Raw genomic sequence first — 133,410 nt, 5'->3', positions numbered from 1 at the left:
CTGTGGTTTGTTAATGTTATTGTTAGTTGTGGTGTTGTTATTTTTCCTCCGACACTGTTGCGTTTATAATGGGGGAACCAAGTGGATAAGAACTGGCATTTTTCAGTGGAGAAAAAAAGGATACAAATGTACAAGCAGGGACACCTGGGTGGCTCAGTGGGTTAAGCCTCTGCCTTCGGCTCGGGTCGTGATCTCAGGGTCCTGGGATCGAGCCCCGCATCCGGCTCTCTGCTCAGCAGGGAACCTGCTTCCCCCTCTCTCTTGCCTGCCTCTCTGCCTACTTGTGATCTCTGTCTGTCAAAAAAAAAATCTAAATTAAAACACACACACACACACACACACACACACAAATGTACAAGCACTGAGGTTAGTAAAGCCCTGTAGTCCTAGAAGTAACAGTAGGATTTCATGAGGTATTTTCCTTTTAAAAGAAAAATCGACATATTTCCTAGCTTTGTCCACTGAAAACATCTAGAAACAATCTAGTGACAATGAGCACATATAGTTTCACATTGGTTTAGTAAATACAATTTCTTAGTAAGAAAACCAGGGATCCTTGAAGAAATGGAGATTCAAGTCTGGGGCAGAAAAAAAAAAAGATACAAATGTATAAACAATGATGTATAAAATGAGCCAGGAACATCTTGTGATCCTGGAAAACAAACCAAAAAACTAGAAAAGACTAAAAAAAGGTCACATAGAAAGACTCATGAGGTAACTTGAAGAGGCAAGTACTGACAAGAGGGGACAATGTGGGGATTGATAAGAATCATAATCACAGGCGTCTGGGTGGCTCAGTCGGTTAGGCGCTCGACTCTTGGTTTCCGTTCAGGTCCTGAACTCAGGACTGTGAGATGAAGCCCCACATCAGGCTCTGTGCTCAGTGTAGTCTCCTTAAGATTCTCTCTCCCTCTGCCCCTACTCTTCTCTCTAGAATAAATAAATAAACCTTAAAAAATTTTTTTTATTAACATATAATGAATTATTAGCCCCAGGGGTACAGGTCTGTGAATCGCCAGGTTTACACACTTCACAGCACTCACCATAGCACATACCTTCCCCAATGTCCATAACCCCACCACCCTCTCCCTACCCCTCCTCTCCCCAGCAACTCTTAGTTAGTTTTGTGAGATTAAGAGTCTCTTATGGTTTGTCTCCCTCCTGATCCCATCTTGTTTCATTTATTCTTTTCCTACCCCCCAAGCCCCCTACATTGCCTCTCAACTTCCTCATATCAGGGAGATCATATGATAATTGTCTTTCTCTGATTGACTTATTTCGCTCAGCATAATACCCTCTAGTTCCATCCACGTCGTCGCAAATGGCAAGATTTCATTTCTTTTGATGGCTGCATAGTATTCCATTGTATATATATACCACTTCTTCTCTATCCATTCATCTGTAGATGTACATCTAGGCTCTTTCCATCGTTTGGCTGTTGTGGACATTGCTGCTATAAACATTCAGGTGCACGTGCCCCTTTGGATCACTACATTTGTATCTTTAGGGTAAGTACTCAGTAGTGCAATTGCTGGGTCATAAGGTAGCTCTCTTTTCAACTTTTTGAGGGACCTCCATGCTGTTTTCCAGAGTGGCTGCACCAGCTTGCATTCCCACCAACAGTGTAGGAGGGTTCCCCTTTCTCCACAACCTCGCCAGCATCTGTCATTTCCTGACTTGTTAATTTTAGCCATTCTGACTGGTGTGAGGTGGTATCTCATTGTGGTTTTGATTTGTATTTCCCTGATGCCGAGTGATGTGGAGCACTTTGCCGAGTGATGTGGAGCACTTTTTCATGTGTCTGTTGGCCATCTGGATGTCTTCTTTGCAGAAATGTCTGTTCATGTCCTCTGCCCATTTCTTGATTGGATTATTTGTTCTTTGGGTGTTGAGTTTGATAAGTTCTTTATAGATTTTGGATACTAGCCCTTTATCTGATATGTTGTTTGCAAATATCTTCTCCCATTCTGTCAGTTGTCTTTTGGTTTTGTTGACTGTTTCTTTTGCTGTGCAAAAGCTTTTGATCTTGATGAAGTCCCAATAGTTCATTTTTGCCCTGCTTCTCTTGCCTTTGGCGATGTTCCCAGGAAGAAGTTGTTGCGGCTGAGGTCGAAGAGGTTGCTGCCTGTGTTCTTCTCAAGGATTTTGATGGATTCCTTTCTCGCATTGAGTTCCTTCATCCATTTTGAGTCTATTTTCATGTGTGGTGTAAGGAAACGGTCCAGTTTCATTTTTCTGCATGTGGCTGTCCAATATCCCCAACACCATTTGTTGAAGAGACTGTCTTTTTTCCATTGGACATTCTTTCCTGCTTTGCTGAAGATTAGTTGACCATAGAGTTGAGGGCCTATTTCTGGTTAAATAAACCTTTTTTAAAAAGAATAATAACCACAGTTAGCCAAATTATATAAAAATGTTAAAAATCTATTTAATAATCTATTTAATAATTTTTTAAAAGGTCATAGTTGGAGCATGCCAGGGAAACAACTTATTATTTTAAAAACGGAAATAAAAGGAAAGCATCAAACAATTATTTTGCTTTACTTATACTCACTGTACCAAGAGGCAACCAGATAGTTGGTGAAGGGCTGTTGTCTTTATAGAAGTATTATAAACAGTGAAAGAAGAATGGCTGACTTAGGGGGCACCTGGATGGCTCAGATGGTTGCGTGTCTGCCTTTGGCTCAGATCGTGATCTCCAGATGCTAGGATCAAGCCCCATGTTAAGCTCCCAGCTCAGCTGGAAGTCTGCTTCTCCCTCTCCCTCTTCCTCTTCCTCTGCTTGCTCTGTGTCTCCCTCTCAAGTGAATAAATTAAAAATCTTGGGGTGCCTGGGAGGCTCAGTCAGTTGAGCGGCTGTCTTTGGCTCAGGTCATGGTCTCGGCGTCCTGTTATAGAGTACCGCATCAGGCTCCCTGTTCAGCGTAGAGCCTACTTCTTCCTCTCCCTCTGCTTGCCACTCTGCCTTCTTGTGCTCTCTCTCTCCCTCTGTCTTTCTGTGAAATAAATAAGTAAATAAATTTTTTTAACCTTAAAAAAAAGAAGAAGAATGGTGGACTTAGAATATCAGCTTTTTGTAACCCCTAATGAATGAAAGGATCTAGACAGTGATCATCTATGAGTGCTAACCTCACAAAAAAGAGATATGAGGAGACCCCTGACAGAAAAAGAAGCCATCTCCTTGATATAAATCTTGCCTCCCTCTGGCGCACCAACCCAAGAATCTGACGGCACTTCTAGATCTCACTATTAATTTGCAGGAACTGTAGGACAGATGCCCATGACCCTAGGAACACAATCAGTAGAATCTAGACTGTGGGAAAGTTGCAGAATCAAAAATATAAAAATAAAATCCAACATTTACTCCTGAGTTTAAAAAGCCGGTTAGTAGTATAGCTTTAACCAGATGTGTATAACAAATTGAAAGTCAGCTTCATGATTATTGGTGAAATGGCAAAGCATTCCCACGAAAATTTCAGGAAAAAAGAAAAAGATGTCCACTGATACTAGTGAATGTGAAATTGTTCTGAAAGTGCTAGAAAATGCTACAAAGTACATAATGCAATGAGGAGGCAAAGTTACCGTTGTTTGGATGTGGAAGGACTAATTCTGGAAGACCCAAGAAAATAAAATGAAAACTCTTAGAAATAACAGAAGAATCCAGTATCTATCTGGTTTAAGAACTAATGTGTGAGAATCAACAGATTTCCCAAAAGCTATGCCTGCCAACCAAATCCAGCTCATGCCTTGTTTTTGCAAACAATGTTTTTTTGGAAGACAGCCATGCTTATTTATTTGCATATTGTTTATAGCTGTTTTTATGCTACAATGACAAAGTTGAGTAATTGTGACAGAGATCATATGTGAAATTTACCAACCTCTGCTTTAGATAAATAATAGTTAAAACAAAATGGAAAGCGGGGCACCTGGGTGGCTCAGTTGATTAAGCAACTGACTTGATTTTTTGGCTCAGGTCATAATCTAAGGGTTATGAAATCGAGCCGGGCATCCGTTTCTGCGCTCAGCACGGGGTCTGCTTATCCATCTCCGTCTGCTCCTCCCCCTGTTCTCTGTCTCTCATAAATAAAATCTTTTTTTTAAAGTCTCTCTTCCCCTCTCCTTCTGTCCCTCTCCATCCCTCCATCTCTTAAAAAAAAATAATAAAATAGGGACGCCTGGGTGGCTCAGTGGGTTAAGCCGCTGCCTTCGGCTCAGGTCATGATCTCAGGGTCCTGGGATCGAGTCCCGCATCGGGCTCTCTGCTCAGCAGGGAGCCTGCTTCCCTCTCTCTCTCTCTCTGCCTGCCTCTCCGTCTACTTGTGATCTCTCTCTGTCAAATAAATAAATAAAATCTTTTAAAAATAATAATAATATAATAAAATGGAAAAAATCTATTTTATAACCGAAAAAAATAAAAGCCATCTAGAATAAACTTTAAAATATTTAATAACTATTATATATAAAGAAAACTTCACAATTGCACAGACATAAAAGGAGACGTGAATAAGTGGTATTATGTATCTTACGCTAGATAGAAAACTAAAGCAAGACTCTTTTAATACCCTCCAGCCAAAGACTACCAAGAACACGCCTATAGTTGAACGAATGGATTTTTTACTCTTGCACTGTTGGGCATCTGAGTAGGAGGGTGTTTAGGAAGGATTTGTAGGATTTGGGCTTGTGCTAGGTGATTCAGGGGAAGGTTTAAGAAAGCCAGAGTTTTCCTCTGGATTGAATACTGTCAAAAGTGGGAGTGTTTCTAGGATGGGATACATTAACAAATCCTACCTAGACAAAAGCTAAAGCTATAATTGGTAAAGGTCACGTATATTACCCAAGATGGAGGAATGTTTCATCATTTTTGCGGTCTGGACAATGTTCCTGTCTTTGCTGTTGTTCACATGATCTTGTTTTTGTCTTGATCCCGCCCGTCACGGAGTGACATCGTCTGATGTTGATGTACTGTGAAATTGTTCCTGTTTCACAGAACACCACGCACAGCACCTGGACGTCTAGAGGTGTGCTTCACTTTCTCAAGTCTATAAATCAAGTGCAATTGTAATCTTAATTGCCAGTTTTGTATGTGCTTGTTTTATGAAAGAACTTGGCAAAACATATCTAACTTGGGTATCTGGACAAATAAACAGAGAGGGCTTAAGAAACCAAAAACGAAATAGTACTGTGAAAACAAAGAAGGCATAAGAAGAAAAGGTTGATAAATCTACTACAAAAAAATAAAAGTCACTGTTTGGAAAACAAACCACGAACTAGGATACAGTATCTTCCACGCATTTGAGGAAGGGTTGATGTCCCATTAAAACGAACAAGCAACTCTCCCTACCGATAACATAAAAAGAGTAATTTTCGGAATAGTTTTAATTTTTTACAATAAGAATGTACCACCGAAAAACATTTTCGAGAAAAAAAGACCGAGACTTGAACACGGAGAGGCGGAGCTCGCAGAGGCTCAGAGGAGCCTCAGGGAAGGACTACGCCTCCCAGGAGCCTCTGCGCTGATCGTCCCCGGCCTCCCGACAGGCTCCGCGCGCTTTACGCGCCAGCTTTGGCCTTAGCCAGCGAGCGGCGAAATCGCGGCGGAGGATGGAAAGCAGCGACGAGGTGGCGGTTGAGAAGTGCCGCGTCCACTTGCGCCCTGGCACGCTGCGCGACGCCGCCTGCGCCACGCTGCATCTTCTGCCCTGCGAGGTTCAGGTTAACGGGCCCGCCCCGGTGGAGCGCTTCTTCACCCCAGCCATCCGCCAGGGTCCGGATGGTGAGTGTTCAGCGCGGGACTACGGCTCCCGGCAGCCCCCGCGCCCACGCCGCGCTCTCTTCGGCGAGGAGCGGCGCAAGGACTCCTGGGGATCGTGGTCCACCTGAGGTGGAGGGAGGGCCCCAAGGGGCTTGCCCCGCAAGGCCTGAATCAGGCCCTCACCGAGACCCTGCGCCTGCTTCCTGCAGGACTCGAAGTGTCATTTCGGGGCCGCAGACTACGGGGCGAGGAGGTGGTGGTGCCGCCTGGCCTCGTGGGATACGTGACGGTGATGGAAGAAAAGGGAGAGGTGCCGGTGGGGAAGGATTTCTCGGAAGGTTCGTCGAATGAAGATGAGCGAGAGGAGCAGAAGCTGACGGAGCCCCCCGAGGCGCTGGAGCGGGACTTTGTGAGCAGAGGGGGACAGGGGCGGAGGGGGGTTGGGAAGCCGCGGTGGCCCCGATGTTGAGCTGGGCCCCTTCCTCAGGACCAGTTTTTCGGAGCTACTGCCAGTTTCAGCCGCTTCACACTGTGGGGCCTGGAAACCATCCCTGGTCCGGATGCCAAAGTGCGCGGGGCCCTAACCTGGCCCAGCCTCGCTGCAGCGGTGAGTGGGTGGACGGGCTCTCACTCTAACAGCCCCATCCATTTCCCTGTGACTTCAAGGTTATTCCCTGGGTTGTTCAGAATCTTGCCCGAGTGCATTTGGAGCTTCGGGGCCGGGAGCACAATGGGGCAGATGGAACCTGGGTCTGGAGGATTAGACTGGTTGGGGGTGCAGTGTGGTTTCCCCACCCCTGACCTGTCTAGAAGGGGGTTATCATTCTGAGTAGCTTGGTCCCACCTAGAGTACGTGAGCCACCCAGTCACTGTATGTCAACAATCTAACAGTAGAGGTGACTCCCGTTGCAGATTCACGCACAGGTGCCTGAGGACTGAGAACCTGAACTTGACATTGAAAGTCACCAGTCCCTCCACCCCAATAAGCCAGCTCTTCATTTTGGAACCACGGATTCCATCACCGCCAATAAACAAGCTCTTCACAGCACCTGTGAGTTTGTGGGCACCTTGGGAGTCCCTGAACTACACTGCCCTTTCTCCCACAAGAAACTTTCATGGCTCTGGCCCATAGAAACAGTTTATTTCCAAGGGGCAGTGAGGGCAAAAGAGGCCAGAATTTTGTAGCCAGGACCCCTCCCCACCCAACTCCTACTTTACAAAAGAAATTTTTACAGCCACTGGCCCCCTGTACAGAGTGCACCCACTCCCCCACCCCCCTATCCCACTGTACACAGCTGCCTGGCTCTGTCCAGTCTCTGGTTCACAGCAGGCCCAGACCTGCAGCCAGCTGACCTTGGAGCTGATCTGAGCCCTGAGCTTACCCTGGTGCTAGGCACCAGCAGCCCCTACCAGGCCTGTCCTCTCCTTATGGCGCTGTCCTCAGCGCCACCTCCCTTGGTGTGCCTCTCGGGGGCCCCGGTAGGGGTGGGATGTGCCGTCAGCCCCAGTTCTCCTTTGTCGCCACTGCTGTGGCCATTGTCCGGTCACCACTTTCCCCTCTTGCTCCAGTCCTTGGGAGTGAAGTGCAGACACTTGGAGTCGATCCGAAGGAGCCTCTTGAGCATAGCTCTTTCGTGTCCATCCACGATGTCCTCTGACAGCGTGAGGATATACTGGCCCTGGATGGGAGATGGGGGCAGAGGGGGTCAGCCCATGTGGGGCCTGCACTCTGCAGCCCTACACTCACCTGTCTCCCCTTGCCTGCCTCCCTACCTTGTAGTAGTTGATGAGGTTGAGGTATTGTAGAGTGGAAATGACATCCTCCTTCTTGATGCTGGTGATTTCACTGATCTCACTGTGGGAGGGCAAAGATCAGGTCCTTTGGAGGCCTTCATCTCTGCCCCAAGCCCCCAAGAACCCCAGGAGTGAGGAGGGGCCATGCCATGCACCCCCAGGGGAGGAGGGAAGGCCAGGCTCACTTGATGGTGATCTGTGGCCTCTCCCCGCTCTCTGACTTCAGCCCCATCAGGATCTCCAGAATGGTTTGGGACCAGTAGCTCCGGTAGGATAAGAGGCCAAGGTCTGAGAGGGGCTTCTCAGGAGTCCCTGTTTTCCCTTCCACTTTAGAGAGTTCATAGCCTACAGCAAGGAAGCAGGAAGGGGTAGGTCAGTGATCACACCTTCATGCAACCAATGTTCCTGAACACGAGTTAGAGAAGTAAACTGCTGGGTTCCCATCTCGGTCCTGCCACATGGGGCTTGTCTGCTTCGTCTGTTTCCCTGTAGAGAACTAATAACCATTCATTCTTCATCTCTGTGCTGTAGAGGTAGGTACTGATGGGAACAGCTATAATCCCAGGGGAGTGCAGAGAAAATGGGAGGAAAGGCAAGTGCCTCTGATTTTCATCATTCCAGACTCTGGCTGTCTGTGAGAAGGGAAGACAGACCCCATGTTTGCTCTAGGCTCGAAGAGATTTGGCTCTGCAGTTAAATCAGTCCCGCTAGCTGCGGCCCGAGGAGCATCAGCTGCTCCAAGACCACGCTGGCCCAACTAGGTGTTGACAGGAAGCAAAGAGAGAGGCACCAGTGCACTTCCTGGGTCAGAAGGTGACCATTCCTCAGCAGGTAATTGAGGACTGGTCACCCCCTGAGCACTGACCACTGGCACACAGTTCCCAGTGAGCCCCTCAGGCCCTGTGGAACCTTATATAGCTTCGTGTCTCTTGGCAGAATCTTCATTGTCCCTGGGATTCTGGGGTGTCACCATTACCTCTAGAAGCCCTTCTTCACCCTCAATCATTACTATGTTGGGTCACGGCCCTTTCTGCCCAGCCCTCCCAATCTTTATCAGCCAGCCTGGCCCAATTTCCTGTGACTTCGACTAAGCAGTCTAGCTGGGAGAGGGACAGAGAGGCTGCTGCTTTAGAGAAAAACAGCCTGGAAGGGGTAGGAGGCACACCCGATTCCTACTGAATTCTGCTGGGCCCGCCAGTGCCTGTGGAGTCCTGACAGACCATCTGGAGGCCACACTCGCCTCAGCAGGGAGCTCCCGGCCCCTCCCTGGCAAACATCTACCTGCCATCAAGTACTGCCCACAGTGGGTACTTCTGGAGCACCTGTCCACTCCTGCGCGGGAGGACCGAGTGCCTCGCGCTGGTGACCTTGCCCACATTCTGTTTCCACTGAGGTCTGACCTTCAAGGCTTAGATTCATTTTAAGTGTCTGCCCACCCTACCAAGCTGAGGGCTTTCCAAGGATGGGACCCCATCCTGGCTTCATTTTGTTAATAAAATTCCTCAAATGGACCGTGACCTTGATCAAGGCAAGCCTCTGCGTCTTCATCAAACAGCTGAGGCACCCCCTCCTGTCTCTCAGGTCAGGGCTTGATTATCCCAAGGGTTCCACTGAGTGGTGAGTTGAATGGAGTAGGATTAAGCTGCTGGGAAGCAGAAGGGGGCAGCTGGAGGACAGAGAAGAGTTCATGTATGAAGGAGTCGAGTCCCTCATGGGCTTCACGAGATGGACCTGCCTGAACCCAAGGAGAAGAAGCCAAAGCCATACGAGTCAGTGCTTCCTTGTTTTTGCCGAATTAACAGCATTTCGAACTTCCGCCGTCTGCAAGGCTCAGACAACTAGTGAAACGAAGCACTGCTCCTTGCTCAGGAATTTGTATGATAGCCCAGAATCAGACAGACAAGCAACAGGGGCTCACCTGCCTTCTGTCCAGGGCCCTGGGCGGGAACAGATGAGTCAGGGTTGGGAAAAATTGGGTGGTTTTTAAAAACTTTTGCCAAGGAAAAATGAGGAGCTGCAAACCTAGCCCAGGTAGGCAGGGCAGTCACCCTGAGCATGGAGGGAACCTTGGGCAAGTGCTAGCTTTCTTTCTGGCCAGCCAGGCAGGGCTGATGATCACAGCAACCTAACACCTAGGGGAGGTGTGATGGCAGCCCTGGTCCCAGGCCTGGCCCTGCAGGGGCCCACCCCCAGCCGAGCTCACAGGTACTCACTGAACTCGATGAGCAGTTTGCCATAGCCCCGGCGCTGGTAGGGAGGCAGGGTCAGGATGCAGGCCACGTTGTAGTCCTCCGTGGATTCCTTTTCCTGGAAAATGGGGGTGGGGGAGTGAGGAGGGGCCACGGCTCCGGGCAGGGCCGAGAGTGGGTCCTGGTGAGTGCTCACCTTGGAGAAGTAGCCCACTATGTGGAAACCCTTGCAGTCATACTCTGTCATGACATAGAAGAGGAAGGGGTCTGTGTCATAATACAACGTCTTGTGGTCGAGGAAACACTTGGCCAAGAGACACAGGTTCTGGGAATAACTCTGCAAAGGAAAAGGCTTGTCACTGCTCTGGGTACCCTGTCTTAAATGTGGCCGTTTGGTTTCTCTACCAGAGGCTGGTGACGGATGACGACCCTTCCTCCCTGGCCCCTGACCCATTCTCTCAGTCAGGCTGTCTCTGGCACTCAGGCACAGCTACTTCTCAGTGGCAAGGATCCTGTGTACCCACTCTGGGAGAGTGTCTGCCCAGCTGTCTTGCTGGGGAGCTGGGGCTGGTTTACCCCTGTTCCCCACACCTTCACCTAAGGCCTGCGGGGGAGCTTCCACGGCCCTCTACTGTGGTGGGTCCAGGAAGACAGACTGTGCCAGGGTTTAGGAGAGCAGCTCTACCCTGGTGACAGTCTAGGAATCTGCTTGTCAAAAACCACAACACTCTCCTGGCCTACAGTCACACCTATTGGAGGCTGATCTGTCCTACAGTGGAGAGACGATATTCTGAAACTCAAAGTAACAGCTTCAGGAGCAAAACAATTAATCTTACTGCTCTGCTTCACCTCCACACATATGTCCTCCCACCCATCAGACTCGGCTTTTAACCAGCTGCTGGACACTGCCATCTGGGTGCCTGAGTCTTAGTAACAGAACAGGGGTGAAAGCAACACATCCTTCCCTCGAGCCTCCTCAGCACCCGAGCCAGGGCTCTCCCTCGCAGTCCAAGATGCCTGCTTCTCCCCCACTGCCCTCTGTGCCCCAGGAATGGTCTTGCAGTCTTAAGAGTACACCCAGATGGCTCCCTTCTTCCTTCCCGCAGCCAATGATTAAGGCAGGTTTGAAGCCCCAAACCTGCAGTGACCCTCCCCCTCCCCCAGCTGACCTTCTCGCCACCTGAGCTCTGTCTCTTGAAACAGCCTTGCCTCGTCCTCTCTGCCTTTCAGCTGGAATGATCCTGACCTTTCATCCCATCTGTACATCCATCCCCGCTGCTTGGGATCCCCTGACCTACCCCATCCTTCATGTCAAGGATCAAAGACCACCTCCTCTGGGAAGCACTGTGGGCCATCTCCCAGTCCTCATAACCCACCCTTTGTTTCGTGACCCTTATCCCCGGGATCTAAGTGGACGTGGGCAAATCTGTTTTTTCCATGGACTATGAAACTCAAGAGGTTTTGTCTAATTACCGGTCAGTATATCTCCCAATACCTGCCTTATAGCAGGAATTCAACAGAAATGGGATAAACTAATCTGTTGGCCAGACTGCTCTGTGTTTTCCTGAGTAGGAAAGAGCTGTGCATTTCACTTCCCCCAGATCACCAGTGCCGATGACTCCCCACTGCCCCTTGGCCACAGACCTTGTTCTTACGGCCGTCAATCTCAAAGAAAGAGATGGTACCCTTGCGGTAAATCTCGTTGCCCGGAGGATGTCGCAGGTCACACTTGGTCTGAGGAAGAGAGGAGGATCAGAGGCAGGGGCTGCATGGGGGGTGGTAGGAAAGCAGCTCCCCAGGACTCCTCGTACCAAGTGACGCTGCAGACACTTGAGGCTGCGGCCGTATTTGAGGCAGAACTCGCAGAGGTAGAGGACGGGCAACGTGGTGAGCTCCTGCGGGTACGGGGAGAAGTACCAAGGCTTCAGGCGGTGCCGGCCCAGCTCGATGCACTCGATGTTCTTCATCCGGGTGACAATGTCGTCGTGGCTCCGGTCCGACACCAAGCTGCCAGTCATGCGTGGCGCTGACGGTATTCCATCTGAGCTGTCCTGGGAGTCCTGCCCAGGGCCGGTGGGAAAAATGCCAGGTTACAGAAGACAGCTCAGGCAGGACACCTAACAGCTCGCATAACCCTTCCACAGCTTTCCTTGTTCAAGCCTAGCAACCACCCAAGGGGGAGGGGGAGGCTGGTACTATATTACATCCCCCACTTTCCAAATAAAAGGAAACTAGGAAAGTTCTCAATTGCGGTTTGAAAGAACACTAACGACTGACCCGAACCAGCTCTTCTTGCTCCTAATCCTACCAACAATCATCACTGCTATCACCTCTTGTTTAGCTATTAATTTATGTTTACGTGTTTGTTTTTAAAAATGTTATTTACTCATCAGAGAGCAAAGCAAGGGGAGCTACAGGCAGATCAGGCAGAGGAAGAAGCAGACTCCCCACTGAGCAAGGAGCCTGATGCAGGACTCGATCCCACTGGGGTCATGAGCTGAGCTGAAAGCAGATGCTTAACCGACTGAGCCACCCAGGCGTTTATTTATTACTTTTTATAATCTCTACACCCAAGGTGGGGCTCATAACCCTGAGATCGAGTGGCACACTTTTCCAACTGAGCCAGCCAGGTGCCCCTTCTTGTTTCTTTTTAAACCCATCACTAAACTCTCCATCCTCCTTTTCACCCAGCCTCCCTCCTCCCCAGACCTACCTCATCAGTGCCCAAGCAATTTGATTTTCGCTTCCGTCCTGGCTGAGCTGCCACTGCCCTACGGGCTGATCCATTCTGCAGGTAAAATGGTGAGAAGAGAACGGAGAGTGGTGAGAGGAGCCTGAAAGGGGCTGCCAGAGGGGAAAAGGAAGAAGAAAAGGGTCTAGGGGACTCACCTGGGGAAAAACCGAGGCTGGAGCTGTCTCGCTGGGCACTGGAGTTGCTGGTGAAACCACCTCCACCTTCCGTTTCTGCAGAGAGAAACCAAGAAAGGTGGGTCAGAAGGTAGAGAAGGTGGGACCTCAGAGGAAAGCAAGGTCCCTGGAATTGCTGAGGGTACCGTTGAGCGGTGGTTGGGCTGCAGGCAGGAGCTGGAGGAGAGCGGCTGGTCAGGCTCGCCACCGGGAATGGCCTCCCGCTCCTTGGGCAGGTTGAAGCGGAGTGTGATCTGGACCGGGATTGGCAAGGTCTTCCCGCTGGCCTGGGCGGAGGCCGGCTGTAGAGATAGGTCCAGGGTCTTCCTCTGGGGTGGGGATGGTGGTGGGATGGGAAAGGGGAGTAGGGGCCCCTCAACGTGGAGTAATCAAGCCCCACCCTCTGCCCTCTCAAGGACATAGGAATAGCTACTGGACTCTGGAAACTACAATTTTGCCCCCATCCTTTGCAAGCTGAAGCCAGAGTGGAAGGGTGCAGACTTCTACCCATCCAAAATCCCCTGAGGCCAAGAGATGAGAAAAGTAGGAGGCAGGAGAGAAAAGGTGAAGCAGGGGACCTACTCACCACCTCTCTCTCTGGAGAGCCGGGGCGAGACCCAGGAAGTCCGTTCTTGGTGGGGGTCTTGGCCTCTTTCTTGGGGAACTGAATCTTCTTTAGGTCCAGCCGCTCGTGGGTCACCCATTCATCCAGGCGTTTGTTGACTGCAGCAGTGGGGATGGCTCAGGAAGGAATGCCAGAGGCTGTCTCCCAACCCCACCCTGCCTCCCTACCTCACCCCAGCCCAGGACTCACAGTCAATATAATGGACGTAGAAAAGCTTGCGGCCACTGATGTCCTTCACGCTCAAGATCTCGGCCAGGGCTGTGGGAACAACACAGCCAAGAGCCTTAGTCGAGCCAGGCGATGAGAATCCACCCTCCTAAGACCTGATCTCCTCCCCCAGGCCGGATCCCTAAGCCCCAGCACTTAGAAGCTTTCACCCGAACCCCCTTTAGTCATCAAGTGCTGCCCCCTCCCCAAGCCCCGCCCTATCCATTGGAGAGGCAGAAAGCCACGCCCCTCCTGGGTATCTGCGCCCCGCCCGCCTCCGGATTATAGAGGCCCCACCCCCTCCCGAGGGTTCGGTTGACTCCCTCCCGCCCCTCGCCCTCAGGTTCCTTAGCCCCGCCCCCCGACGTCACTCACGCCACTCATCTTCGTTGTCCTGGTTCCGCCGAAGCACGGGCAGGCGGCAGCCCTCGATTATCTCCCCCTGGGGAGACAGCGCGGCGCCAGGGTCGGCTACTGGGGGGCCTCGGGTTCTACCCACCTCCCCTGGCTCCCTCCGCCCCGCCCCGGGCACCGGACTCACCACCTCCGCCATCTTCCCTCCCTCCACTGCCACTTCCGGCCCCTCTGGGAGACGTCACTTCCGGGGTTCAACGCGCCGTAGGCCCGCGCCTCTTGAAGCCGCTTTAGAAGAAGACTTTTGAGAGACACGACTGTCCGGCTGGAAGCAGGCAGCCGTGCCGTTTGGCTGGCGGGAGAGTGGGGTGTTTTAAGTTTCGGTCCGAGTCCTGGGCGGAATCCCCGAACTGCGCACAACGATTGGAGGAAAGCTGAGTCCGTCACGTGACGCCCACCGGGCGCGACGCCGGTCACGTGGTTACAGCGCAAGTCACGTGGGAACAGGTTTGTGCTTCGAGGACGGCCGGGCTCGGGCGTCTCCTAGTGGCAGCAGGAGGCGTCGCCAGGAGGAACTGCGCGTGCTTGGCGCTGGGGGGCGGGATAGCGGGGTGTCTGGGGGGAGTGGGGGGCTGGGGAAGTGGGAGGGACTGCGAACGGACCTGGTGCGGGGTGATTTGTGGACTTCTTTCTTGGTGATGGGGATTCAGATGTTTGGTTTGTTGTTTTGTAGATTAGATTTATTTTAAAAAATAATGTTCATGTATACATTCAACAGATATTTAGTGATCCTCTAGCATGTGCCAGGCATTGTTCCAGGAGCCCGTAATACATTAGTGAGTATGGTGAAGAAGCCTGGCTTCATGGAGCTTACAGTCTTGGGGGTTGGGAGGAAAAAGAGAGGTATACATATCAAGTGCATTTAAAATTAAGTTATTTAGTATATGAAAAAGTGTTACGTGTATGAAACCGCCCCCCCAAAAAAAACTACCAAGCCAAAAGACATGGGTAAAGAGGTTGCAGTTTTTTAAAGATTCAGTTATTTATTTGACAGAGATCACAAGTGGGGGGAGCATAAGCAGGCTCCTCCCTGAGCAGAGCGTCCGTGGGGCCTTGATCCCAGGACCCTGAGATCATGACCTGAGCTGAAAGCAGAGGCTTAACCCACTGAGCCACCCAGGCACAGAGGTTGCAGTTTTAAATAGAGTGCTCAGGGCAAGCCTGGCTGTAATTGTATTATTTGACCAAAGCTTCAGAGGGGTAAAGGGATGAGCCAAGCAGATAATCTGGGGGGAAACTGTCCCCCTCAAAACAGACCATGATAAAGGGGAGAAAAGTATGGTCTCAGACCATCAGGAGTAAATGTGTACAGTGAACATCTTGGTTGATTGTCTTGTAGACCAGGGTTGAGCAAACTGGCCTATGGACCGAATCCAACCCTCTTCTGGTTTTCCTACAGCCAGCCAGTGGGATCACTTTTATATTTGTTAATGGCTGGGAAAACATCAAAAGAAGACTATTTTGTGATACATGAAAATTATGAGGTTCAAATACTCCTCATTTACATTTTATCTCTGAGGTCTTTCACATTAAGAGTAAATAATTGTGCCTGGGATGTGGTCTGTAAAACCTAAACCATTTACTGCCTGGCCCCTCGCAGAAAATGTTTGCCAGACTCTGCCTTATAGACTATTGTGTTGTCTGTTCATTACAAAAGTAGGTTCTCTTTTTTTTTTTTTTTAAGATTTTATTTATTTATTTGGGCGGGGGGAGGATGAGAGGGCAGAAGGTCAGCGGGAGAAGCAGATTCCCCTTGGAGCTGGGAGCCCAATGCAGGACTCTATCCCGGGACTCTGGGACCATGACCTGAGCGGAAGGCAGTTGCTTAACCAACTGAGCCACCCAGGTGCCCCAAAAGTAGGTTCTTGACTGTACATATTGTGCTGTTCCCAATTCATTTGCTTAGCAACGTAAATTAAACGCTTGTCACGAAATACTCTTAGCAATACTTTAATGACTACATTGTGCTTTGTTGTTTAGACGCATCTTACCTGCCATAACCAGTTACTCCTTGTTGAATATTCCAAGTTATTTCCGATCTTCCCCTATTACAAACAGTGCTACAAACACCGTCTTTCCTTATGTGTACAATCTTCCAGATATTCATAACAGCATGATTTGTATTGAAGATATAAATGGGGGAATGATTTTATCTGCCTTTTGGAAAGATCACCCTGCTGGCACTGTCTTTGAATTAAAGGAGGTAAAACCAGAACAGGACAAATCAGAAGACTGTCAAAATTGGCCATTTGCTGATAACAGTCAATAAATCAATAAGTATTTATCCAGAGCCTGCTATCTATCACAGTTAGTACTGGTTCAGTCCCTTCTGCCTTGTCAGAGTCATCAGTGACCCATGCTAATCCTGTGGCAGCTTCTTGATCCTCTTGGCAGTGGCATTTGGCATAGTTGGTCATTGTCTCAGCCTTGAAACACTCTTGTCCTTGTTTCCAGGATATCAGACCCTCCTGGTTCTCATCCAACTTCCGTGGCTGCTCCTTATCTCCTCTGCTCATTCCTCTTCCTGTCCATGACTGCTAAATGTTCACGGGCCCCAGGTTCGGCCCTGTACTTCGTGTCTGTTTCCACACTCCCCACTCATGGTCTCTCCTGAAGGCTCATGGCTTTAAATACCATTGACATGCTGAGGTTTCTCAAATTCATATCTTGAGCTTAGATCTCTCCCCCCAACTCAGCCTCACCACCCATTCAGCATCTCTGCCTGGTTGTCTAGAGATCATGTCCAAAACCAAACTCCTGGTCTTCCTTCCCGACTGTCTCCTCCCACTGTCTTTCTTGTTCTTGTCAGTGATGCTTTATCCATCCAGTTTCTCAGATCAAAAACCTTGAAGTCATCTAACTTTCCTCTCACGCTCAGCCATTCTAGGCTCTATCATTTCTCTCTGCCTTCATCACTACCACTCTGGTGCAAGCTACCACCACCTCCTCCCAAAACTATCACAATAGCCTCATCCATGGGAACAAGAGGGATCATTCAAAAATATTAATTCAGGGCGCCTGGGTGGCTCAGTGGTTAAAGCCTCTGCCTTCGGCTCAGGTCATGATCTCAGGGTCCTGGGATCGAGTCCCGCATCGGGCTCTCTGCTCAGCAGGGAGCCTGCCTCCTCCTCCTGTCTCTCTCTGCCTGCCTCTCTGCCTATTTGTGATCTGTCAAATAAATTTTAAAAAAAATCTAAAAAAAAATATTAATTCACACCCAGGCACTTGGGTATCTCAGTTAAGCATCTGACTCAGGTCATGATCTCAGGGTCCTGGGATCGAGTCCCTTATCAGGGAGTCTGCTTTTCCCTCTCCCTCTACTCCTCCTCCCCCTTGTGCGCACATGCACACACTCTCTCTAATAAATCCATCATTTAAAAAAATAAATATGATTTACACCATGTCACCTTGATGATCAGAATCCACCAATGGTTTGTCATTAACTCAGAGTAAAACTCAAAATCCCTGTATATATCCAACCCCATTACAACTCTGCTTCTCCTGTTGTCCCCTCACTACATTCTATCCACACTGGCTTCCCCGTGTTTCCAGGACATAGCAGGAAGTTCCTTTCTCTGGTCCTTTGCTCTTTCCTGCCTGCAGTATTTCCTCCCCATTTATCCACCTGGCTCAGTCTGTCACCTTATGCAAGCCTTTGCTCAAATGTCGCCTTCTCAGTGAGGCCACCACTGACTTCCCCAGTTAAGCCTGCCATCCCCCACCCACCTCATCACCCTCCTCCTTTGCTCGTTGTCCTACATAGCCTGGATTGCCAGTGGTCAAATCATGTTTTTCTTACTCACTTGTTAACTGTCTTTCCCTCACTAGAACGTAAGATCTATCAACACAGGGACACAGTATTTATACTGTTTTGTCCAGTGCTGTTTTCCCAGCTTCTAGAATAGTGCCTGACTCATAGTAGGCATTCAGTTATCAAGGGATTAAGCACATGGTCTCCCCAGGGAGCCAGAGATGTGCACTGACATTTACTGCAGAGAGAGATTAGTCTTGTAGCATGGAAAGGAAAGCTCAGAAGAGACGGATCCAGGGACAGATCCCAGAGTATTTGATACATGATCTACAGTTTAGAGGATGAGTAAATGTTGGCCAGAGAAAGGACTTGGGGGTATTCCAGGAAGTGAAGACAGCAACAACGGAGAGAGTGAAAAAGGGAAAAAAGAAACAGCTCGTGAACAGGGCATCAAGCATTCAACAACATTCACTGAGCACCAAGTATGTGCCACACCACGCAGGAGCAACTTGAGTGAAAACAGAGGAGGCCCCTGTTGGAGGGGGATGGACATGAGCAACTCACAAAACAGAACTAAAATAATCCCCGTGGAGAGTGGTAAGTGTTGATGATAAAGCAGTGTGATCTGGCCAAGAACGAGGCCCAGTCAGTGCAGGCCTCTGTGAGGGCTGTCCATCAGGATTTCTACCACTCAGAGTCTCGAAGTTCCCTGCTTCCAACTTTCGGTGAGGGAATGTCTTGGTCCATGTGGCCCAAAGACACACAGGGCTTGAGGATGGCTTCTCTGTCAGTGTCCTCAACAACGAAGCTTCTGTCTTTCCACTCCGGCCTCCTCATGGTCACCTTCCTCCTCCATTAAGGTGGGCTTCTCTCAGGATCACAGGACAGCTGCACCTAGCTGTAGGGCCTATGTGTGTTCAAGGCCATGTCCGAGGAGAAAAATGTCCTACCCAACTGTGGAAGGAAAATCCTGGGGATCCCTTAGAGTAAACCATCTCAGGGCATGTGTCTCTGCCTCAGCCAATGCCGCTGGCCAGGGAGGATGGAATTCCACTGGTTTAGGCAAACCAGGGTCTGTCCGTCCAAACAGCATGTCAGTGGCAACCAGGAGAGGCCAGAGGGTTGTTGAGGCAGCCAGGAGGATCTCCCTGCAGGAAAAAGAGACAAAAACACTGACTCTTAAATATGGAGAACAAACCGGTGGTTACCAGACCAGGGTGGGGTGGGGGGATAGATGGAGGGAATGAAGAGCACACTTATCCCAACGGGCACGAGGTCATGGACAGAATCACTGTATTGTACACCCGACGCCAACCTAGCCCTGTAGGTGAGCTCTGCTGGAATTGAAATTGTAGAAACGAGGAGGGGCAGCCGTAGAAGATCTGGAGGAGATGTGTTGCAAGCAGCTGGAATGGCAAGTAAGGAGGTCAAGTTCAGTGTTCTCCAGGAACAAGAAGCCAGTGTGAATGGGGGATGATCATCCAGGAGGCAGAGGGCCGGCAGGGCCCAGTCACGGAGCCTTTTATGGCCCTCGTGTGAGGAAGTTAGATTTTGCTTTGGTGCAATGGGAAGCCCTTGAACTTGGAACAAGAAAATAATGTATCCGATTGAAGTTCTGAAAGATGACTTGAGGGAATGAAGGTTGTTGGGGACAGGGTACGCAAGTAGCAGCCTGAGGACAGCTGGCTCTTACTGCCACAGAGGCAGGGACAGAGGTGCCTGCAGACTGAGGTGTGGCCAAAAGCGTGACAGAAAAGACCCTGCCTGGGAACAGAAGACAGGGACCTTGATCCCGTTGAAGGCTTGTGGTTCTCCACCCAGGCCCCAAATCTCTGGGGTTCTTAGATCCTGCAGGAGGAGGATCCTTATTCCAAGAATTTGTCTCTTCAAGGAAATGAACATGGACTTGTGTTTTCTGAACACACACACTGCGGTTATGCCTCATAAGATCCCAAATCATTGAGATGCTCGCTGAACTCAAAGTGCGGGTAAAAGCTGCTTGACACAGGGTCCTAGGCTGAAGGCTTAGGTCTGGGAATTGCCACTGTAGACAGCAGCAAGGCCAAGAAAAGGCTTACTGGACGGAGTAGTTGAGTGAGCATCGTGGACCACGGGGCTCTTTGCCCAGGTGGTGGTGGATGAAAGCGAGATTGTGAAGGGGTTGAGAAAGTGGAGGCAGCAGACACTGCCTTTAGGGTAGTTTGAGTTTGAAATGTTTGAGAAGCTTGAATGAAAAATGGAAGAAAATTATCAAAACAAAACTATGAGCTCTGGGGCTGAGCCTCGTGGCCCAGTCGATTAAATGACCAACTCTTGATTTCAGCTCAGGTTGTGATTTCAGGATCGTGAGATCAAGCCCTGAATAGGTCTCTGCGCTGGGCCTGGAACCTGCTTAAGATTCTCCCTCTCCCTCTCCCCTCTGCCCCGCCCCCCATTGTGCACATGCACGCGCTTGCTCTCAATCTCTCTCTCTCTCTCCAAAAAATCAAATACACTCTGGGTTTTTATTTTTTTTTGTAAGGAAGATAGCAGTTGGAGGGGGAAACCAGAGCAGGCTGTAAGGACAGGGAAGGAAGTTTCTTGTAGACATGCATGAGTTGGACACTCTTAGTTATAAATAACAGAAAACCAAGAGTAAGCTGGTTTAATAAACTGAACTTCTTATCTCCTCGGAAGTGGAGCAGCTCCAAGGCTGCTTGGACAGTAGCTCAAAGATGGCACCATCCCCCACCTAGGGTCTCCGAAGACCACCAGCTCAGTGGGTTGGCTTTGTTCTCTGGGGGAGTCCCTTTAGGGGGTAGAATGCCTACAGTGGCCACTGGGCCACATACATCTGCTTTCACACCCAGCGCTTCCAGGCAGGAATTCCTTCTCAGTGTTTCTCAGGAAATGTGTTTTTCTGAATCCTGAGCGGGGCCACTTTCATGGGTGTGTGGACCTGTGCAGTTACACAGGGCCCAGAGCTTAGAAAGGTCCTGCACTTAGTTTAACATTCTACTGTTGCCATCTTGGAAATTCTTAATAACTGTTTTTTCACTTTCTACGATTTTTATTTATTTATTTGGCAGAGAGAGACACAGAAAGAGAGGGGATACAAGCAGGGGGAGTGGGAAAGGGAGAAGCAGGCCTCTCACTGAGGAGGGAACCCAATGCAGGGCTCAATCCCAGGACCCTCGGACCATGACCTGAGCCAAAGGCAGACGCCCAATGCCTGAGCCACCCAGGCGCTCCAAAGATTCTTCATAACTTTTAAACAAGAGCCCCACAGTTTGTGTGGCTGTCCTGATCCTTAAAAAAAAAAAAAAAAAAAAAAAATCAGTCAAAAAATCGGAAAAACAAACAAACAAACAAAAAAAACAGGGCGCCTGGGTGTCTTAGTTGGTCAAGCGTCCAACTCTTGATTTCGGCTCAGGTCATGATCTCAGGGTTGTGAGATTGAACCCTACATCGTGCTGGGCGTGGAGCCTGCCTAAGATTCTTTCCCTCTCCCTCTGTCCCTTCCCACCCCCCAAAATCAGAGGAAAGTCTTATAATTCTCCTACAACAGTTAAAGCTTAGCAGTAAGCATGAACACATTAGTGCTTAATGGGCAATCATTCCCATGGATGGAACATCGCCGGCAAATGCAGAACCAGGAGTCCAAAAGGAGGAATTCACCATGATGAAATTAGTTTCACTTATAGTTGTTTCTGTGTTGCAAGGATGGGTTCATGGCTCTGTCTCTGCTAACAGTGAGGCATTGTTTTGTCTTGTTTTGTCTTAATTTTGGTAAAAAATATATTTAACATAAAATTTAACATTTTAACCATTTTTAACCATACAGTTCATTGGCATTAAGTACATTCAGTGTTGTGCAGCTATCACCACCATCCATCTCGAGAATATTTTCCATCATCCCCAATAGGAACTTCGTGCCTGTTACCCAATAGCTCCCATTCCCCTCTCCCCAGCCTCTCATAACCACGATTCTCCTTTCTCTCTCTAAGAATTTAACTGCTCTTGGCAACTCATGTAAATGGCATCGTTTCATATCTGTTTTTTGCATCTGGTTTACTTCACTTAAAACAATGTTACTAAGAATCACCCACGTTGTGGCAGGTGTCAAAACTTCATTCCTTTTTAAGGCTGAATAACATTCCATTACATGGATAGACCAGACTGGTGAATCATTCCTGCAACTCACATCCTACTAAGTCTATATGCAAAGTGGCCTTTATACAAATCCTATGAATGGTGTTCTAAGAGCTAATACCTTTTGGAAGTCAAATAAGTCCTTAAGGGGTGCCTGAGTGGCTCAGTTGTTAAGCGTCTGTCTTTGGCTCTCATGATCCTGGGGTCTTTGAATCGAGCCCTGCATCAGGCTCCCTGCTTGGTGGGAAGCCTGCTTCTCCCTCTCCCACTCCCCCTGCTTGTGTTCCCTCTCTCACTGTGTCTTTGTCAAAAAAAGAAATAAAATATTTTAAAAAATAAGTCCTTAAATTGGTCATTTTGACATGGGATTCCATGTAGTACTGCACATCTTGCTAGGAGATCCAAATGTTACATTATCCAAATACTGCCAAATAATGTTCCCTAGGGTATTCCAACATTTAAGTATCAGCTGTGGGTGGGGCGCCCAGCTGGCTCAGTTTGTAGAGTGTGCGACTCTTGATCTTTGGGTCGTATTTGAGCCCCATGTTGGATACGGAGCCTGCTTAAAATTAAAGATTAAAACGTATACGTGTTAGCTGTAGGCTACAGTTCCTTGCAAAAACTTCAAGAGGAGAAATGCAAAGAGACAAAGAAGACGTGAGTGTTGTAAAATACTCCCAGCAGGAAACCAGAAACTGATTAGAAATCTGAATTAACAATATTGATTTCAACAGCAAAACCAAAATCAGAACGGGCAGATGAAAGGTTCTCCCCATTAAAAAAAAGGAAATGAGCTTATATGAAGTGTATATTCCCACGTTGAAGTTGCTTGCAGATGCCCTTTCAACAGTTTGATCAAGGTCAATGTAAAATGAAAAAAATGAAAGAGAGGTTTTTACATCTAGAATATTTGTCACAAAACAGTTGTCAGGACTACTAAGTGGGCTAATTCATGCTTTGTATATTCTGTTTTCATTTTAAGAAGTGGTAACTTCTAGATATTAAATACTCATCGTATTTATTTCTCAGTAATTGGCTTTTATTTTATTTTTATTTTTTTTAAAGATTTTGTTTATTTATTTGACAGAGAGAGAGTTCACGAGTAGGCAGAGAGGCAGGCAGAGAGAGAGAGAGGAGGAAGCAGGCTCCCCGCTGAGCAGAGAGCCCGATGCGGGGCTCGATCCCAGGACCCTGAGATCATGACCTGAGTTGAAGGCAGAGACTTTAACCCACTGAGCCACCCAGGTACCCCTGTTCCATCATTTTTATTTAAAAATATATAAAATATTGTGAAAGATAGAGAATGACTTGTGGGTTTGGGGAGGAGGGAATACATAGGTTAGAGAAAGAAAGGAGGGAGTGGGCAGAGAGAGGCCCCTTGGAGGGTGGAGAGAGGAGCTGATGCCTCTGACAGGAGGTCCCAGATGCTTCCCTTGCCACCTGGAGCCCTTCCTCTGACCTTTCACTGCCCTTCCGGTTTGCCCCCTCCACGGGGTGATAATGCTTTCCCAGCTCTGATGACTCTTCCTCTGGACCTCACAGCCCAGGCTGCTCGTCATCTGGCGACATGTGTGTTTCACTCCCCGCCTTCCCACACTCAGGGTCTTTGGGGCTGGGGCCATTTCTGTGTGGCCCACCCCTAGTTCCCCAGTGCCTGCACAAAAGGGTCTCTCAATGAACATTTGCTGGAAGAGTGAATCTGACCCCACAGTTACCCGCGAATGGGGTTATGTGCTGTACCCATTTGACGAGTAAACCATGAGGGCTCAGAGCTTGGGGACTTAACCAAACCCTAGAACCAAGAATTCGCAGAGCCATCATTTGAACACAGACCCTACCTTCCAATCCACTGGCCCACCCCCTGCCAGCCCTGCTCCAGGAATCCCAGAGCCAACCGGTCAGGGACCGTGGGGAGCACAGACCCCACCTCAGCAGAGAGACTTGGGAGTGGCCTTGGTGGCTACAACAGTGACTGCTGGGCAGGAATCCTTTAAGTTCTGCATGTCATCTTGAAGTTTACATGAGATTTTCTTACTCGAACTTAACGGAAGTAGACTTCCGTTATTGTTATTAGGTAACATTTATCTGCTCCAGTAGTCCTCGTAAACACACTTCTGCATGTCTGGTGGTCTTCTGAGCAATAAGATTGACTTGGGCTCTGCCTAGAACCATTCTGAAGAGGGAGGGTTCAGGAAGGCTTTTCAAAAGTTTTATTTCACTGAATGGAGTGCTTGGGGGGCGTAGTCAGGTAAGCGTCCAGCTCTTGGTTTCGGCTCAGGTTGGGATCTCAGGGTCCTGGGATCAAGCCCTGCATCGGGCTCCACGCCCAGCATGGCAGCGGCTTGGGGTTCTTTCTCTCCTCTCCCTCTCTCCCTCCCCTCTGCACTCGCTCACGCACGTGCTCTCTCTTTCCCAAATACACAAATTAACCTTTTTAAAGTTTTCATTCACCATAAATATGCTTTTTGCTTAAAAATATGTCTATCCTTGGGGCGCCTGGGTGGCTCAGTGGGTTAAGCCTCTGCCTTTGGCTCAGGTTGTGATCTCAGGGTCCTGGGCTCGAGCCCTGCATCGGGCTCTCTGCTCAGCAGGGAGCCTGCTTTTCTCTCTCTCTCTGCCTGCCTCTCTGCCTACTTGTGATCTCTCTCTCTCAAATAAATAAAATCTTAAAAAATATATGTCTATCCTTTCTTTTTTTTTTAACTATTTCTATTCTTGGATGATCCACAACCATTACAAAGCCTGGTCCACCTCCAACATTACCATCCTGTCGGTTTTGTTTCTCTGGAGAACCTGATGAATACGTGACCATAACACATGTGTTTTATGCCTATGTAAGATTGTGAATGTGTGCAAGTGTTTGTACACAGGATGTGTTTTCATTTGGTTCCTTAGTCACTCTTCGTGCTTTGAGCAAATGCACTTCCCTCACTCCACAGTACCTCGTGGGACCCCCTTCCCAGCGGGTGTCAATAGCCCCTTTTCCTTCTTCAATGCCTGTACAATTCCACAGGTGGAATTCAGCTCTCTGGGGCCTTTCGCTTTGTTCTTGGCTTTATGCCAGCACGAACACAGCTACAAAATATCCCTCAGTGTCTAAGGGACTTGTTTCCTTCAGCAGGATTGCTGGATTGAAAGAATTTTCAGTTTAACCCAGTATTAGCTAAATGTGTGGGGTTTTTTTTTAAGCAATGAAAAATGTATGAAAATTCCTGTTCCCCCATCTCCCCATCAGCAACAGATCTTAAAGGCCTTTTTAATTTCTGCCAGACTGAAGAGTCACATGGTGGAGGAGCATGGCTTGAACGTGCATCTCCCAGCCTTTTCCCAGTTGAGCATCTCTCCTGTTTGTTGGCCTTGGGAGCTTTTCTGCTGTGAGTTGGCTCCCTGTACGCTTAGCTCATTTTCTGTTACGTTGTTCGTTCCACCTTGATTGGTAGGAGCTTTGCTTCTCAAATATCTTTTCTAAATCTATCCTCTCTGTCTCTTTGCTGTGTGGCTGGCATCTTTGGAGAGGATACATTGAAGGGTATTTTTTATTAAGGCAAAGATGGCAGCCCTTCCCGTGATAACTTCTGGGTTGGCAGGCTTGGTTAAGGCTGTTTTTTCAAGTTTCTTATGCGATATTTATTATGTTATTTTTAACATTTAAGTGTTTGATCTTTCTGGAATTTGTTTTGTTCCAGATTAGCAGTGAGATGGTTGCCTGCACCTCTCATTACATAATTCAGCTCTTTCCTACTGAATCAAAATACCCTGTGTGTCCTATATTAATCCTAAAATGGATTGGGGCCCAGTTCTGAGTCCCCAATTTGGCTCTGTAAATTCATCTCCTTCTTTGCAAATACTGTATTGATTTGATCATAGTGTCCTTATAATGGCTCTCGTCTGAGAAGGCAAGGCCCCCTCACTATTCTTTTTTTTTTTAAAAGATTTTATTTATTTATTTGACAGAGAGAGTGAGATCACGAGTAGGCAGAGAGGCAGGCAGAGAGAGAGAGGAGGATGCAGGCTCCCTGCTGAGCAGAGAGCCCGATGTGGGGCTTGATCCCAGGACCCTGGGATTATGACCTGAGCTGAAGGTAGAGGCTTTAACCCACTGAGCCACCGGCGCCCCAGGGGGTCTCAATTCTATTCCAGTCAGCCCATATGTCCGTTTTTATGTCATTATTACACTATTTTTGTTTTTTTATACCTAATGTAGTTTAGCTCGTATTGCAAGCGTTGCTGTCCCCTGTATTTAGTGTAATGAATGATATACTTGGATTATATCTTGTCAATATTACTTTATGGTTGGATATTATATTTATATTTATTATATTATATTTATATTATATTACTTTATTTTACACTGTTATTTCTTATTTTGCTTTTTTTTTTTTTTTTTTTTCATTTAAAATAAATCTTATCAGGGCACCTGGATGGCTCAGTCCTTTAGCGGCTGCCTTTGGCTCAGGTTATGATCCCCGTGTCCTGGGGTCAAGCCTCACATCTGCTTCTTCCTCTCCCATTCCCCTGTGTGTGTTCCCTCTCTCTCTGTCTCTGTGTCAAATAAGTAAAATATTTTTAAAAAATAAATATTACCTATCTTTTTTAAAGATTTTATTTACTTATTTGACAGACATCACAAGTAGGCAGAGAGGCAGGCGGGGGGTGGGGGAAGCAGGCTCCCTGGCGGGGCTCAATCCCAGAATGCTGGGATCATGACCTGAGCCGAAGGCAGAGGCTTTAACCCACTGAGCCACCCAGGCACCCCTATCTGTCTTTATTTTTTAAATATTTTATTTATTTATTTGGCAGAGAGAGACACAGTGAGAAAGGGAACATAAGCAGGGGGAATGGGAGAGGGAAAAACAGGCTTCCCACTGAGCAGGGGGCCTGATGCCTGGCTTGATCCCAGGACACTGGGATCATGACCTGAGCTGAAGGCAGACACTTAAGGACTAAGCCACTGATGCGCCCCTCTATCTTTTTTTTTTTTTTTTTAAGATTTTACTTATTTGAGAAAGAGGGAACACCAGCGGGTTTAGGTGCAAAAGGAGAGGGAGAAGCAGACACCGAGCTGGGCAGGGAGCCCAATGTGGGACTCGATCCCAGGACCCCGAGAACATGACCTGAGCCGAAGGCAGATGCTCAACTGACTGAGTCACCGAGGTGCCCCAAATCTCACCTATCTTAAAAATGTTTTAACATACAATTAAGTAAAAGCAATGTTGTAGAAAGAATTCCTGCTCTGCCATTTACTAGCCGTCCGACTGCGTAAGTAATTTAACTTCTCTGAGCCTTACTTTCCTAATCTATAAAGTGTGAATAATTACACCTCTTTCGATCGGTAGGTGTGACAGATAAATAACTGTCGAGTATAAAGGTCTCAGTGGAGTAAGCACACGATGACAGCAGCTAAAATAAATTTGGCTGAATCAAAGACTGCGTGTTTAGTTGATGATGTCATGGGGGGTTAGCACTGCTGAAGTCTTGTGAGGTTTGAGAACCTCTTCCTTGGTCTTTTTTCTGGGGAGAGTGGGAGACCAGCTGCTTTTCTGGGGGTGTGCATGGGTGTAGAGGCCAAAGGAAGTTCGGGTTTGGACTAGTTGACAATGAGAACCGGAGAGGGAGCTGCCCAGGGGATGGGCTGAGATCAGGATGCAAAATGATTTCACTGTGACATTCAGGGGGCTTCTGGTGTCTTCAAAAGATAGATCAGAGGGAGTAGGAACTTTGCCAAGCAGAGCGTGGAGGACCTCGGTGGAAGAGGACGTGAGGAGAATCTGGGAGGGTAGCTAGAAGTCAAGAAAGAAGTTGTTGCTGGGGAGTAGGCTGACAAACGGGGAACACAGGAGGAATAGATGAGCTTTGTGATGTTAAAGGACATCCCTCCGTCTCTCAATCAATCCTCCTATCCATGCAGTAGTTGCAACATTGTTGAGAAAGCAGAGAACCTTCATTTTCTCCACAATTCAGCGTCATCTCTGTTTTGAGGTCCATCATGCCTGGAGGGTGGGGAAACTGATCTCAGTAAGTTTTGTGATGTGGATTTGAATCTCAGGTAGAGATGGAGAGAAAGGAGGGGGCTTACCTGGAGCCTCGGCATTAGTTGTCTGACCTGGTAGTTGAGAGCTGTAGCTCTCTTTGGAACAAGAAATAATTGCCAGGGATAAAGAGAGACATTTTATAGTTGTAAAGGGGTTATATCATCAAGAAAACATAGAAGTACTAACTGTAGGCATTCAGTGCGTTTCTAAATTCGTGAAGCAAAGACTGACAGAACCAAAAAGAAACAGAAAAACCCGCAATTAGGGACTTCAGCCCTCATTTCTCAGGAACTGATAAAAACAGGTACAGAAAATAACAGTAAGTACATAGAAGACCTGAATAATACTACAGACCACCTTGACCTAACCGATATTTATGGGCCAAAGATAGTGTCTGTGTCCACTATTCAGAATGAAAGACTTAATAATACATGGGGCATTGGGGCTAGATGGGTCCTGCCTCAGTAGTGAGGAATAATTAGCCCCAAGCTAAATGCTGCTCTAGTCCCACCTAGTAGATCTGTGGTATAATAAAAAATATATAGTCTTTTTTTTTAAAGATTTTATTTATTTGACAGACAGAGATCACAAGTAGGCAGAAAGGCAGGCAGAGAGAGAGAGAGGGAAGCAGGCTCCCTGCTGAGATCATGACCTGAGCCAAAGGCAGCGGCTTAACCCCTGAGCCACCCAGGCGCCCCCAAAATATATAGTCTTTGTCTGGGTTCCTGGCACAGAGCTCAAAAACCTTTGGAATTTACTGAATGATAGGAATGTCTTTTGTTATTCATAATGAGCCCCTTAAAGTAATACTCAAATCTGTGCTAATGAAATGACTACTGGTGGGCCCCTTGATAGCTTCAGGATGGGAACTGATAGCCGGAAGAGCCAACCATGTGATTCAAGGGTTAATCACTTGTTAGTTAGCCCCACCCCCAACCCTGAAAGAAGAGGGAGGGACTAGAGGTTGAGCTCATTACCAATGGCCTGATGATTTAATCAGTCGTGGCTGCCTAATGAGATCGCCACAAAAACTGCTAAACCACAGGATACACAGTTCTTCCCGAGTGGTAAACACCCAGAGCTGGGAAAGTGGTGTGTCCAGAGAGGGCCTGGAAGCTCTCTCTGCCCCATACCTTCCCCTGTGCATCTCTTCTGTTTGGCTGTTCTGAGTTATGTGCTTTGTAATACACCAGTAATTCTAAGTAAAGCACTCTCCTGATCTCTTGTGAGTTCTACTAAGTCATTGAACCCGAGGGAGGAGGGCCATGGGAACCCCCCAAATTTGTAGAAGGCCAGTCAGACATGTGGGTAGACTGGGGATCCCATGCACCTGGCATCTGAAGTGGGGGCAGTCTTGTGAGACTAAACCCTTAACCTGTGAGGTCTGTGCTAACTACAAACAGTGTCAGAACTAAAATGAACAGTTGGACGTTCAGCTGGTGTCATAGAATTGGTTGGTGTGAGGGAAAAAAACTCTCTAAATTTTAAAAGCAAGACTCAAAAGAATCAAACCATTACCGAATAATTTAACTGTGTCCCAGGACACAAGTCAAGAATATTTATAGGGATACAAAAATACAAAAAAGTAAAATTCATAATGCTTGTATCCAGCAAAAGATTACAAACATGCAAAAATGTAGGAAAATATGACCCATAGGGAAAAGAAAAATCAGTCAATTTTGACCCAGAATGAACAGATGTTATAATTGGCAGATAAGGACACTTAAAAGTATAACTATTCTGGGGGTGATCCCAGAGTCCTGGGATCGAGCCCTGCATCGGGCTCTCAGCTCATTGGGGAGCCTGCTTCCTCCCCTCTCTCTGCCTGCTTCTCTACTTGTGATCTCTGTCAAATAAATAAAATCTTTTAAAAATATATATGTAACTATTCTGTATATTTAAAAAGCTAAGAAGAGACATGAAAGATACAAAAATTCCCACATCAGATTTCCTGGGATAAGAACTACAATGTCTGAGATGAAAAATATGCGGAATGGGATTAATATATTAAACACTGCTGAAGAAAATATTAATGAATTTAAAGATATATCAAAGGAACTATCCAAAATGAAACAGAAAAAATACAAAAACTGAGAAGTGCATTGGTGAGCTGTGAGACAACCTCAAGTGGCCTGAGACATGTGTGATTGGAGTCCCTGAATGAGGAGAGTGGAACCGAAAATATTTGGAGAAATAAAAGCTACAGATTTTCTGAATTAATGAGAACTGTAAACTCAAAGAGCCAAAAAGTTTAGTTTCCTTCAAGTACAAGAAACATGAGGGGATGGAAAACTCAAAATCAAGCCACATCATAAATCAAATTGTTCAAAACCAGCGATTAAAGGAAAAGCTTGGAAGCAGCCAGGAAAGAAAGGCAGATTCGGGGGCGCCTGGGTGGCTCAGTTGGTCAAGTGACTGCCTTTGGCTCAGGTCATGATCTCAGGGTCCTGGGATTGAGCCCCACATCGGGCTCCCTGCTTAGTGGAGAGCCTGCTTCTCCCTCTCCGTCTGCTTGCCCCTCTGCCTACTTGTGCTCTCTCTATCTCTCTGTCAAATAAATAAATAAAATCTTTTAGAAAAGAAGAAAAGCAGATTTGTTATGTATAGAGAAATAACAATAAGGATGGCAGCAGATTTCTTGTTGGTTTAGCAAGCAAGCAAGTTGAGCAACGCAAGCAAGAAGACAGTGAAGCAGTATCTTTAAAGTGTTGAAACAGAAAAGCTGTCAGCATAATAGAATTCTGTACCCGGCAAAAGAGGTTTAAAGATATTGACAAAGACTTTTTAAGACATAAAATTCACACCATAAGAAATATTAGGGAAAAATGTTAAGTCCTTCGGGTGGAAGGAAAATGACATCAGATGGAAGTGTGGGTCTACAAAAAAGCAATGAAGTATACCAGAAATGGTTACTATCTGGATAAATATATATGATTTTTTACTATTATTTAAGTCTTATTAAAAGACAAAAAGGAAAAAAGATTAAAAAGGGGACGCCTGGGTGGCTCAGTCAGTTGAGCATCTGCCTTCAGCTCACATCATGATCCCAGGGCCCTGGGATTGAGTCAGGGAGTCTGCCACTCCCCCTGCTTGTACTCTCTCCTTCTGATAAATAAATAGAATATTTTTTTAAAAGACTAAAAAAGGATAGCAAGTAAATATTTTGAAAACTTTATGTCAGTATATTCAGTGATCTATGTGAAATGGGCAAATTATTTAAAAGACAAATTACCAGAACTGATTCAAGAAGAAATAAAAAATACAGAGTCGTCCTATGTCTATTAAAGAAATTGAATTCATAAATTAAAACCTTCCCACAAAGGGAAGAGTCCTCATTATATTGTATGATTCCATTTTATGAAATTTTAGGAAAGACTAATTGAATTAATAGTATCAGAAAGCAGATCACTTAATGCCTGGTTCACTGGATGGTTGTGGAGATTGACTGGGAAGAGACACAAGGGAGCATTTTGGAAAAATGGAAGTGTTCTATATCTCGATTGTGGTGATGGATACCTAGATGTGTATGTCAAAATTCATCAACTACACACTCAAAATATATGCATTTATCATATGCAAATATATCTTAATAAAACTGACTTTTTTTTTTTGAGTGAAAATACCTGCCCTGCACTTTTGTATTGTGTCTTGAGTGGATGTCTTCCCCTCTCTGTCCCTCATTTTGCTCATCTGTAAAATGGGAATAATAGTATCTCACAAGGTTGTGTAACCTTGTAAAGGTTGTAAAACCTTGTAAAGGAGCTCTATTCACATGAAGTGTCATGTTGTGAGCACTCCATAAAGGCTAGGTAGTGTTATTATCGGGGGAGGGCATCCAGCCCCTGCAGGCACCTATGAGAAGTCCACTTGGTCCCTTCTGCATCTTGGCCCTCCCTGCCCTGAGACCAGGGCCACTCCAGGTCTACCAGCTCTTGACACCAAAACCATGCAACTCTTGGTGGCAGGAGTTCTGTGCCCCATCCCTCTTGATGATGCCCAGGGACTCTCTGATCCCCCGCAAATCACCTTCCGGGTTCCACTGACCATCATCCTTGTCCCTAGCTCCAGCCCAGAATCACGACACAGGCATGGGACTGTCAGCAACCTAATATCTCTGGGTTCTGTTTTTATTTCTGTATCTCAGCCAGGGTGGGGGCTGGTGGTGGGGGATTGGGATACAGAGGGACACCCCAACTTCTTGGATCCTCTCCGAAACCTCTGCTGTTCCTGTCTTTTCCGCCCCTGAACCTCTCATTATCCCTTCGGTAGGCACTCATTCTCCGCATCTATTGTTAGGACTGAAACCGGCATTATGACTTCTTTTGTTCCACTGTGTCCTGAGTCCATGACTAGGGAGAGTCACGGGAAAAAAGGAAATATGTGTGTGTGTGTGTGTGTGTGTGTGTGTGTGTGTGTGTGTGTGTGTGTGTTTGACCTGGTTTCTATCTCAGATTTCCTTCTACTCCAAATATCCGTTGGAGTAGGGTCGGGGAGGTGCACAGGAAGGGTGTAAGTCTGAGGAAACAGTGCCGACACTTGATCTTGGGCCATGGCTGAATTGGAGAGAGATTTGGGGGATGGAAGAGGCCAGAAGACTGGGGGAGGGCAAGGGAGGCTGAGACGGGGAGTGGCAGGCAGTGAGAACAGATAAGGAAGCTTCGTGCTGCAGAAGGGCAGAATGTGAGTTTAGTGAGAAGGGCCCATGTGCTCTGGCTAGGGGAAGAGCTGGGGACAAGAGCAAGAGGCAGTTGGCTGGGGTGGGAGTGGGGACCTTGGTTTTTGGGAGAGGGTAGGGAGGCCAGTGAATTGGACCTGTCCTGCTGCCTGCTTGTTTGCTGTACGGAGATGGGGAGACAGGATTTTCTTTCCTTTTTTACCAGGATTAGGACAGAGTAAAGCTTTGAGATTACCCTGGATCTAGGGCTCCTCCAAAACCCAGAAACAAGCCAGAGCATCTTGCATGGGTCATCACAGCCAGCCCCATGCCCTTGTTCTTTGTGTAGCTACCTCACCTGGGCTACATTTTCAAAGGGTCTTGAATCTGGAAAGTTGGAATAATCCAGGGAGACTAAAAGGATATGTGTGTGTGTGTGTGTGTGTGTGTGTGTGTGTGTGTGTGTGTGTGCATGCACACACGCGCGCCAACCCCACCAAGGTTACAGCTCTGTCTTGTTCACTCATCTGTCCCAGACACACTGTGGGTACACAGTAAATATCTGGTAAATGAATGAGTCAAGATCTGAGGGGATTCCCTAGGGTGGGGACTAGCCTATGTCTTCTCTAAGGCCCCATAGGGCAAAAAGCTGACCATTTAATGGAAGCCAAAGGGAGGCAAATTCTGACCCAACATCAGAAAGGACCTTGAAAACCCAGAGCTGCCTCGAGCATCCTGTTGCTTGAACTGACCACGTTGGAGCCAAAGGTAGACATGGAGGGACATGGAAGATGACTTGCTTCAAGGCAGACCTGAAGGGCCCCAAGCATCTTTCCAGCCACTGCATCTGGGACTTTGCTCACTGGTCACATTGTCAAAGGTAAGGTAATTGCAACAAAACATCAGCTCTCAGGTCAGAAGAGAACTGGGTTTAAATCTTGGCTTCTCTAGGGGCGCCTAGGTGGCTCAGTGGGTTAAGCCTCTGCCTTGGCCCAGGTCATGGTCTCAGGATCCTGGGATGGAGCCCCGAATCAGGCTCTCTGCTTGGTGGGGAGTCTGCTTCCCTCCCTCTCTCTGCCTGCCTGCCGGCTTCTCTGCCTACTTGTGATCTCTCTTTCTCTCTGTAAACTAAATAAATAAAATCCAAAAAAAAAAAAAAAATCTTGGCTTCTCTAGAAGCTGTATGACCTTAAACATATTACCCAGCATCTTTGAACCTGCTTCTTCACATGTAATTTGGAGATGAATAGTACAACACCAGCTCAAAGACTGTCTGTGAGCATTAGATTCAAATGATCGCCCAGGTACAGCATTTAGCTCAAAATCTGGCCCACAATCAATGCTCAATGTTAGCTATTGTTACAATGCTGGAAATGGGCCAGGGAAGCTGGTTCCCAGGACCCAGTGAACTAAGACAAGTCACATGTAAGTAAATCAACTGGCTGGTGGCCAGAAAGGTGCAAGGCAGTGATTTCTTTAAATATGCAAGTGTAGGGGCGCCTGGGTGGCTCAGTGGGTTAAGCCTCTGCCTTCGACTCAGGTCATGATCCCAGGGTCCTGAGATGGAGCCCCGCCTTGGGCTCTCTGCTCAGCGGGGAGCCTGCTTCCTCCCCTCTCTCTCTGCCTGCCTCTCTGCCTACTTGAGATCCCTGTCTGTGAAATAAATAAATAAATAAATAAATAAGCAAGCAAGCAAGCAAGCAGGTGTACTTTTCTAGTTTGATACAATTTTGATTCATATATTCCCAAATTATCACAGGGAGGACAATTCCAAGAGATAGGGAAGATGTCATTTTTAGGAGTGTTATAGAAACAAATATTAAATCCACAACTGGTACAGATATTTCTCATATGTGTCAGAAAAACTGACAGGGGCGCCTGGGTGGCTCAGTGGGTTAACCCTCTGCCTTTGGCTCAGGTCATGATCTCAGGGTCCTGAGATGGAGCCCCACATTGGGCTCTCTGCTCAGCGGGGATCCTGCTTCCCCCTCTCTCTCTGTCTGCTTCTTTGCCTACTTGTGATCTCTCTCTCTCTCTCTCTCTGCCAAATAAATAAAATCTTAAAAAAAAAAAAAAGAAAGAAAGAAAAACTGACAGATAACTTTGCTCTAAGTCCCTTATTTAAACTGAGAGTTTTAGGGCCTCTGGCTGGCTCAGTCCGTAGAGCATACAACTTGATCTTGGGGTTGTGAGTTCAAGCCCCACAATGGGTGTAGAGATTACTTAAAAATAAAAAAAATTTTAAGATTTTATTTATTTATTTGACACAGAGAGCATAAGCAGGAGGAGTGGCAGGCAGAAGGAGAGGGAGAAGCAGGCTCACCGCTGAGCAGGGAGCCTGATGCAGGACTTGATCTCAGGACTCTGGGATCATGACCTGAGCCAAAGGCAGCTGCTTAACCAACTGAGCCATCCAGGCGTCCCCAAAATAAAAATCTTTGAAAAAGCAAATAAATGGGGCCCCGGGTGGTGCAGTCATTTGAGCTTCTGACCCTTGATTTCAGCTCAGGTCATGATCTCAGGGATGTGAGATCAAGCCCCCACCTCCATCAAGCACCACATGGAGTTCCTCACTCAGCACAGAGTCTGCTTAAGATTCTCTCTCCCTCTGGCCCTCCCCCTGCTCGCTCTCAAATAACACTTTAAAGACAAATAAATAAACTGGGAGGTTCAAAGACTAGTTCTGCTCTTCTTTATTAGAACAATCAGCTCTGTGGAGGCTTAGCTGGCTCAGTTGGTAAAGCATGTGACTCCTGATCTCAGGGTCATGAGTTCAAGCCCCATGTTGAATGTGGATCCTACTTAAAAAACAAGAACAGGGCACCTGGGGGGACTCAGTTGGTTAAGTGTCTGACTCTTGATTTCAGTTCAGGTCTTGATCTCAGGGTTGTGAGTTCAAGTCCTGTGTTGGGCTTCTTGCTGGGCATGAAGCCTACTTAAACACACACACAAACACACACACCACCACCAACAACAACAACCAGCTCCAACAAAAAAACTACTTATAGGGTCTTTTAGATAATATTTACCTTTTTTTAATAATATTTACATTTTTAATTAAACTCTGTGTTCATATTTGTGTTCATCTTTGGGTTAAACTTTGTATTAGCCATTTGTATAAACAAAGACAAAAAATTGCAATTTTTAAATACTTCAAATATTTAGCTAACACATTTAACATTAGGTCAACACTCTTAAATTCTCAGAACAAGAACAAGGATAAAAAAGCTGCTTTTGGGGGCGCCTGGTGGCTCAATGGGTTAAAACCTCTGCCTTCAACTCAGGTCATGATCCCAGGGTCCTGGGATCGAGCCCCATATCTGGCTCTCTGCTCAGCAGGCAGTCTGCTTCCCCCCCCGCACCCTCTCCCTGCCTCTTTGCCTACTTGTGATCTCTGTCAAATAAATAAAATCATTTTTTAAAATTTTTTTAAAAATTTTTAAAAAGCTGCTTTTGACACTCCCATTTAGAGTTAAACCCACAAGAGAGGCTGAATCAGTCCTTAGATGGACACAAGGTTCTCTTGCTCACCACCTCCACTGAAGCCAATAGCAGAAACAAAAGCAAAACCAAACCCTCCATGGAGGGAAGCTTTCCCAAGCTAAGCCTACAGAACTGTTGTTTGACTTCTCAAACCACCACCACCAAACACGTGAAAGGGTACTACCAGCAGTGAATACCAGCAGAGAGGAGAAACCACTTATTGTATATGATGTGAGGTAGGGATTAAGGTTCTTTCCTTCCCACCCCAGCCCTGGCCCATTATTCTAGCACCACTTCTTGAAAAGATGAACCTTCCCCCATTGAATCATCTTTGTCCCCCTGCTAAAGGTCAGTTGATCCTGCATGTGTGTGAGTAGGTCTCTTTCTGGTCTCTCTAATTTGTTTCCTTTATCTGTAGGTCTATCCTTACACTAATATCCCACTTTCTTGTTTACTACAGCTTTTTTTTTTTACTTCAATAAACCCTCTTTAATCAAAGCCCAATATACAGTTTTAAAATAAATTTGAAATCAAGTAATGTAATTCTTGCAAATTTGTTCTTTTTCAAAGACGTTTTGGCTAGTATAGGTCCCTCACATTTCCATATAAGTTTCAGAATCAGTTTGTCAATTTCTATGCTAGATTCCACCAGCATTTTGATTGAGAGTGCACGGATTCTACAGGTAAATTTGGGGAGAAGTGATACCTTCACAATACTGACTTTCCCCATCCATGAACATGGGGGGTTGCTCAGTGGGTTAGGCCAAACCTCATCCTTCTCACTTGGTGGTTGCTGCAGTTGCCAATACATACTTATCAATAGACATGGAAACACCAAGAGGCATGTCAGTGAATTTCTTGAATTTCAGATATGTTTCCATTGCCCCCCCCTTATATAGAAGAACCCTATTTCCTCATAACAATCAGATTTAGTTACTTCTGCCAATATAGGAACTCCTTTCTTTAGTTGCTGGTTTACTTGGAGCCCAACATGACTAAGTGATAGCCATAACTTTGGGTCTGGTGGAAATTTGTGTCCTTGGTAAAAGCATATCCCCTTGGATGCTATGGCCAGCATATGGCCGTATGTCATCTTGAAGGCCATATGTCATTCCCAAGCTAGTACATTAGCTACCTTTCAGAGGTCATGCTAGCATTCTCGCAGGTCAGCAGCTCCTGGGTGAGGCAGTATATGGTAGCACTAGCAGACTCTGTAATATGGTCATGTGACCATGGTTATGTCTCATTCTCTATAAAGTGGGTCACAGGTTGGTAGATAAAATCCTCTTTAAGTCCTCAGATTATGATAGTGGCCAAGGCACTGCAGGTATGGAAGGCAAATCTATACCCCAAACACATGCCAATCCCAGTATGAACAAGATCACAGCTACTCCATAGAAGAAAGTCCCAATATAATTCACTTGCCACCGGCTGTGGTGAAAGGGAGCCTACATTACTGGGCCATAGGTAACCTCCATTCCTGCCACTGTAGTAGCTTTCTCATGAAACTATTGTACAAACACTAGAGTAGCCTAAACAAAAGCTGGTTTACATCTATGAGACAAGTCATCCCGTCCACCATATTGTTTAGTTTCTCTCTGTGATGGATGCTGTCTGGTGGACAGTAGCACCAGACACGAAGATCCATGCACTTTGTTTCCACTCTCATAGGTCCACTGTCATGCCTCTTCCCTACATCTCCTTGTCTCTGACCTCTCACCCTCGCTACTTCCCTGTCCCTGACGAACCATTTCATCACTGCCTGGGAATCCATATATATCCCTATTCTGAGCCATTAATTTCTCACTTTACAGCAAATTGATGACCAAGTTGCCTACCTGAAGCTCTTCCCACTGGGAAGATTACCCCTAACCACTATTCTTCACCCTGGGTAGGTCTGTGGAACAGTAGTGAACCAAAAATGGTCCAACAATGAACCAAGCCTTAGTTTTCCCTCTCTATTAGCTGGTAATAGAGAATCGCCAGGGCATGATCTGAAAGAGTGAGATATTGATGTAGCAGATACAGAAGGAGATTGTGCCGTATGGTCATGAAACTTACATTTGTCCTTTGGATCTTCACAGACTCAATCTTGAATATATTACCTTGAAATTTGGTGGGGATGACTGCTTGTAGATCAGGATAGGCAGAGGCCCTTGTATCTTTTTTTTTAAAGATTTTATTTATTTATTTGACAGAGATCACAAGTAGGCAGAGAGGCAGGCAGAGAGGAAGGGAAGCAGGCTCCCTGCTGAGCAGAGAGCCTGACTCAGGGATCGATCCCAGAACCCTGGCCGAACCTGATCCCAGAACCCTATCCGAACCTGAGCCGAAGGTAGAGCCTTAACCCACTGAACCACCCAGGCGCCCCAAGAGACCTTTGTATCTTAACCTACATATACATAGAGCTCTCTCGTGCTCTGGGCTCTACTTAAACCTGGCAGCCAGGGCGCCTGGGTGGCTCAGTGGGTTAAAGCCTCTGCCTTCGGCTCAGGTCATGATCTCAGGGTCCTGGGATCGAGCCCCGCATCAGGCTCTCTGCTCAGCGGGGAGCCTGCTTCCTCCTCTCTCTGCCTGCCTCTCTGCCTGCTTGTGATCTCTCTCTGTCAAATAAATAAATAAAATCTTAAAAAAAAAAAAAAAACCAACCTGGCAGCCTTCAGACCACCCAATGAATGGATCAGAAGAGAATTCCCAAATGCAGTACATGCTGTTGTCTAAATCTAAAAACTGTCCAGCAGACACTGTGCTGCTTTTCCACAGCAGAACGTGCAATAACTGTAGTCCATTGTGTGACTATTCCGCAATCTGTTTAGCCATTCATTCACAAAGGGCTTATACTGGTGGATGTTTGAATAGTTCGCAGTTTTCTCATATTATGAGAAAGCTATAAACACACGCATTTTGTGAAAGAATTTTTTGAAATTCATTTTTGGAAAATACGTAAGAGTGAAATTACTGGTCATAGGGTGAATGTGTATTTAACAAGTGCCAAACAGTTCCCCAAAGTGGTTGTACCACTTTATGTTCTCAGCAGCAAGCGTTCAAGTTGCTTCACATCCTCTTCCTCATTTGATGTTTTAGTCTTTTTTACTCTAGTATATCCGAAGTGGTATCTTATTGTAATTTGAGTTTGCAATTCCTTGATGACTCTCAATGAATATTCTTTTGTGTGTTTATTGACCATTTGTGTGTGTGTGTATCTTCTTTTATGAAGTTTCAACTCTTTTGCCAATGTTTACTGTTTCTCTTTTTATCACTGATTTGTCAGGGTTCTTTATGTATTCTGGATAGAAGGACCTTCTTGGGTATATGTGTTGCAAATATTTTTTTTCCCTGAGGCCTATCTAGTTATTTTACTAACAAGTCCTAGAAAGAACTTATGGAAAGCATAGATGAAAGGCAATATATTTAGAGACAATGGATACAAAGTTTTCAAAACTGATTAAAAACATCCATCCACAGATCTGGAAAACATAATTTATCCCAAGGAAGTTAAGGAGAAAGAAATCTATGCCCAGTTGGATTCTACTGGAACTATAGAATATCAGAGACAGAGAGGAGATCTTAAAATCAGCCAGAAAGAAAGGACAGGTTTGTAGTCAAGAAATAAGAGTTAGAACAACAGCAACGTTCTCAACGCAACAAAGGAAGCCACAAGACAATCTGTAAATTATTGAGCCAAAACAACCAGGTTAGAATTGTGTGGTTATCAAAATTATTTTTCGAGAATGAGGGTAGAATGAACCCATTGCAGATAATCAAAAATTAAGAGTTTAATAGCAGGAAACTTGTTCAAGGAAATTTAAAGGTTGTGTGTCAAGAAGAGAGAAAATTATCCTGGAAGGATGGTTTGAACTGTGAGAAGGAATGATCAGCTATAAAAGCACAGACATGTAGTTAAATTCATATAAACACAGCTGCTTAGAGCAATAACAGTAGTGTCTAACCAGTGTAATTAAAACAAAAAGTGAAACTAAGATATTCAACCACGATTCTGTATTGATCAGGAGGAGTAAGATAAAAACCAAAGATTTTTTTAAGGTCTTTTCTATTGTAGGGAACTGAACGAGGCAGCTGAGATATTGTTTTGTATTAACACTTTAGGAAGTTCAATACATGTGTTCAGTATGAACATCTCAATAGATGTAGCAAAAGCATTTGACAAAATCCAATAATCATTATAAAATCTCTCAGCAAAGTAGTAATAGAAAGGAATTTCCTCAACCTGATTAAAGGCATCTATAAAAAACCTGCAATGGGGCGCCTGGGTGGCTCAGTGGGTTAAGCTTCTGCCTTCGGTTCAGGTCATGATCTCAGGATCCTGGGATCGAGCTCTGCATCGGGCTCTCTATTCAGCAGGGAGCCTGCTTCCTCCCCTCTGCTCTGCCTGCCTCTCTGCCTACTTGTGATCTCTCTCTCTCAAATAAATAAACAAATAAACAAAATCTTAAAAAAAATAAACCTGCAGCACTGCAGCAAACATTTTACTTAATGAGGAAAGAGAATGCTTTCATCTTAAGATCTGGGAAAAACAAAGGTGTCCACTGTCACCACTTTCATTCAGACTTGTACTGGAGGTTCTAAGCTAGAGCAAGAAAACAAGAAAGGAAGGAAGGGAGGAAGGAAGAGATTTAAAGGCACCTGGATTAGAAAGGAAAAAGCAAAACTGACTTTATTTGCAGACAACATGATCATCTATGTAGAAAGTCCTAAGGAATTTACAACAAAGCTACAAGAACAAAATATGACTTTATTAAGGTTGTGGGATGCAATATTCTAAAATAAATTATATTTCGGGGCACCCGGGTGGCACAGTCAGTTGAACATCTGACTCTTGGTTTTAGCTCAGGTTGGTCTCAAGGTCATGAGATTGACCCCCATGCTCAGAGTGGAGTCTGCTTAAGACTCTCTCTTCCTCTACTGCCCACCCACGCACACATGCGTGCTCTCTCTCTCTCTCAAGCAAATCAATTTTAAATAAATAAATAATATGTCTATATACTGGCAACAATTGAAAATTAAAAATTTTAAAACATTACAAATACCATAAAATTCTGAATACTTAGAGATAAATTTGACAAAAGATGTACAAGACTTGTACACTGAGATCTACAAGATACTACATAAAAATTTAAGGAAAACCGAGGGGTGCCTGGGTGGCTCAGTTGGTTGGACGTCTGCCTTCACCTTAGGTCATGGTCCCAGGGTCCTGGGATCAAGCTCCATGTCAGGCTCCCTGCTCAGTGGGGAGCCTGCTTCTCCCTCTTCCTCTGCCTGCTACACCCCCTGCTTGTGCTCTTTCTCTCTCTCTCTCTCTGTGTCAAATAAATAAATATAATCTTAAAAAAGAAAAGAAAGCATAGCAAGTGTAGATCATAACCATGCTTAAGGACTGAGAACTTGATATTAAGATGTTGATGCTCCCCAAATTGATCTATAGATTTGGCGCTGTTTTATAAAAATTAACAAGCTGATTCTAATATTTCTAAGAAGATGGAAATACAGTTGGAAAATCCCTTCCACAGATAGCAGTGAATCAAAGTCAACATTATAACTAACACACTGTGACCAAGTTAGTTTTATTCCAAGAATACAGGATGGTTTACTATTAGGAAATCTACATCATACTCTACATTAATGGATAAAGGACAAAAATCATCTGATCTTCTCTGTAGATGTGGGAAAAGCAATCAATACCCATTTACCATATACTTTCTTAGTAAACTAGAACTAGAAATGAGCCGCCTTACCTGATAATGGATATGTACCCCGTTATATATACCTAAGCACAAGTACTGAAAAAATATTTTCTATTTTCAACAACCACATTATTGGTAGCAGTTGGTGTTGTTAATTATGAGAGTGTTTTTTGTATAGTGTGAAACACATCAAATGCGTATTTGGTTGGCGTCTTGAGAACAGAGGTTTTTTTTTGGTTTTTGGTTTTTTTTTTTTGCTGTGGTAAAATGTGCAGCATATAAAATTTACCATTTTAACCATTTTAAGTGTATAGTTCTGTGCATTAAGTACACTGACATTAGGGCACCTGGGTGGCTTAGTCGTTGGGCGTCTGCCTTTGGCTCAGGTCATGATCCCAGGGTCCTGGGATGGAGTCCAGCATCGGGCTCCCGGCACAGCAGACACCCTGCTTCTCCCTCTGGCTGCCACTCCCCTTGCTTATGTCCTCTCTCTCTCTCTCTCTGGCCAATTAAAAAAAAATCTTTAAAAATCATTCAACCATATATGTAAAAGTTTATTTTTCTGGGTATTTATTCTATTTCATTGATCTTTATGTCTGTACCACCTTGGTTTGATTAGTCGTCTCTTAGAGTAAGTTTTGGAATCAAGAAGTATTACTCCTCCAACTTTGTTCTTTTTCCAGATTATTTTGGCTATTTGGGGTCCCTTGAGACTGCATATAAACTTAAGGATGGATTTTTCTATTTCTGGAAAAAAGAGAATTCTTTTTTTTTAACACAGGATAAATACATAAGATGATTGAGGTTAAGTTAAAACCCTGTAGTCCTGGGGCACCTGGGTGACTCAGTGGGTTAAGCCTCTGCCTTTGGCTCAGGTCATGATCTCAGAGTCCTGGGATCGAGCCCCGCATCGGGCTCTCTGCTTAACAGGGAGCCTGCTTCCTCCTCTCTCTCTCCCTCTGCCTCTCTGCCTGCTTGTGATCTCTCTCTCTCTCTGTGTCAAATAAATAAATAAAATCTTTAAAAAAGAAGAAGAAGAAGAAAACCATGTAGTCCTAAATTTGAAAAGGAGATACCAATGTGAACTCCTGATGCATTTCATATTTTATATATAGCCTAACTATTTATTAAAAAGAGGTACAATGATTCACCCAGTATCAATACTTATTGATACTAGCACTCAGTCTGTGGTCTTTATTTTTTTAAGATTTTATTTATTTATTTGACAGAGAGAGAGATCACAAGTAGGCAGAGAGACAGGCAGAGAGAGAAGGGGAAGCAGACTCCCCGCTGAGCAGAGAGCACAATGCAGGGCTTGATCCCAGGACCCTGAGACCATGACCTGAGCCAAAGGCGGAGGCTTAACCCACTGAGCCACCAGGTGCCCCCAGACTGTGGTCTTTATTTTTTTTATTTTATTTTTTTTTTTAAAGGCAGGAGACCTTTTTTTTTTTTTAAAGATTTTATTTATTCATTTGACAGACAGAGATCACAAGTAGGCAGAGAGGCAGGCAGAGAGGCAGGCAGAGAGGCAGGGGGAAGCAGGCTCCCCGCTGAGCAGAGAGCCTGATGCGGGGGCTCGATCCCAGGACCCTGGGATCACGACCTGAGCCGAAGGCAGAGGCTTTAACCACTGAGCAACCCAGGCGCCCCAGACTGTGGTCTTTAAATACCATTTCCCACTAAGAAGAACCAGACTCCGGGGCACCTGGGTGGCTCAGTGGGTTAAAGCCTCTGCCTTCGGCTCGGGTCGTGATCCCGGGATCTTGGGATCGAGCCCCGCATCGGGCTCTCTGCTCAGCAGGGAGCCTGCTTCTCTGCCTACTTGTGATCTCCGACTGTCAAATAAATAAATAAAATCTTTAAAAAAATAAATAAAAATAAAAGCAAGTAACAAAGGAAAAGCAATAGGATACTCTCTTCACAGACTTCATAGACTTCATAACTCATTAAAACAAACAGCATGTTGTGTAGGCATGTATGTGTGAGTACACTTTTTTTTTTTCTTTTAAAACATGTCAAGGGGGGGCGCCTGGGTGGCTCAGTGGATTAAAGCCTCTGCCTTCAGCTCAGGTCATGATCCCAGGGTTCTGGGATTGAGCCCCACATCAGGCTCTCTGCTCAGCAGGGAACCTGCTTCCCTCTCTCTCTCTGCCTGCCTCTCTGCCTACCTGTGATCTCTGTCTGTCAAATAAATAAATAAAATCTTTAAAAAAAAATTAAAAAAATAAAACATGTCAAGGGAATGACACAGAATACTGGGTGATGGTGCACGGCCAGCAGTGTAGGGAGGGATGAACACTGGGTGGAACAGTGGGTGGACACTCCACGTAGCCCCTTAAGTATTGCAATGGGCACACTGTGATTCAATGTGTTAAGTTATACATATGTGAATTTTATTTATTTATTTGACAGACAGAGATCTCAAGTAGGCAGGGAGGCAGGCAGAGAGAGGGGAAAGCATGCTCCCTGCTGAGCAGAGAGCCCCATGCCGGGCTCGATTCCAGGACCCTGAGATCATGACCTGAGCCAAAGGCAGAGGCTTTAACCCACTGAGCTACCCAGGCGCTCCTTTTATTTATTTTTGTTTAAATATTTTATTTATTTATTTGAGAGAGAGAGAGAGACAGCGAGAGAAGGAACACAAGCAGGAGGAGTGGGTGAGGAAGAAGCAGGCTTTCTGCTGAGCAGGGCGTCCCATGCGGGACTCTATCTGAGGACACTGGGATCATGACCCCAGACTAAGGCAGACACTTAACGGCTGAGCCACCCAGTCGCCCCAAATACACGTGAATTTTTAAAAGAGGATCATGCAAGAATCAATAATTGTGTGTCATTAACCCAAGATTGTAATGAATCCATTCTGTCAACCTGAAGTCGGCCTCCTCAAAAAAAAAAGTGAGTTGACTCTTCAAATCCGGGCCAGGCAAAGGAGAAACCGAAATGAGTGGGAGGGGTGGTTAACTGTTTTCACTTTTCTCTTCCTGTTTTTTCAGAGCCTGGGAAAGCAAGTCAGAATTTCCAATCTTTTCCAATTCCCACATGATTCCCTAATTTAGAACGAATTTGGTCTTTCTCCATCTGGGGAAGAATCTGCTGCCCGCCGTGGGGCATCTATCTTCCTTTGGAGATGAGCAAAAAGGCCGGCGTGGGGTTACTCCAGCCTCCTCCCTCACCCCGCATAAGGGCTAGGAGATAGGAGACGATACCCCCGTCGAGAGGTCACTTGATGGGTAATTAGTGGAAATGCTCTGGCCACCGGTTGGAATCTAGCAGTAGGCCCTGGGGAGATGGGCGGGGGGAGAGGGGGAAATGACCCTGCTGCTTTAGGCGGGCCCCAGGGGTCCGGGACCTTCTAAGACACAGACATCTGGCTGCAGAGAGGCTCTGGAGATTTCCGCCTGCCCATCCACCGCTCCCCAGGACCCGCAGTAGGGATGAACCCTAAACGCATTTGCATCTTAAACCCACGAGCGCCCGGGCCCCCCTAGCTAGCGGGAGCGGACGCGGCCCGGCCTCGGTCGCCCCTGGCGTGCAGCAGGCTCCGCGGAGCCCACGGTGCGAGCACAAGCACTGCCGGTGGAGAGGTCCGGTCGTCCCCTTTGCCCCGCTGCTTTAGATTGGGGTGGATGGCTAATTTTTAAAAAAATGCTTCTGCCGCGACGACCACCAAGAAGCACCTTCAGCGATTAGGAAACCGTGTGGAGTTCAGCCACCTGGCCTTTGCGGGCGAAGCAGGCCCGGGCCTTTCCCTGCGCAGGGCAGACGGCCGCAGCCAGCAGCCCTGGCTGGGCTCCAGACCGGGCCTGGGTGACATCACCACACTCCTCCGATCAGCGGGAGGGGGCCCCGAAATCCCCTAAAAACATTGTGAGTAATCGCCGGGCCCGCCCTCCAGGCGGGGCCCAGACCAAGGGAGGGAGCCCAGCGGCCTCGCCAGCCCCGGGAGCGGCGCCGCGACGAGCAGCTTCTTAGTCCCCGGAGCGGCGAGCGCCTGTTCCCAGCCTCCGGCAGCGGCGGCGCGCGCGGCCTCTAGTCCTCGGCGGGGCGCGCACTTGGCCCCGCGCGGGAGTTGGTGTTGACGGCGGCGGCGGCGGCGGCGGCAGCGGCGGCGGCGTCGGCGACAACGCAGCGCGCAGGCGCGGCCGGTTTCCCGGCAGTGACGCGGCGGCGGGCGCGCGCGGCGCATTTCCGCCTCTGGCGAATGGCTTCGCTGTAGCGCGCGCTGCGGGCCCAGCTGCGACCCCGGCCCCGCCCCCGGGACCCCGGCCATGGACGGTGAGGGCGCCCTCTGAGCCCGCGGGGTGGCCGCGTCGGGGCCGCGGGGACAGCGACGGGAGCCCCCGCGCCGCCTTCCGCCCCTTCCTGCGCCGATGGGCGCTGCGCAGGGAGCGGCCGGCCGGATGGTGGCGCGGGGCGGGGCGGGCTTTGAAGGGTCTGACTCAGTTTCCCCTTTGGGTGGCGGGGTCTTGACTCAGTATCCTCCTGGGGGGGGCGCGGTGGCGGTGAGCTTTGACTCAGTTTCACCCCGGGGCCATGGGGGCGGTTCTGACTTAGTTTCCTTGTTAGAGGAGAATGTATCTGACTCAGTTTCCTCCCAGGATGAGGGGTGCGGAGTGCTCTCCCTTAGTTTTCCTTGTGAAAGTAGAACAGGTCCTGACTCCGTTTCACTCCATAAGGAGAGGGCACTGTACCCAGTTTTCCCATAGGAAACAGGTGTTTCTGCCTTCTTTGCCCCTTCTTAGTTCCACCGCAGGCTCTAGGGAGCAGGCCCTGACTCAGTGCCCTTCGGAGGGAGGGAGCCTGGCTCCATGTCCTCTCCGAGGGGCGGCAGGCCCTGCCTGGTAAGGATGGGAAGTGGGCTTGTGCTGACCCCTGTCTCCCTCCCCTTTCAGACCTGTTTCCCCTCATCTTCCCGTCTGGTAAGTGGACCATCCTTTCTCAGTGACTGGGGAGGAGCCCCCCAAGGTTTGGGGCAGGGAGGACAGCGGCCTGAACGGGGCTGGTCCGGGTTTCGCCTGCAGAGCCTGCCCAGGCCTCTGGCCCTTATGTGGAGATCATCGAGCAGCCCAAGCAGCGGGGAATGCGCTTCCGCTACAAGTGCGAGGGCCGCTCAGCGGGCAGTATCCCAGGCGAGAGGAGCACGGATACCACCAAGACCCATCCCACCATCAAGGTCAGCATGGCTGTTAGTGGTGGGGTGGGGGGCCCAGAGTGGGTTTGCAGGAACTGTGGAAGCCCAGCGGGCTCGCCTCCAGGCCTGGGTGCAGTCAGTGTCTGGGAGTTGGGACTGGAATTCCTGAGTGTCTAGATGTTCTCTGTACTTTGAACAGATCAATGGCTACACTGGGCCGGGGACGGTTCGCATCTCCCTGGTCACCAAAGACCCCCCTCACCGGCCTCACCCCCATGAGCTTGTGGGGAAAGACTGCCGGGATGGCTTCTATGAGGCTGAGCTCTGCCCAGACCGCTGCATCCACAGGTGAGCTCCTGACCAGCAGGGTGTGGGGGTGAGGTAGGGGGACAGGAGGCAGGGGGACAGGAGGCAGGGCAGCTGTGCAGCTGTTACAGTGGGACTCCATCCTGATCACAGGGCAGAATTCCTCACTCCTAGTTCTGCAAGCAGACTCTCTTTGCCTTGGATTATCTGTTTGTGCATCTCCACTGTCAAGTAGATATGAGCTCCATGGGATGGGGATGGATCTCTAATCACCTCTGAACCCCCAGAGCAACTTCACTTATGAAAATAAAAACAGTTTTAGGTTGGAGGAACAGCCGACTGGTGGAGGGGAGGCCGGGGAGCCGGCAAGTCAGGAAATGCCTTTCAGTTAAGGCTTGAGTAGTGAGAAAGAGTGGAGAAGCATGGAAAAAACAGTCCAAGCAGAGTGAACAAATGCACAGGCCTTGAAGTGGAGGGTGAGTTTAGTGTGTTCGGAGAACAAAAAAAGCCACTGCGGCTGAGGGTAGGGGACCAGCAGGTGCTGTGGCTAGGGCCAGGACGCAGGGCACAAGTGCTTATCAGCCAAGGTAGGGAGTGGGTTTCTTTGCAGCACAGGAGGAAGCCATTCGAGGGGGTGAAGCGGAGTGGTGATCTGGAGAATGGGTGGAGGAGGGAGGGGAAGACTGGGCAGAGACAATGGGACTCATTCCTGGGGGGGGGACTCAGTTTCCAGAACCTGGGGATCCAGTGTGTAAAGAAGCGGGACCTGGAGCAGGCCATCAGTCAACGCATCCAGACCAATAACAATCCTTTCCAAGGTGAGGGGTGAGGGAGCAAAGGCTGGGGCCTGGCGGAAGCACCCCCACCCTCTGTCCCCTTTCTGAAGCCACCTTCCTTGTGTCTCTCCCTCATTGGCCAAGACTCCTAGTACAGCTGGAATTTTGCTGTCCATTCAGTACACACTCCCATTTTAGTGTTGGGGAAAGTAGGAGCCAGTGAGGGGACATGACATCCAGGGTCACAGATGGGTCACACAGGTCAGTGATGGGTCTAGATTCTTCTCTCTCTCCTCCTTTAGGACTCCCACTGTCTGACACACCCTTGAGCAATCCTCCCAGCCCTGAGCTCCTTGCCCCGTTCCCCCATTCCCAGCCATGCCTCCCCATCTCCTGACCATGTGTTTTTGTGGCAGTTCCCATAGAAGAACAGCGTGGGGACTATGACCTGAACGCAGTGCGGCTCTGCTTCCAGGTGACAGTGCGGGACCCGGCAGGCAGGCCCCTCCGCTTGTCACCTGTCCTCTCTCATCCCATTTTTGACAACCGTAAGTGGCCAAGGAGCCATGGGAAGGGGAGAGGGACGAGCCTGGAAGGAGGAACAGGGTTGGCTGGGAATGGCCTGCATGAGGAGCTGTGGCTTCGTTCAGGCATCTGGCGCATTTGTCATCTCTTCTGTGTCCAGCTCTGTGCTGGCTGCGGGGACAAGGCGAAGAAGACCCCGAGCTGCCCTGAGGCGTAGCTTCCAGGCCGGCCGGGAGTCAGAGGGAGGACAGGCCCTTTGAGGGAGGACAGGCCCTTTGAATATGTGAGGAGAGGCTGGCGTGGCCAGAACTGTACTAACGACTCCTGGAAATGAACTCCCAGGAAGATGATGGCACAGAGTAGTAATTGAATGATGAAAGCTCACAGGAAGTTCACAGATGGACTGGGCCATTGTCGACCAATTGGAGTCTTTTAATTAAGTAATCGGCCAGGATGAATTGAAAATAAAAGGGCTCTGGAGCCCTAAGGATAGGAAACCAGAAGGAAGTAGAGGTCAGGAGGGAAGGGTTTGTTGCCAAGCAGGGACCCTGAAGGTTGCTTGGGTGTGGTGGAAAGAGAGAAGGTGGGACCACACTGGCTCCCCCACACTCTAAGCCCCATGAGGTCAGGGATGTTTGGGTTTTGTGCGTTCTCCGTGCCTGGCATGGCGCCGGGTGCACAGGTGCTAGTGCGTAAACAGTTTCCAGAAGAGTTGGGGGCGGGGAGCCACGGGATCGGTGCACCTTGGCCACAGAGGTGTGGTCAGCAAGCTGTGGGCAGCCTTGACTTTGGGATGGACAGAGATGTTGTATCTCACGGGGGCCAGCCTTGGAGACGTCTGCTGGACGGTCCTGGGCTTCCTCCCCCACCTCCACACCCTCAGGCGCCCCCAACACCGCGGAGCTGAAGATCTGCCGGGTGAACCGGAACTCCGGGAGCTGCCTCGGTGGGGACGAGATCTTCCTGCTGTGCGACAAGGTGCAGAAAGGTACGCACCAGGAAGAGGGCTGGACTCTGGACCAGGAGGTGAGGGGCAGGGCTGAGCAGAGACGGTGAGTGTCGGGACACTGGCCTGCAGCGCCCCCCAACCCCTCGGGGGCGGCAGAGTGATGGATCTCCTGGGACAAATCTCAGCCCCTGGGACGGAGCAGGCAGCCGTGCGAGCTGAGCACAGTGACCCACACCGCTGCCTCGTCCCTTGCAGAGGACATTGAAGTGTATTTCACGGGACCAGGCTGGGAGGCCCGAGGCTCCTTTTCACAAGCTGACGTCCACCGACAAGTGGCCATTGTGTTCCGGACACCTCCTTACGCGGACCCCAGCCTGCAGGCCCCCGTGCGGGTCTCCATGCAGCTGCGGCGGCCTTCAGATCGGGAGCTCAGTGAGCCCATGGAGTTCCAGTACTTGCCAGACACAGGTACACAGCTGGGAGGGAGGCAGCGGGGCCATCGGACTCCTGCCAGCAAAAGCGAGGCCAGGGCTAGAGGTCGGCTGCGGGGGGCGAGGGCCACGCTCTGCAGTCGGGGCAGGGGTTCGTGCGACAATCATACTGTCTGTTTGCCGCGGTTAATAGTAAGGGCCCTGAGTCCTTACTACGGGTCTGGTCCTATTCCAAGCATATCGGCGAATTACCTGATTTTAGAAGATTGCGCCTAACTTGCCCCAGGTCACATCGATGATCACAGAGTTAGTATTGAAACCCAGGCTCTCTGGCTCCGGGCTCGTGCTGCCGCGCTGTGTCTCTTGCCACGACCACATCGTCATGATTTTGGTCCAGGCTTTCGGGCACCTGACCGCATTAGGAACAGCTGGAATGATCTTCAGTCCAAAGCCCATCATCTAGCCTGAGAGTGTTTGCTGCCCTCGGAGCGGTCTAATAGAGTTTGGAAAGCGACCCCTGAAACGGCCATCCGTTCGTTCTGCAAATAATTAGCAAGCGCCCGCTCGTGTGCCAGGGCCCGTGCTGGGGCCTGTGAATACAGAGATGACTAAGATGTATTCCCTGCGCTCCGGGAGCTCAGTCACATGAGAAAGACAAACACGCAGAACAGATTTTTAAGTGACAGAGTGACGTGTGAGACGGAGGGAGGTGTGTGCAAAGAGCTGGAGATGGCCGCAAGGGATGGGAGCGTTTAAGGTGGAGAAGGACCCAGAAGTTCATTCTCCAGGCTGGTGGACAGGCACCTGGAGGTGCGGGGATGTTGGAGGGTGCCCACTGCGTTTGGGGACAGCCTCGTGGGAGCTGCCAGTGGGCAGTGAGCCGGGGCTGGCAGGAGGGCCTTGAGTGTCAGGCTCAAGGTATTCATCCAGGATTTCGTCCTAAAGGCAGTGGGGAGCCACCAAAGGTTTAAGCAAGGAAGGGACGCCAGTGGATCTGGACGCTCACTCTGGGAGGAGTGAGTAGAGGATCAGAGAGGAAGAGCCTCAAGGCAGGGAGGCCGTTGCAAAGAAGATGGCACGGTGGTCCAGGAGATGTGCTGTGAGCCTTGAGCGAAGGGCCAAGGGCCTCTCCACCGCTGTCCTCCTCGGGACCCGCGCTCCAGCTCCTGCCTTGGCTTGGACCGCTTGGTCTTCGTAGGCTGGGCTCACACCAGTGCTTCCCTGGCCGCCTCCAGGCTCAACGCTCCAGCCTCACTTCCGGTTCTCTTACCTCACGCTGTGTCTCTTCCTCAGAACTCCTGTCCCTTGTATGTAGTTGTATCCCTGTCCCCCTGTCACTAGGGTGTCAGCCTTCAGGGCAGCAGGCATCTCGTCTACTTGCAGCCATATCCACAGTGGCTAGAATGGAGCCTGCATGCGGTGGGTGCTCGGTAGATGTGTGTTCGTGGATGGTGGGCAGTGAGAGGAAGGAGGACGTTGAGGACGATTTCAAGGTTTCTAACTTTGGTGACAGGGCACATGGGTGGTGTAGGGACACTGGTGGAGGAGGAAGCGAGTTTTGGAGGTGAGATGATGAGGCTGGCTCTGGACATGGCGTTGAGTACTCTGGAGTTACCCACTTGCCACAGTACTTAGAAGCAGTTCTGGAGGTTCCGGACGGAACTAGGCAACCATCAGGGATAAGAGTATGGGTCTCTGTCGGTCTTCGGCAAGCCTGTTGTGCCTCAGCTGCCCCAGAGCGCAAAGATCGTGGCCAGGCCTGGATCCAGGCTGGAGGGAAGCTAGGACGTAGGCAACGCCGGTGAGAGAACAAGCTGGAGACAGGGTCCCACAAGGGCTTCTGCCCCCCAGAGTGTGGCCCCTTTACCTGGAGGCATCCACGTGGCCTTTGGGGGGGTCACAGTCACTAGCAGAGGCCTTCTGAGAAAGTTCTGGGCTTCTCAGAGTTGTTGCTTGTCACGATATCCTGCGGCTCTTCTCATTGGCAGGGAGGCTTTGGAAAAAGGGTCTTACGGAAGGGTCATCATCTTCCTCCTGAGCGTCCTTTGAAAGCTCTGGGGATCCAGCTGAAAAGAGCAAGGCCCACTTCTCCCCGTTACTTTTCTAGATGATCGTCACCGGATTGAGGAGAAACGCAAAAGGACATACGAGACCTTCAAGAGCATCATGAAAAAAAGCCCCTTCAATGGTGAGAGGGGCAGTGGAGAGCATTAGAGGGAAGGGGGTGGGATGGGGAGTCAGACTAGGAAGGGGCTGGGAACTGACCAGCCTTCCTTGCCCCACAGGACCCACTGACCCCAGGCCTCCACCCCGGCGCATTGCAGTGCCTTCCCGAAGCACAACTTCCGTCCCCAAGCCAGGTAAGAATTTCTGGTTGCCCCATCGGAACTACAGGCTCAAATCCGTTTGCCTGTGGTTTAGATACCTGGGTTGGGAGGATGAGCAAGCAGTCAGCTTCACCCGCAGTGTCTGAAGCCTGCTCTCTGTTGGGCCCTTGTTTCTCAGGGCTTGAGGCCTGAGGCCCAAGGGCTTGAGGCTCTGATGTTACGTACATCAGAGCCATTAGGCGAGTGGTGAAGACGTGCATTCCCAGGCCTTCTTACAGACGGACGCCATCCGGGGCTGCGGAAGCATGGCCCAGGAACCAGCTAATGCACTAATGAGCACTGCGGTCTGGGAACCACTGTGTCAGCTAAACCCCGTATTGGATGCCTTGGGAGACAGTTGAAAAATGCAGTCTTTTCCCTCAGCTCTCTGTAGAATTAGGGACTCAAAATCTCCTCTAATGTAGCAGAATGTACGCTCTCATCTGTAGCTCAAAAAAGAGTAAGAGGGTCCTGCTTCAGGCCATGACCCCGGATGCTCCTTGGGCTCCTGGTGTCTTGGGCCTTAGTTTTTAGCTGTCAAGTGAAGTTTTACCAGCTGATCCGACAGCATCCCTTCCTCTCAGAGGGTGGGAGAGCTCGGGGGGCTGGAGGAGGTGAGGATAGAACCACATAGGTCAGAAGGAGTGAAAGGAGGGAGTGAGGGTGTTGGCTGGGACCTTCTAGGGAGGGGCTGATCCTAAGCCCTACCGATAGGGGCTGGGGCACAGACAGCGGGGTGGGTCTCTGAAACTTTCTCTGAGCCCTGACTCTCTGTTTCTCTCTCCCAGCTCCCCAGCCCTATCCCTTTACGCCATCCCTCAGCACCATCAACTTCGAGGAGTTCTCCCCCATGGTCTTTCCTTCGGGGCAGATTCCAAACCAGACCCCTGCCTTGGCACCAGCCCCTGCCCCAATCCTGGCCCCGGTCCCGGCCCCGGCCCCAGCCCCGGCCCCAATCTTAGCCCCCCCGGGCCTCGCTCAGGCTGTGGTACCCCCCGCCCCCAAGACCGCCCAGGCCGGGGAAGGGACGCTGTCGGAGGCCCTGCTGCAGCTGCAGTTTGACGCTGACGAAGACCTGGGGGCCCTGCTGGGCAGCAGCGCTGACCCCGCCGTGTTCACAGACCTGGCATGCGTCGACAACTCGGAGTTTCAGCAGCTGCTGAACCAAGGTGTATCTGCGGCCCCACACACAGCTGAGCCCATGCTGATGGAGTACCCTGAGGCAATAACACGCCTGGTGACGGGGTCCCAGAGGCCCCCTGACCCAGCTCCTGCTCCCCTGGGAGCCTCTGGGCTCCCCAACGGCCTCCTCTCAGGGGATGAAGACTTCTCCTCCATCGCAGACATGGACTTCTCAGCCCTTCTGAGTCAGATCAGCTCCTAAGTGGGTGACACTTACCCCCGCCTGGAGCACAGGGTTGCAGGAGATCTAAGCCCTCCCAAAGCAAGCACTTACGGATTCTGGGGGGTGTGCTCCAGCTGCCCCCAACTTCTTTGGGTAATGTCTTCCAGGGGTGGGGGGAGTGTATTTTATTCTTTTATTGGCAGTGTCTATCTCTCTCTCTTTTTGGAGGTGCTTAAGCAGAAGCATTAACTTCTCTGGAAAGGGGGGAGCAGGGAGGAATCAAACTCTTCCCCTGTGCTGATGTTCAGCTCCCTTCTCCTTATAGGGAATTCTGGGGGCGCCCATTCCAACCCTCCAGCTTCTAATACTCTCCTAGAGAGAGGGACAGGCTGGAGCTATGGCCTTTGAGGCCACAAAGCCTTATCACCAAGTGTCTTCCTCCAATCATGGATTGATTCCCACCTTGTGCCAAAATAATGCCCCTTACCAGCCCCTCTGTGGTGCTGGCATTGTCCTTGAACTAACACCAGCGTTTGAGGGCCTGGCCTCCTGGCCCTGCAGAGGTCTCTGCCAGCTCTTGCCTTGCTCAACTGTGGCTGGAGGGAACTGGTGGGACAACACTGGCCCTTTCCAGGATCCAGGGAGGTTCGGTCTGAGACTTCTCTGTTTCCCCTTTTCTCAAGTGCCTTAATAGTAGGGCTAGTTGTTTGGAGAGTAGGGGGGGAGGGCAGGCTGGCAGCTCTCCAATCAAGAGGCTCAGTTTTTACTGAAGAATCAAAGCAGTTGGACTCTTGCTCTTTCTACTCTGAACTAATAAATTCATTGCCAAGCTGGCCGGAGATTTCCCTTCTTTCAGCAAATAGCACACCTTGCTGGACATGAGTGATCCAGAACTGGATGAATCCGGAAGCTTGCGGTCTGAGGATGGCCTCAGGAATGAAATGCCCAGGGCATGACAGCCCGCAGCTAATGCGGGTGCTGTCCCAGCCCGGGGAGAGGCGGGTAGGGCCCACCGGTTGTGGGGATGGAGTAGTTTCAGGAAGGGTGGTGTCACAGAGGCTATATCAGCTTTAGGTCTTAGATCAACAGAGTAGGGTGTTTACAGAGCATTTACCAGCGTTCGAGAGTGAGGAGGGTAAGAGAGACCATGTTGGAAAGATTTGATGGGCTCAGGCTATAAAAGACCAAGGACTCTGGACAAAGAGGTTTGAATTTCATCTCTTGGATGGTTAAGGGAAAGTCTGCATCTGCTGGGGAAGAGGAGATTCCAGGTAGAGGCCTTTGCTTTGACATCCCGTTCTGCCAGAGCCAGAGAAAAAGTCTGCAGCCCAGGGAGGCCTAAACAAAAGCTAGGCCACAGCCCGAAGAGGGGGAGCTGGACGTACTTCCGGTTTAGCCCAACGCAGGCGCAGTAAAGCAGTCTTCGTGAGAGGCCTTGGCCCGCAAGACCCTGCCTTCTCAAGTGCGCAGGCGCACAGAGAGCATTCTGCAAGGGTCTGGGGCGGGCGATGCGCTGCGGGGAAACCCCGGCCCTGAGTCTGGCGGCGGCTAAATTCTGGCTTCGGGCTGCTGCGGGAGGCGAAGGCAGTCGCTTGTGGGTTATCGGTGGGGCCTGCAGCAAAAGCTAGCGCGTCCCCTGGGAACAACAGGCCCTGGCTGCAGACGCCGACGGACTGTGCCTGCGAGGACGACCCCAGCAGGTGCGGAACGTGGGGGTACCAGATAACATCTGGAGAGCCGAGCCTGCACTCCAGCCTCTGGCCCAGGGGGCGGAGCCAGGGGTGGGGCCCGAAGCAGGTGGGCCACTCAGGGATCAGGCCAAGTGCAAGGGCGGCCCCGAGCGCGGTTGCCAGGTCAAGACCCCTGCGAACCCGCGGGGTAGCTCCCGGAGAGGCGGGGCTTGATGGAACCCCAGCACCGGGGGCGGGGCTAGGGCGAGCCGCGCGAGGCATCCGGAGGGCTGAGAAGGGTCCGGAGCAGAGGAAGCGGTTGGCTTAGCTGAGCAGTGTTCGCAGCCTGAGTCCCCCGGGGAACGGGAACGAATGAGCCCTAGTCCTCCCAGCCAGGCCACGCCTCCCCCTTGGCTTTCCCAGGGTCATACGGTCACCTCTTAGGGGCAAGGGAGCGCCAGCCTACCTAAAGAAAGGAGGTGCAGCCTGCCTTGGGGGGCAGCACCTTGAAAAGTGAGAGGGCCTTTACATCCGGGCATAGTCAAGCTCTCATTGATCCCTAAACTCCATCCCTCCCCCTGCCCTGCAGGTCCACCTCTGTCCCTTCTGCCCCTGATCTCCTTCCCTCAGGTCTGGTTCCAGGGCAAGTGCCTGGCTGGGCCAGCTCCCAAGACAAAGCAGAGTAGGTGTGGGGTGTGAACATCTGCTTCCCAACAGACCAATAAATGTTTGTGGGAGAGAAGCCAAGGGGTGGCCTAGCTTCAGAGAACGCCTCAGTGAGTGCCAACCTAACCTGGACCAATGGTCCAAAGGCCTGTCCTTCTAAGTGGTCCGGGAACCTGGCTGGAGCTTCTGGAGGCAAAACCCCTTCCCCCATCATGTCATGAACACCCGCACAGACACAAATAGTAGTAGCTTCTTTACTCCCTGAAGTCCCCTTTTCTCCACAGAATATTTACAAACAGGGACAGGGTAAGGGGGACTTCACCAAATTCCGGGAGGGGGAGTGGGGCAGTGCTAAGATGCGCCTCGGAGCGCAGGGAGAGTTCCTGAGGAGGGCCCAGGGCCTCTGCTGTGCCCCAGGTGCCCTGAAGGGCCTGAGCAGTAGCCAGCAGGTCCCCAGCCAGGCTGAGGCTGGACCAGACAGTCAGCTCAGTCCAGATCGGTGGTGGGTGTGCCCAGCTGCTTGGATGCCAGGAGCAAGCGGGTGGCAGCGCTCTCCGACTCAGCCTGAAGCCTCCGGTTGTTGTGCCGCAGGCTCCGGACCTCCTCCTCCAGGGCTGCCCTGTCCGCCCTCTCCTGGGGTGGGGGGAGGCAGGTGTCACGACGCTGGATCCTTTCCCAAGGCAGCCCTGTACACTCCCTGCTGACCCCCAGCCCACCCACACTGTCACCTTCTCCAGGTCCTCCTGCAGCTTCCTGAGTGTGGCCTCCAGGTGAGAAACCTTCTCGGACAGGCTCCCGGGTTCTGGCCTGAGGACAGAGGGGTCAGGTCACAGGACCAGGCAGGCAGCAGCACCTCTGCCTGCCCCCCGACCCACTTAAATGGGACAGGCCCAGCTCCTGTGTTCACAGACTTCTATGTCCAGAAAAGCAGAGCCCTGCCTGGGACAAGGCTTAGTTCTCGTCATGGGCACCGACGGTGGTCACACGCGCACAGTGAAGGGACTAGGTCCGGCACAGGGAGGCTTACTCGGCATCGGCCTTTGGCATTCCCTTGCCATCTCCATTCTCCGGGATGGGCTGTCCTGTGGGTGGACACAGGGATCACGTGGGCAGGTAGGTAAAAGGAGAAAGCCCCACCCTATCCCGGCTCCAGCCTCAGCGTCCTGGTGGCCTCACCCTCCCGGGACAGTGACTGCAGGATGGTGTTGCAAGTGGAGGCGATCTCTGAGATGGACTGCCACTCATCTTCCAGGGTCTCACTGCCTGCCTCCGACATGACTGTGGACACAAGGAGGTGGCTCAGCCAGGGAAGCCCAAGCCAGCCACTCTGAGCCCCCCACCACCCTGCCCCACCTTGCCCTAGACTCACTTTTGCTGATGGAGTTCCGCAGAGACAAGGTTCGTGGCAGGAAGGAGGCCCTCAGCTCTGGGGCCGGGTCGTCCCTGTCCTCACCACCACTGGGGCTGCCTGGCCCATCCTGGGGGGGTATGAATGGGTATGGATGCAGAAACGTCCACCACCATCACTGTGCCCACCCCTGCGCTTCAGGCTCCAGAGTCTCGTTTCTGCTCACCTGGGTGGGGGGTGTCTCCCTGCCAGTACTGGGTGCTGCCGGCTTGGCCGTGGCGGCCAGGAGGAGGTCCGGGGTGGTGTTGGGCAGGACTGGGGCCTCGTCTGACAGGGAACTGGGCAGAGCAGGGACAGCTCAGCAAGGGAAGCTGCACAGCCCCTGCTTTCCGGACCACGCCGGTCCAGCCTCACTGCGCCCGGAGAGGAGGGAAGGCCAAGAGGGGGTACCTGCGGGGGGACGGTGAGTGCTGGCTGTGCAGGAACTCAGTCCTCTCTTCAGCCAGATCCCCAGGCCCTGTGGGACTGCCACTATCGTGCAGGCACAATTGCAGCAGCTGCTTCGTGGTGGGCAGCAGGGTCACCACCCCTGGGGCCTCCTCCTGCACCGGCTCCGGGGCAGGACGCCGGCTGGGCTCCTGCAGAGATAGCGTGTACAGCTCCGAAAAGCTCCTGCAGGGAGGAGTGGGCTGTGTCAGGCAGGAATGGCCTGTCCCCAGTGTCCTGCATCTCCAACCCCACTCCCAGCTGTCCCTGAGGCTCACTTCCAGGAGGAGAGCTCTCCAAACTCCCTAACAATGAAAACTGTTTGCCTGACTGCTGGCCATTTTTCAGGCCCCAGTACTGCCTCTGCATATCCCGGGCAACTTGCTCGGAACACCGATTTCTCCATCTGTGAAATGGGGATAACAGTACTGGTCCACAGCTTGCTATGAGGCTTTAAATACTAACACAAGTAAATCACTTAGCGTGGAGATCTAAAACCTACTGCTCGTGAACCAAATCCAGCCTGTGTGCCTTTTTCTGTTTTAGCAGATGCGACTGTTCTTGTACTCCTGTGAGCCAAGAGTGGGTTTTACATTGTTAAACCATTGAAAGAAATCAAAAGAATATTTCATGGCACGTGAAAATTAAGGAAACTCGAATTTCAGTGCCCACAAAGTTTTAGTGGAATAAAGAAAACTCATGCATTTACCAGTCGTCTACGGATGCTTTTGTGCTACAGCAGAGCTGTGTACCTGTAGCAGAGACCAGATGGCCCAGAAAACCTAAATATTTACTCTCTGGCGCTTTACAGAAAAAGTTCGCATGTCCTGGCTAAGACAGCAATTAATCAATAGCATGTATGTGTTTTGGATGATCCTTTAAAAAAAAAAAAAAAAAAAAAGATGGGGCTGATTGTTAGATCCCGAGCAGTAAAAACAGCCTGTTTAATTGGCTTCACGCTGCATATGACTCCCAGGGATTAAGAGACAGAGTCTCTGGAGGAGATCCTGCCTCTCCCTAGGTACTCTCTGGGGAAATGCTAACGGCGACCCGGGAGGCACGGGCTCCGAGGTGGCCAGCGGCCGGGTACTCCCGCCTCCCCGCGTCCCGGGCCTGACCTGCGGGGCCGGCCGCTCTCGTCGGGGGGCAGGACGGTGACGCAGACCTTGGGCGCCGAGCGCAGGAGCTGGGCGGCGGCCTCGGAGCCCAGCGTGGGCAGCGTCTGGCCGCACACGCGCAGCAGGCGCGCCCCCGGCCGCAGCCCCGCCGTCTCGGCGAACGTGAAGCGCTCCACGTGCGTGATGAAGCCCTCGGCGTCCACCTCGAAGCCCAGGCGGCCTTGGCCGTCGCGGGGCAGCGCCAGCTCGCGGGTCTCGCAGCCGCGGCTCACCAGCTGGGGCGGGGCGGGGCGTGAGCGGGGAAGGGGGGACCGCGCCCGGGGCCGCCCGGACCTCCCCGCACCCACCCCGCGGACCCAGAGTCTGGGGCTCAGCGCAAGCCACCCGCCGGAGGACCCCCCAATTCCAGCTCTGCCAAGCGCCAGGGCTGGATCTCACCCCCTGGCCCCGGGTTTCCCCTTTACACGGGAGAGGCGGCGGGAGCGAGGGGTTCCACCGCCCTCTCCGCCCTCCGAGCGCCCGCCCTGACTCCGGGGCCTCACCTGCAGGCGCGCCACGACCTCGCCTACGGCTTGGCCGGGGGACCCGTCGAACCGCAGCGTGATCGCCTCACCGCGGCCGTGGTACAGGTCGAGCCGCTGCTCCGAGAAGGTCCAGGCCAGCACGTCGCGACAGGCGCAGTTGAAGACCACGCGACCGTCGCGCGGCGCCACGAGTACCAGCGCCTCGGCCGAGATGCCCAGCAGGCAGGGCACCTCGGCGTCGTCGGGACCTCCGGCCTCGACCCCAGCCCCCGCCGCTCCCCGCGCTCCGGGCGCCGCGCGCACGCCCCACACCAGCGCCCCCGCCGCCTGCAGCTCGGCGCCCGGGCCCCGAGGGGGCGCCCGCCGCCTCCCGCCCAGGGAGGGCAGGCCGAAGCGCGAAGCCGAGTCCAGCGACGTGGTGGTCACCTCGTTGGTGGCCAGGTCCTGCAGGTACTGCTGACGCGTGCGCGTGGCCATGGCGTGGAACTGGCGTGCGTGGCCCGCTGCCTGCTCGCCGTTGAGCGCCTTGGCCAGCAGGAAGGCGCGGAAGTCGGAGTTGGCTGCGAAGGGGCCTCCGCCCTGTGGCAGAGCTGGTCCAAAGGCCGGGGTGTCCTGGGTGCGGCTCACGGCCACCCTGAAGGGAGGGAGGTGGGAGTCAAGGGCAACCGGGAGGGCCCCCGATATCGGCAGAACTGAGACCCCCCGGGGCACCCACCTGTAGGAGGTGTGCGGAGTGCAGGGCTCGTCAGCCCGCACCACCAGGAACACGTGCTGGAAGTGTGAGCGGATGGTGGTAGGGGAGAAGGGCTTGCTGCCGGGCTCCTGGAACACGATGGTCACGATGTCGTTGCCGATGTGGCGTTTCCGCAGGAGCTGGGAGTTAGACGGTGGGGGATGTAAGCCGGACCTGTCTGTCCTCCAAGGCCCTCCACATGCAGTCAGGCCAGAGCCTGGGTGTCAGCGGCTCCCCCATCTGCCCCTGGTCAAGGTCTGGGTGTTTGCCTTTGGGGAAGATTGTTAAGGCTCAAGAGAAGCCAGGCCAAGGTTCAAATGCCTCCGCCCACACAACACCGCTGCAGGGGTCCCCAGAGGCTCTTGGCTACCCCCCCAAGCTAGCCCCCTCACACCTGCTGCTGGTTATTGGGGGTGTAAGGCAGCATCGTGGACACGTGGAACATGATCTCGTGGTCCTGGTAGGTGGTGTAGAGGGAGTGCGTGCCCGTGGAATCCGCTGCGGCCAGGGAATTGGAGACACAGAGGGAGAGGAAGGGGAATCTTCTTGAACTTGCCTTCCCTGCCTGAGGTCTGGAGCTCCTGTGTCCCCAATCAGCAGGTGAACAACCCCTTCCCGCCACGGGCCATGAGGTCTAGGGGCCTCAGCTTTGGCTGCTCCCTTCCCCTTCCCCCACAGGATCCAGGCAGGCCAGCCGAGACAGAATGAAGACTGAAAGGAGGAATGGCCCGCTATGAGGGAGGCGGGGGTGGATGTCCCGGGAGAGGACAGATGTCGGCCCAGGCACCAGCATGTGGGGAGCAGCTGAGAGTGGGAGGCAAGACTGGTGCTCCATAAGGGGCCCTGGGACACTTCCAACCAGAGAAGCAGGCGTGCTCTCCAGGAAGCTGGGCTGGCGGACTATGTGTGTGGTGGGGGGGGGGGGGGTGCCCGCAAACCCCCTTGGCCCCAGCTCAGATGGTAGGACATCAGGGCCTCGGGGGACGATCCTAGTCCCTCCTTCCAGCCTATGGCTCGCTTGGCCCCCACAGCCCCTGACCTGTGTCCTCAGCCTACCCAAAGAACTCTGCAACCCCGAGCCTGGGCCCAGGCCAGCATGGGGTAGAGAAATGACAAAGCAGCTGGTTCCCGCCAAGGCTGTCTGCCCCCCTCTCCCCAGCCCCCCAGGACCTCACTTTTGGTGTCCAGTTGGGCCCTGTAGCTCTCAAAGCCTTTGAGCCGCACCACGTCGCCCAGCAGGGTGAGGAACTGCATGAAGGCGGGTCCTGCCTCCCGGTTGTTGTACATGTCCTCCTCCGAGGCCTGGCCCGCGCGGCAGTACAGGATGCCCACCTTGCGCTGGAAGCTCAGCTGCCGGGATTGGGGGTGGGGAACAGATGGAAGGCCCAGGCCTCAGTCTCTGGGGTCCCCCCCAGGTTTGGGGAATGACCCGGGGGCCGGGCTGTCTCTACATGTGTCCCTGAGCGCCACCCTCCCTAAGCCTCCTCTGGGTCTTCTAAGAGGGTTCAGTAGGTCCTGCTGCTAGTGGTCTGGAGAAGTCACAGGTGAGAAGGGACCAGGAGGGGCATTGGTTCTCGAGTGACCTCTTGAGAGAGAGGAGGTGATTCGTGGAGAAGACCCAGGCAGAGTGTGCTTGATCCCAATAAATGTTCCCATTGTTCTCCTCCTTATCTGAAGGTTAGCCTGTCCTCCCCTCCCTCAAATCCCAGGCACCCCCAGCCCAGCCTCTGGAGGCCTTGAGCCCTGTACCACCTTCGCTTGCCCTGCCCCTGGCTCCTTTGACTTCCTCCCATCGGGGGTTAATCGTGCTGAGGTCAAGGTTCTCGGGCCCCTCCAGCTCAGGCCTCCTTTCTTCATATGAAACTTGTCTACACCCACAGACCCCACTTTGAGTGGGTCCCTCGGAAGCCCTGCAGCCCCGCTTCCGCCCCCGCTTCCCCTGACAGCCCACAGGCATGGCTTCGTCCTGGCACGGTCACACCACAGCAGGCACTTGGAACAACTAAACTTCATGTTGCCTGAGACCCTAACAACCCCACCCGCCCTGGTCTGGGCCTCTTCTCCACCCATGGTTTTCGCCCTCAGTGACTGCAACAGCTGTCTCCATGGAAACACACTCCAGTCTCTGCCTCCAGCCCCAACCTCTCTTCTGAGCTCCAGACATACTTCTCCAGCTGCCCAGATGTCCTTCCCTCACCTGGACGCCTCATCTCCTCATGGATGCTCCCATCCCACCCATCTACCCCTGGACTGTCCTCTCCCCTTCACATCTGCATCATCACCGCCGGGTGTGGCCTGGATGACTGCAACAGCCTTTGGCCTGGCCTCCCTGACCCTCCAGTCTGGCCCCCATACTCCAGCCAGAGGGCTGCTCTACTTCTCATATCTTCCATGGCTCCCCAGTGCCCCCACCACCAAATGCAAGCCTTCCCCCAACCCCTTCCCCCCAAGCACAACTCCAGCCACACAGAACTCCCTACAGGACCCCAATGTGACCTGCTCTGATTCTAGGCTTTCACACAAGTTGTTCCTTCTGCCCAGAAAATGCCTGCTTTTCCTGACTTAAACTCTTACATTTCTACCATGACACTAAACCCCCAGCCAAGGCAGGGCTGTCAAAACAAACTTCGTGCCCCATGGAGCCTTCAACATTCCCCTTTCACTGCTCCACAATCTCTCACAATTCCCTGTAGGTCGGTCTCTCTCTTTCCCCCATGCTGGCTGCGAGCTACTCAGAGACAGCACCTCGTCTGGACATGTCTCCAGCGTCCACTCTGGGGCCTGGCACCAAGGTTGAGGAAATGTTTGTTGAGTGGCTGACAGATTGAATGACACAGAGGAGGAGAATCAGAGCCAGCAGGCAGCTTTCAGCATAGGCTAGGGAGGGACTTCCACTGCCCCATAGTGGGATAGGCAGCCCCAAGGCGTAAGCACCCCGCACTGAGAGGAGACTACGTAGCACCTTGCCGGCCAAGTGGACAGAGAATGAGAATGAGAGGTGTGTGCAGGAAGGGGAGGGGATGGTCAGACCAATGCTTCTCAGCTGAAATGTACATAGGAATTAACTCGGGACCTTCTTAAAGTACAGCCTCTGATTCAGCAGATTAGAGGTGGAGTACAGGGCCCCCAAATCTGCATTTCTAACTAGCTCCCAGATAATGTGGATGTTGCTGCTGGTCTACAAATTTTACTTTGAGAGGCAAGGTTCTGGATGACCTCTGCTGCCCTCTCTGAAAGGCCAGCTCTCCTGGGTCACCCTCCGGCCCAGGATCAGGGTCAAGGCTGGGTCGCTGGGAGCTGGACAGGCTGGGTTCTGACCAGGTGTATGTAGCTGTTGGGTTGGGATCCGAGGGGGGACCCCGCCGGCCACTCACCACTTGCTCATCCAGCGTGAGCAGTGTGCGTGGCACCTTTGGTGAAGCTGAGCCCAGGCGCAGGCAGGTCGGGCTCAGCCGCGGAGCCACGTGTTCCAGAAGCTTCCTAGGGGACAGGCCCCGTGGGGGCCCCGGCGGCAGCGCATCTTCCGAGATGGTGCCTCGGAGGGTCCGGAGCTGAGGAGGGGATGTACGGATCTCAGAATCCATACAGGTTTTCGAGGAGGCAATCCGCGGTCGGATCTCAGGACCCTCGCCCACCTGTGTGGTCCGCACGATGATGCGGTAGCTGTGCAGAGTGCCCCCTCCGCTGCTTTCCTTCTCTTCCCTCCGCAGGCTCACTGCCACCGGACCCAGCACCTCGTCCAGTCCGAAGAAGTTCTGATGTTCTGGTGGGGAGGGGGGCCCGGGCCGTGGATGACTGGTCCCGCCCTCCTGGGAGTCCCACCCGGGCTCGACCACGCCCATCTCGAAGCCCCGCCCACGCCCCATCGCTTCTCCTAGTGCAGACCTTAGACTAAGGCCACCTCCCTCCGCTGCCCCGCCTACATCCTACAAGGCCAAATCCCTATTCGTGCGGCCTCCCTGATGCTCGGCCCTCTGCCCCGCCCCCTAGGCGGCTCCGCACACAGCACGCCTTGCCCCCGACGCAGGGGGCCAATGCCCGCCTGCTAACAGGTCTACGTCCTGCAAGGCCAAGGGCGCGCCACGCCCATGCTCCGCGGCAGGATGTAAGCGGCCCTCGCTTCTGACCGCCGATGAGAAGGAACAAGTTTCCCACAAGGGTGCAGAGGCTCTCAGACCTGTTTCCACCTCACAGAAATGTTGATGGGAAATCTCCCCCCAGCCCGGAGGGGCAGGAGGAAGAATCAGATGGCGGCCAAAGGCCTTAGGAACATGGTTAAAGCTCGGCTCCGCAGGGCGGTCTTGGCCCCAGAGGCAGAGCACGGTCCTTCATATGGCCAGGAACTTAACAGGGAAGGGACAACTCGTGAGCCCTACTGTGTGCTCCCCAGGTGACAGGGACTGCCGCCCAGCCAGGCAGCCCTCTCCTTACCTTTGCCATAGAAGTACTTGCGGTAGTAGCCGGCGCCCAGGTCTGCGTGCTCCAGGCTGTAGGCTGAAGTTCGGTTCTGTGGCTCTTCCAGGACGGACACGGCGGCGTTGGGCAGTGCAGGGGGCACGGGTGGGGGCACGGGTCCACCCAGGCCCAGCTCACCCTCACCCCCAAGCTCACTCACAAAGCCAGGCGCTTCAAGCAGCAGGTCCGAGCCCGCAGAGCGGTCCTCAGCAGAGGCCGGAGTCCCAGAGGCGGCCTCCGCGTGGCCCCCTGTCCCCCGCGGCTTTGGAGCCCAGTCAAAGAGGAGACTCTGCACGTCATAGTGGGCAAACCAGTGGGGCTCAGGCACTGGCGGAAAGGCGGGCTCCGGCTCCTCGGCCGGCAGCCCCAGCAGGGCCAGCGGGTCACTGAAGAGCCGGGTGGGGCCCGCGGCAGGGCGGCTGGCCTCCTCGTGGCTGTGGGCACGGGCACGCGGGCTGGCTGGTGTGGGGGGCCGGGCCTCGCCCGCATCGCTGCCGCTGCGCAGGAGCGGGCCTCGGGCTGGCCTTGGCTCGAAAGTGTGCGGTGTCAGCGGTGGCCGTGCTGGCTGGCGCAGCTTGCGCGCAAAGAGGTCATCCGTGGGTGCAGGGGCCGCGCCCCGCCGAGGGCTCCCCACGCCGCCGCCTGCCCACATGGGCGTGCTGTGGGCCTGGCTCTCCGGGGAACGGGTCGCATTGGCGGGCACGGGGGGTTGGTGCCCGGGCAGCAGGCCAGTTCCTGCCCTGAGGAAGGAGGGGGCTGCTCAGAGGGGCCTGGGGAGAAAACAGGAACCCAGGCCCCCAGCCTGGTCCTCCACCACGCGGGTTGGCTTCCGGCCCCCTCCGCGACCATCAAAGCCGCTTCCGCTTTCCTGGCCACTTCCTTGTCTGCCTTAGGCTGAGGTTTCCAGCCCCCTCCTGAAGCTAAGCAGTGGTCAGGGCCAGGGGCTGGGCTGTCCCAGTCTTGGCCCTGGAGGTTTGGAACCCGGGCAGCACCGAGGCTGCCAGGGTCCCTCAGTTCCTACTCACACACCTTGGCTTTGGCCTGGGCCCAGAATAAGGGTCCCTACCAAGTCCTGGCCCAGTTGGACAGATGGTTTGTCCCGCCTGGGACGGGAAACCCATGGGGCCACTGGTGTCTGGGTCCGGCCCACTTGACAAAGGGAGGACGTCCTGTCCCCAGAGACCTTCCTCCCTGCCCCTCCCACTTCCTCCAGGGTCCCTGAGGAGCTGAGCACCCAGAAGCTGGGTCTCAATGTCCTGGCTCTCATGGCCTCAACACCTCAAGGACACAGGGGTTCCCGGGGGCACTGGCAGGGCAACAGAAACGGCAGGAGGACTTCCTTCAGTACAGGAAGTGGCCCCAACTCTGAGCCCAGCCCCCTTGCCCAGCCCCATATCCTGAGGAAGGTGCTGGGGTCACACCAGCCCAGTCATGGGACCCATCACCCCGGCCTGAAGGACAGGCCCAGCCAGGCTCACTCTCTGCAGGAGACTGTGGCCATGCCTGGGGGGCAGGGGAAGGAGTCACACAGATGGAACCCCTTTGCAGGAACTGGGACCATGGGACCTCTGCCTACCTGATGCTGACAGGGGAGTCTGAGTCCCATGTGACAAATGCTCAAACTGAGGTCCAGATAAAGGGAGGCTCTTTGCCTGACATAACCCCACATTACAGCTAGGATTTGAACCCGGGTCTGCCAATCTCCCAGGCCTAAACAGTGCGGTACCTGCCCACAACTGTCCCTGTATATGTAGGTGTGAGGTGAATGGGGGTTGGGCTGAGGCTCAAAGTCTCACAGGATGTAAGACTGAGACACCCAAGGCACCAGGGACCTGCTAAATGCGGAAATGTGTGGAGACCCAAGGGCAGGTGCAAAGGGTGGTGTGAGAAAGTTGGGGGAGGGGGACAGCCCCAAGTGGACCCAGGTTGGTGTAGGCAGGCAGGGCAGGGATATGGGACCCTCCACTGGCAACACAGACAACTGCTGGCAGGTCTTGGTCCATCCTCCAGTGACGCTGTGTGTGGCTGGGCTAGGACAGGGCAGGGGCAGGGGTTCTGTGCAGCCCTGATCCAGAGCTCCAGGACCCTGCAAGGGTAGGCCTCCAAGCTTGGGGTGCCTCCTCCCATAGTTTCTCCTAGGACAATGTCTGACACCAAGGCTGAGCCTCTGTCCTCTCATCTCTAAAATGAGGTTACCCCTTCTGCCCTTTCCCAGCACCACTGAGAGACTGAAAGGAGGTTCGAGAGTGTGAAGCCGGCCATGTGTTAAGTATGTGGTGGTGAGGCAGGCCTTTGGTCCATGTGCCAAGCTCTCGGGCCTGGGCTGTGATGTGTGTGTTGGGGTGGGAGGGGACATGAGAGGGGAGCTGTATATGCCCCTGTTCCGTGTGGGCTGAGCTCTGTGTATGTGTGCGTGCACAGCCCATGGGCTGCCTCTTGTTCTGGCCCAAGGCTGGGCTCTGGCCCTGCCTTTGGGGGTGTTCTTGGGCTCTGCCCCCCACCCGGCAGCTTCACACAGGGTCTATTGAGGCCGGGACATTCCTTGCAGCCTGTGTCACTGGGGGGAGAGGGCCGGCCCCGCCCCCACAGATCCGGAAGGCCTGGCTGCCCCAGGAGGAGGTGCTGGACGCTTCCCAGCACATCTGGAGGTCATGACCCCATTTCTGCTGCCAGGGGGCGCGACAGATGTTTCCTCCCAGGCCAGACCTCAGACTGGGGGGCGGTGTGCGAAGGCTGGGGAGGAGGCCGTCCCGATATCAGGGGAGCCCCAGGACAGGGGGAGCCCCGCACAAGGCCGGCCGCAGGGGCAGTCCACAGCGCCGCCCAGAGGAGTCGGGGGCCGCCGCATCCAATCGCCCTCACACTGGCCGGGCGGGCCGGGCCGTCACGCAAGGAGAGTGGGGGCCGCCACCCGGCCGGACGTAGGGGACTGGACGTGCTGACTCGGGACCGGAGCCCGGACGGAGGTTAGGAGGGTGCAGGCAGCGAACGCGGCAAGGATCCCCCTTCCACATACACACCACCCGGGCCCACGCCAAGCCACCTTTCCCCCTGTCCGGCCCGACCGCGGTGCTTCCACTCCCCCGCTCCCGCCGGTACCTCTGGGTCTCCCGCCTGGTGGCCGCCTCCCGCGCTGGGGTCCCGCTGCCTCTCCCGCTACCGCTCGGGCGCTGGCTCCGCCTGGGGGCGGGGCCGTGGGGGGGCGGGACCGCAGTGGAGCGGGCGGACCCAGCCTGGGAGCAGTCTACTGCGGGAAGTTCAGAGGGCGGGGACTGGAGGCCCTGGGTCGGTAAGGTTGGCGCTCAGTTGGAGCACCCAAACCGAGTCCAGCCCAGTCCGGCCCTGCTGTTGGGCCTCCCGCCTCAGCTGAGAAACGCAGAATAGTGTGCCTGCTTTCCAGACCACCTGGGAGGGCTACAGCAGGATTCCTTGTGTCCCCTCCTCCCCTTGCCCTCCTCCACCCCACCAGGCAGGTGCCCAGAAACTGCGACCATTTAAGAGCACTCACTAAGCACTGAACCCTGCTCTACACACGCTCTCATTCTTAAAACACCTTAGACAGGTGTTCTCTCTTCTTTATAAGCTGAAGAACTTCAGGTTCAGAGAAAGGCTTTCACCAAGGTCAAGGCTGATCATTTTAGGCAATAACCTCATGAGCTGCAAGTCTGAAAATACAGGGGTGAGAAACTGAACAAACTGAACTTCAGATGAAGGCTTAAAAAGGAAGTCTTCTGAGGAAGGGGACCTAGGCCTACTTGAACCCCACCTGGGTCTTACTACTATCTCCCATCATCACCCAGTCCCACATTCTTTATCCACCCCCTCCCTGTGCTCATCTACCCTGACCTGGCCACACTCCCCCACGCTCCACCCAAACATTCCCAGTCAGAAAAAGAAAACATCAACCAAAATCAAAAATAGTGTTATTAATTCTGGTGTCTCCGAAGCATGGAAAAAAAAAAAAAAAAGAAAGAAAAAAAGAAACCACCCTTCCCACATTTCAGCCCCAGGTCCAGGCCAGGGGGCTGCCCCTGCAGGCAGTGCAGGCCGGGGGCCAAGTCAAATCAGTCCTGGCCACGGGCTCGAAGCGGGACCAGCCCATGGGTTTGGCTTTTGGGGCCTGGCTGGGAGGCTGCCTGCCTCAGTTTGGGGAGCCCAGGCCCTGGACTAGGGGTGAGAGATCAGGGGTCACGGTCAGAGGTCTGGGCCACTTAGTTCTGATACTCTGGCTAAGGCAGCCAGATGTCAGGGTTCAGATGTGGAAGCCAAAGCCCCTCAGTTCTGTGGTCCAGCAGAGAAGGCCAGAGCCCAGGGATCCAAGTTACTGAATCCTGGGGCTGGGATCCAGAGGGTACCAGGCCGCTCAGTACTGATGCTCCAGCAGGGGCTGGGCGGCCGGGCTCTCACGCTCCTCAGGAGGGGCAGGCCAGTCACCCAGGGTCCCAGTGGGTGTGCCACTTTCAGGAGCGCTTCTGTCCAAGCAAGGAATGTCCTGGGCTGCTCTGGGGGGTGAGGAGGCGTTGGCGCCGATATCCGGGCTGAGGCTGAGGTCTAGGGGCGCCTGAGGTGGGGAGAGAGGTCGGTGGAATAGCAGACCTGAGCAGGCCAGGACCCAACTCTTCCGCAGGACCCTTACCTGAGATTTGGGGGTTCCTCCTTTGGGGCTCCCTGAGGCTGGCTCCGCCTCAGATCCCGCTAGCCCCTTCCGGCCCCCCAGGCTCCACTTCCCACTGGGACCCTCAGAACTGAGGAGACCAGGGCCAGAGGGCCTTGAGGGCCGGGGACCCTCGGGTGCAGGGGAAGCAGGGGTTGGTCCAGGGAGCCGAGGGGGCGGCCACTGCAGCAGAGGAGGGGGGCGCCCGTCACCAGAGCCGCTCAGGGAAGGCCGAGGGCCCCAGCCTGGGCCGGGAGGGAGGGGTTGGTCGCCAGAGCCTGTGGAAGACAGATAAGAGAGGGTCGAGGTCGCAGCTAGGCTGTCCTCTCCCACTGGCTCCAGCCGGCCTCGCTAGCTCACCTGCTGTGTTCTCAGGTGTGGGCTGGGCCAGCGGGGGGTTATTGCTGAGGGAGGTCAAGGCGCCGCCTCCACCACAGTCTGAGTCGTCCACGTTCCCGCCGCTGTTGCAGCCGGCACCACAGCCCTTATGAAGCCTGGGATAGGGGTGGCAGGAAGGGACAGGTTGGAAGGGGGAGGGCCCAAGACCCCAGAGGCGCAGGTCCCCAGCTCTAGGACAAGCCAGCTAACGTTTCTGAGCCCCAGGACCCCGTCTCTAAGAGGTCTCGCCAGCTACTTTCCAGGGTCTTCTAAGAGGCATTATCAGATAGCTCTGAAGGCGAAAGGCCACCTTCAGCCGTGGGAGAGCGGCACAAAGGCGGGTCAGCTCTGGGACGGTGTCAGCTCTCGGGGCCCAGTCCTGGCTCCAGCACTTCCTCACCCGGAGCCCTAGGAGGAAGTCGCTTCACCTCGCTGAGCCTCTGCCTCCCACTCCAGGACCTCGGCCCCACCCAGGGCTCACCTCTCCCAGCTGCGCAGAAACCAGCGGGCAATGGAGCTCAGGCTGACGGGGCCGCCCCACAGGGCCCGCAGCTGGGGGTGGCTGCCGGCCAGCGAGGTGGTGAGGGGCGACACGTAGATGGGGTAGCCCAGCGGCTGGTCGCAGGAGGAATTGATCATGTTGCGGAGGGCCTGCTTGGCATTCTGGATGCTGCCACGTTCAGGGTTGCGGTTGCGCAGGAACACCAGCTCCTGCTGCTGCCCGGCCCACAGGCCCCGGACGCACTCGCGGTTCACCTGCCGGACGGACGGCGGCATAAGGGTCAGGGGGGCTGGCGCCAGGCAGGGGCGGGGCGGGGCGGGGCCCGCGCCCTCGGTCCCCACCTTGATGACCCGGAAGCTGAGGTGGCGCCGGTTGAGCATGATGATCTTGTACTCGTCTGAAGCGTCGTCCAGGACATGGCGCAGGGCCAGCAGCGAGGGCGTGTTGCTGAGGATGGCGCTGCGCCAGGCGGGGTCACCCTCGTGCGAGATGACCAGGCGCTCCTCGTTGGCGGCGATGGCGTCGTACAGAGCGGCCGGCTCCTCGTACTCGTCCGGGGACGTGAAGTGGTCCTGTGGGGCCAACAGGAGAGCTGGGTCAATGCCCCACCCCGCTCCGCTCCATCCCCCGACGCCCACCCTCCCCTGCACGCCTGTCCCCACCTGGTGGAGCTTGAGGGCCATGCGAACCCCGGGCGCCACCACGCGATGAAGCAGGTCCATGTCCGCGAAGACCCACTCATCCCGCGGGGAGGTGATGCGGAAGTCGCCCTTGAACAGGGCGTGAAGGCCGTAGAGAAAGGGCTCTAGGCTGGGGGAGAGAAGCAACAGGTGAGCATGAAGGTTCCGAGTTCTGGTGCTCCACTCCGGGACTCGAGCCCAGACCATGCCTCCAACAGGGCCTCTGTTTCCCCATCCCGACAAGGTCCAGCTCCGTCTCGGTCCCTCAAGGGGTGGTGGAGACCAGGAAAGGTCCAGAACTGGGCGGCGCCTTGCCCATGTGGCAAAGCCGCCCTGGAAGAAGGGCCGATGCGGTTCCTGGGGGCCGCTGGCCTGGAGCTCTTTGTGGAGGGAGTAGAGGGAAACATGGGAGGCCCAGCTGGCCCCAAGGCACCCACCTGGCAGACATGCTATGCGAGGCTGTCCCCAGGGCCCGTCGGCCCAGCACACACAGGCCGAAACACAGCGTGACCAGCGGCGAGTTCCAATCTTGGTCCACGGGCTGTGGCACAAGGACCCCGTCCCCAGAGCCCCACTCAGACCCAGGGCAGGGAAACGTGCAGTGGGGGCTCGGGCCCAGACCAAGGGAGGCTGAGAGCAAGAGGAACTGGGACAGGGGAGGGGGAACCGGGGTTGGGGGGCAGCCCCAGGGCAGTGTGGGCTGGACCTGGCTGCGGCGGGAGGCGCAGTACTGGATCCACTCGAGGTGCACCGCGCAGAAGGCAGGCAGTGAGAGGCCAGAGAGGCGAAGGTCATAGTCCTCGTCCACACTCAGAGAGAAGGTGGGGTCCGAGTCGGCGTAGCCTGGTGCCCTCACTGGCCGCAGGGCCGTGGCGATGCCCTCGTGGCTAAGCCATGCCTCCAGCTTCGGGGAACGGCTCACGTAGTAGATGATACTCTGCGAGGAGGGGCAGGCGTTAGGGCTGGGGCCAGAGACCACGGTTGCGCCCTGGCCGCAGGACAGAAAGCCCCAGGATGTGACCTAGGACTCCCACCTTGTGTCTCCTCTGAGCTCCCTGAAGGCACACAGGCCAGTCTGCTCCCCTCTCTGAGGCCAGGGAGGAGGAGTGGGAATGCGGCTGGGAAGCAAACCCCCCCTTACAGAGCAAGCCCTGGAGGGTCCTGTGACAAGCGCTCGCCTGCTTGCTTGAGAAGATCCCCCGTTGATAAGAGACCGAGGTGCAGAAAGACAGCAGACTTGCCTGAGGTGACACAACAGGGCAGACTGAGCTATGACTGGAGCCCCCAGCACCTTCCACACCATTACGCTGTGGGATGCGATCTCAGAGGCCTTGGAAGGTCAGGCTGAGGTAGTGGGGCTGCCTGCAGGCCAGAGGGGCCTGAGTGCCTGTGGGTCCCGGTCCCTCTAGGCAGCGGAGGTCTGAGAGCCACAGGGCGCTCCTCTCAGAAAAAAGGAAAGGCACAGTAACCTGTGCTCCGAGTCACAGGCTCCTGCATCTTTTAAGGGGATGCTGGCTGCTGCATAGGGCTTTGAGCCGATGGAGAAGAGCTTCTGGAAGGCAGATGGGCAGGGTGGATGGGCAGCGTGAGGTTGGCAGCTGGCAACCAGCAAGGTCACTGGGATTCCATGTGCCCACCCTGGGTGGGCCCCGTTCCCCAGGGATGGGGTGGCGAGTCCAGGGCTAGGGAGGGTGCCGCCACTGGCTCCAAGCACAGGGCACCCCGGCAGTAGGAGCAGGAACGTCTAGCAGGGTGGCTCTGGTGGGGTCTGCAGGCCCGAGAGGCTGCCACCCCACCCAGGCACTGCCCCTGGCAGCCCCAACACCCCCTTCCAAACTTGAGCCCACACTGTCCTTGGCAGAGCACCCCCAGGTTCCCCGGACACTGCCACCCCGCTCCGACTGTGCCGGCCTGTGAGGCGGCTATAGCCATGGCGAGTTAGCCTCCCCATGCAACGGTCAACTTGGCAGGGCTGGGGCTCATCTCAGCCTGCCAGCCTGGGCCAAGGTGTGCGGTGGTGTGCGGCCATGAGACGGCCATGTTGGCCTTGAGCTGGGCTTGCGGGAGGCAGCAGGGTGACCTGTGTAGGGGCACCTCTCCGACAGTGGGGGAGGAAGGTGGACAGAACCGTGACCTCTGGATGACCTGAGCCTGGGAATGTCCCTGTCTGGACCACAGTGTCTCTCTGGGTGAAGGTGAGGGGTGGGAGGCTCGCACACCCTTCCCTAGGAGTGGCTGGGGGGAGGGAAAATCGACAGAGAAATTCCAGCTTCTCTGACATATGCCACGATGGGGTGTCCGCAGAGGCAAGGGCACAGCCGGGAGGTGCAGAGGACCGCCTTCAAGAGAGCCTCAGGTGAGCAGGCTGCCCTGGACCCCGACGGGCCTCCCCCACCCCAAGGCCCTGCACAGGGAGCCCCAGGGCAGATGCTAAGAGGGCACGAGGGGCCCAGGAGGCACCCTCACCTTGCTGGAACAGTGCCCTTCCCCCGGGGGCCATCATTCCTGCCCTCTCGAGGCACTACAGGGATCCCTCCCCCTCAAGGGGACAAACTGAGGCACAACCAAAGAGGGGACATCCCAAAGGAGGCTTCCTAGAACCCAGTCCAGGGCTGCTGCTGGACCCCACACTGTGCCTCACAGCCCTCAACACCCCGTGCAGGGGCTTGGAGCGCCAACACGGACACAGGGAGGCCCAGGCCTGGATCTGAGCTCGGCTCTGCCACTTTCTCCTGATCCTGGGGCTGCAGGCTAATCGCTCAATCCTGCCAGTCAACTGCCAGAGCTGACAGCGGGTTGTCCCCTGGGGGGTGTGGTGGGCTTCACCCGCTCGGGAGCGGAGCCTGGCTCAGAGCCTGCCCCCCGGTAGCCACCAGCGCTTGGTGGCCGCTCCTGGGATCATCGTTTACCACCGTTAGCACTGTCGCCGCTCTGCAACGGGGTGGGGCCAGGTCCCAGTGGTCTAGGAGGCTGGCCTCTGCAGCCGCCCTCCCCAGGACCAGCAGCCCAGTGAGGGGATTCACGCACAGGCTGCCTGCCTGCCGCCAGGACTCACTGTCCAGGTGCATCTGCCAGAGGAGGGTGACAGCAAGCCCTGTTCTCCGCCCCAACCCCCAACACTACACCGTCAGAGGCACGCAAGCCACTGGGGCCCGTGGGGCCCGTTGTCCGGTGTTGAGTGGCATCTTGAAGGACGCTTAAAGCTCTCTAAGGCCTACGTTTCTCTTGGGGAAAATGGGTTCCCAACCATCCAGAAGGTGGCACTCGGGATGCTCCCGGTGAGCCGTCCAGGGACCCCTGCTGCCCAGCCCCCGCCGGGCATACCTTGACATAGTACGTGATGAGGATTTTGCGGAGATCAAACACCTGCAGCATGGAGGCCGCGTTGTTGTCACTGATGCTGTAGCCCTCCAGCACGTACTTGCTGGCCGTCACCTCCCAGGCCAGCCAGCGCTGCCCAAAGGCGGCGTTGAAGGACAGGACCCGCGGCAGGTGGCCGGGCTCACAGCAGCAGCAGCCCTCATCCTCCTCCACGCCCTCCGTGATGGCCTCTACCTCGCGCTGCTGGCAGTAGGTACCTGGGGGGTTGGGGGGGAGCAGCCAGTCAGGGGGCCACTGGGACTCCCTGCTTGCCTTCTCCCTGTTGAGAGCCCAGGCCTTAGCCACTCCCTGTCTGAGGATGCCGCGAACGGTTACTAGACACATGGATTAACAAACGAACCCTTCCTCCTCCAGACTCCCAGAGGCCATGGCAAAGACAAGCTCAGAGCAAAGTGACCTGCTCAGGTCCACGGTGCTCGTGAGCTGGGCCTCGAGCCCTTCTGTACCCTCAGAGGCCCCTTCCGAATCTGATGTCCAACACGTGCATGGCCCAGAGGGCAAAGACCTGGCTCGCTCACCAGGGGCTGTATGTAGCACCCAACCTGAGGCAAGCCTGAGACCAGAGAGCAGGCCGGGGGCAGCTGATGGGAGAGCCCAGAGCTCTGGGCCCACACTTCAGCCAGACCGGCCTATTGGGTCCCTGTGGACCCAAAGTCAGGACGGGGGCACGGCTTGGCTGAAGGAGGCCCTGCCACCTCAGCACTCAGACTGGGAAACCCAGGCCTCGGGAGGAAGGGTGCCTTGCCCCACCTCACCCTACAACCAGGGCAGGGCTGCACCAGAAGCCGGCCCTCCCGTGCTATGAAACGCAGCGGCCTGTGTCAGGCCCAGCCCCGCGGCTCACCCCGGAACTCGAGGCCACGCAGCTGGAAGGTGACAAGGCCATTGCCGACCTCGATGAGGTGCACCAGGGCGTTGAGGTAGTCAGAGGCCAGGACGAAGCAGTCACCGGGGCCGTAGTTGCCCCAGCGGCCCAGCACCAGGTCCCCACACAGCGTGTGCTGCAGCGAGCGCGTCAAGTGCTCATAGAAAATGGAGTTGAGGTTGTTGTCGTCAGCGCCTGAGGGGCAGACAGACACGTGGACAAAATGACAAGTAAGCGAGGCCCCCTCCCCAGGGAGGCACCACCCGAAAGGCCCCTGGATGGCCGAGAACACACCGGGGTTCCGATCCAGCTGCGTGACCAGGCGGGTGTTGGAATGATCCACACGTTTAGTGCTGTTCAGACAGAACGACAAACCCAGTCGGCCGACAGGCTCGGGGGAGGATTCCTGCCAGCCCACCACCACGTCCTCATGGCCCACAGCCCTGTTCTCTGGGCAGATGTCATGAGAGCCCCATTTCATAGGAGGCCGAGGCTCCAGGACATGAGGGGACAACCCCAGGACCCCACAGCCGGGACGCCCAGGGTGGGAGCCCGAGGCTTGGCCCAACTCAGATTTTGCCCTTATCAGATCAGCCCCCTGAAAGCGGCTGTGCCCCCCAGCTGCGGCCCTCTCTGTGCCCCACCCCGCCTGGGCCCCAAGCTCCCCTTCCTTCTGAGGCACCTCTGGACGACCCGCCTGCTCCCCCGACACTCACTTGTAGTCGCGCTCCCAGAACTTGAGGGGCCGCGCATAGGACATGATGAAGACGGCGCTGCCCAGCAGGGGGTTGAGTGGCGTGGAGAAGAGTGCTGAGAGCAGAGCTTGAACGAACAGCATGGCCGAGTCTGGGCACGGGTCAAGGAGGTGGCGGGCACGCAGGACCCCACCCTAGCCTCCCTTGCCACCCGCGGACTCCCATCAACCTGCCCCACGCACCCCCCTCCGGGCCGCCGCCCTCCCCACACGCCCCCCACTCCAGGTCACAGGCAGCAGGCTGGGTACGAGGCACGGCGAAGGGCTGGGCGAAGGCGTGGAAAGCAGAGCCCCAGGTGATCTGCCAGGGCGCAATGTAGGTGAGCACAAACCGCAGCTTATACAGCAGGTCCCACAGCTGGAGGGTTGGAGACGGCGAAAGGAAGAGACACACAGGTCACTCACAGAGGTGGGGTCGGCCAAGTACCCCATTCAGAGCCTCGGGGCTACCCCGGGGGCTGCCCGTGTGGGGGTCAAGCTCACCATGACTCCCAGCCCTTTCTCTCTGGACCTAGCTCAAAGTAGCCCATTGCCATTGGCAGACCCTCTAAGGAAGCATTAGTCGTTTGTGGGACAACCCTGAGAGCCTCCTATCTTGTCCCATTTCAGGACAAGATGGGAAAGTTCAGAAAAGGCAGGGCAGGACGACGACTTGCTCAAGCCATCCGTGAGTGATGAAACAGGGCCTTGACTGTGACACTGGAAGTCGAAACGGGCCCCGCCCTCAGAGGGGAGCACACTTCGGATCTCTACCATCCTGGACCAGACCAGAAACTAGACTAGAATGCCCACGTCCAAGAGAAAATGGCTCAGGCCCATGCTGGGGTCCCCTGGCAGGCACCACCACAGGCCTCCAGGACAGTGCCAGGGAAATGGTTCTGTTCAGTGATTCCCTGCACCCCTGAGCCCCTCATCAGGGGGTCCCACAGTCTGGCAGAGCAGTCTAGATCTGTCCAGGCCCCATGGGCCTCTGAAACTCAGCTCTTCACTGCTCCCCGAGGCCGTGGCTGGCAAAGGGGCAGAGCTCAGAGGCTGGTTTCCAGAGGCCAAGGCCAAGTCTTAACTACTTAACTCCCTAGTAACTGTCCACAAGGAAGGTGGTGAAGGGCCATGACTCCGAGACTGGGCAGCAAAGTCAGAGGGACCCGGATTCAAGTCCTGGCTAATCACCAGTTCTCCGGGGGACAGAAGGCAAGTGACTTTAGCGCTTTAAACCACAGCTTCCTCTCTGCCCCTGGGGGACCTGCTGCAGAGGCCCACAGCGGGGCGGACGTGGAGAAGCAGCTAGCGGGGCTGCAGACCCCCCGGGAAAGTTCTCCCCGAAGCCAACGCAGACAGGTTCTGCTCCCGCCGCCCAGCCTGCAGCACGGCCACCAACTCACCTTGCTGCAGAGCAGAGACATGAGGAAGTAGTCGAGCAAAAAGCCCTGGGAGAGGCGTGGGTAGTCAAAGTGGAAGAGCAGGACAGTGAAGGCCAAGGTCAGGTACTGCTGGGGTGGGCAGCAGAAGGCTGAGCGCAGCAGCTTCAGCCCAGCCACGGTCATCAGCAGCGCCCGGCAGCTGTGGGGAGGAGCAGGCATTACGTGGCAGATGGGACTCGGGGAGCGGCAGGGAAGGGGGCCCATCCCTCCCCAGCCCTGGCCTGGGCTCTACAGAGCCGGGCCCTGCTTTCCTGGGCAAGGGACGCTCGGTCTCTGCTCTCTAAAGGGGTCTCTCTTTTAAGACACATCTGAGAAACACATCTGTCTTCAAAGAGGCAACTGTCTTCAACAAAGGGCAGCAGGAGCTCGCTTGCTGGGGCAACTGAGGCAGGTTTCATTCCGTCTGTGGGCTTCAGTGTCTCACGGGTCCCATGGGAATGTGGACGGTGGGATGGTGGGGCTGGGGCAGTCCTCACTAGAGGCAGAACTTGTCTGGGTGGCTGACGACGGCATGGGCGTCCACCGTGAGGGCATTGAGCACCACTGCGGGGTAGATGAGGTACTTCTCGACGCACTGGAGGCTGGCGTACAGCTTCTCAAACCACATCACCTGCGCAGCGCCTGCGGCACAAGGCGGCACTGCTGACCGGCCACATTCCCCTCCCACTGCCAGGCCGGATGAGGTGTACGCCCAGAGGGAGGGCAAACCAGGGGACATGGCCTCTGGGCCCCCAGAAACTTTGTGGCAGCTCAAAGGAGGGTGATGAGGCCCAGGTAGGCCATTCTGGGTCTTAGGGCACATGCTTTGCCCATTCTGCCGTCTGGAAAAACAAACCAAATGAGGACATCGCAGGTGCCCACTGGAGGCTGGGTGAGGCCCACATCCACGGTGACCTCGAGCGGCAGCCCTTCATCACGGGTCACTGCCCCCTGGCTTGAGCTGACAGTAGCTACGTGGGAGCGCCAGCCAAGGGGGCAAACTCTTTATTGTGGACATAAAACGGGGCACGTGGAATTTCGGGCACCAAATCCAGGTGACGAAACAGAGGCTTAGAGAGGTTTGCATCGCACAGCCCAAATGAAAATCCGCCACGCAGACCTAGTCTGTGGGCAACCAATCAATCCTTTTGGACAAAAGATCCCTTTAGGGCCTTGGAATTCTACATCCTCCATCTCCCCAGCGAAAGCAGATGGGCAGAGGAAGGCAGGGTGGGTGGGGCGAGGGGCAAGCAGGGGCCAAGTCGGGGTGCAGCCAGTCAGCGGGGAGAGGACAGGCAGAGAGCACAGGCAGGGCTGCACAGGGGCCGTGCGGACAGGGCGGCTTGTGCCGAGGCTGCCCCCTGCTGGCACTAGGAGCGGAGAGGGCGGGAAGTCCCCAGGGCCTGGGGCAGGGAGGCAGGGGGGTCCGAGGGGCCCCAAGCCCGGGAAAGGCACTCACCGCGGACCTCGTACTGGCTGTACTCGGAGGGCTTCAGCACAGGCTGCGACAGGCAGAACCAGGGCAGCTGTTTGCGTAGCTGCGGCAGCAGGTAGTGCGTGAAGAAGCCCACGGCCCCGGCCAGCGCGTACAGCACGAAGCCCAGCACCGACTGCAAGAGGGACAGGCCAGAGGCTCAGCCCAGGCGAGCGGGCCAAGAAGCCCATGGGGCCGGGGCACGGGTGGGCCAGGGCAGAGAAGGACGAGGCCACGCCAGCCCGGCGCCCTCAGGCAGACGGAGAGCAAGGGGGCAGCCCAGGCCACACGAACCTTCAGGGCAATGAAGACGGTGCTGGCGCTGATGGCAAAGGTGAGCACGGCGATCACCACACACATCACCAGGTCAGAGTGCAGGACCTCACGCTGAAAGGCCGGGAGACACCAGCGTGGGTGCCTGCCACCCCGGGGCCGACCGCTCCCGGGTAGCCCTCCGCCCCAAGACCAGGACCCCAGGCGCCAGCCTCTCACCACCGACTGGCGCATCTTGTCTGGCAGGGGGTCCGGGGGCTCAGCCCGAGCCGTCTCCAAGCTCCGCTCCTCCAGCTCAGGGAAGAGCCTGCTCCGGATCAGGGACCTGGGGTGGGTGAGAAAAGGCAGAAGCCTGGGTCTGCGGGGGCCGCCCCTCCTCCTGCGGGCTCCAGGGTCAGCTGGTGACAGGCACATGCACAGACCCCCACCGCCAACCCTTGCCATGCACACTCACAAAAACACACACATGCGCACAGACAGGCACATGCAGGCACCCACCAGAGCACAGTGGGGTCACTGCTCTGACGGCTCAGGTGGTAGGACAGTGCCACCAGGAGGCCACAGAAGACCGAGAAGAGGACAGGGACGTGCTGCTCCGGCCAAGGAGTCTGGGGAGAGAACCCATGCTGGTCAAGGGAGGCAAGGGGAAGCATGGGGAGTGGGGGTGGGGGTCCCCCCATGGGAGAAGCCACTGCTGAGCCCAATTCACAGTCCCGTCCCAACGACCCCCCTGGGCCTCAGCATGCCCCCCACCCCATAGGTCATCCCTACCTTGATGGCCCCAAGGCAGAAGCCATAGAGCAGGGCAGCAGCCAGCAGGCTGCGGGAGAGGCTGAAGAGCGCTGTGAGCGGGCTGGTGGCAGCTGTGAGCAGAGAGACAGCAGGTAAAGCCCAGCTCCCACCCGCCGGGTGCTCTGATGCTCCTCAGCTCCCACGGGCTAACCTCCCTGGGACCCATCCCCAGTCCAGTGCGGTCCGCTCCCCAAGCCCTCAGAGGCCTTCGGAGCTTCTGACATTCTTGGGTTTAAGCCGTTTGCTTGTGGTGGGGAAGGGAAAGGAGACGGGCTCTTGGATTTCACCGCATAAACAGGGAGAAAGATCAGCAGAAGGCTGGAGCCACGCCCTAAACCACAGCCCCTCCGAGGCCCCATGCTCTCCCTACCCCCCAAGCTACCTATGGGCCCCCTACCTGTACCCCCAAAGCCGTGCATATCTATCTGCTCCAGCAGGTACATGAGGCAGGTGTTGACCTGGGGCAGGAGGCCCAGGAGGAAGACGAACGGGAAGCACAAGGTGAACACTGGCAGAGAGGGAGAGCAAAGGCCTGGTCAGTCAGCCTGCACACCGCCCCTTGGCCTGCCAGCCTCGGGGCCTCACTCCCCTGGGCCACAACACCGCCCCATCTCACCAGTGGCCACATCCCGGGCACAGAAGAAGAAGGAGGCGGAGAAGAGCGTGAGGCCGTACAGGGAGACGGGGGGGAAGGGCTGGGCTGAGCCCAGAGCATCCAGCAGCCAGATGAGGAGACAGCAGATGCAGAAGTAGACAGGCCGGCTGTATGCGATCACCCAGTTGTGGCCCTGGGGAGCGGGACAGCGAGGAGCCAGCTGTCCCCAGCTGACCATCCCGCACGCACGTGCACACACACGCATAACCTTGCCCTGCCCATGGCCCTGGAACCAAGATAGGAAGCCTGGCCCTAAGGGTAAGGGCAGCGGGACTGAAGATCTGAGGCCATAGAGGTGGTAAGGGAGCCCTGCCCCTCCCACAGCCCTCCACGCCTGTGTCAGCCCCTGCCCAGGGCCCACGCCCGAGCCTCGTGGGTAAAGGCACGGGTACTCACGTGCATGGGAGATGCGGCATCAGGCTGGACGCTCTGGAAGAGACAGGAGCCATGTTGGCAGTGAGAGCCGGAGCCCAAGGGAGGATGAGAGACCCCAGGCCCTGCTCAGTTCCACCACCGGACTACCCGGGCAGGACCTTACACCATTTGGAGTCTCAGTTCTTTCGTGGGCAAGATAGAGGGCGAACTACAGGGAGTCCTAAACACCGCCTCTGCTTGCAAGCTCATACCCCTCCACCTTGTGGGCATGGAGACGTCTGGAAAGAGGCGGGTGGGGGAAGGAAACCCAAAGAGCAAGGCCTGACCTTCAGCAGGGAATACTGGCAGGAAGCGATGACCAAGCAGAACTGGAAGACCCAGATATCCGTGAAGAAGCCCTTGAGCAGCAGCAGGTAGCCCAGGAAGGCGACGAGGCTGCTCAGGCCCACACCGAGGATGTTCTCCACCAGCCCCCGAGTCCTGGAGAGACAGCAGGGTCAGGACACACCCATCCCCTTCCCAGCTAGTGGGACGAAGGAAGGCGGCGTGGGAAGGAGGACAGGACCCAGCCACAAAGGCCCACGTCTGAGTCTGTGCCCAGGCCACCTCTTGTCCTCCAAATATGCGAACCTGTCCCTTTCAGGGACGAGGTGAGGAGCACCTGCTCCAGGAAGCTGCCCCATTGCTACCCTGCATCCCGATCTTTGCCCCTTCTAGACCCCAAGGCTCCAAGGGCCACCACCACAGGGCTTGCCTGTGTCTGGCTCACGCATGCCCGGTCAAGCACGCCGTGCTGTGCCCACAGGCGGTGCCGGACACATGCCGGCTGCAGGGCCGGGGGCCATCCAGAGCGTGGGAAGCCAGGCCACAGGTTCAAGACCCGAGCCATCCACGCAGACAAAAGAAGTCATCTGACTTTCCTCTCTGGCTTCCTGGGCCTCAGTTACCCCGAAAAAACCGGAAGGCTGACATAAGGGGTTTGTGAGCTCTTCTAGACCACAGAACTCAATTTCATCAGCTCTAACACCAAGCAAATAGAGACAGGCTGAGAACAGCCGGTTTGGAGCAGAGCTCTGGGGCAGGGAGTGCCTAGAGCACCACCCACCACCCACGCCTGGCCATGCCAGGAGGACCTACCTAGTCAAACCCCGCCGCGGACCCCAGCCCAAGGTGCCTTCAGGGACGCCACAATGGGCTCCCCACGGTTAGAGGCTCAGGAAGGCCTGGGAGCCATGTCAGATGGGCACTCACCGGTCCAGCAGGGCCAGGAGGGCCAGCCGCTCATAGCGCACAGACGTCCAGCGGCCAGGAAGCAGCCAGTACTTGTAGCTGTGCTGGGCCCGAGGAGGCGCCTCCTCCATCAGCGTCTGCTCCTGGGATTCGTGCAGGGAGTCCTGGTCCAGCAGGTCAAACTGCGGTCCCCACAGCCGCAGCCATCAGCCCCTCACCCCCCAACACAGCCCATCACAACCACTCCCCTGCCCAGCGCACACTGACTGGTCTGCTGTCTCCTCTGGCGCAGAAGGCCCCGCAATCTAGTGGCCCTGCGGCCTGTCCTGCGACTCCATCACAAAGGCACGCTCGTCTCTCCAGGTCCCTGGGACATGCCTCAGTGGCTGCTGAGGGCCGGAGTCTCTCCTCCCTCCTCTTCCTGGATTCAGTGAAGTCCACCCTGCCCTCTGAGACCCAGTACAAATCCTACCATCCTGTGATGACGAAGCCATCGGGGGTCACTCTGACCACCCCAGCCTGGAGCACAGAGCCCCGGCCCTGACGACAGGCCTGGGTGCCAGGGGCCATGCTGTGAGACCCTAGGCAAGCTACTTAATCTCGGGATTTCTTGTGCCCACAAATACTCAGGAGGCAAGCTATGGGTCTGGTGCTCTGCTGGGCTTTGGGGATCCCATGCAGAGCTGGATGTGGCCATCAGCGGTGTCAGGACCGTGGTGTCCCTCCTGTGTGACCACTAAGGAAAATAAATGCATCAGGAAAGAACACGTGGGGCTTCTGGGCACTGCATGTGCTCTATGACCCTAAGCATTAGACGTGTGGGTGCCCTTTTACCACCGCTCTTTAAGTTCTGAGTTTGTCTTTTATGCATCCTTAACACGTCTGCTATTACTACACTGACCGTGTAATTTATGATCCAAACCGGGACACTTTCAGGAGCGAAACGGGACATTACAGTAAGGAGCAGGGACAGAGCGCCCTGAGCCATGCCCCATGCCTGGGCCCAGCACAGGGAGTGGCAGGCCTCGGCCAAGTAAGCTGCGCTGCCTCTTCGGCGGGTTTCCCTGCAGAGACCCGCCGACCCAGCTCCCTGCGGGCCCCTCCAAGATAAAGAGAATACCCCAGACGCACTTGTTGAATAAGCAAACGAACGACTTCTTGAGCCACAGAGATCCAGAGCCTGCACACCCATGGCCAGCTGTCAAAGGTCAGGATGGACACCGAGGGCCCCCAGAGCACTCACTTGAACAGCCTGTCCCTCTTGGTACTGGGGCAAGTGCTTGCGAGCCGCCTGCCTGCCCCCACCACTGCCCCTCCTGCAGGTCCTTCCCCGACCACTGGCTCCTCACCTCTGGGATCTCCAGGGGCACGCGGCGCACCTGCATACCCTGCAGGACCACAGGTCTCGGCTGCAGCAGGTTCAGGCCGCCTGCCGCCTCCGGGACATCGGCCGAGTGGAAGCTGGAGGAATGCGAGTGGCGGTCCCTGTGGGAACAGCAGCCATGAAGAAAGACGGGGGCCACCGGAGAGCCCCGGGACGCGGTGGGATTAAGGCCAAAGCCAGGTCATAACTGGGGACCTCCGGGGGCTGCTCAGATACCCAAAAGGAGGGGCGCCTGGGTGGCTCAGTGGGTTAAGCCGCTGCCTTCGGCTCGGGTCATGATCTCAGGGTCCTGGGATCAAGCCCCATGTCGGACTCTCTGCTCAGCAGGGAGCCTGCTTCCTCCTCTCTCTCTCTGCCTGCCTCTCTGTCTACTTGTGATCTCTCTCTCTGTCAAATAAAAAAAAAAAAAAAAAAAAAAAAAAAAAAAGAAAAGATACCCAAAAGGAGCACCGCACCGAGGATCCAGAGGAAGCAAAGGGCAGCAGTGCCTCCCTCCCAGACCGTGGGCTTCCTGGCAGCCTCCTGCCCAGAAACGCCACGTTACTGCAGTGTCACAGGATCCCCGCAGGCCTGCCCTTCACTGCTCCCCACTCTCTTCTCCTAGAGGTTCTGAGCTGCCGCTGCCCCAACACAGCGCAGAGAGAAAATGCCCAGAAACAGCAAACCCACCAGGCTACAGGCCAGGAGAGCCCCAGCCAGGAGACTCACCAAGCTCCGTTAGCTGCCTGCTCCCCCTGCTGTCCCACAGGGTTCTCGTAGCCGCCCCCAGCGAGGCCGAAGGTGTAGGAACGCCGCACACCTGGGCCCAGGGACACAAGGCAGCATGTCAGGGACAGGGGCACCAAAGCCCGACCCACATGAACCGCCCAGTGAGACGTTCCCCTGGACGGCAGCCCAGCAGCCCCCAGGAAACCACGAGCTGGAGAAGAGAGGGCCTGCAGGTCAGCCCGCCCCGGGCTCCGGTCCCGGTTCTGCCACTGGCTCAGCTGGGACTTCAGGCAGTGCCTTGGTTTCCTCACAAGCAGAGCAGGGATAACGAAGCCACCCACGTCTCAGAGAAACTGCGAGTTTGGTGGCGGGCAGCACGGGGAGAGCAGTCACCACGGGGGCTGAGCAGGTGGTCCGTGGCCAACAGAGCGAGCACTGCCGCGGGGATGACGAAGACCCTCGGCAGGAGAGAAGGGGGGGTGGCGGGCCACAGAGGCCAGGCCACTGGACACAGGGAGGGGCTCACCACTCTCATCGTAGAAGTAGTGCACGGCCCCCTCGGACGTGTCGTCGAAGGTGCAGGCCTCGTGCACGGTGGCGCCGGCCCGCGTGAGCAGCAGTGAGGAGGCGAAGTGCAGGGCTGAGGGCAGCGTCAGCGCCCGGGAGTGAGAGGCGGCGCGGCTGCGCTGAGCCTCCTGCAGGCTGCTGAGGAAGGTATAGCCCACAGGTCAGCGCCACTCAGAGCCACGGACCCCCACCACCCCTCCAGCCACCTGGCAGGCGCTCACCTGGGCGGTGAGCCCATGACAGAGGCTGGAGGGGTGGGGTTGCTGCCCGCGTTGTGGCGTCTGCGGATCGCCTGAGTCCGCCGCACGCTGCTCGTGCGGTCCCGCTTGCCAGTCTCGTCAGCCGCTGCCCAGAGAGACCCCCCCCCCACCCGTGCGTGAGCCACAGAGGCGTAGACACAGCCTCGGACATGGGTAGGGACGGGGGGGGGGGGCAGCAGCCCCTGCCCAGAACTACAGGTCAGGCCTCATCCAAGTGTGTCCTGCCTCTGGGGCCCAGCCAGGTCACCTAACCACTTGTGCCTCGGTTTCCACATTTGGAAGTCAGGACACGATGAATGTGGATGCCGAGAGCCCTCAATGGGCAGGGGCAGGGGCTAACCGCAGGACCTGGAGCCGGGGGTCTGCGATCTCCCAGCCCTGCTCATCTGAAGGCTTCAGCAGACGGCACTCCCTCGCTCAGTCCTCATCTACGCGCTGCCTGAGACAGAGGCCGAGCTGACCCTGACCAGCTCCACTCCAGCCTGGGCTCTGTCCAAACGCAAGCCCATACCCAGCTCACCTCCCCGCGCCCCCCAGCAGAGCGGGCACTCACCTCCCCCAACAGCACCTTCCTCTTGTAGCTCCCCCCGCCAGCCGGGCTGGTTGGCAGCGGGTCCCCTGTGGGCCTCAGCAGGCAGCAGAGCAGGCTCTCCAGAAGCCAGCGCCACCCCCGCCTGGGCCTCCAGCTCCGCTTTGGAGCCAGCCAGGGGGGCCCTGAGGACATCACCCCCTGCCCCATCCATGCTCAGCACACGGGCATGCGTTTTGGCGCTGGCGGTACTAGGCGTCCGCTGGGTCCCATAGGGCCGCTTGGGGGGCACAGCAGCCCCCTCCTCAGCCCCATGGGGGGCCCGTCGCTTCCGGGGTCCCCCGGCTGCCCCACGGGAGCTCTCGGGGGAATAACAAGAAGTGGAAGAAGAGCTGTCAGTACTATAGCGGCGCTGAGACCGGAGGCTGGAGGCTGGGCTCAGTTCGCTGCCCTCGCTGGTGTCTTCGTCCTCAAAGAAGCCCCCGCCTTCAAGCAGGGGCCGCCGAGGGGCACGGCCAGGTGGGGAGTGTCTTCGCACGGGGGGCCGCCGTTTGGTGGGCCGCAGCAAGGCCAAGTCCTTGGGCCGCACAACCAGGAGTGGCTCAGCTGGACCCGGTGGCGTCCCTGCGCCTATGACTGTGTCAAAGGAACGCAGCGTGTCATCGGAGGGGACCCCGGCATCTGGTGATGCGGGCAGCTCAGCCTCGGAGGGTGGGTCTGTGTCACTGCCCTCAGGGGCGTGGCCACCGGGGGGGCTGTCCAGATGGGTTGAGTTCGTCTTCTCGCTCTTGAAGCTGCTCAACGTCTCCCTATCGGTGCCACTGAAGCAGGAATCCGAGGAGCCTGCTTTCTGGGGCATGGGCTCACCCGAACCCCGCCGGTCCAGGGGCTGGTAGCCACCTGCTCCCCGGCGTTGTTCCCGTCGACTGCTGGTCCTCACCAGGGCCCGCTCAGGCCGGGTCAGGGTCAGGAAGCTCTTGCTCAGCTCCTGGCTGAGGCTCCCCTTCAGAAGGGGGCTCATGGGAGTGTCGGCCACACTGCTCCCACTCCAGGGGGCTCCATCCCCGGCCAAGGGAGAACGATCTGAAGAGTCTGTGCTGGGGAGAGAGGGGTCTGGGGCAGCCCCCGGGGGTGTCTGAGGAAGGTCTCCAACTATCAGAGAAAAGGAAGACAAAATGAGGAAAAGGCATGCTGCAAAAGGAACTAGCCACTAAGGGGGTCCTGTGGCCACCGCTTCCCCAGAGCCCAGTTGCAGCAGGACCATGAGAAGGCCCCATTCTGAAGGCCAAAGAGAGCTCTGGAGAAGCAACAGTTGGGGTGACTCAAAAACAAGATAGCCCATCCTCCCCCTTGGCCTCCGCCAGAGCATGCCCACTCACTCAGCTTCTCCTGTGAGCTTAACTTCAGCATCTCTCGATCCGCCGAGGTCACGATCACATTGTTGCTGCCCTGTTCCCGCACCAGCTCCTTGATGTCTGCAACCACAACCCCACAGGTGTCAGCAGGACTTCAAGACACCAAGGTGCCATCTCGTTCCACGCCGCCAAATTCAGACCTGAGCAGCAGCCACCTACCTCTGAGGGGACCAGAGTCCTCCATCCGGGGCAGCAGCTCCTGAGCAGACAAAGAGAGAAGTGAAAGAACAAGCTGGATAAGAAGTAGCCTCAGGACATACCCCCATGGGGATGGGCTCTCAGGAGAGGAGTGGGACAAGCTGAGGGTAGGAAGCACTCACCGAAACCTGGTTGAAGCCAAACACAGAATGCTGGGAGCTACAGCGAACCGGAGGCGTGGAACTCACTTTCCGAAACACTGTCATCTCCACTCCCGGGTCCCTAGCAGGGGAGAAAAGCGCCAGCTTTCAGCTAACCTCCCCCTCCCTTTAGGTCCTACTTCCTCCGCTATACCCAGCACTCCTCTCTTCTCAAGGGTCCTGTGGGGCTGACCACAGAACAGGGGCTCATCTGCTCCTGAAGCCAACGTCCCCAAGGCGCCGATGCTTAAGCCCAGGCACCAAGACCCCTTAGTTCCCCACACGGCCCCTCCCCCACTCACCTGGGCAGACTGCTGTCCCCCTGTACAGGCTCCTCCTCTGGCTCCCCCATGGTCGAGTTGCGCTTCTCCACAATCTCACCCTGATCGAACATGGCATGTAGCCGATAGTTCACAGTCTTGATGGTAGTGAAGATGACAGCCACCACGAGGCAGTACACGCCGGCCACCATCAAGCTGGGGGGCAGGACCTGGAGGCGGCACTGAGTCAGGTTCTCCTCACACAGCCCTGTCCCCATGGGATAGACCTACTGCCACAGTCACAGACAGCATTAACAAATTCACAAGACCTCCTCACCCGTCCCTTGCAACTGATCCAAACACCCTGTCAGGGGGTTCTATCCTCTCACTGAAGAGAAATCTAGTGAGAGGCTCAAGGTCATCCAGCCCAATTAAAGGATAGTCTGGTCGCTCCTCCATATACCCCCAAACTCTGCAGTGAGTCCTTTCTCCACCCCCAAGCCTACAAGACATAGCCCCGAATCCCTGCCAGTTCGGCACCCCTCCGTGACACCTGCCCTCCCTTTCCCCGGCGGGAGTTACAGGTGGCGGCAGCATCTCACCATGTACAGCAAGAAGGGAAAGGTGAGCAGGAAGATCCAGACGTAAAGGTGGAAGCAGTTGGAGAAGGTGCTCTGGTGCGGGTCGAAGAACCAACCGCCGGTGAGCGAGGCCCACACCCCCTGGCGCAGGATCTGCAATACCTGCGACCCCATGGCCCCGCCGCTGCTGCGCGCGCCCCCCTCCCGGGACCCTCATGGGGGCGGCCGCCGGCCCATGCCCCGTCTGGCGCCCGAGGGCCCCGGGGCCCGGCCTCGCGCTCACGCCATGGCCTCCCCTAGCCGGGGAGAGGGGTCGGCCGGGCGACGGGGCGGGCAGGGGGCGGGGCCGACCCGGGCAGTCAGCGGTGCGAGGCCTGGACGCGGGGGTGGAGCCTCATCAGGGGCGGGGTCCAGGCCCCCACCCCTGGCCCAGAACTGCTCCGAGGGGCCAAGCCGGTAGGCGGGCGCGGGGCACGGGCCGGACACCCGTCGGCGGCATTCAGAGTTGGGCGTGGGGTGGGTGCTCCGCGGGTGCAGGCGACGGCTCCCTCGGCTACGGCCCAGGGAGAGCCCCGGGACCCTGAGGTCCACTTCCGGGGTTACAGGTCACTCGCTTCGGTCTCCGCGCTCGCCCGGCTACTGCGGGACCCGGCCCAAGGGGAAGGCCGGAAGGAGCAGCGAGCCGCCAGCCAGAGGTGGCGCATGCGCCCGACGAGCCTAGTTGAAACCCGGAAAAGGAAAACTTGAAGGCATGAAACCCGACGCACGCGCAGGAAGGTGGTGGAGCGCTAAAACGCCGGGGAACCCTTTGGGCGTGCGCAGAGTGGTAGCGCTGGGGCGCATGCCTACACTTAGGCGTTGTCAATCCCGTTGACACCACTGGGCAGAACCGAAGGGATAGTTGAGTGGCCACTGGGTAATGGCGGAATTAATTGGCACAAGACACTCCCTGTGAGTTACAGGAGGCGGGAAGAGGTTGGAGGCGTGGACTTCCCAGGGCTACAGCGACAGTTCGCCACCGAAGCAAGCCCCTTTAGGCCCGCCCCTTTTAGTGCCGGACCTCAAACCTGCACTCTCGCCCCGATCGGCCTCTACTTCCGGGTCAGAGCTCAGACTTAGCGTGTAGAAAGCAACCCTCCAGAACAGGCATGAATAATAGAAATAGGATAACGTCGCTTTTCTTAAAGTGACAGGCTCTAGGCAATGGGGGTGGAGGGTTCAATCCAGCGGTTGTGAGGGCGACTTAGCCGTTCTGAATCCAACCATTGGGCGAAGTTCAGGTCGACAGTCTCAGGTTTCCGCCCACTTGGTAAGGGGCCTGAAGAAGTGGATTATTTCCCAGGTGAGGGGAAGAGGATGGGCTTAGACAACCCGTTCCTAAAGCTTGAGATGCAGCCAGTTCCGTCTTCCAATCTTGCCCACTCCCAACCCAAGGAGCTTCTGGTCCCTGTGTCAGCTATGAAGGGAAGGAGGCGAAGAGATGAGTCACTCAGACCTGCAACTTCGGAGCCAAGACTAGACTCACTCCCAAGCCAGATTCTTTACCTCGTTTTGCTGATGTGGATGCAGAGGGGACGGCCTGTCCTTAGCAAAGACCAACCTTGACCCTGAACCTTCAGCGATGGGCATTTGGGGATACCCATCCCCTCCCGCCCTTCATTGCCCGCCTACCCGGGAACTGCCGGGACCAGCGCCGGCAGCCTCTGGGAGGGGAGCAGTGCTACCCGCCCGCGTCATCTGATGCTGTTTCCTGCAGGAGGGAGAAGAGCGGAAAAAAGTGAAACTCCACCCTCCACCTCTGCCTCCCGCCCCCGGGCCAAAGTACAAAGGGAGGAGGAAGAAGGGAACGGGGTTGGAGCCGTCGGGCTGAGGGAGCCAGACTGGGAAGCCGCAGCTCGGCCCAACTAGGGACACTCCAGCCACCCCCTGCGCGCAAAAAGACCCAACGGAGTCCAACGCTGCCTTCTTGCTGGCCCCACCTTGCGCTGGGCGAGTGCTGGAGCCAACCTCCCAGGACTGCTCCAGGACTGAGGGACATTCCGGGCCCCTCCAAGCTGGCCATGGTGAGACGCCGGAGGCCTCGGGGTCCCACCCCCAGAGCCTGACCACACTGCCCTGGGTGGCCCTCCAGAAGCCCGAGATGCGGGGGGCCGGGAGTCAATCCTCCTGGCTCCCCAGAGAGGTTTGGGTCTGGGGCTGAGGACCAGGGCCCGGATGCCCAGGTTCCGGGACTAGGGCCTCGGGCGCCAGCGGGGGTGGGGACCAGGGGCACCCAGGGAAGGTACCCCGCTTGCCCCAATATTGGCTCTCAGCCATGGAGCCCCTGAAGAACCTCTTTCTCAAAAGCCCGCTGGGGTCGTGGAATGGCAGTGGTGGTGGGGGCAGTGGGGGTGGCGGCAGCGGAGTCTGGCCAGAGGGGTCCCCGAAGACAGCAGCTTATGCCAACCCTGTGTGGACAGCCCTGTTTGACTACGAGCCCAATGGGCAGGACGAACTGGCCCTGAGGAAGGGCGACCGTGTGGAAGTGCTGTCCCGGGATGCAGCCATCTCTGGCGATGAGGGCTGGTGGGCGGGCCAGGTGGGCGGCCAGGTGGGCATCTTTCCATCCAACTATGTGTCTCGGGGCGGTGGCCCGCCCCCCTGCGAGGTGGCTAGCTTCCAAGAGCTGCGGCTGGAGGAGGTGATCGGCATAGGCGGCTTCGGCAAGGTCTACCGAGGCAGCTGGCGAGGTGAGCTGGTGGCCGTGAAGGCTGCTCGCCAGGACCCCGATGAGGACATCAGTGTGACAGCTGAGAGCGTGCGCCAGGAGGCCCGGCTTTTTGCCATGCTGGCACACCCCAACATCATTGCCCTCAAGGCCGTGTGTCTGGAGGAGCCCAACCTGTGCTTGGTGATGGAGTATGCGGCCGGTGGGCCCCTCAGCCGTGCCCTGGCCGGGCGGCGTGTGCCCCCACACGTGCTAGTCAACTGGGCTGTGCAGATAGCCCGCGGGATGCACTACCTGCACTGCGAGGCCCTGGTGCCTGTCATCCACCGAGACCTCAAGTCCAACAACAGTGAGTTTCGGGGAGCATGGTTGGAGGGCGGCATGGCCCAAGCACACACCTGCTAGCTCTCAGCTGAGCCACCTGGGGGGTCTACTAGAGGCAGGAGCTCTTGTCCTAGGGGAGCCCCAGTTGACTCGGGGCGCCATGGGCCCACACTGGCCCCAAAGCCGGAGACCCAGGCACCAAACAGTCCTTCGCACCCCAGTCTCAGGAGTCCTTGGCCCCAGCTCCCAGCTGCCAGGTTAGAAAATTGGGATTTCCCAGGTGAGCCGTAGGCATCCTGCGTAACCATGGGAGCTCTGGATGCTGGCACTCATCTTCCTCTCCCCTCAGGTTCACTCATGTGCTCTTGATGCTGTGCTCTGGGGGTAGAAAGCACTTCCAGAACAGAGATCTTGGAGTGGAAAGCCCCCCTGCCCGGCCCCCCACCCCTGGTGGTCAAGGCTGGGGACAGGGCTGGAATTCTGGCCCTGCCCGTTACCCCTAACTACATGACCTTTAGCTGGTTATTTCAACTCAGAGCCTCAAGTTTGGACTCTGGATAAAGGGAGTGACCAGGAAGGTGAAACGGCGTAAGGGGCTGGGGGAGCCTGGCATCTGCTGCCTGCCATGCTGTGGGTCTGCAGCTGTGCGGGTGGACATTTGCGGGCTGGATCTCGGAGAGGGCCTTACCTAGAGTTAGCACTTGGGGTGGGCATGGTGGGGCTAAGGGAGACTTAAGCAGTAAGGTACTCCACCTCCAGCCATCTTAGGCCCAACACACTGCTCAGCATGGGCCCAAGACAAGTGAGTGACAGGCTCAGAGGGCTTCCTGGAGGAGACAAGCTTCACACCAGGCCAGAAGCAGGCCGTGTTCAGAGAGGCACCAGCTGGATGTTTTGGTCAGGGCCTGGGCCAGAGCAAAGGCAAAGAGGCAGGGCCCAGCACCACATACCCCGCTTCCCAGTAGTGGAGACAAGGGCTGGGGCTGATGGGTTATTGAGAGACATGGGCAGCTCCTGGGGGGTAGTGAGCATGGATATTTTGGGCTGCCTGGCCTGGGCTGGCCATATACAAGTGACTTGTGGGGAGAGAAAGGCAGGACCCAATAATATCCGAGTCCCTGCCAGGACTGGAGGGGTCTGGGGAGGCCTGCCAGCCACACCCCTACTCCCCTCATCCAGTGGGGCACTTCGCACTGCTCAGCCTCCCTCCCTAGCTCTGGCCCCGCAGGGACCCCCCACTCCCTGCTCCAACCCAAGGGAGATTCCCCGAAGGCCTTGGGGGAGGGGACTCCCTTCTTCTGTTTTTCCTCCAGTTTTCTTTCCAGAGAAAATGGAACAATAGCCCAGGCCCCTGCTCCCCACCCTCCCCACTGCTTCCTGCGTTTCCTGCTGCCCCTGAGCCGGCTTCCTGCCCCTGCTCCAGCCTCTGCTCCCTCCCCAGCCCAGCTGCCTGCAGGGGAGGAAAGGGGGGGGGTGTTTCTGTGGGAGAGGAAGGAGCCAGGGGTTACATCCCCCCCCCCATCCTGTATGTCTCTCCCAGAGTCTGGGTGGTGGTGAAGGACAGGGAAGGTGCCCTCAGCCTCCCTGAGCCTGGCCTCCCACCTCGAAGACCCCAGTCCTAGGCCTGGGGTGCTGTCTGCGGGATGGTGGGGGGAGTCCCTGGGTTGGGGGGGCACAGGCAGGAAACAATGGCGTGATTTTCCTGGACAATGGGTGCCTTGTGAGGAAGCCTGGCGGGGAGTGGAGGGGGAATTCTCCAGGCCCACGAGTCACAGGACTAACCAGCCAGCCCAGCCTGGGTCTGACCTCCCCCAATGCTCCCCCAAAGGACTCCCCCCCAGTTGGAGACCTGGCCCAGGCCTCCCAGAAAGGAGAAGTAGGGACCATGGAGGGAAGCGGAAGAGGTGTGAGCTATGCAGGCCACTCCCTAGCCCCACAGAGGCCAGCCTGGGGAGGGGGCTGGGGGCCAGGGCCCTTCCAGAGGCCAGGAAGCCCCACATGGGGACTGAGAGCTTGGGATCTCCAGCCCCCTCTCCTCCAGGTGGCTCCTGATCACCCCTTCCCCAAAGTCTAGATCAGGCGCCAAATGAGCAATTTGGGTTGGGACAAATTCAAGGCACTTGGGAAAAAGCAGGGGATGTGGAGATGAGGATAAGGATTCAAAGGTGTCAAGCCAAGTTGGGGGCGGGAGGTGACAGGTCACCAGGACAAAGAAGTCCCAAGGCTTGGATGAGAGGCTGCCTATCTCTGGGCCTCAGATTACATGATGGAAAAGGGGAGGCTGGCCTCCCAGCCGGAGATGTTGGTACGGAAAGCGCTTCACTGGTCTGTGAGGTTCAAGTGGCTAGAGGCCTTGACCGGTGGGTCTTAAGGAGGATGGGTGGATCCTGTCACCGGAGGAGACTGGAGTGCCTCTCCAGCCTCAACACACAGACCCTTCGGCTGGTTCCACTCCAGCCACCTGCCCTCACCCTGTTCTGGTTCTTCTTTGGAATGAACCTGTGTAGTGTTTACTAAATGGTCCGATTCTGGGCCTCCAGCACCCAGGCCAGAGGCTATTGCAAATCGGGGAATGCTTGTGACGTAGGACAGCGAGGAGAGCCGACACAAGATGGCGGAGGACTAATCTTTAGGACAGCTGACAAGCTTTAGGACACTCATACTAGACATCCCACCCTGTACTAAGGATTTAAAAAGTGCGATCTTGCTCAATCAGTTGAGTGTCCGACTCTTGATCTCAGTTCAGGTCCTGATCTCAGGGTTGTGAGTTCAAGCCCTGGGTTGGGCTCCATACCAGGCATGGAGCCTACTTCAAAAAAAAAAAAAAAGTGATCTTGTTAAATGCTTATGACGACCATCCGAGGTGGGTTTTGTTATCCGTAGCTTTATGAATAATTCAGGACTCAGCCCCAGTCTGGCTCCAGAAGAGAAGAAGGTGGATGGCAGGACATTCACTGGATTAGGATTAGGAGAAATTGCAGGGAGATTTGCCCTGCATGGTGGGAGGATGAAGGTGGGGGCAGGAGGGCATTTGAACATGAGATAGGGCAGTGATGGACAGCTGAACCGGCTCCTGGCGCAGAGCTCCAAATGTGGGAAGGACCAATGGGGAGGGGACAGTGAGCACTTAGGAGAGGCCAAGACAGCCCAGGGACAGTGGGTAGGGGTTGAGGAAAAGCCACACTCTGAGGACCACTGACGCTGAAAAGGCTGAGGCTAGGGGAGGCCCTAAGGAAACAGCACAAGCAGGCAGAGGCCCCAGAATCAAAGACAGAAGGGAGGGGTGGACAGCAGGGCCAGGTGCCCCCACAAGGCCCAGAGACCTTGGCCAACGACAGGATCGGGAGTTATGGCTTTACCCCTGGTCCCGCCAACTCCTCTGAGAAGCCCTCCCTTTCACCAGGCTGGGTTAGGTGCCCATCCCCTCTGTCCCTACCCTAAGCTGCCCCAGAATGGTCTGTCACCCTGGACAGGAGAGCTGAGAGGTGTGTGTGCCCTGAAATGACATATATTCAGAAAGGTAGTTGGCTTGGATGTCGCTTCTCTACATTTACCAGGAAAGGGAGAGGCCCTTTCAAACCCTTGATGATTCTATGACTTTATCGTCTTTCTGTTCCTCAAAACCTTCTCTCATTTGGGCCATGTTTGTCCTGATGAGATTTGCAAGTTGCTGCTGCTTCTCTCTATACAAGGCCCCACTTGGGTCAGCTCCACAAGCCCCTGGCAGATCTGACCATCCACTCCCACATTTGTCCCAAGCTCCTCCTTTTCTGGCTGAGAACCTTTGCTTCTCGGACCCCCCTGTTCTTCACATCCAGCTCTGCAGCGGCAGACATCTTTGGTTGGAGGCTCTCATCTGGGAGGGCCTGTGCCAGCCATGAGGGGGTATGGGCACTGGGGCGTACTGGGTTTCCTTTCTCACCAAGGGGTTCCCTCTTGCTCCCCATCCCAAGGGAGGTCCCAATTCACACTCCTGCCCCAGCAACATGACAAGACACAGGGGTTTCTATGCAATGCAGCATTAGGGAAAAGCTAGAACACCGGCTTTAGAACCACACAGACGGGGTTGAAATCTGTTCTTTATTTGCATATGATCTCAGCAAGTCATTTCTCTGCCCAGTTTCCTTTTCTGTGAAATGGGGGTGATGATGTGTGCCTCAGAGGCTGTTTTGGGAGTGCTAGAGCTGAGCGTAAAAGCCTGGCCGCAAGGAGCCCCTCCAACCATGTTTCCCAGTATGGCTACTTTTGTCTGATTCTACCCCAACCGTCCAGAGCAAGATCACCTCTGTGCTTCAGTTCTTAGCCAGCATATCTGTCAGATGATAGTTTGCTTCTAGCTCCTCCCTTGACCCCACGATCTGAGCACGGAGTACCCACAGTCCTGCCCCCCTCTTCCCCAGTTCTGCTGCTGCAGCCCATTGAAGGCGATGACATGGACCACAAGACCTTGAAGATCACTGACTTCGGCCTGGCCCGGGAGTGGCACAAAACCACACAAATGAGTGCAGCAGGCACCTACGCCTGGATGGCTCCTGAGGTTATCAAGGCCTCCACCTTCTCTAAGGGCAGCGATGTCTGGAGGTGAGGCCTGGGTGCAGCATGGACAAGGCCATCTGTGGGGCTGAGGAGGGCCAAGGGGGCTGTGGAAATCTAGGGCTGGGCAGAAAGGCAGAGCCCTGGGGGAGGGAACTCAAATCATTTGGCTCCTCATTGCTTTGGGGTGAAATGGCATTGAGTAAGTAGAGGGGACACAGACCCTTTGTCTTGCCCACAGTTTTGGGGTGCTGCTGTGGGAGCTGCTGACTGGGGAGGTGCCCTACCGTGGTATCGACTGCCTTGCTGTAGCCTACGGAGTAGCCGTCAACAAGCTTACGCTGCCCATCCCGTCCACCTGCCCTGAGCCCTTCGCCCAGCTCATGGCAGGTAAGGGGACTGGAGGGGGAGAGGCAAAGCTCCTTGGCACAAGACACATCCCCCCACAGACCCCTTCTCACTCTGTGCCCCCTCCACTCCGTGTCCCCAGACTGCTGGGCGCAGGACCCCCACCGCAGGCCCGACTTTGCCTCCATCCTGCAGCAGCTGGAGGCGCTGGAGGCGCAAGTCCTGCGGGAAATGCCGCGGGACTCCTTCCATTCCATGCAGGAAGGCTGGAAGCGCGAGATCCAAGGCCTCTTCGACGAGCTGCGGGCCAAGGAAAAGGTGGGGGTCCCGGGATTGGAAAAGGAAAGGAAGTGCCTCCCCGGTCTTCTTGGGGCAGAGAGTCCGTGCCGGGCTGACCCCACCGCCTTCACTGTCCCTGGCACAGGAACTTCTGAGCCGCGAGGAGGAGCTGACCCGGGCTGCGCGTGAGCAGCGGTCACAGGCGGAGCAGCTGCGGCGGCGCGAGCACCTGCTGGCTCAGTGGGAGCTGGAGGTGTTCGAGCGCGAGCTGACGCTGCTGCTGCAGCAGGTGGACCGCGAGCGGCCGCACGTTCGCCGCCGCCGCGGCACCTTCAAGCGCAGCAAGCTCCGCGCGCGGGACGGCGGCGAGCGCATCAGCATGCCCCTCGGTAAGGGGCGGGGCCCAGCGCGTGGCCCAGCCATTGGCTGCGTGAGCGGAGGGGGGCGGGGTCAGGCTTGTGCTGGCCATACTGGGATTGGTCGGGGAAATTGGTGGGTGGACCTGCGAGCCGAGGGCTGGAAGGGGTGGGCCCGGGAGCGCTGTTTTCGTGTGTGGGCGGGTTCTGGCGGAAATATTTGCATGGCGGCCGGGGAATGGCTGCGCCCGCGGAGGGGCGGGGCTCATGAAAGTTCCTGTAAGGCCTGGGGGACCTGGCGCGACCCTCCCCGGAATCTCCGACTGCGTCTGGCTTCTTCGGATGCTGGCGTCCAGGCCGTCCGCTTTTCTTACCGAGAGCCTGACGGGCCAGGAAGGCAGTGATGCGGGCCCCAGTCCCACAGCCACCGTGCCAGGCCCGGTCCCTGCACTGCCTTCGTGGCCTGGGAGCCGGCTGACGGCCCTGAGGGCTGGAATCCTGGCTCTCGTTCACCACAAACCTGCCTCCTGCTTCCCCCCCAACCCCAGACTTCAAACACCGCATCACTGTGCAGGCCTCACCTGGCCTGGACCGGAGGAGAAACGTCTTCGAGGTCGGAGCTGGGGATTCGCCCACCTTCCCCCGGTTCCGGGCGATCCAGTGTAAGAAACCTCTCCTCATGCGAAACCCCTCCACGGCCCCTTCTCTTCTGTCAAACCTTATCTTAGGAGGTGGGTTCCACCCACTGTCTCCTCTGACTGCTCGCACCCAGGCTCCCTCCGCTGACTAGGCTGGTACCTCTGAGTTCCCAGGCAGCATTCATTTTCTCTAAGTTTCATAGATGAGAAAAGTGAAAAAAGTAACTTGCCAAATGTCACACAGCTAATGAGGGGCAGGGCCAGAATTCAAACCCAGACAAGATTGCCGCAGTGAAGTAACTATACCCCACCTGAGTGCTAGCCCCAGGACCCAAACCCACCCACCCTGTCTCAGTTCACTTCAGATTCTCTGTGTCCCAAAGCCCACCCTTGGAATAGTATGGGCTCCAGCCTGATCCCCCATCCTCCAAGAAGCTGTCCCTGGTGCCTGACTCTCATGATGGGGCTCCTGGCCTCAGCTCAGACTCCCTGGTTCTCCTCCTACAGTGGAACCCGCAGAACCAGGCCAGGCATGGGGCCGCCAGTCCCCCCGACGTCTGGAGGACTCAAGCAATGGAGAGCGGCGAGCATGCTGGGCCTGGGGTCCCAGTTCCCCCAAGCCTGGGGAAGCCCAGAATGGGAGGTGAGTGCCTGAGTGCCCCCACCCCACCATCATCTGCCTCCCAATAGTCCTAAGATTGCTGAAGCCCGACTCCCCTCCCCAGGAGAAGGTCCCGCTTGGACGAAGCCACGTGGTACCTGGATTCAGATGACTCGTCCTCCTTGGGATCTCCTTCCACACCCCCAATGCTCAATGGTGAGTGGCTTTGTCTACCCCCCAGCAGACTCTTGCTGCACTCCTGTGGGTACTATGGGGAGAACTACAAGAAATTAACTGTAAGGCAGGCCGTTCCTAGTACTCACATCTGCCCTATAGGTCCACAGCTGAGCCAGGTGCAACCCAGGCTTCAGGGGGCCCAGAGTGCGGCCTCTTGTCCAGGCTTGGCCTGTGAGAGGGCTCGGTCCCAGCCCTGTAGCAGCAGCTGGGCTTTGGCAGGCTGCGGGGAGGGAAGGAAGACAGGGAGTGGTACTGCCCATCTGGGACCCAAGGGAAGCTGGGTCCAGAAAGGGGACCGTGCATAGTGGAGCAAGGCAGGTGCCTGCCACACTGTGCTTCTCAGAGTCCCTTCTGGGGATCCTGTAGGTGAGAAGAGGATAAGAAAGCTGAGCAGGGGCGAGGGGTGGGGGGGAGGGAATCCAGGGCCTGCTCTCACTGCATCCGGGCTCTGAGCTGTTCTGTTCTCCGTGAGGACAGCGCAGTTATGGGCACCAGGCGTTCCATCTGAGCAACAACCCAGTGATGGACGTGCTATTATTCTTGCCATTTTAGAGATGAGAAAATCGAGGCTCTGAGAGGTAAAGTAACCTTACCTAGAGCCCTCAGCTGAGGATTTGAAAGGCTTAAAAGGTTTCACCTGAAGAAAGGGCTGGGCACATACAGAGAGGTGCAGAGAGGTTATGTGGTTTGATGTGGGGCACCCAGCAGAGCAGAGATTTGAACCCAGGTTTGACTCTAGAGGCAGGACCCTGGACCGTCCTCTGACACACCATTCCCCGCTCCAGAAATCACACTGCCCCAGGCTGGCTGGACTGCAGAGACTGAAGGGAGCATTGGAAGGCCAAGGGGGAAGCTTGGATCTACCTGCTCTTGAATGTACCAAGCTAGAAGGGCCAATAGAGAACTTAAAGTCCCGTCAACCCCGGTGTGTAGGTTGAGGCCGCCCGTACCATGCTCGGCAGAGCCCTCTGGGCCTGCCCTTCCCAAGCAAGCAGGAGTAGGAACACAAGGGCCTGAACCCCATCCTCCACAAGCTTGCTCCTTATTTGGAAGGAGCTCCCCTACCCCAGCCCAGCTGCTGGCCGAGCACTTGGTTCCCTGAGCACAAGCTTACACTCCGTTGGCCATCTTGGGCCCAGGAGAGTACATGACCTTGACCTCTCAGCCACCCACAGAGTCAGAAGGCTGGCTGAGAATCGAAGAAAACCCTGTGAGATAGCCCAGGCACGGGCCGCACTACTGGGGAACAGGCTGCAGTGAGTTGCCTGCTGGTAGAACAGTCCGCCTACACTGATGGAACAGCCCCTCTCTTCCTCATGTCCCAGCGGTTCTGGTTCAGGTTCAACACGAAGTGTGTTGTCCTGGAGCCACTAACGACCACAGGGCGCATCCTTGCTGTGAGGTCTCACAGAAACGATTTCATCTGCATCTGCGGGTCGAGAATGGTTGTACTCCCTTATCCTAAACCCAGGGATGCCTCCTCCTCGTGCTAGGAAACTCAGAGGCAAATTCAAGGAACCCCTTGCTGAATTACCTCGAGCAAGGCACGTACCTCTTGGAAACCTCTGTTTCTCAGGACATTGACCGCAGGAATGTCTTTACGCTTTCCATTTTGCAGACTGACTTCCATCTCCCCTTAACTCTGTCTCATTTTTCCTGCTGGGGTGAGACAGGTTTGTCCCCTGTTCTGCTTAATTTTATAAACGGCCCGTGCCTTCACCTGCATAGTGGGAGCGTAGCGCTCAGCTTGTGCGGCTGTTGCAGGGGAGTAGGAGAACGGACTCTTCCATCAGACTGTGTCAATGCATTTTATGAGCCAGTCATCGACACGTTAGGAATCAGCCCTGCCGGGACCTGGGGACGGGCCTAGTCTGGCGGTCGGGGCAGCTCGGAAACAAGTGAGAGCAGCAGACAGCAGGAAGCGGCTGTGTCAGGCCTGATGAAAGTAATAAACGCTCTGGTGGGGGGGGGCTTCCGGGAAGCCTTGTAGAAGCAGGAAAAAACCTTGTTCTCCCCTAGGTGCCACCCACTCCACTTCCAACACTAGATGTGTGGTTCACAGTCAGTTCTGACACAGGCTAGCCCCCAGGTGAAGGGCTCTGTCCCACAAGACCCCTCCCCACTCCGCATCTCCGCCCCACCTCAGACTCCAGCCCCAAGTCCGGTTGTCCCCTGTGCTGCTTCTAAATCAGCGGTTCCCGTCACCTTTGATGATTTGCTAGAACGGCTCAAAGAGCTCAGGAAAAACGCTTTCTTACTAGATTACCAGATAATTATAGAGGACATAGCTCAAGAACAACCAGAGGGAAGAGATGCGTAGGGCAAGGCACGTGGGAGGGGGTGTGGGGCTTCAGTACCCTCTCTGCGGGCACCACTCCTAGCTCCTCCAGGTGCTGGCCGAACTGGACGCTCTCTAACCCTTTGGCTAGGGTTTTGATGGAACCTTCATTATGTGAATGTGATCAGTTAATTTAACCATTGGCTGTTGGTGATAGACCTCAGTCTCCAGCTCTCTAGTCCTGTGGTCTGTGCTGCCAGCAACCAGACCCCCTTCCTTATGAGCTTTCCAGAAGTGACCTCATTAACCTGAATTTAAATGTGATTAAAAGGGGCTGGTTAGGAAGAGCAGAGATGCACCTTTTGCTTCTGTGATCCGATCCCTTAGGAAGAGCTGGAAGTTTCAGGAGTTCTGTACCAAAAATGAGATGAAGACCCAATGTATATTTCTTGTAGTAATTAACAGTATCATGGTTTCACAGAGGAGGGGACCCTTCACTGAGGTCTTAAATAGTGAATAAGGGATCACAGAAAGGCGAGGTGGAAAAGGTGTGCTGGGCAGAGGGAACAGTGTGAGTGCAGGCACTGGGCTTTCCACACCCAGGGGAGAGGAAGCCCGGCTGGGACCCAGAGGGGAGTTGAGAACCTGGGAGTTGCAGGTCTCAGACAGCAGGTGAGGGCCAGGCCTTCATCCCCTGGGTCTGTGGGGCCCAGCCTAGTCCCAGCAGATGTTGGATGAGTGAATGGGTGGGTGAAGCCAGAAAAGCAGGCAGGAGCCAGTTCAGGGAGGGCCAGAAATGAGAATGAATTTGGCCAATTTGCATTTTAGAAGGCAGGGACCTGGGGTGGGGGTGCGAGGATGGGTCAGAGTTGTAGCTGAGAAAAGGGACCCCAAACTGAGTTCCTGCTAGTAAAAGCTCAATTTCCCCAGCATTGCATTTCTTCCTCTGGATACCCAGCCCCATGTCCTGCTCCAGGCCGGATGCAAGGTGGGCAGAGTGCAAGAAGGCTTTGAAAACCCAGCCAAGGGGCTTGGACTTTATGTTAGTGGTAATGGAGAGCCATGGCAAGTTCTAGAGCCAAAGAGGACTTGACAAAATTGGGCATTGTGGGAGGCCATCACAGGACCAAAGGACCCTACCACCACTAACTTCTTAATGTGTTGTTCCCCAGAGTCACCCCTGGTGGTCTAGAACGGAGTCAGGTCAACCTCAGGCCCATAGGCAGGACACTGATGTCCTGAAATCCGGAGCAGAGTCTGGGTGGGAAGTGGTGGAGAGTGAAGGCTCTGTTGCCTCCACCTGGAGTGAGGCCATCTCCAGCCCTCCCTGGCTGTGCAGCCTTAGACACACCCTTAACCTCTCTGAGCCTGGAACCCCTGGGGCATGAGGATCGGATAACATAAGCCCCTAAATCAGTGAGCCCGAGCCTGGCACTGACCACTCTGAGTCTCAGTTTCCGCATTTCTAGGAGAGGGACAGTGACACATGCCTCTTGGTGCTGTTGTGTACGTTGGAACTGGCCTCTGTGCCCGGTACAAGCTATTGATCGAGTAGGGGGAGATGGGCAAAAGGACCGGGCCTGACCAGCCAAGAAGGAGGTGGACACAGGGCACAGGAGCCCTGCAGATGCCCCTGGCTGGCCACTAAGGCCACCGAAGTGGGCTTGGGGTTGGGGAGGAGTCCCCGTGGGTGGGCAGGAACTGGGTGGGGGAGTAATGGGAGTCCGGGAAGACGCTGGTGGGGAGCAGAACTCGGTCCTTGTTCCAGGGCCACTGAGGGGTCCTCGTGGCCCCCGCCCAAAGACCGCCTAATGTGTGCCCGCCCCCGCTGCCAGGTAACCCCCAGCGGCCCAGCCCGGAGCCCGAGGAGCCGCGACGCGCAGGCCCGGCGGAGCGGGGCAGCGGCTCCGGGACGCCCAAGCTGATCCAGCGCGCGCTGCTGCGCGGCACCGCCCTGCTCGCCTCCCTGGGCCTGGGTCGCGACCTGCAGCCGCCGCCCGCAGGGGGACCAGGCCGCGAGCGCGGGGAGACCCCGCCGCCGATGCCCCGCGCGCTGCCCACCGCGTCCCCCATCGAGCCGCCCCCCTCCCAGCCCATCCGCTTCTCCCCCAAGACGCTCGACGTCCCCGCCTCCCCGCTGACCCCGGAGGCCCCCGGCCCACCCGCCCCTGCGCCCCTGCTGCTGGAGCTGGGGGTCCCTGTGGGCCAGCTGTCAGCCAAGAGCCCCCGGCGGCACGACGAGGAGAGGCGTGGTGAGTGGCCCCGAAGCTGGCCTGCTTGCAGGGTGGGGGGACCCGCAGGGCGGTGAGGCTGGGGGCTGCCTGGAGGGAACTGAGTTCTAAGTTCAGCCACCCAGTTGCAGGGATGGGGTGCGGCGGGCCGGGCGGGTTGTGAGATAATAGGAATGATCACTGGGAGGGGAGGAGAGCTCCGCCTACTGGTTGCTGACTTGCTCCAGGTTTTGTCGTCCGTCCCCCCCCCCCCCCCCCCCCCCCCCCCCCCCCCCGCGCCGCGTAGGGCAATTGTCTCGCTTAACCACCTGCCCACCCTGTGAGCCAGGCGCTCAGGTCATACTCAGGCTCTAGGTGAGGAAGCTTAGGGCACAGAGAGATTAAGGGACTCAAGGCTCCCAGAGGTAAATGGCAGAGCTGGAATCCGAGCCCAGGCCGGGCTGCCCCAGAGATCTTGTTCTTACACCGCAGAGGTGGACGTCTTGAGTCAAGCAGCTCCCTGTGCTGATGGACAGACCCCACCTGACCCCATGCCTCCTCTCCCCACTTCCTAGGAAGTACAGTTTCACCCCCGCCAGGGATATCCCGCTCGGCTCCTGGCACCCCAGGCACCCCACGCTCACCGCCCCTGGGCCTCATCAGCCGACCACGGCCCTCACCCCTTCGCAGCCGCATCGACCCTTGGAGCTTTGTGTCAGCGGGGCCCCGGCCCTCGCCTTTGTCCTCGCCCCAGCCTGCGCCCCGCCGGGCACCCTGGACCTTGTTCCCAGACTCGGACCCCTTCTGGGACTCTCCACCTACCAACCCCTTCCGGGGGGGCCCTCAGGACTGCAGGGCACAGACCAAAGACATAGGCGCCCAGGCCCCGTGGGCGCCCGAGGCAGGGCCTTGAGTGGGCCAGGCTGCCCCCGCCTGGGCTCCAGCGGCCCTAGAAGAGCCACAGTGTACACTGGAGCTGGGCAAGCCTCTGCAGCTGCCTCGGTTTCCCCCAGGGACCCCTCTGGGGGGTCAGGAACACTACACTGCACAGGAAGCCTTCACACTGGATGGGGGGCCCACACCCCCCACACCCCAAAACCTGTGGGTCCCCTGACTTACCTGCCCCATTGGGGCCCAACACTGTACCCAGCTGGTTGGGAGGACCAGAGCCTGTCTCAGGGAATTGCCCCCAGGGGTGGCGCAGGAAGGAGGGGAAGGGCCGGGGAGAGGGGCCAGCCTCAGCTGTCACCAGCACTTTTGACAAAGCCCTGCTACTGTGGCCCCTGCCCCAGGGCTTGGTGCCTGGAATCCCCCCACCCCACCCTGGGGGTTATCTGGGGCCGGGACTCTCTGGGTGCCTTCCTGCTGCCCCGGCCAGGGTTGGGGCCTTGGCCTCGGGATCCAATGAAGCCAAATAAACTCCCCAAGCTGTCTCCCCAAGCCTAGCCTGCACCTTCCTGGAGGTAATCGGGGTCTCCAACCTGTCACTCAAACCTGGTGACTCCATGCCCCCAGCGCAATGGGCAGTCGGCCTGGGCCTCGGCTGGGGTCCAGTCCACGGGCCTCAGGCTGTGCAGACGGTCCTCGGCCCCCACCTTCTGCAGGCCTCTCCTGCTCATCCTTGGCAGCTTGCCGAGCGGGGCGCTGGGGGGCACCTAGAGCCCTCCGGGCAGCATCCTGGGGGTTTGTCCTGGGTTTGTCTCTATGCCATGGTCTGGCGCCGGGAGGAGGCGCCTGCCCTGGCACAGGGCCCCCCCGACTCTTACTGCTGTGGGGCTCTGTGGGCGGCCACCCCCATGCCAAGCCCCAGGGCAGGGCCCCTCTGCGGTTCTGGGGAGCGGTAGCCTAGGCTCCCTCTCACCACTGCCCAGCAGCCAGGCCCGCCAGGTCTCTTGTTCTGTGGGACAGGACCTCGGAGCATGGAGGGTTCTCAGGGAAGACTCAGAATGGACGTGGGAGAACATCTCTCCAGAGGCCACTGGTCATCCTCGGCTCCACTCACCACCCTGCCCCTACCTGACCCATCCCAAATCCTGCTCCTCCTCTCCCCTCCTTCCAGGACACCTGCCATAACCCCCGTAGGTCTCCCTGGGCTGCTACTGTCCTCCAGGCCTTGTGTCTTCACCCTCATCCCCCCACAGCCAGTCCCCTGTTCCTCTCCCACCCGAGCTCTCTCCCACCTTGCCTGGCTGACCTCTCCTGTTCCTCAGAGGCAACGTCACTCTTCACTTCTCCAGGAGCCTTCCCCAGGGCAACCCCCCCCCCCCAAAAAAAAAAAAACCTTCAGGACACATATGACCATGTGAAGTTAGCACATTTCCTTGCTAACGGGTTTCTGGTGGCGACACCAGGAGGGAAGGGACTTGTGTCCATCCTCTTCTCTAGCGTCCTCCGGATCGAAGCACTTGCCAAGTGGGTGAACGGAGTGTGTGTGGCTGAGGGAGCTCCTCGAATGATCCTCCACCGAGGGGCCTGAGCCAGTCGCTCCCTCTCCAGGCCTCCCCCTGAGGCTCCACACCCGCATCTCCCCAGCTGCGGGGAATTGGGCAAATAATGTCTGGGCCCAGAAACAGGGAGGACGGACCGAGATCGCCTCCAAGCTTGTTCACATCTCCCTGGCGTCCCAGTCCCAGGCGTCCCTCCGTCTCCAGCCACCCACGCCCCAGTGCCTCCCGGCCCCACCCTGCCCAGCCCCTCCCAGGTGCCTGCAGTTGGCGCAGCAGCAGCTCCCACAGCACCTCCAACCCCCGGCGGCTCACCATGGGGGCTCTGAGGCCCTGGGCCCGATTCCCACTACTGGTGGTGGCCCACCTGCTGGCCCTGGGGATTGGGGCTGCGGTGTTTCAGGCCCTGGAGGGGCCTCCAGCGCTGCAGCTCCAGGCCAAGCTCAGGGCCGAGCTGGCCACTTTCCAGGCAGAGTATGGGGCCTGCCTGCCTCCTGGGGCCCTGGAGGAGCTGCTGGGCATCGCTCTGGCAGCCCAGGTCCACGGGGTCTCCAGCCTGGGCAATGGCTCAGAGGCCGGGAACTGGGACCTGCCCTCGGCCCTGCTCTTCACTGCCAGCATCCTCACCACCACGGGTAAGGGCGCCAGGCGGCCGGGCAGGAGGGGACTCCTGGGGGCCCTCGGGGTGTAGCCCTTCTCCCAGCCCCCAAAGGGCAGCCAGAGCCCAGGCCTGACTAGGCGTGATGTCACAGCTGGTGTTTCCCACACAAACACCCCAACTGGTGCCTCCACTTCAGCTGCCAGGTGGGGTGTGTCCTCAGCCACACCCCCTGACACCCCCTAAGACCAGACCCCAGGGCCTGAGACAAAGGGAGGGGACAGGTATTGTGGGGTGAATTCTTGGGTGGAGGAAAATTGAGTGAACCCCGGATACAGATTAGGACCACTGACTCAGGAGAGAGTGTCCAGGGGAGGAAGTCCTGATGAGATGTTAGCCATGGCAAGAGGGCACGGAGATGAGGAAGGAAGGAATTCCTGGCAGAGGGAACAGCATGTGCAAAGGACCAGAGAAATAAAGGAATGGGACACACACACCCCATCCCCAGCCCTGCAGGTTTTTCATCCTGGAAAGTGTCTAAATGTTTTTTGAATGAAGGTCTATATTGCCTGGTTCTTGTGAACAATCAGGAAACCTCTTTGCACTAGGCCAGAATCCCTGTGAGGGGTTCCATTTTGTCTGGAAGAGGCCTACCCTTTGGGGCAGAGCATGTCCTCCCCAGGCCAGCACAGTCCCCACCACTCCCTCTTGTCTCCCCTCTGGCTCCTCTAGGCACTTGAGTTTATAACCCTGGCAGGACTAGCTAGTCCTGTTCTCCCAGCACTCCCTGCTCTCCCACCTCTCCCTAACTTTGCACATGCTTTTGCAGGTTAGAATACCCTCTCGGGCGCGCTGCCTCTTTTGCAGCACCTGTCTCCCGGCACCACAAAGCAGGGCCCGGACAGACTCAGATGCTAGAGCAAGGCCTAGCACACGGGATGTCTCAGTACTCCTTCAGGAGGTGAAACAGCGGGTACCATTCTTCCTAGTGGATTTGCAAGTATTGTATCGGTCAAGGGCAGAGCTGAGGAATCAGAACACCCAGCCTCCCCTGGGACAGGACAGCAGTTCTCCGAACTGTCCCAGCTACAAGAGGCCTAAGGTGACTGCCTCTTCTAATTCCTACATTTTCCAGAAAAGAGTGGCCAGAGAGGTTTGTTTATTATATATCTATTTATTTATTAGAGAGCGGGGGGTTGGGGGGGACGGTGCCCAGAAGGAGAGGGAGAGAATCTTAAGCAGGCTCTAGGCTCAGTGCAGAGCCCCACGGGGGTTCGATTTCAAGACCCTGAGATCATGACCTAGCCAAAATCAAGAGTCGGACACGTAACCAACTGAGAAGAGCGGCCAGAGAGGTTAAGAGACTTGCCTAAGACCCCCAGCAAAAGAGGAGCAAAGCCAGCCGGAGCCCGGGCCAGAACAGTTCCCATCATCTCGGCCACCAGAGGGCAGCCTTCTGCCGGAGGCCTGGTTGGGGGACACTAGCATCCCTCTCACAGGCTGATTGCCCACCGCCTTGCTCCTTTCCAGGCTACGGCTACACGGCCCCACTGTCTGCTGGCGGAAAGGCTTTCTGCATGGTCTACGCAGCCCTCGGGCTGCCAGCGTCCCTCGTGCTCCTGGCCACCCTGCGCCGCTGCCTGATGCCCCTGCTCTGTTGCCCGGGGGCCTGGGGAGCCAGCCGGTGGCAGCTGACCCCGGCCAGGGCAGCGCTGCTGCAGGCGGCTGGATGGGGACTGCTGGTGGCCGCAATCTTCGTGCTGCTGCCGGCCCTGGTGCTGTGGGGTCTGCAGGGTGACTGCAGCCTGCTGGAGGCTGTCTACTTCTGCTTCGGCTCGCTCAGCACCATCGGCCTGGGGGACCTGCTGCTGGGCCATGGCCATAGCCTACACCCTGTGCTCTACCACCTTGGCCAGCTGGCCCTTCTCGGTGAGTCCAGCTGCCACGGAGTGGGAGGGAAAGGAGATAAGGGACCAGGAGCTGGGACCAGGACTCCCATAAAGGGCTGGGGAGGCTAAGCGGCACAGGTGAAGGCCCTACCTAGGGTGTGGGGTGCGGGCTGTGGTTGGAAGAACCCTGATGGCCGCATTCAGAGGACTGTGAGTGGCACCAGGCGCCAGGCGTGGGGGGTCACCTGCCTGGGAGGGGAGCAGGGAGCTGCCCTAGCCCACCTCTCCTCCCCAGGTTACTTGCTCCTCGGGCTCCTGGCCATGCTGCTCGTTGTGGAGACCTTCTCAGAGCTGCCACAGGCCCGTGCCCTGGTCAAGTTCTTTGGGTCCAGTGGCCCAATGACTGCTGAAGACCAAGGTAGCATCCTGGGCCAGGATGACCTGGCTCTGAGCACCCTGGCGCCCTCGGCTGCAGCCCCAGAACAGGCCCCGACTTGCTGACAGGGGTCAAGTGATGGAGTTGAGCTCCTTCCAGGTGGACAAGCCTCCAGAGGAAGCCTCCAGAGAGGGGAGGGGAGGGGGTGACTGTAAGGCCCTCAGGCAATAGTGTATTTTAAAAAGCGGGGCCAATAACCCCGACTATTTTCGTCTCTTCTTTCAATGGGACTCCTAAAGCGATGGATGATCCAAACCCCATCATCCGGAAACCGCACCATCCTTTCAGGGTAAAGGCCCAGCAGGGCCCTCTGCTGCCTCTGGGAACCTCGAAGTCGGCCTGGGGCCCACTCGGGATCCCAGACGACCTTATCGGCCTCAGCCCCACCCCCTTCCGTTTATTGAAAGCCCCAGTCCTGAGAAAGGCTTGTCCAACTTTATTGCTCACTAAGATCAGGAAAGGGGGGAGGGCGGGGGCGCCCCGGCTCAGCGGCCATCCCTGCTCCAGCGGCGGCCGGCCTGGGCCCCGCCATCGGGGAGAGGTGGCTCTGCGGGGCGCTCCTGGGACGCCCCCCACCTCCGGCCCCATGAACACACCCTCACGCACTCACAAGGACCAATAAATACGGTCCGGACGGCACGGCCGTCCAGCCGCTCCCGGCGGTCCGGCCCCAGGGGCCACCCTCCTCCTTCCAGCTCAGGGGCGGCGGCGGCCCCCACGAGCGGCGCGCTGCGGCCTTGCGGCCCCGGTGCTCCGGAGCGCCAGCCCGGGGCGGCGACCCACGCGGCGGTGGCAGCGGCGGGAAAGCCTGCGGTGCGGGCGGGCCGGGCTCAGCTCAGCGAACAGCGCTCACGCCGGCTCAGCTGCCGGCTCAGCTTGCGGCGCCGCTGCTCCAGGCCTCGTTCCAGGCGCTCGTCCTCCTCCAGGGCGCTGCGAGGGCGCGGCTTCAAGTCAGAGTAGGGGCCCTGCGCCTGCTCTGCGCACCGCCGCCCCCCGCTACCCCGCCGGCCGGAGCGAGCACCTCCCACCCCTCGCCCCCCAGCCCCCCACGCGGACCCTGCCCCACTCACATCCGCTCCCTGTGGTCCAGATCCCGGACCAGCTCGTCGCGCTGGTTCACCAGGGACACCAGCTCCTCCAGCAGAAGCTGCTCTCGGTGCTGCTGCGCAGCCGTTTTCAGCCAGTCTGAGGGCGGAGGAGGCTGAGGGTCAGGAGGCGCCGGCTCCTGTTCTGTCCTGGCTCTCAGCCCCTCCCGCTCCATCTCCCAGGCCCCATCGCCCACCTTCGATAGCAAGCATGGCCCGTAGCTCCCGGCTCAGCAGCTCGAACCTCCGCTCCAGGTCCTGCTCCTCGATGCTGTGTGTGTGGGGATGGCAGGGGGGGGGGGGGGAGGTGGGTCGCAGACAGGCGAAAGGGAGGGGGAGGGGTCCCACCGCTGTGACCGCTCCCTGCCCCCCCATCCCACCTCATTACCCGTTGTGGGGAGGGCTGGCCTGAAGGCAGCTCTGTATCCCTCTCCCTGCACCAAATCATCTTCCAACTGTTCCCCGAGTTCTGGATGTTTATATGGTCTTCTCCCATCCCCACCACTCTGCTCTTTTCTTTTCTTTTCTTTCTTTTTAAAGAAACAACCTTGCAGGATTATTTTGATGATCATTATTCATAAGCCCTAAGTATTAGACCAAAGTTATTCTGAAAAATGATCCAAAATGGCAAAGGAGGCAAAACTGCCTCCTAAATTGTACCAATTTACAAGGTGTACAACTTATACAGGACTTTTCCAGGGGAGGAAATAAGATGACTGAACAACTTTTCAAAAAGATCTTTGCAGAAAGAAGAAAGCGGTGAATAACAGACCAAAGCCACCAAGATTCCCTCTGTTCTACTGGCCCTGGGTTGGCTGTGGATGGCGCCAGCACTGGGCGGGGCCTGCCTGCGCTGGGCGGGACCAGCCCGTGAAGGGTGGGGCCTGCCCGAACTGGGCGGGGCCTGCCTGCACTCACAGCAGCTGCAGCTGGTCCTGCCTCCGGATGAGAGCGTTCTTCTTGTTGACCAACGTGAACCATTCCTGGATCAGCATCTCCTCCTGCAGCTTGTCGGCACCTAGAACCAGGCCAGGACAGTCACAAGGCCTGCCCCCAACCCAGAGGGCAGGAGTAGGGTGGCTGGGGTGTGGGGACGGTGCTTGCTTCCCTGTAGGCATCCCAGAAACCAGAGCCGTGTGCCTCCAGCAAGCTGCTTCCCTTGTCCAGCTGTCAATGGGACAGTGACCCCAGCCTTGCCTCATCCCAACTCCTCCCCAGATCGGGAAGGGCCGCAGGGCTAGGCAGACCTGGTAGCGTGTGTTGGCGAGGGGACTCGGAGGCCTACCCCACCTGACTCCATAAGGCTCCTCAGCTGGGTCTCCACCTCGGCTGCCCGCCCGTCTATCTGTCTCTGCTCCTGCTCCAGGGCCTGCAGCTCTGCGCACACATACTGACTTGTGTCCTGGAACCTTTGCTGCAAAAAAGGGGGGCAAAGGCCGGAGTGGGCTCAGCCCAGGCTCTGCCTAGAGAGTGCCGCCCACCAGCTCCGCCTGCCCCAGCCCATCTTACCAGCCCAGCCTCCTCCGCTGGACTTGGGGGTGGCTCCTCCGAGTGGGCACTCCCACCTGCAGACAGAGACCAAGCTAAGTCATCTCCAACTGACACCAGCCCCCCAGAGGATCCCCAGCTCACAATCGATCTGTGAACAGCCTGAACTGAGCTGGGTCATTCCTCCCGCAGAACTACTCACCAGGGGGCTGCTGTGGGGCTGTGGTTGTAGGCGGGCCAGGGGCTGAGCTGGGGTCAGGGCTCAGGCCTTCCTGTGGAGAAAGAGGCCAGTGAGGCCTTGTAGGGCTTTCCCAACAGTACCCCCCTGGGGCCAGCCATAGCCTCTTGCACAGGTAGGACAGGAGGGCCTCAGCTCAGGCCCTGCCCACCCTGCTGCTTCTCCAGTCCTGAGTGCACAGAGCTCCACCCCAGCCCCTCTAGGGAAACTGCCTCTTCAGGCCTTCACCCTCCCTGGCCCTGTGGTCCTGGGCCGGTCTACTCCCACTCTTGGAGCTGCACAGTCCTTGTTCCTGGGGCTGGGCTGATAAACCCTGGCTTCAGGGGATTTTGTGAGAGCCAGGGATGAAAGGCTGAGAAGGACCTGACAGGGGCCTCTCCCTCCCTCTCTCGTCCCCTCCTCCATGGAGCTCCATCAGGCCACTTCCCACTTGTACCACCTAGCACTTGCGTCTCGATCATGGCCATGGGCCCACACAGTGACACGTGCTACTGAGCCAACCTGATACAACTCATTGCAGGACCAAGGCCATCCTGAACCGGCACCTACATGTCCTGGCCAAAAGGGGGCACCCTCCCACTTTATCAAATCTCACACCTGCTGGGCTCTCCACAGGACCCTCAGAAAAGGCCAGGTTGGATTTCAGCCTGGAAAGGCAGGGCTGGCCCTTTTTTTTTTTTTTTTAAAGATTTTTTATTTATTTATTTTGACAGAGACCACAAGTAGGCAGAGAGGCAGGCAGAGAGAGAGAGGGAGAAGCAGGCTCCCCACGGAGCAGAAAGCCCCATGCTGGGCTCGATCCCAGGACCCTGGGATCATGACCTAAGCCAAAGGCAGAGGCTTTAACCCATTGAGCCACCCAGGTGCCCCAAGGCTGGCCCTTAATAGGCCCCACCCCTGGCCACCCACTGGGAGAGGCAGCTGGAGGGATGGGGGGCCTCAGGTCCACCGATAGATCAGGTCCCCTCTGATGGCTCCTGCTCCAGCCCCCCTTCTGGGTCACAGGGTGGGAAGAAAGGCTTGAACCACCTGGCTGTCCAGCCCACCCTGCGCTCCTCAGAGAGGCACCCCTGGACACACCCCGCTCAGGGGCTGTCCTCTGTGGCCTGGGTCAGCAGCAGCCATTCCCCAAGCCCTGCCTGCCGACTCCACCCTCAAGCCACAACTGAGGGGTCTTCCTAAAGCAGTCACGTGCTGGTGTCAGTCTCCTCCGACCCCCGCCTCAGCCCTCAGCCTTGTGGCCAAGACCTGGTGGCAGCTCCAGCCTCTACTACTACCCCCTAACCGTGTGTGTGGACTTTCACTTCCCCAAATAGCTTCCTCTGCCCAGAATGGCCTCTCTCTGGGGCGGCCTCACATCAGCAAGCTTCATGACCCAGCTCAGCTCCACCTCCTTGAGGCTCCTTCAGGTTCTCACAGGCTCTGTCCCCGTCCCTCACCTTCACACATCCTGAAGCCTCACTGATCCCCAGGCTGGACAGTGCTCCTACATGGCCTCCCAGGCTGTCCCCATCACAGCGCCCACGCCGTCATGGCTGCTGGCTACCCGTGTCTCCCTGCCCAGAGGTAGCCCCTGCAGACGGGGGTGGGAGGGGTGGCCAGGGGGTGCACGTGGGGACCACCGATGAAGGGCTATTGACTAAACATTGATGCCTTCGGCACAGCGCATATACGGACTCCTTCAGTTCCCCCAACGACCCCGGGCGTCCGGTGATTACCATCCCCAGTTTACAGATGAGGAAACTGGAGGTCAGCGATGAGGCTCATACAGAGCCTGGCTTAGCACCCAGGGCTGTCCAAACCCGTGATTTGTTCCCAAGCTTGGCCACCAATTTGCTCTTTGCCTCTGGGCCAGTCACACCCACTGGGCTTCTGTTTGTGTCTTTTTTGTGTGGGAGGAAGCACAGCCCTGTGTAATCTGGGGGTCGCAAAGCTCCAGAAAGGCATCTGGGGGAGAAAACAGTCCCCCCCACTTTTTCTTAAAGATTCTATTTATTTATTTAACAGACAGAGACAAGTAGGCAGAGAGAGGGGGGGAAGCAGGCTTCCTGCCGACCAGAGAGCCGGATGTGGGGCTCCATCCCAGGACCCTGGGATCATGACCTGAGCTGAAGGCAGAGGCTTAACCCACTGAGCCACCCAGGCACCCCAACAGTTCCCCTTTTTTTGACAGCACCCTGAAGGGGTGTCGCAAGGCCACTCTGGGAGGAACTTTCACGCCCTTGCATGCTTCTCATCCTCAGGGAGAGAGCACAGAGAGGTTAAATGGCTCGCCCAGGGTTACACAGCCAGTCAATACTGCGGGGCTTTATAGAAAGTGCCATTTAAGAGTTCTGGGTTCACAGGTGAACCTCAACTTCCTCTGCCTCTTCCTTCATCTCCCTGAGCCTCAATGTTCCCACCTGCAAAATGGGGTGATCATTCCTCCCTAGAAGGGGCATTGTGTGGAGTCAGTTAGGAGCCGATAAGGAGTCATGGGGACAGGCGAGGGACAGGGAAGTGGGCTCTTCACCAGGCAGAGCAGGCAGAGGCAGGAGGGTGAAGGGAAAACCCCAACCTCAGCAACAACTCAGCTTACTCACACCAGCCCTGATGGGAATGCCAGTGCTTCCTCATGTCTGACCCCAATTCCGCTTTCTATACCCTCATGTATGGCCCCTCCTCCAGGAAGCCTTCCTGGGCAGAGGCTCCTGCCTTCCCTATGGTGTCGCTTCCACCCCACCCCAGCTTCAAGGTGCCTGACTTCATCCCAGCCAGGACTCTGGGAGCTCCCAAGGGCAGGAACAGGCCTGACCTTCTCCCATCGCATGTATGGGGCATGGGGGATGGGAATGGCCAAGAAGGAGGAGTCCCAGGGTGCCTGGGTAGTGGAGGGTCTGACTCTTGGTTTCTGCTCAGATCATGATCTCCGGGTCATGGGATCGAGCCCTGTATCAGGCTTGGCACTCAGCGCAGACTCTGCTCGAGATTCTCTCTCTCTTCCTCTGTTCTTCCTCCTGCTTCTCTCGCTCTCTCTCTCAAATAAATAAATAAATAAATCTTTAGGGGAAAAAAGAAACAAAACAAAACGAGGTGTCCCCTCCAGGCCTATGGGACAAGGTCTGGAGAGGGGCCTGGCTTGGAAGGACCAGATGCTGGGACTTGGGCAGAGAAAGGTATAGGATGGAGCCTCCCCTTTGAGATTTAAAGAGCCACTGACACGGGGCACCTGGGTGGCTCAGTGGTTAAAGCCTCTGCCTTCAGCTCAGGTCATGATCTCAGGGTCCTGGGATCGAGCCCCACATCGGGCTCTCTGCTCACAGCAGGGAGCCTGCCTCCTCCTCCTCTCTTTCTCTGCCTGCCTCTCTGCCTACTCATGATCTGTCTATCAAATAAAAAAAAAATTAAAAAAAAAAAAAAAAAAAAAGAGCCACTGACACACATCAAGGAGGCATTGCCAGAGGCCAACAGATTGGCCCATGGGTGGCTGTGTCTGACCCCTGCCTACCACATCCCCTATGGGTGCCTCTGGGCACCTCCTGTCTCTCATTCCCAATGCCTGCCTCTGACTCTGTCCTTAAGGCTTTGTCACTGCAAGATGGCCTCATCCCCACCTGCGGGCCTTAGTTCCGTGGGATGATAGGCAGGCTGATCCCTAAGTGAGACCCAAGCTTTCCTGCCAGCAGTAGCTGCAGCAGGTCCCCCCAAGTGAGAACCACCCCCTCTCAGCTTTCATCTGGGAAAGCTTGCCCACCTGATTTATCAGCCTCGCTCATATGGCTGCTTCTTCCAGAAAGACTTTCCCAGTGTGTGCCCTCCTTTCTTTAGAACTCAGGGCTCATCCCCGGGCAGTTGAAGGCATGGATGGCCTCACAGAGCTGCCCCTGCTGTCACAGGCAGGACGGGTGCACTGGACGGAAGGAACCCCAGCTGGAAAGCCATTTCAGCCGAAATGGCTTCAGTTTTCTTGAGCAAATCCCTGCCTTCTCTGGGACCGTCCCCCTTTCAGTGCAGTGACCATGGGACACCCTGAGATCTGCAGGGGCAGGGGACATCGGCACCTGGCTGGGTCTACCATCTCCAACCTCCCGTTATCAGAGAAGAATGGGTCTCCAGGATCTGGAGTTAAAATCCGAGTCAGAGATCCTTAGGGTTGAGAGGCCCTGCATGGTCCCTGTGAGCACAGAAACTCTGTCCCAGCTTACAGGACAACGGTGGCCCCTGGGTCACCTGCAGGGTGACCTTTTCCCTGCAGGGAAAGAAACACCCAACCCACTTTACAGTTCATAAACAGCAGTGCGCTGAGTGCTGAAAACATGAAACCTTCTAGGAACTTCCTACTCCAGCCCACCAGTCTACCACCTGGGTGTCAGGCATTAGAGACCATTAGCCTATATCCCAAGACTGGAGACAAAGGTGGAGCCTCTGCCCCCGCCGCCGCTCCGGGGCCTGGGGGGCCTCGGCTTGCATGTGTCCCCAGCGCAGGAGCTCACTACCTCGCCGGGGGACTCTCCCGCAGCACCTCGGTCCCTCCACTCAGAAAGCGCCTCGCCGGGTCCAGCTGAATCCCGCCGCCCTGGGCCAGCCCTGCTCTTGGGACCCCTCCCGGCCCGTGCTTCTCTGCCGCGCTCTCCCGATCCCCGCGCCACAGGGGGCACTCACTGCGGCCGCCGCTCCGGAAGTCCTACTAGCGGCTCCTGCGGCTCCTGCGGCTCCCGCCGCTCCGGCCGCTCCCGGGTCCGCGTCGTCCACCGAGGAGTTGCTGTTCCGCAGCCGCGAGCGCCTCTTCTTCAGCAGGTCGGCGTCGCGCACGTGGGCAAAGGAGCCGTGCGCGCGGGGCGGGGGCACCGGCCCGGCCTCCCCGTTGACCGACGGCCGCCGCAGCCTCACGCCGCCCCCCGCGCCCGGCGCCCCGGCCCCGTTCACCAGCCCTTCGGCCGGGGGCACGGACGCCCGGGCTCCGGGGCCGTCGGCAGGGGCCTCCGCCGCGCGCGCCTCCTGGGCCGCCGCGGCACCGTGGTCCTTGGAGGCCGCCTCGGGAGCCGCCCGGTCCGCGCGGTTCTCGGGCTTCTCGGGCTCCTTGGGCCCCTTGGGCTCCTCCGGCGCCTCGGCCCGGTGCTCGCGCAGCCGCTGCGCCAGGCCCCCGGCGTCGTGCAGGCCGTCGGGCGGGCTCGGCCGGGCGCCGGCCACACAGTACGTGCCGGCGCCGCCGCCGCCCTCCAGCTGCACCAGCTGCAACTCCTGCCCGGTGCAGAAGGCGCGGATCTGGCACAGGTACGTCATGACGATGAGCTTGTCGGGCACCGACAGCAGCACCATGTCCGCCGGCTCCAGCAGCCGCGACACGCCCAGGGCCGCGAAGCCATCGAAGGCCTAGGAATGGGGGCGCTGGGGATCAGCGGCGGCGGCGGGCGTTACCCGGCGACTGGCACGCCAGGGGCAGCCTCGCAACGCCTTCCCCCTTCCATTGGGGGAAATCTAGCTGCAGGGCCCGCCCCCGCCGTCACCCAGCAACCGCACACCAAAGGGTGGTTTGGGAAAAACCATCTGGTGGAAATATGCTGTAAAACAAAACTAAACTAAACTAAGGAAAACGAACGATTTAAAGCTCAAGAGAGTTAAAAAGTGGCAAAACTTCCAAAGTCCTCGGCTGGGGCCCTGCAGCCCCCAGATTCCTCTCCTGAAGAGTTAGGGACGCGCCCGAAATCGTAGTCCTAGGCCTGGCTCTAGAACCCTTCTCTCCAGGCGTGGTTCCCGCCTCATCTCACCTGCTTGTTGTTCTGTTTGATGTTGAGCGGATCCAGGGAGGCATAGTCACTGCAGAGAGAGCGCTGGTCAGAGGCTAGGCTCCCACAGCCCTCCCGGGAGGCTCCCTCATTCTCTCCCACCAGCTCTGGCGGCTCACATCTTGTCTGGGTAGAATCGATGCAGGATGGCACAGAAGGCCAAGCCATTGCGCCACGATGTAGTGAAGTTGGTGACTCGGACGCCACGGTAGCCAGCGGTGACTTCCTGGCACCACTCCAGCAGGGACTGACTGGAGCTGACCGGGGCAGGCGGTTCCTAGGGACACAAGGATGGGCTCAGGGCATGTGAACATAGGACCGTGCCCTCTGCCCCTCGGGCAGAAAACAGCCCCAGCTCTGGGTTTGCAGGGATCACCAGAGACCACTGGTCAGAGCCCTGGGACCAGGCAAAGGGTTTCCAGCTCTGCGGTTATCTACCAAGGTCACCTAAAAGGTCAGTGGCCCCCAGGCAAGATCAGAGGTCACCAGCGGCCACACCTCAAGGTCAGCCCAGAAAATCAGCTTAGGGGGTGTCTGGCTCCATGCAGCCCAGGGAAGACAAGAAGGGGGAGCCAGGGCATCCTGCGAGAGGAGAGGGTGAGGGGGGCTCCTTGAAGCTGAGCCCCTGTCCCACCACTCCCCAGTCCACCAGGTGGGTCCATGCAGAGCCGCCGTTAGCTCAGCCCCAGGTTAGTGGGAAGCAGCAGACTGGGCGCTCGGCGGCCCCCATCCCTACCTGGCTGCCCGGCAGCCTCCTGTCCTCTTCAGGCTCCTCTGGGGAAGAGGCCCCTGAGGGCTTGGGCACCCCGGCCCCTGCCCCGCTGGCCACCTGCACCTCAGTCAGGCTGGCCTCTGGGAGGTCTGCCTCAGCTGCTTTCCCCTTCTCCGTCCCCGAGACCCCAGCTTCTGCATCCTGGGCCTCCAAAACACCGGATTCATTCTCTGGCGGCCCAAAACCCTCCACCTGTGCTTTCAGGGCTCCCCAAGCCCCAGACTTGGTCTCTGAAACCCCCTGAGCCCCAACTTCCACCTCCTGGACCCTTAAAACTGTACTCTCCACCTCTGCCTCTGCTCCCTGAGGCCCTAAAACTCCATACTTAGTGATGGGATCCTGTAAAGCCTCGTATTTGAGGGTCCCCCCAAACCCAGTCTCTGCTTCCTGGACCCCCAAAGTCTCAGCCTTCTCAGCCTCTAACACTGTAACTTCTGTCTGATGAGTCCCCAGTTCCTCAGCCTCTGCCATTCCAGCCTCTGTCCCTAAAACCCTTGAATCTGTCACCTCCGTCTCCTGGGCTCCTGTTATCTCATTCTCTGTCCTGGGGACCCCTGAACCCCCAGCTTCTAGCTCCTGGGCCCCCAGTATCTCAATTGCTGCCATCTCAATCTCGAATACTGGCATCCCTGAACCACCCACCTCTATTTCCTGGGTCCCTGCTATCTCAGATTTTATCCCTGAAACCCCCACTTTTGTCTCTTGGGTCCCCAATATCTCCACCTCTGCCCTCCCAGCCTCTATCTCTGGCATCCTGGAAGCTCCCACCTCTGTCTCCTGGGCCCCCCATATTTCAGATTCTGCTGTCTCAGCCTCTATCCTCAGTATCCTTGAACCACTAGCTTGCTCCTGGGTCCCCAATATCTCAGTCTCTGCCATCCTAATCTTTGTCCCCAGAAATCCTAAATGCTCAGCCTCCATTTTCTGGGTTCCCGGTTCCTCAGACTCTGCCATTCTGGCAGCCTCTGAGTTCAGGACCCCTGATCCCACGGTCTTCGCCTCCTGGGCCCCCAATACCTCAACTTCTGCTGTCCCAGTCTCTATCTCTGGGAATCCTGATCCCCTCATTTCTGTCTCCTGGGTCCCCAGTACCTGTGACTCTGCCACCCTAGTCTCTGTTCCCAGGATGCTCAAATCCCCAGCCTGTGCCTCCCCAAACCCCAGATCCCTAGACATATCTCCTTGGTCAGCTGCTGGTGGGGCCCTCTGGTGCCTGCTCACCTGGGACCTGATGCTTGCTGCTCCAACAGAGGGACCCTGCTCTGGGCCTGTCCCCCCAACACCAGGGGCTCTGCCTCTCACCTCTGCACCCTCTCTCTCCTGGCCTGTGGCAGCCCTGGCCCCCTTGAGGTCACCGAGAGGCCAGGTGTGCCCCGCAGGCTCCGCTGGGGGCGCGCTCAGGATTGTGGGAGACTCATTCCTGCTCCTGACCCCTGCCCTTCCCTGGCAGCCCCTTGAAGGAGCCTCGGGAGTCTCCTTGAATCTGGCCTCAGACATCACCCCTGTAGCCTCCAACCCCTTGGTGTCCTCGTGTCTCACCTTTGACCTTTGCTCAGCATCCACTTGACTCGGTTCTAAACTCTCTTCAGCCTTCCCCGCGCTGATGTCTGACCTCTTAGTGTTCACCTCTCTGCCTCCTGACTCGTGCCCGGTGTCCACCACCCCCCCAGCCCCTGGCCTGTCCCCAGAGCTCCCCTCCTCCACCTCGGGTTTCTGCCCTACCAAAGAGACTCTGGAGCCTCCACCCTCGATGCCCGGGCCCAGCCCGGGTCCCTGAGCCTCTGTCCCTTCCTGAGGGCTTCCCTGGGCCTGGGTCTCCCCAGAGGAACCCACTCCTGCTAGGGGAGCCCCTAAGGCTTTGGGAGCCTCATCTTCCCCTTGGGCGCCTGGGGGCCAAGGGGCATCAGAGCCTTTCCGGAGCCGAGGGGCTGGGGTGGGGGCCGCATCCTGGCCTGGCTGTCTTGAGGACCTGAGGGGAGAGCAGGAGAAAGCATTGGGGAACCCACGTAGCTCCCCTTTGACAGCCCCATCCCCACATTTCTGATTGCTGAGGCCCCGGAAAGGCAGGTAGGTAGGGGGAATGGAGCTTTCTAACAGTGGGGCAGGGGATGGAGGCAGGGTCCATCCCAAATCTCACCTCCTCTCTGGTGGGGTTCCCGGGGGCCTCGGGGCCTTGAGCCCCTCCTGGCCCCCTGCCACAGCAGCTGGTTCTGATCCCTGGCCCCGGGAGGCCCTGGCTGGGGGCGCAGGGGCACTCACAGGGGCTGGGCTGGTATCCTCCGTGCTAGAAGGGTGGGCAGCTGGGGAGGAAGGAAGGGAGGGGCGCTGAGGCCTGGGCCCTGAGACTAGAGGTCCATTCCCTCCCCAGCCCCAGCCCCCCAGCCTGGGCCTTACCTGCCTGTGGGGGCTGTACCCGGCCCCCCTCCTCCTCCTCACAAACTGTCTTCAGCTCCCGAGGTGGGTCTGGGGGGAGGATAGGGGGCAGGTCAGCCCAGGGGAGGGCCCTTCAGGTCGGACCCCTTTCCCCCCAACCAGAGTCTTGGGCCTACCTGGGAAACGCCCCAGCCTTAGGGCACCGCCCCGGCCTGCGAGAAGAGACAGGCCCTCGGATGCAGAGAAAGAGAGAGAGAGAACCGCAGGGAAAGACAGAAACAAAGCCTTAATGAGCCAAGGGAAGGGTGAGGAAGCTAGTGGCTGAGCACGAGGGTGGGTGGCGAGGGCTGGGGAACCAGGCAGGCATCTCCCCGCCACGCTTTCGGCCGGGCCAGCTCAGGACAGGTGCCAACCTGGGCAGGCACCCCGTCCGGGCTGAGGAGAGGGCCTGGGGGACTCAGCTAATGAGCTAGGCTGCCATGGGACTAGGAGCCAAGTTTGGACAGTCAGAGCTGCTGGGCAGGTTGGGATTGCCTGGGCAGGAGCGAGCCCCCCGACTGGGCATGCGCCAGCGGCCCGCAGCCTGGCTTACCCCCACCCTCCCTCGGTACTGGTGATCTCATCCACGGCAGGCTATGAGCCCACCTGGCTGCAGGGCATGAGCCCGTGCTTCGGGGGCCCCTGGGCCATTAGCCTCCTCCTCATCGCTCTCAGCAAAGTCGTCCAGGTTGCCCACATCGCTTGGCTTCACGCTCATGAGGCTGGCAAGACTCTGCATGTCATCGTCCCTGGTGGGGGGCGGGGGGGGTCAGAGGTCGGGGGTGAGGGCTGGGGTCGGAGGTGCAGACCGAGGCCAAGGACAGAGGGCGGGCACTCACGTGGCGCGGCCCTCCCGCAGCAGAACCCCGGAGAGGGTGAGGCTCAGCTCAGCGTGTACCACCTTCACCGACTTGGGCTTTAGCCGCAGCCGCAGGGGGACTGGGGCCAGCACGGGCCCCGCGTGGTGGGCCAGGTCCACGTCGGCCGTGGCCAGCACCTTCCGCTGCCCCTTAGACTCCTGCAGGCCAGGGAGAGGGGCCGGGGGAAGGGCCATCAGTGCCATCCCACAGCCCCCAAGAGCCCGGGCCCCAGCCTGCCGGGCCACTCACATTCTCAATAACGAATGTCCACTCTTTGGCCTCGTACTGGTCCACGTGAGGGTCCTAGGGAAAGGGGGCACTGGTGAGTACAGGGGCTCTGGGGTGAGGGCAGAGTGGGGAGAAGGGCCAGCTGTCTCTCATACTGCTCGTGGCCCCACGTGTGCATGCTACCTCCTCCGAGGAGACCTCCTGGGCCACCCCCACCCCCATCTCGGTTCTCAGTGTCACCCCTTTGTGCTCTGCTATTTGGATAGATAACTCACTGGGGATCCCCATGTTGCCCCCCCCCACCCCATTCCCACCTGTGTAGAAGGGCTAGGGACTCACCCTGTAGAGGGTCACAGAGATGTCCACATTCTCCGGCACCATCCACACCACAGTGCCCCGGTACGGGTTCTGGATGCCTGGCTGCCAGCTGTGGGCCTGTAAGGCACGGTCTGAGGTCTCCCTGACTCACGGCTCTCCCCTCGCCCCCTGCCCTTAGCCCCAGATTCGACCTCATCTTTCTCTCCTTTATATGGTTTCAGATCCAAACCTACACCTGACTCCACTCCCCCATCAGGCCTCACTCACACACTGTCCCCACACCGGGCTGGCCTCACCCCCAGCTGGCGGCCTCCCCCACCTTGGAGCAGACTCGTCGGTTCCGCCGGGTCCACACCACCACCAGCTTATCGGGTTGCCTGGGGGTGGGGAGAAGGAGGTTCTACTCAGTTAGGCCCACCTGGCCTGGCTCTCCATCTCCTCCAGGGTCTTCTTTCTGTCCACATCCCCCTCCCCCCGGGAGATGGCCCAGGCAGCTGGTTATCGGGAGCCACCAGGAGCAGGGTGAGGCTGCGCAGGCAGGGCGGGGCCCAGGGCAGAAGGGCAAAGGCCCCATGTGGGTCTGCAGGGATCGTGAAGACAGACAGCAAGAGAGACAGTGACGTTCAGAGAGACAGGCACATACAGAGACAGAAAGACCCACATAAACCCAGCAAGGACCTTGCAAGAGACACAGACTTAGAGACACCGAGAGAGACAGACTCAGAGTTAAACAAACCTGTTCACTCACAAATATGGGGGGAGTGCACTCTGTAAACCTAGCCCAGTTTAGGGGCAGAGCAGAGCTAAGGGGAGGCAAGACCCTTCAGGGGCTGGGGACGACAGAGGTTGGGGAAGAGTGCCAGTCAAGAAGGAAAATAAATTAACAAGCGGACTTCAGGGAGATGGGAGAGAGCCACTGGGATCCTCTTGAGGTTGGGGTGTCTGAGCAGAGGCTCAGAGGGGAGGGACAGGCTGTGCACAGGTCTGGAGAAGGAGGGCTCCAGGAAGAAGGAATGGCAAGTGCAAAGGTCTGAGGTTGGGGGGAGGCTTGGGGTCAGAGTGAGGGGTAGAGGGTGGGAGGTGGTCGGAGAGGAAGAGGGTCAGCTTGCCATTAGATACCCACCCACAGCCCGGAGGCCCTGAGAATCAGCCATGCTCCCCAACTCTCAAACCCTGAGCTCTGGACTCTAGCTTTTCAGGGCTCCTGACTCCCACAAGGGGCATCAAGGAAGACTTCCAGAGGGTGACCACCGGGCTGAACCGCACAGGCCAGGGCAGACTCAGGGGAGAGGCAGAGATGTGAAGAGACAGATAACACAAGAGCAACAAGTTGCTTGCGCCGGGCCCAGCCACCCAGAACTGACACATGGCTGGGCCGGGGAGGGAGAAGGCTGTCTCAGGTTAGAGGGTCCAGCTGTAATCCAGGAGGGTGGGGGTGGTTGAGGGGACCATGAGGCCGAGGACAGGACAAGAGGCCTTCTTGCCTGTGCCCAGCCCCAAGCCAGGACGCTTAGGTCTGCCTACCTCACCGTCCCTCTGTGGGCTGAGGCTGGACAAATGGCTTCCTGGTTAGCCCCTGAGGATGCTGAGGCCCAGAGAGGTTGGGAGCCAGGCAAGGTCACAAAGCAGAGCCCAGAGCCCTCCGGCCTGCAGCCAAGCTCCCCTTCCCAACCCCAGACTGCAGGCGATGGCTGAGCAAGGTAGCCATGGGGACTTCCCAGAAAGGGGAAGCAGACAGGGGGTGCCTAGAGAGGGTGGGGTCTGGCCAGGCGGCCTGACTCAGGCTGGGCACACCCTCCTGGGGAGTCAAGACCTGGGCAGGGGCAGCTTCCTAGCCTGGACTCCCGTGACTCAGATGCATTGCCACTGCCCGCACCCCAGGCCTGGGCTCTGGGACCATGCCCAGCGTCCCCACCTTGGCCTCCCCCAGGATCCTGGGGCAGAAGGCAGAAGGCAGAAGCCAGAGGCCGGGGTTCAAATCCTAGCCCTGTGCTGTGTTACCTTAGCCAGGCCCTGGTCTTTTCTGGGCCTCGCCAAGGCAGTGAGCCGGCCCTCTGGCTGGCCCAGTCAAAACCAGGGATATGGCTGCTGCCCCAGGGACCCTAGCCTCCTGCTCATTCCCCTCCCTTTGGACCCCATAATCCCTTCCTGCCTGAGCAGCTCTTCCTCTTGGGAGCCTAAATTTAGCCAGGCCTGGCCCTGGCGGGTGAGGCCCCCACAGCTGTGCCCTAATCCAGCCAAGGGAAGCCGACACCAGCGAACACCAGTGAACACGTATATTTAGGGTGTGACGCAGGGGTCCCGGCAGCTGCGGGTAGGAGCACATGAACAAGATGCCCCCTGGGGCCCTTGGGCGGTCCAGCTAGGTCCTGTATACTCTCACCTATCCTCCCCAGCCCGCAGCCGCGCCCTCCAAGCCCTCTCCTCCCAGACTCAGAGCCCTTCGGCCCTCAGGCTCCTTTAAGCTGATGGGGCCTCCCTCCTCATCCCTCCCAGTGCTCAGTTTCCCCTTTTAAGGACATTGTGGAGACACAGCCAGCCTCCCAGCACCCACTCTGGCCGAAGTGTGTGTGTGGGTCCCTCTGGCTTAACAATCGGAAAGGGGGGGGGGGGAGGGGCACCCTTGCTCCGCGCCGCGGCCCATGGAGGTTTCTGCCACGACCAGGCCACCCGCACACCTCAGAATTTGCTCCCTTTTCTGATGTTACCCCAACCGTCCCTCTGGTCACAAAAACATGAGACCTCCCTTCCCCCAGCGCTGAGCGCCACTAGGGAAGGTGTGAGCACAGATTCTCAGGCCTGCCAGTTCAGACCTCCACTCCCCCAAAGCGACCCACACCCTCAACTCCAGGGGTCCCACAAGCTGCAGAGGCATTTTTGAGTCTCTGTGTCGGGGCCCAAGGTGGGGGCAAGGGGCCACCCGGCTGGGGGCAGGGTTCTCTCGGGCTCCAGCGGCGCCGTGGGGTCCCAGCCGGTCTGCGGAGGCCCCCAGGCCTCCCTGCCACTCACCATTTCTTGGTGCACTCCACCACCAGCTCGTGGTAACAGGCCACAAACTGGAACTTGGCGGCCCTCTTGCCCACGCGCTGCAGGCGCTTCCACACCGAGGTCATGGCCCCCGCCGCCCCCGGCGCCCGCTCCTCAGACTCGGGGCTCCCGCTGGCCCACGGCCGCTGGCCAGGCCTGGGTCCCCATGGTCCCCCGGGCTGCTATCCGCGCCGCCCGCCCCGTCCGTCGATGTCCGAGGCTCGGACCCGAAGCCTATCACCCGGCTGCCGCCGCTGGGGCCCGCCGGGTGGTCGAGCTGAGCCGGCCGGGTCGTCGGGGCGCGTCGGGTCGCGGGAGCGCTGAGCGGCGAGCGCGCCGTTTCCTGGAGCCGCACCCCCGTCGGAAGGCGGGCGGGGCTCCGGCGGGGGGCGGGGGCCCGGCCGGAGCCGGGGCGGGAGCGGGGGGCGGGGCGGCCCGGCTTCCGGGGCCTCGCGCGGCTGCGGCTGTTGGGACGGGAGCTGAGGGGGTGCCTGGGGGGCGTACCAAGGGGGCCGCCCGGACAGCACAGCCCGCAGATAGCGCGCGGAGGCGGTGTGGACGCGTGGGCCGGGGAGAGAGCTACCAGCAACTTGGTGCCGCCCTCAGGAGCACTGCCCCGGCCGCCACCCTTCCTGCCCACAGCCCTAGGGAGGTACGTACTGATTGATGATGGCCCCATTTCACAGGTGGGGAAACAGAGCCCCAGAAAGAACAGACATGCTCAGGGCCACGCTGCGAATCTGGGCCAGAGCCAACTGTCAACACTGCGGTGGCAGACTCCTGCTGTCACCCAGGTCTTAGAGCAGAATCAGGGGTCAACTGGAGTGTCCCTACCTTTGGGTAGCACGCATTTGCCAGTCACGGAACCTGATTCCTTGGCTGTCAAGTGGGAAGACAGTCCCAACACCCCACAAGCAGCTGATTTCCAACAAGCGTGTGACCTTGGGCAAAGTACTAACATTCTGAGCCTCAGTTTCTACCTCTGTTAAATAGGGATAATTATAGTTCTGACTCTTACACCATTGAGAGTAGGAAATCTTGGGAAGCATTCCCTACGTAGACTGGCTGATTTTCTGAGGTCTCATTAAATGGAATCCGTTATTGCAGCTGGAGGGAGAGAGAGAGAGAGAGAGAGAGAGAGAGAGAGAGAGAGTGTGTGTGTGTGTGTCTAAGCAGGAGCTTGGGCTACACACACACATATACTCTCCCTCTCCTAAGAAGCCTGCCCCAGGCATTAGCTGCCTTGTTCACACCTAGATCAGAGCCCTTATTGCCTACGTTCGGGCCCAGCATGCTAATGAGCACCTCCAGGTGTCAGGGCGGGAGTTAGGGAACTGCCCTGGGGCAGCTCGTCAGCTTTCCCTCCCTGCCGGCACTGGGCAAGGTTTGTGAACGGACTGCAACCTGGTGCTTAATAAATACTTGGTTTGAACAGGCTCTCTGATCTGCCAAGAGTGCCGGCTGTTGTCTCCAGAGGCAAGGGACCGTGTGCAGGGTGTGGGGGTGAGCAGCCTGGAAGCCTAAGTGTGTAACCACGAGGTCCTCTCCTCTTCGTCTCAGGGAGCTGTAGGGGTTTTATGTGTGTGCCTGGAGGTCTGAACACCCATCATCCCCAAATGTGCAGGCTTCTTCCGGCGAGCCTGACACGGGTTTGTCTCTCAGGCCCAGCAGTGTGGTCCCCTCTAAGAGGAAGTCCCTCATACACAGGCCTAAGGTCTCCAAGTGCTGTTGGGCAGCCAGGCGGCCCATACAAGAGTAAGTGCAGAATGGGAGCGTCTGGAACATAAACGCTCCTCACTAGAGCTGGATCTCCTGCCCGGGAGCGCAGGGCCCTGGTCCTTTCTCCCCGCCCCGTCGCCCAGGGCTTATGTGGCCTCTGGGGAAGTGTGGGCCATCGCCACCTCATCCCCTTCTGCCCCTGCAGCTGTTTCCTCCCACCCGAGGAGCACTCACTAGCTCCCGGGCGCATCCTGGAGGCGCCTTCCCCTCTCCCTCCGAGGGGCCCCTGGGCCCGCTGGCTCCGGCCCACCCATTTCCTGTGCCGCCCCAGCTCCGCCCCCACTTGGGGTGGAAAGTTTCTCTCAAGATAGGCGGCTCCTTCTCCTTCCTTCCCGGCGGGCCAGGAAGGACCAAGGCGAGTTGGCGGGGCGGGGAGGGTTGGGCTCCCAGATCTCCGGCCAGAGGGGAAGTTACTCGCCCGCCGTCGCAGACCGCGGTGCTAGCTCGGCCAGCTCCGCATGTTCCCCAGCCCGGTAGGTGGAGGGAGGATTCGCACTCCCTCGTAGGCAAGCCTTTCTTCCACTCAGGGGGTCTTCGGCGCCACCTGCCGGCGGAGCGCGGGACCGCACTTTCCAGAAACACCGCTATCTCCCCGCCCCAGAGCCAGGCATTCAGAACACAAGAACGCTGAGAGAGTATTTATTTACCTACGTGCCCAAGAGTCTGGCCCCTAAACTTAAACATCCAGCACGGAGCCTTGGCCCTCCCGGCCGTGGGTGGGTGCAAGAATGGGGATGCCCTGGTCTAGAGCAGTGGAACGCAGGGACCAGAGGTGGGATGCCCCTGAGCCAGCAGCTGCCAATAGCAGCAAAAGGTGAAAAGGAGATGGGAACCAGGCACTCATCCCATCCCAGAGACGTCAAGCGGAGTGCCAGATGCCTTGGGCCCCACCACCAGACAGCAGGTTGGCCAAGCTGGGGTGCACACATGTGGGAGGAATGGAAGTTCGGTGCCATGGGCCAAGGCTGTAGCCCAGGTGCCTGCCCCAGCGCTAGCTAACCAGAGTCAGGAGAGAGGGGGTCGGCAATTTTACGTCTGAGGGGCCCAAAGGTTTGCCTTCTCGTGAAGTGAGGTGATACAGGGAAAGCAGGCACTAGAAGTCTGAGTACTGACTAAGGGCTGAGTTTTTGAGCCTTTTGCATGGGTGCGTGTTCCCCCCACCCCCAGCTCTTCAGAGGCTGATGTGAAAGGCATCCTGCAGCCACTGGTCCCGGGCATTGTGTGTCTGGGGCACAGTGAGGGGTGGCGGGTCCGGGGGCAGGCTGGCATCGGGAGGCTCATCGTCATCAGACAGGCCAGCATCAGGTGGATAAGAGCTGTCTGAGTGCAGGGAGGATGACAGGTCCTGGCACAGGCTCAAGTCTTGGCACAGGTGCTTATAGTCTTGGATTGACTCGTACAGGCCCCACAGCTGGCACAGCAGGGACATGTCCAGCTGCCGCAGCCCCACCTGCAAAAGACTGAGGGTGGGCTGGGGTTGGGGTCCAGGCCACCCTCAGCCCTAGCCAATCTTCCTGCACCTCTCTAAGCACAAACTTTTGGGGACAGCGGACGCCATCTGCAAGCTGTGAATCTTTTAGACAAGTCACTGACCCTTATCTGTAAAATAGGGATAACATTTACCTAGCAAGATAGAATAAAGTAACATGAGTAAAGCACTTAAAAATACATGATAACTACTGGCATAAACGGCAACTATAATCATTGTTACTGTAACCCCTCTGACCCAACCCGCTTCTGCAGTTCTTCTGACGCTCAAGCCATGAGATCCCGGTTACGGGCCTCTGACTGCGCTCCGCCCCGGGACCTTCATGCTCAGCTGCAGCCCCCCACCCAGCTGGCCCGGGGCCCAGCCGCTCACCATCTCCTTGCGCAGCGCTGCTAGTGCTGAGTCGAGATTGACAGGGCGACGCGGGCCGGGGGGACCGGCGGCGGGTCCCGCGTTGGTGGCGCCCGAAGCGTAGCGGGGCCCATCTGGGATACGGGCCGCGCGGCTCAGCTCGTCGTGGATGCGGCTGCGCTGGCTGTAGACGCGCTCCAGCTCCCGCCACGAACCCCCGCTTGCGTTGAGAAGACCGCTGAGGCCGCGCGGTAGCGGAGGGAGCCCGGCTAGGGCGCAGCCAGCACCACCCGGCGCCTCGGCCGAGGGCAGCCCATTCATGGCCCGGCCGGCGCGGACGGCGCTGCGGCTTCTTTCCCTTCAACCCTCCGCCCGGGCCGCAGCCCGCAGGCCCCGCACCGCGCGGCCCCGCCGGCCGAGCCCAGCCGCCGCCCGCAGGCCGCGCTTTGTTCCTTCCCCGACTCCTCCGACTCCGCCCCTGCCCCACCCCCTTCGTATGGGCGGGGCCTCTCTTAAAAGGGCTACGGTGGTGGGACCACATCGCGAAAAGCTGAGAAAGGGAATGGGGTATCCACCAGAACCGAGCGAGAAAGAGGCGGGGAAAGAGACCGAAAGCGGCGAATGGGGTTCCTTCGCGGCTCTTCTTTGCTCCCCCCACAAAAATGTGTTTAATTATTCTGCTCAATTTTAACTCCCCAAGGAAAGGATCTAAACCTGGGGGTAGGGAGTCAGGAAACTTGAGTTAAGTCCACACTGGGTCCCTATCGTGAAACCGGACGCCCTGTCAGTGTCTCGTGTCTGAGTACCTTGACTGGGCATGAGGTGGGTCAGGATGATGGTATCAGAATGCTCAGGGGACAGAGAAGATACCAAAAGGGGCTGGAACCCAAAATCTCACTCAAGACTGGGAATTGAGCACTGGATGGCTGAGGAGGCTGCAGGGATGCCGCAGAGGTCCATCCCTCTTGTTCCTGCTTTTGAGGAGGCTATGATCTCCTCCTCTGAAAAAAAGTATCACATAGTCCTCTCCCTCCCCCCTCATTCTGAGTGGGGGAAACCAAGCACAAACAAGCCCAAGGAATCTCTCAGGGCATCAAGGAGAGCAGACAGTGGTAGAGTAAGAGGCCAAAGGTAGGAAAAAGGCTGGAGCTGGCATGCACACTCAGAACCAAGAAAAGAACAAACCACACAAGAGGACAGCTGTTTTTCTAGAGGGTTTTTCTCAGGAGGGGCCTCTCAGTGTTGCAGCTGCCGCAGGCTGCGCAGAGCCTCAGCACAAGCCCGGATTAGGCTACACAGCTGGATGCTGGTCTCCAGGGAGGTGCTAGGGCCCAGCTCAGCTGAGGCCCAAGTTAGCTTCTGCAGGAGGGCCTCCTGTGTGCAGGCCAGGACATCTGCATTTGGAGGCACAACAGGAGGGGGCGGCCCCTGGGCTGCCTTAAGCCCTGCTGCAGCTCCCTCACAGTGCTCTGGACGGGGTACTGGGGGCTGAGGGGCTGGCCGCGAGCCGGAGGGGAGCTCCGAGGTGGAAGCAAGCTGGTGTTCCCGAGCTTGGGAGAGGGCAGCCTGGGCATTCAAAGCTAAAAGAGGAGAAAGTGGATGGAGTGGTCAGGAAGTCTGTCCCCCATCAGCCCTGGGCCACCTTCTCTTTACTGCTCTGGTCTTCCTATGCTTGAGATGTTTGTCCTTCCCCTGTATAAGGTAACTCATCCGTTTTCTTCTTTGTGTCAGAGTTATTTATGCCCTTGCTTCATCTCTCCCATTAGGACTATGCCCAACTGAGCTCAGACTCTTGATAGTGTCTGGCACACCGGTATTTAGTGCTTCTACTGAATGAATGGTCCTCTCTAGAGCCGAAAAGGGAAAGCGCCTTACCTCCGCCTCACCCACAGACTCCACTGTCACCTCCCAAACCTACTGTTCCTAGGCCTCTATCACCACGCAGCTTCTCCAAGCACATTCGCCCCTCACCCGGATTATCTTTATCCACGTCTGAGTCGAGCTCCTGGCAAGCCACGCAGTAGATTTTCCGCTGTTTATCTTGGAGGAGGATCGTCTAGAAGCAGAAAGCACGCGGGCACAGATGAGACGCAGGGCGATGGGGTCCAGAGGGGAGAGTTGGGGAAGGGCCGTGCGGCCTGGTCCGCGGCCCCAACCCGGATCCCACGTCATGAGTCTCTCCTCACCCCGCAGTCCGCGCACGTCTCGCCCAGCATGCGGTAACCACGCAGCAGGTAGTCGCCCATGAGCCGGGAGATGCGATCCTGTCGCTCCCTTCGCGCTTGCAGAACCTTCGTCTCCGCTTCGGTTGGGGGCTCCCAGGAGAAATCGTCGACTTCTGGGGGAAGAGAAGCACAAGAGACAGAGGGGTCTTTCCCGAGCGGGCTACCTCCTGCACCCCTCAACCATAGGCCCCCACAGCCCAGACCCTCACCAGCACCGTTCAGAGCCATGTTGCCGTTGTCGCCACTAGGCTCACCGGACGTGACGTACAAGCAGAGCGCTTTCCGCTAGGCTCCGCCCCCTCTTTTTAGGCCCAGGATGAGGGCGGAAATGGCGCCTCTCAGACGTCAAGTTGCCCGCAGTGGGGCGTGTCTGCTGCTGGAGCTTTTGGCCTGTGGGCGAGCTCCTCCGCGCGAACCCGATAGACGAACTTTGGGCTCGCTGGGCTGAGGGACGGGAGTCTCCGGGCTAACGCCGCTCGGGTCGCAGGACCTGAAAGTGGCTGCGCGGGGTCGCCCTTCCTGCCCGCCGCAGATGGGGACCACTTGGTTTGAGAAATTCCCGCTGGCCTCCATCTCCCCTTGGATTTCCCTTTCCGCACAAGTGGGACCCGGGGCAGGCGGGGCAGTGGCGTAATCAACAGCACCCCTGATGATAACAAGTGGCCCCTTGCGCCCCCGTACAGCCTCTTCAGTCGTCAGTGCTTCTCACTTAACCCGCAAGACCGACCAGGCAGGGGGTCGTCCTCCCTTTCTGTACCTTTCAGCCTATTTCTTTTTTTCTTTTTTTTTTTAAAGATTTTATTTATTTATTTGCAGAGAGAGATCACAAGTAGACGGAGAGGAAGGCAGAGAGAGAGAGAGAGAGAGAGGGAAGCAGGCTTCTTGCTGAGCAGAGAGCCCAATGTGGGACTCGATCCCAGGACCCTGAGATCATGACCTGAGCCGAAGGCAGCGGCTTAACCCACTGAGCCACCCAGGCGCCCCAACCTTTCAGCCTATTTCAAGACACCCTCACCCCCTTCTGCATGTTCGGAGGCCCAGTCTGCCGATTCCCTTAACCCCAAGGCCTGGGACTGATGCGAAGTCTGCCCCCTCACTTTTTTTTTTTTTTTTTTTAAATCTAAGTCCTTGAAACGCGGGCCGGCTGATAAGCGCTGTACTGGGCATGTGCAGGTCGGGGTCCAGCGGCCGCGGAGCGCTTCCCGCGGGTTGGTGAAGCTGAATGATCTAGAATAGTTATGGTTATGGCCATTATGCTGTTTTTTAGGTGGGTCTCTGTTAAAATTACTCGTGCTCCCTGAAGACTGGACTCGATTTCCCCCACCACCACCACCTTCTGTGTTCTTTTTCTTTTCTTTTCTTTTTTTTTAACGATTTTATTCATTTATTTGACAGAGATCACAAGTAGACAGAGAAACAGGCAGAGAGAGAGGAGGAAGCAGGCTCCCTGCCGAGCAGAGAGTCCGATGCCGGGCTCTACCCCAGGACGCTGGGATCATGACCTGAGCCGAAGGCAGAGGCTTTAACCCACTGAGCCACCCAGGCGTCCCTGTGTTCTTTTTCTTTAAGCATCCTCTCCCTTATTAGGTTTGGAGAAGCCAGATGGGGCAGGCAATGGTGCCCTAAAATGTAGCCTGAAGGGTCTTAAGGCGGTTCACAGGGCAGGGGAGAAGGAGCTAGGATTTAGACACCCCCTTCCCCCGTAATCTCATTGGCAACCTCCTCCTTTAACTAGACAGCACATGCTTCTGCATTCTTACCTGAAGGTTGAACGCCCTTCTCCTGGCCCCATCTTCCTTCTACATAGATTGCCTGAAACTGCCATTTTCTGACCCTTGCTGCCGCCTGCTTACTTGGAGAGCCCTGTGCCCCTCTTCATTGGCAGGCTCTTGGGCAGCAGTGCTCCTGACTCTGGGCCTGACCCAGGTAAGTTATGCCAAGCTGACTAGAGGACCTCTTGGACTCTAGCCAGCATGTACAGACCCTCCAGGTCCATACTGTCTTCAACTCCCAGCCCCATCCTAAATTTCTCAGTGCACCTTCTGTCACCATCATGGCCAGTATCCACTCAGCCAACAGCTATTCTTCCTGGCACCAACTAGTACCCCGGCACTCCTCCTTCTGTTTAATTCCTGTCATTTACTCCTCATGACAACCTTATCGGGAAGGTACTACTGTTATCCCCACTTTGCAGAACAGGAAACAATTATTTTAAAACATAAATCAGGGGATGCTTGGGTGGCACAGTAAGTTAAGCATCTGCCTTCGGCTCAGGTCATGATCCTAGGGTCCTGGGATCGTGTCCTACATCGCCCTTCGTGCTTGGGGAGAGCCTGCTTCTCCCTCTGCCCGCCACTCCTCCTGCTTGTGCTCTCTCTTTCTCCCTCTCTCCAACAAAATAAACAAAATCTTCAAAAATAAATAAGTGAAGGGGCGCCTGGGTGGCTCAGTGGGTTAAGCCGCTGCCTTCGGCTCAGGTCATGATCTCAGGGTCCTGGGATCGAGCCCCGCATCGGGCTCTCTGCTCAGCAGGGAGCCTGCTTCCTCCTCTCTCTCTACCTGCCTCTCTGCCTGCTTGTGATCTCTCTCTGTCAAATAAATAAATAAAATCTTTAAAAAATAAATAAATAAATAAATAAGTGAATAAATAAATAAATAAAGCATAAATCAAGGGGTACTTGGGCGGCACAGTCAGTTGAGCATCAGACTTTTGGTTTTGGTCAGGTCGTGACCTTGGGATCGTGGGATCAAACCTCACATGGGGCTCTGCACTCAGCTCCCTCTCCCTCTGCCCCTTCCCATCGTGCTCTCACAACTCTCTCTCTCTTTCAAATAAATAATAAATAAATCTTTAAAATATAAATCAAGTCAGGGGCGCCTGGGTAGCTCAGTGAGTTAAGCCTCTGCTTTGGGCTCAGGTCATGATCTCAGGGTCCTGGGATCGAGCCCTGCATCGGGCTCTCCGCTCAGTGGGGAGCCTGCTTCCCCCACTCTCTCTCTGCCTGCCTCTCTGCCTACTTGTGATCTCTGCCTGTCAAATAAATAAAGTCTTAAAAAAAAAAAAACATAAATCGGGTCATATCACTCTTTTGCTCAAAACTCTCTGGCATCTCCCAATCACCATTAGACAAAAATCCAAAGTCCTTACTATGGTCTCCAAGGTCCTACAGATGTGGCTCCTGGCCCCCCTCAACCCTTCCCACCCTCCCTACAATCCCGTCCCACTACTCAAGGGATTGCCATCATCTTTCTCCCCTCAGAGCCCGTCCATGCCTCAAGTTCTGCAGGAGGATGGACAAGACACAGGGCTGGAATCAGGTTGGCCTGGGTTTGGCCCGGATCCACTGCTTACTGGCTATGTCACCAGGAGTAATTCACTTCACTTCTCTGGACTTCAATTCCTCATCTGTGAAACCAGGTCAGTTAAATACCTACTTGGCAGGGTTGCCATGAGGATTTAGTGAGACGTGAGGAGTGAAGCTGTAGGAGACCATTGATCACCGCGTCTCTCACATGAATGCAGGTGTAGTGAGCGGAGACATTAACTTGGTTCCAGACTGTCTTTTG

The 133,410-nt window shown here is 56.1% G+C and overlaps 10 protein-coding genes, 1 long non-coding RNA gene and 1 other non-coding gene across 30 annotated transcripts; 6 read left to right on the top strand and 6 right to left on the bottom strand.

Moving 5' to 3' along the window:
* The first annotated feature begins 5,532 nt into the window (after window positions 1-5,532).
* RNASEH2C (ribonuclease H2 subunit C) lies at window positions 5,533-6,800 on the top strand. The gene is made up of 4 exons (XM_047692760.1): window positions 5,533-5,773; window positions 5,962-6,161; window positions 6,240-6,359; window positions 6,665-6,800. Exons 1-4 carry the CDS (start codon window positions 5,602-5,604, stop codon window positions 6,689-6,691), a joined length of 519 nt encoding a protein of 172 aa, XP_047548716.1. The 5' UTR covers window positions 5,533-5,601; the 3' UTR covers window positions 6,692-6,800.
* Window positions 6,801-6,872: 72 nt separating this feature from the next.
* KAT5 (lysine acetyltransferase 5) lies at window positions 6,873-14,249 on the bottom strand. Of its 4 annotated transcripts, XM_047692757.1 has the most exons (14): window positions 14,016-14,248; window positions 13,850-13,916; window positions 13,457-13,525; window positions 13,229-13,365; window positions 12,789-12,944; window positions 12,625-12,699; window positions 12,449-12,523; window positions 11,547-11,795; window positions 11,380-11,469; window positions 9,932-10,072; window positions 9,760-9,853; window positions 7,732-7,891; window positions 7,526-7,607; window positions 6,873-7,431 (listed from the first exon to the last, which is right to left on the bottom strand). In XM_047692757.1, the coding sequence occupies exons 1-14, from the start codon at window positions 14,025-14,027 to the stop codon at window positions 7,297-7,299; spliced, it is 1,542 nt and encodes a 513-aa protein (XP_047548713.1). In that variant the 5' UTR covers window positions 14,028-14,248; the 3' UTR covers window positions 6,873-7,296. The 4 variants fall into 4 exon arrangements, with proteins under 4 accessions (XP_047548713.1, XP_047548712.1, XP_047548715.1 ...); XM_047692756.1 differs by having other exon boundaries at window positions 13,850-14,249; XM_047692759.1 differs by lacking the exon at window positions 12,789-12,944 and having other exon boundaries at window positions 14,016-14,244.
* Window positions 14,250-35,175: 20,926 nt separating this feature from the next.
* TRNAR-CCU (transfer RNA arginine (anticodon CCU)) lies at window positions 35,176-35,248 on the top strand. The gene has a single exon. It is a non-coding gene; the product is annotated as a tRNA-Arg (tRNA).
* Window positions 35,249-45,534: 10,286 nt separating this feature from the next.
* On the top strand, window positions 45,535-54,307 carry RELA (RELA proto-oncogene, NF-kB subunit). 2 transcript variants are annotated; one of them, XM_047691041.1, is made up of 11 exons: window positions 45,535-45,919; window positions 46,537-46,563; window positions 46,666-46,817; window positions 46,975-47,123; window positions 47,808-47,899; window positions 48,274-48,405; window positions 49,266-49,370; window positions 49,587-49,799; window positions 51,870-51,950; window positions 52,048-52,122; window positions 52,917-54,307. In XM_047691041.1, the coding sequence occupies exons 1-11, from the start codon at window positions 45,913-45,915 to the stop codon at window positions 53,510-53,512; spliced, it is 1,629 nt and encodes a 542-aa protein (XP_047546997.1). In that variant the 5' UTR covers window positions 45,535-45,912; the 3' UTR covers window positions 53,513-54,307. The 2 variants fall into 2 exon arrangements, with proteins under 2 accessions (XP_047546997.1, XP_047546998.1); XM_047691042.1 differs by lacking the exon at window positions 45,535-45,919 and adding an exon at window positions 45,984-46,076.
* A 1,742-nt stretch (window positions 54,308-56,049) lies between these two features.
* Window positions 56,050-67,660, bottom strand: SIPA1 (signal-induced proliferation-associated 1). The gene is made up of 16 exons (XM_047691040.1): window positions 67,573-67,660; window positions 64,450-65,213; window positions 63,654-63,781; window positions 63,393-63,569; window positions 61,194-61,368; window positions 60,413-60,516; window positions 60,001-60,158; window positions 59,304-59,919; window positions 58,762-59,036; window positions 57,608-57,829; window positions 57,384-57,495; window positions 57,179-57,287; window positions 56,986-57,087; window positions 56,837-56,891; window positions 56,538-56,616; window positions 56,050-56,442 (listed from the first exon to the last, which is right to left on the bottom strand). Exons 2-16 carry the CDS (start codon window positions 65,123-65,125, stop codon window positions 56,296-56,298), a joined length of 3,135 nt encoding a protein of 1,044 aa, XP_047546996.1. The 5' UTR covers window positions 65,126-65,213; window positions 67,573-67,660; the 3' UTR covers window positions 56,050-56,295.
* LOC125078407 (uncharacterized) lies at window positions 56,438-58,522 on the top strand. The gene is made up of 2 exons (XR_007120882.1): window positions 56,438-56,579; window positions 57,062-58,522. It is a non-coding gene; the product is annotated as an uncharacterized LOC125078407 (long non-coding RNA).
* Window positions 67,661-68,379: 719 nt separating the features above from the next.
* On the bottom strand, window positions 68,380-89,617 carry PCNX3 (pecanex 3). 5 transcript variants are annotated; one of them, XM_047691768.1, is made up of 36 exons: window positions 89,474-89,617; window positions 87,950-89,384; window positions 87,390-87,577; window positions 87,070-87,169; window positions 86,909-86,948; window positions 86,714-86,809; window positions 85,359-86,486; window positions 84,767-84,890; window positions 84,505-84,683; window positions 83,979-84,069; window positions 83,236-83,371; window positions 81,908-82,068; window positions 80,983-81,136; window positions 80,678-80,710; window positions 80,243-80,414; window positions 80,024-80,134; window positions 79,606-79,697; window positions 79,333-79,442; window positions 79,054-79,159; window positions 78,856-78,948; window positions 78,547-78,697; window positions 77,585-77,729; window positions 77,070-77,247; window positions 75,937-76,045; window positions 75,650-75,779; window positions 75,228-75,286; window positions 74,913-75,128; window positions 74,012-74,265; window positions 71,394-71,624; window positions 71,125-71,228; window positions 70,670-70,817; window positions 70,349-70,579; window positions 69,987-70,261; window positions 69,488-69,621; window positions 69,110-69,405; window positions 68,380-69,034 (listed from the first exon to the last, which is right to left on the bottom strand). In XM_047691768.1, the coding sequence occupies exons 2-36, from the start codon at window positions 88,100-88,102 to the stop codon at window positions 68,837-68,839; spliced, it is 6,126 nt and encodes a 2,041-aa protein (XP_047547724.1). In that variant the 5' UTR covers window positions 88,103-89,384; window positions 89,474-89,617; the 3' UTR covers window positions 68,380-68,836. The 5 variants fall into 5 exon arrangements, with proteins under 5 accessions (XP_047547724.1, XP_047547728.1, XP_047547729.1 ...); XM_047691772.1 differs by having other exon boundaries at window positions 81,908-82,050; XM_047691773.1 differs by having other exon boundaries at window positions 81,908-82,029.
* A 148-nt stretch (window positions 89,618-89,765) lies between these two features.
* MAP3K11 (mitogen-activated protein kinase kinase kinase 11) lies at window positions 89,766-103,875 on the top strand. Its single transcript, XM_047691786.1, has 10 exons — window positions 89,766-90,984; window positions 95,360-95,540; window positions 95,734-95,882; window positions 95,983-96,158; window positions 96,265-96,508; window positions 97,024-97,137; window positions 97,621-97,756; window positions 97,839-97,930; window positions 102,065-102,481; window positions 103,015-103,875. Exons 1-10 carry the CDS (start codon window positions 90,243-90,245, stop codon window positions 103,350-103,352), a joined length of 2,589 nt encoding a protein of 862 aa, XP_047547742.1. The 5' UTR covers window positions 89,766-90,242; the 3' UTR covers window positions 103,353-103,875.
* A 119-nt stretch (window positions 103,876-103,994) lies between these two features.
* KCNK7 (potassium two pore domain channel subfamily K member 7) lies at window positions 103,995-108,209 on the top strand. Its single transcript, XM_047691787.1, has 3 exons — window positions 103,995-105,518; window positions 107,012-107,410; window positions 107,666-108,209. The coding sequence occupies exons 1-3, from the start codon at window positions 104,993-104,995 to the stop codon at window positions 107,869-107,871; spliced, it is 1,131 nt and encodes a 376-aa protein (XP_047547743.1). The 5' UTR covers window positions 103,995-104,992; the 3' UTR covers window positions 107,872-108,209.
* Window positions 108,210-108,219: 10 nt separating this feature from the next.
* EHBP1L1 (EH domain binding protein 1 like 1) lies at window positions 108,220-124,361 on the bottom strand. Of its 11 annotated transcripts, none has more exons than XM_047691774.1 (20): window positions 123,982-124,361; window positions 121,292-121,349; window positions 120,994-121,089; window positions 120,676-120,729; window positions 120,406-120,584; window positions 120,173-120,315; window positions 119,704-119,739; window positions 119,549-119,617; window positions 119,292-119,454; window positions 117,119-119,123; window positions 116,502-116,659; window positions 116,365-116,413; window positions 115,259-115,969; window positions 110,582-110,651; window positions 110,401-110,456; window positions 110,182-110,305; window positions 109,810-109,909; window positions 109,089-109,162; window positions 108,877-108,991; window positions 108,220-108,736 (listed from the first exon to the last, which is right to left on the bottom strand). In XM_047691774.1, exons 1-20 carry the CDS (start codon window positions 124,083-124,085, stop codon window positions 108,637-108,639), a joined length of 4,464 nt encoding a protein of 1,487 aa, XP_047547730.1. In that variant the 5' UTR covers window positions 124,086-124,361; the 3' UTR covers window positions 108,220-108,636. The 11 variants fall into 11 exon arrangements, with proteins under 11 accessions (XP_047547730.1, XP_047547734.1, XP_047547735.1 ...); XM_047691778.1 differs by having other exon boundaries at window positions 118,376-119,123; window positions 123,982-124,359; XM_047691779.1 differs by having other exon boundaries at window positions 118,694-119,123; window positions 123,982-124,359.
* Window positions 124,362-126,401: 2,040 nt separating this feature from the next.
* Window positions 126,402-128,792, bottom strand: FAM89B (family with sequence similarity 89 member B). Its single transcript, XM_047691789.1, has 2 exons — window positions 127,640-128,792; window positions 126,402-127,228 (listed from the first exon to the last, which is right to left on the bottom strand). Exons 1-2 carry the CDS (start codon window positions 127,937-127,939, stop codon window positions 126,950-126,952), a joined length of 579 nt encoding a protein of 192 aa, XP_047547745.1. The 5' UTR covers window positions 127,940-128,792; the 3' UTR covers window positions 126,402-126,949.
* Window positions 128,793-128,819: 27 nt separating this feature from the next.
* On the bottom strand, window positions 128,820-130,200 carry ZNRD2 (zinc ribbon domain containing 2). The gene is made up of 4 exons (XM_047691788.1): window positions 130,053-130,200; window positions 129,805-129,956; window positions 129,590-129,674; window positions 128,820-129,198 (listed from the first exon to the last, which is right to left on the bottom strand). The coding sequence occupies exons 1-4, from the start codon at window positions 130,069-130,071 to the stop codon at window positions 128,855-128,857; spliced, it is 600 nt and encodes a 199-aa protein (XP_047547744.1). The 5' UTR covers window positions 130,072-130,200; the 3' UTR covers window positions 128,820-128,854.
* Between the last annotated feature and the right edge of the window lie 3,210 nt (window positions 130,201-133,410).

This window comes from Lutra lutra, chromosome 10 (genome assembly GCF_902655055.1).
Source record: "Lutra lutra chromosome 10, mLutLut1.2, whole genome shotgun sequence".
NCBI lineage: Eukaryota > Metazoa > Chordata > Mammalia > Carnivora > Mustelidae > Lutra > Lutra lutra.
Note: the sequence above shows the minus strand (reverse complement) of the source record. Positions and strands in the feature narration are given on the sequence as shown.

Coding starts and splice junctions, on each gene's coding strand:
- EHBP1L1 (XM_047691774.1), bottom strand. CDS start 124,085: ATGACCTCGGTGTGGAAGCGCCTGCAGCGCGTGGGCAAGAGGGCCGCC. Junction 110,652..115,258: donor CTTCCGGAGCGGCGGCCGCA/GTGAGTGCCCCC, acceptor CTTTCTCCACAG/GAAGGCCTGAGCCCTGACCC. Junction 110,306..110,400: donor CAGCGGAGGAGGCTGGGCTG/GTAAGATGGGCT, acceptor CCTTTTTTGCAG/CAAAGGTTCCAGGACACAAG.
- KCNK7 (XM_047691787.1), top strand. CDS start 104,993: ATGTCTGGGCCCAGAAACAGGGAGGACGGACCGAGATCGCCTCCAAGC. Junction 105,519..107,011: donor CAGCATCCTCACCACCACGG/GTAAGGGCGCCA, acceptor GCTCCTTTCCAG/GCTACGGCTACACGGCCCCA. Junction 107,411..107,665: donor TGGCCAGCTGGCCCTTCTCG/GTGAGTCCAGCT, acceptor TCTCCTCCCCAG/GTTACTTGCTCCTCGGGCTC.
- PCNX3 (XM_047691768.1), bottom strand. CDS start 88,102: ATGGGGTCGCAGGTATTGCAGATCCTGCGCCAGGGGGTGTGGGCCTCG. Junction 79,698..80,023: donor GCACGGCTTTGGGGGTACAG/GTAGGGGGCCCA, acceptor CTCTGCTCACAG/CTGCCACCAGCCCGCTCACA. Junction 77,248..77,584: donor CCAGACAAGTTCTGCCTCTA/GTGAGGACTGCC, acceptor TCCTCCCCACAG/CTGCCGGGCGCTGCTGATGA.
- RNASEH2C (XM_047692760.1), top strand. CDS start 5,602: ATGGAAAGCAGCGACGAGGTGGCGGTTGAGAAGTGCCGCGTCCACTTG. Junction 5,774..5,961: donor CATCCGCCAGGGTCCGGATG/GTGAGTGTTCAG, acceptor TGCTTCCTGCAG/GACTCGAAGTGTCATTTCGG. Junction 6,360..6,664: donor GGCCCAGCCTCGCTGCAGCG/GTGAGTGGGTGG, acceptor CTCCCGTTGCAG/ATTCACGCACAGGTGCCTGA.
- SIPA1 (XM_047691040.1), bottom strand. CDS start 65,125: ATGTGGGCAGGCGGCGGCGTGGGGAGCCCTCGGCGGGGCGCGGCCCCT. Junction 61,369..63,392: donor TCACGCTGGATGAGCAAGTG/GTGAGTGGCCGG, acceptor CAATCCCGGCAG/CTGAGCTTCCAGCGCAAGGT. Junction 56,617..56,836: donor ATGCCAAAGGCCGATGCCGA/GTAAGCCTCCCT, acceptor CTCTGTCCTCAG/GCCAGAACCCGGGAGCCTGT.
- FAM89B (XM_047691789.1), bottom strand. CDS start 127,939: ATGAATGGGCTGCCCTCGGCCGAGGCGCCGGGTGGTGCTGGCTGCGCC. Junction 127,229..127,639: donor CAGCGCTGCGCAAGGAGATG/GTGAGCGGCTGG, acceptor AGTCTTTTGCAG/GTGGGGCTGCGGCAGCTGGA.
- ZNRD2 (XM_047691788.1), bottom strand. Junction 129,675..129,804: donor AGACGTGCGCGGACTGCGGG/GTGAGGAGAGAC, acceptor TTCTGCTTCTAG/ACGATCCTCCTCCAAGATAA. Junction 129,199..129,589: donor CGTGGATAAAGATAATCCGG/GTGAGGGGCGAA, acceptor CTCCTCTTTTAG/CTTTGAATGCCCAGGCTGCC.
- KAT5 (XM_047692756.1), bottom strand. CDS start 14,027: ATGGCGGAGGTGGTGAGTCCGGTGCCCGGGGCGGGGCGGAGGGAGCCA. Junction 12,524..12,624: donor CAGCCTCGGTTTTTCCCCAG/GTGAGTCCCCTA, acceptor TTTTACCTGCAG/AATGGATCAGCCCGTAGGGC. Junction 7,608..7,731: donor AGGCCACAGATCACCATCAA/GTGAGCCTGGCC, acceptor GCCCTCCCACAG/TGAGATCAGTGAAATCACCA.
- RELA (XM_047691041.1), top strand. Junction 47,900..48,273: donor CAATAACAATCCTTTCCAAG/GTGAGGGGTGAG, acceptor TTTTTGTGGCAG/TTCCCATAGAAGAACAGCGT. Junction 51,951..52,047: donor GAAAAAAAGCCCCTTCAATG/GTGAGAGGGGCA, acceptor CTTGCCCCACAG/GACCCACTGACCCCAGGCCT.
- MAP3K11 (XM_047691786.1), top strand. CDS start 90,243: ATGGAGCCCCTGAAGAACCTCTTTCTCAAAAGCCCGCTGGGGTCGTGG. Junction 97,138..97,620: donor CCGGTTCCGGGCGATCCAGT/GTAAGAAACCTC, acceptor CTCCTCCTACAG/TGGAACCCGCAGAACCAGGC. Junction 97,931..102,064: donor CACACCCCCAATGCTCAATG/GTGAGTGGCTTT, acceptor CCCCGCTGCCAG/GTAACCCCCAGCGGCCCAGC.